The 116,165-nt window shown below is 44.5% G+C and overlaps 2 protein-coding genes and 1 non-coding gene across 5 annotated transcripts; 1 reads left to right on the top strand and 2 right to left on the bottom strand.

Moving 5' to 3' along the window:
• Positions 1–19,938: 19,938 nt before the first annotated feature.
• On the top strand, positions 19,939–27,616 carry MCAM (melanoma cell adhesion molecule). 3 transcript variants are annotated; one of them, XM_047070440.1, is made up of 16 exons: positions 19,939–20,038; positions 21,806–21,930; positions 22,028–22,235; positions 22,321–22,391; positions 22,469–22,556; positions 23,454–23,633; positions 23,760–23,881; positions 23,966–24,128; positions 24,225–24,343; positions 24,424–24,565; positions 24,734–24,855; positions 24,953–25,094; positions 25,186–25,257; positions 25,421–25,568; positions 25,895–26,012; positions 26,479–27,616. In XM_047070440.1, exons 1-16 carry the CDS (start codon positions 19,972–19,974, stop codon positions 26,506–26,508), a joined length of 1,917 nt encoding a protein of 638 aa, XP_046926396.1. In that variant the 5' UTR covers positions 19,939–19,971; the 3' UTR covers positions 26,509–27,616. The 3 variants fall into 3 exon arrangements, with proteins under 3 accessions (XP_046926396.1, XP_046926395.1, XP_046926394.1); XM_047070439.1 differs by having other exon boundaries at positions 25,895–27,616; XM_047070438.1 differs by lacking the exon at positions 25,895–26,012 and having other exon boundaries at positions 19,969–20,038.
• Positions 27,617–27,870: 254 nt separating this feature from the next.
• Positions 27,871–113,220, bottom strand: CBL (Cbl proto-oncogene). Its single transcript, XM_047070437.1, has 16 exons — positions 112,730–113,220; positions 91,375–91,622; positions 62,161–62,307; positions 58,817–58,973; positions 57,902–58,023; positions 57,432–57,569; positions 56,519–56,606; positions 55,805–55,936; positions 55,387–55,590; positions 48,504–48,635; positions 47,980–48,357; positions 46,166–46,260; positions 38,429–38,569; positions 37,957–38,057; positions 37,065–37,247; positions 27,871–36,064 (listed from the first exon to the last, which is right to left on the bottom strand). Exons 1-16 carry the CDS (start codon positions 112,922–112,924, stop codon positions 35,793–35,795), a joined length of 2,733 nt encoding a protein of 910 aa, XP_046926393.1. The 5' UTR covers positions 112,925–113,220; the 3' UTR covers positions 27,871–35,792.
• Positions 46,752–46,881, bottom strand: LOC124506584 (small nucleolar RNA SNORA19). The gene has a single exon (XR_006960831.1). It is a non-coding gene; the product is annotated as a small nucleolar RNA SNORA19 (small nucleolar RNA).
• Positions 113,221–116,165: the final 2,945 nt, after the last annotated feature.

Genomic DNA, 116,165 nt, shown 5'->3' with positions numbered 1-116,165 from the left:
TTGTTGATGGTGCTGCTATAAACATGGGGGTGCATGTGTCCCTTCAAAACAGCACACCTGTATCCCGTGGATAAATGCCTAGTAGTGCAATCGCTGGGTCGTAGGGGAGTTCTATTTTTAATTTTTTGAGAAACCGCCATACTGTTTTCCAGAGTGGCTGCACCAGCTTGCATTCCCATGTATATCTTTTTGATGAGGTGTCTGTTAAGTTCTTTGCACATTTAAAAAAAAATTTTTTAACGTTTATTCATTTTTTGAGAGACGAAGCGTGAGGGGGGGTGGGTTGCAGAGAGAGAGGGAGACACAGAATCTGAAGCAGGTTCCAGGCTCCCAGCTGACAGCACAGAGCCCTATGGGGGGCTTGAACTCACAAACTGTGAGATCATGACCTGAGCCGAAGTCAGATGACTGAGCCACCCAGGCGCCCCCTAGTTCTTTGTATATTTTAGATGCTAGGTTTTTTTTTTTAATCTTTATTTATTTTTGAGAGAGAGACAGACAGAATGCAAGCAGGGGAGGGGCAGAGAGAGAGGGAGACACAGAATCTGAAGCAGGCTCCAGGCTCTGAGCTGTCCCCACAGAGCCCTATTTGGGGCTTGAACTGACAGACCGGGAGATCATGACCTGAGCCGAAGCCGGACACTTAACTGACTCAGCCACCCGGGGGCCCCATTAGATGCCAGTTCTTTATCACATGCATGTTTTGCAAATATTTTCTCCCAGTCCGTGGTTTGTCTCTTCAGTCTCTCAACGGTGCCTTCCACAAAACAGGAATCTTCAATTTTAAGTCCAACTTGTCAATTTTCTCTTTCATAGTCACGCCAAACCCAAGATCGTTTCGATTTTCTCCTACGTTATCTAGTAGTTTTAAAGGTTTGCATTTTACATTGAGGTCTAAGATTAATTTTTGTGAAACATGCAAGGTTTGTGTCTAGATTAATTCTTTTGCATGTGCCTGTCTAGTAGTGTTTTACTTCCCAAAGGATTAACTAACTTCTTTTAAATTCTAAAATACTTTCTAAATCTAAGGGAGCTCTATTCTAATAAACTTGTAAGGAAACAAAAGTGACAGAACACCCTGTTAGCAAGGTTCTGGGGAAACAGGCACTCTTATACATTGCTGGTAGGAAAGCAAGACATTACCAAGCCAATGGGAGGAGGGCAGTATCTATAATACCTATATGTACATTATTACGAAACTACACTAATCAAGACAGGGTAGTAATGGCATAAGACAGAAATTCATACAGACCAATAAAGAGAGAGCCCAGAAGTAAACTCTTGCATACTTGGTCATATGATCTTCAGCAAGAGGGCTAAAACCACTCAGTGGGGGAAAGGACGGTCTTTTCAACAAATGATGTTGGGAAAACTGGATATCCACATGCAAAAGCATGAATTTAGACCCTTATCTTACACCATTTACAAAAGTTAACTGAAAATGGAAGAAAGACCTAAACATAAGACCCAAACCTATGAAATTCCTAGGAGAAAACATAGATGAAAAGTTTCATGACATTGAACTTGGCAGTGAATTCTTGGATCTGACATGAAAAGCATAAACAAAACAGAAAAATTAAATCATACTACATCGAATGTGGAGGCTCTTATGCATCAAGCAGTACAATCAACAGAGTAGGGAGCAAGTCTATCCAGCAGGGGACAGATAGTATTTACAGGCCATGTATCTAATGAGGGTTGGTGTCTGGAGAGTTCCTCCCAGTCAATAGCAGAAAATCACATAGAGGAGGATTGTGTGGGAGACCTGAATGGACATTTCTCCAAGGATGATGTGCATTTGGCCAGCAGGTATATGGGGGGATGCTTGGCATCTCTGGTCATCAGAAAGGTTACAGTAGGGACACCTGGGTGGCTCAGTTGCTTGAGCGTCCGACTTTGGTTCAGGTCATGATCTCATGGTCCATGAGTTCAAGCCCACGTCGGGCTCTGTGCTGACAGCTCAGAGCCTGGAGCCTGCTTCCGATTCTGTGTCTCCCTCTCTCTCTGCCCCTCCTCCGCTCATGCTCCGTCTCTCTCTTTGTCAAAAATAAATAAACATTAAAAACAAATTTTTTTAAAGGAAAAGAAAGGTTACTAGTAGGGCTCAGGTGGGGTGTCCCCTTCTACCCCGTGGGTTGGCTACTATGAAGGAAACAGAAAATAGCAGGTGTTGGCAAAGATGTGGAGAGGTTGGATCCCTTGTGCACTGTTAGTTGGATTGTGGAGTGGTGCAGCAGGATAGAAAACAGTATGGAGGTTCATCAGAAACTTCAAAATAGAACTACCCAATGATTCAACAACCCCACTTCTGGGAATATATGCAAAAGAACCGAAAGCAGGGTCTCAAAGAGATTTGGCACACCCAGGGTCATAGCAGGGCTATTCACAACACCCAAGACGTAGAAGCATCCCAAGTGTCCGTTGACAAAAAAAAATGTACAAACAAAATGGGGTCTATGCATACAATGGAATATCATCCAACCATAAAAACAAATGAAATTCTGATACATGCTATAACATGAATGAAACGCGAAAACATTATGCTAAGCGAGAGAAGTCAATCACAAACGGGTGATACTGGGGGCGCCTGGGTGGTTCAGTCTGTCAAGCATCCGACTCTTGACTTCGGCACAGGTCATGATCCTGTGGTTCGTGGGTTCGAGCCCCATGTTGGGCTGTGTGCTGACAGCGCAGAGCCTGCTTGGGATTCTCTGTCTCCTCGTTCTCTGCCCCTCCCCCACTTGTGCTCTCTCTCTGTCTCTCTCTCTCTGTCCCAAAAAAAAAAAAAAAGGATAAATACTGTATGAGTCCACTTATACAGGTATCTAAAGTAGTCACATTTATAGAAACAGAAAGTATAACAATGATTAATGGAGCCTAAGTGGGAGAGGGAAAGGGGAAGTTTTTGTTTAATGGATATAAAGCTTCAATTTTTCAAGATTAAAAAAAGTTCTGGAGATCTATTTCACAACAGGATATACTTACCCCTACTGAACTGTACAGTTAATAATGGTTAAGGTGGTAGAGTTTATGTTATGTGTGGGTTTTTTTTTTTACCATAATTAAAAAAAGAAAACAAAGCAAAAAAAAACTATATATGCATTTACCCTTTGACCCAGCAATCCACTTCCATGAATTTACTGTTAAGACGATTTCTTTATTTTTATTTTATTTTATTTTTCAAGAGAGAGGGAACACACGCAAGTTGGGGAAGGGCAGAGGGAGACAGAGAGGGAGAATCTCAAGCAGAACCCACACCTGGTGCAGAGCCCAATGTGGGGCGCGATCTCATGGCCCTGATATCATGACCTGAGCCAAAATCAAGAGTCAGATGCTTCACGGAGGCAGCTTAACCGACTGAGGCACACAGGTGTCCTGGACACTTTCAACAAAGTAAAAATTAGTGTAACATTATCCGTAATTGCAAAATATTGGAAATTATCCACAAGTCCAAACAGGAGATTGTTTGACAAAACTGTGGTAGGTAAATCAATGGCATGCAGTGCAGCTGTTTAAAAAAAGGCCGGGGGGGGGGGGGGTGGGGAGCCTCCAGCTGTCTCAGTAGAGCATGCAACTCTTTTTTTTCTTTAATTTATTTATTGTTTAATTTACGTCCAAGTTAGTTAGCATCTAATGCATATAGTGCAACAATGATTTCAGAAGGAGATTCCTTAATGCCCCTTACCCATTTAGCCCCTCCCCCCTCCCACACCCCCTCCAGCAACCCTCTGTCTGTTCTCTATATTTGAGTCTCTTATGTTTTTGTCCCCCTTCCTGTTTTTGTATTCTTTTTGCTTCCCTTCCCTTGTGTTCATCTGTTTTGTATCTTAAAGTCCTCATATGAGTGAAGTCATATGACATTTGTCTTTCTCTGACTAATTTCGCTTAGCGTAACACCCTCTAGTTCCATCCGTGTAGTTGCAAATGGCAAGATTTCGTTCTTTTTGATTGCCGAGTAATACTCCATTGTATATATACCACATCTTTTTTTTTTTAATCTTTTTTAATGTTTATTTATTTTTGAGACAGAGAGAGACAGAGCATGAACGGGGGAGGGGCAGAGAGAGAGGGAGACACAGAATCTGAAGCAGGCTCCAGGCTCTGAGCTGTCAGCACAGAGCCCGACGCAGGGCTCGAACTCACGTACCGTGAGATCATGACCTGAGCCGAGGTCAGACGCTTAACCGACTGAGCCACCCAGGCGCCCCGATATACCACATCTTTATCCATTCATCCATCGATGGACATTTGGCTATTTCCATACTTTCCATACTTTGGCTGTTGTTGATAGTGCTGCTGTAAACATTGGGGTGCATGTGTCCTTTCGAAACAGCACACCTGTATCCCTTGGATAAATACCTAGTAGTGCGTAAATACCCTAGTGAGTCGTAGGGTAGTTCTATTTTTAATTTTTTGAGGAACCTCCATACTGTTTTCCAGAGTGGCTGCCCCAGTCTGCATTCCCACCAGCAGTGCCAAAGAGATCCTCTTTCTCCGCATCCTCGCCAACATCGATTGTTGCCTGAGTTGTTAATATTAGCCATTCTGACAGGTGTGAGGTGGAAGGTATCTCGTTGTGGTTTTGGTTTGTATTTCCTTGAGGATGAGTGATGTGGAGCATTTTTTCATGTGTCGGTTGGCCATCTGGATGTCTTCTTTGGAGAAGTGTCTATTCATGTCTTTTGCCCATTTCTTCACAGATTATTTGGTTTTTGGATGTTGAGTTTGAAAGTTATTTATGGATTTTAGATACTTTTTATCTAATATGTCATTTGCAAATATCTTCTCCCATTCCGTCGGTTGCCTTTTAGTTTTGCTGTTTCCTTCACTGTGCAGAACTTTTTATTTTGATGCGGTCCCAATAGTTCATTTTTGCTTTGGTTTTCCTTGCCTCCAGAGACGTGTTGAGTAAGAAGTTGCTGCCGCCAAGGTCAGAGAGGTTTTTGCCTGCTTTCGCCTTGAGGATTTTGATGGCTTTCTGTCTTACGTTGAGGTCTGTCATCCATTTTCAGTTTCTTTTTGTGTCTGGTGTAAGAAAGTGGTCCAGGTTCATTTCTCTGCATGTCGCTGTCCAGTTTTCCCAGCACCACTTGCTGAAGAGACTGTCTTTATTCCATTGGATATTCTTTCCTGCTTTGTCAAAGATTAGTTGGCCATATGTTTGTGGGTCCATTTCTGGGTTCTCTATCCTGTCCCATTGATTTGAGTGTCTGTTTTTGTGCCAGTATCATACTGTCTAGATGATTACGGCTTTGTAATATGTGTTAAAGTCTGGGAGTGTGATGCCTCCAGCTTCAGTTTTCTTTTTCAAGATTGCTTTGGCTATTTGGGGTCTTTTCTGGTTCCATACAAATTCTAAGATTGTTTGTTCTAGCTCTGTGAAGAATGCCGGTGTTATTTTTATGGGATTGCAAGCAGGGAACTCAGGAATCTCAGGGTCATGAGTTCAAGCCCCATGTCGGGCATGGAGCCTATTTAAAGATTAAATAAATAAATAAATAAATAAATAAGGAATAAGGAAGATCTGCATAACTTAGAGTGATTTCCAGCTTACAAGTGAAAAAGAAGCAAAGTGCAAAATGTTGTAGTATGATACCTTTTGTGTAAGAAATGGGAAATAAGGGAATATATATATCTGCTTATTTTTGAAAAAATAAAAACATAGAAAGGTTAAACCAGAAAAACGATAAGGTGAATTATTTACAAGAGGTAGAAGAATGGGGTGGAAGGGGAGGTGGTGCCACTAAAAAGTTAGTATACTTTTTGCATAATTTTGACTTTTGAAAGCATGCTAATGCTCTACACATTTAAAAAATTAAATTAAATCAATAAAAATACTAAAAAAAAAAAATCTCCCAAACTGAATGCAAACAGAAACAAATGAACCCAACTGTATTTCATATGAACAACATAACCATCCAGAAAGGAGAGGAGTAAGAACTAACTGTAGACCCTCAGCCTGAGGCGGAAGGACACCTCTCGAACTATTGTTATTAGCTTTGCTTTTTGTAGCACCATGGGTATAGCGATTCTGAAATATTGCTGGGAGCCAGAGTCCTTTGGAAAAAGGGAGCCGTAAATATGGAATGCAGGAAGGCAAGGTAGAACCCCATGGAGTTGGGTCAGAATTGGAAGTCACCACCATGAACCCATGCTTCCATATATGTGTGTGTGTATATTATATATGTATTATATAGATCATATGTAAATGATACCTACATATTTTTCCCCCTAGCTCTGTCCACTGAAAGGGCCAAGAAACAGTAACATCCCCATAGCAAGGGGCATACCTAATGCCCAGGTCTTGGTTTCTAACTACCATTCTGCACTAAGAGGAATTGAGATTCCTTGAAAAATGGTTGATTACAGGGCTGGGCAGAGAAGGTACAAGGTAAATTTGGTGTGCCAGAAAGAAAGCATTGCCAAAAATTATGGTGTATGGGGGCAGGGTGGGGGTGATGTCAAAGAACACAAGAGTCAGCTCAAAGGTGGCTAGATCTGGGCTAATTGCAGCATCAAAATAAATAAGGACAGGGGCGCCTGGGTGGCTGAGTTGGTTGGGAGACTGACTTCTGTTTGGGTCATGATCTCACAGTTTGTGGGTTCGAGCCCCGCATCAGGCCCTGTGCTGACAGCTCAGAGCCTGGAACCTGCTTCCGATTCTGTGTCTCCCTCTCTCTGCACCTCCCCTGCTCGTGCTCTCTCTCTCTCTCTGACTCTCAAAAAATAAATAAATGTTAATAAAAAAATTTAGAAAAAAAATTAATTAATTAATTAATTAAGGACAGTAATGGAATAAAACCCATTGAATAAAATAGGAATCCATGAGTCCAAACTGACACACTAGATAAATAAATGAGGAAGGAGAGCTCTTCTCTGCAATGCAATGCTCACTGATACACAAGGAGAGAGGCTGAAGGTAGAAAATCACCATTTCCAAACTATCATAGCGAAAATTGAAAATTGTTCAGGCCAGGGGCGCCTGGGTGGCACAGTCAGTTGAGCGTCCGACTTCAGCCAGGTCACGATCTCGCCGTCCGTGAGTTCGAGCCCCGCGTCAGGCTCTGGGCTGATGGCTCAGAGCCTGGAGCCTGTTTCTGATTCTGTGTCTCCCTCTCTCTCTGCCCCTCCCCCGTTCATGCTCTGTCTGTCTCTGTCCCAAAAATAAATAAACGTTGAAAAAAAAAATTTAAAAAAAAAAAAAAGAAAATTGTTCAGGCCAGAGCCACCAAAGGATATTAACGTACAGATTGCTTACGTAATATCCCAGCCTGGGTGCATATCCATAATTTGAGCACCAGGATACATCAGACGAATCCAAATTGACAAATAGGAAGGACAAAGCCTGGGAATCACTGCAGGTGAAAGGAGAATAATGAGGCCCAAGGACTAAATGCTATGGAGAGTTCTGAACTGCATCCTGGAGCGGGTACACAATTGCTACAATGGACATTATTGAGACTCTTGTCAAACTGGAATGTGGAGTATGGATTAGACATGTCTTGTATCAACTTGAATCTTTTAAATTGGATAACCGTTCTGTGGTTATATAAGAGAATAGTCTTCTTGGGGTGCCTGGCTGGCTCAGTGGGAGGAGCATGTGACTCGATCTCAGGGTTGTGAGTTTGAGCCCCATGACGGGTGAGAGATTATTAAAAAATAAATAAATAGGGGCGCCTGGGTGGCTCAGTCGGTTAAGCGTCCAACTTTGATTCAGGTCAGGATCTTGTGGTCCGTGAGTTCGAGCCCCGCGTCGGGCTCTAGGCTGATGGCTCGGAGCCTGGAGCCTGCTTCCGATTCTGTGTCTCCCTCTCTCTCTGCCCCTCCCCCATTCATGCTCTGTCTCTCTGTCTCAAAAATAAATAAACGTTAAAAAAAAATTTTTAATTTGGGGCGCCTGGGTGGCTCAGTCGGTTAAGCGTCCGACTTCAACTCAGGTCACGATCTCGCGGTCCGTGAGTTTGAGCCCCGCATCGGGCTCTGGGCTGATGGCTCAGAGCCTGGAGCCTGTTTCCGATTCTGTGTCTCCCTCTCTCTCTGCCCCTCCCCCGTTCATGCTCTGTCTCTCTCTGTCTCAAAAATAAATAAACGTTAAGAAAAATTTAAAAAAAATTTAAATTAAAATAAATAAATAAACTGTAAAAAAAGAGAGAGAATAGCCTTCATAGGAAATAGTGAAGTATTCAGGGACCTCAGAGCATGATGTATGCAATCTACTCTTATGAGTCATAAGAAAAATAATTATCTATATGTATATACACTGTACCAAATACAATTTTAAATTAAAATTTTCTGGGGCTGGGGGGTCTGCAGTCGGTTAAGTGTCCAACTCTTGATATCAGCTCAGGTCATGATCTAACAGTTCATGGGATTGAGCCCTGCATGAGGTTCTGTACTGACAGTTTGGAGCCTGTTTGGGATTCTCTCTCACGCTCTCTCTCTCTGCCCCTCCTCCACTTGCGCTCATTCTCTCTCTCTCTCTCTCTCTCTCTCAAAGTAAATAATCAAACATTTAAAATTTTTTTAAAAAATTTCTGGGGCGCCTGGCTGACTCAGGAGGTAAAGTGTACAACTCTTGATCTCTGAGTTGTGACTTTGAGCCCCACATTGGGTGTAGAGATTACTAAAAAAAAATAAAAATAAATTATTAAAAATTTTAATTTAGAGGGGTACTTGGGTGGCTTCAGCTCAGGTCATGCTCTCATGGTCCGTGAGTTCGAGCCCCTAGTCGGGCTCTGTGCTGGCAGCTCGGAGCCTGGAGCCTGCTTCGGATTCTGTGTCTCCCTCTTTCTCTCTCTGCCCCTCCCCCACTCACACTCTGTCTCTGAAAAATAAACATTAAAAAAGTTTTTTTAATTAAAAAAAATACACTCTGAAAAGCAGTATGTTGCTATATCTCTTCAAATCTCTCCTCAATTGAGATTGTAACTTGATCTTGGCCAGAAGTCTCTGTATAGACATTGGTTTGGGGAATATTTGCATGTGAGTCTTTTCCTTTATGGTCATGCAAACATTTTTTATTTCCTTGTTACAGTTTCCACATGTATACATTTCACTTTATTCTGAAATAACGTCATACATTCAGAAAGTTGCAAGAATAGCAGAAGTAGAGTCCTTGTATACTCTTTACTTAGTGTCACAGGGTATTAACATTTTATCACATTTTTCACTTTTTTTATTTTCTGAATTAAAAATTTTTTAGTTTAATGTTTATTTTTGAGAGAGAGAGAGGGAGAGACAGAGCGCATGGGGGAGGGGCAGAGAGAGAGGGAGAGAGAGGATCAGAAGCAGGCTCTGTCCTGACAGCAGAGAGCCTGATGCGGGGCTTGAACTCACGAACCCTGAGATCATGACCTGAGCCGAAGTTGGAAGCTTAACAGCCCGGGCCACCCAGGCACCCCTAAGTTTTTTTAAATGTTTGTTTATTTTTGAGAAAGAGAGAGAAAGCATGCGGGGTGGGGGGTGCGGGGGCAGAAAGAGGGAGAGAGAGAGGATACCAAGGAGGCTCTTCACTCGTCAGCACAGAGCCCGATGCGGGGCTCAAACTCACAAACCCTGAGATCATGACCTGAGCTGAAGTCGGACAGTTAAGCGACCAATTTTTTTAAATAAAAAATAAACAAAATAAATATTTTCTGGGATAAAATATTTATTATATGTAACTCCTGTATCAGATTTGAACATGACGTAAAATTTATGAGCCAATTCTGAATCAAAGCACCGGTTTAAAAATAGTAGGAATAATTTCAGTTTGGAGCAAAGTTTCTTTAAATTGGAACTAATTTTTTAAAACATCTAAGAACAACAGTCATTCAAGGAAGGTCAATTAGTTTAGCATTACTGGCAACAGAATCTGCATCATGAGAACATTTTTATTATAACAACACAATTAGGGATTTTGCCAAAATTAAGGCAAACATTAATTTCATGGGATAAATAGATAATAGTTTATGAGTTGTGTATGACTGTATTATTCCATCCAAACACTGCAGGCCCGTCGTGAGAATACCCAGGCACGGGCAATGATAAATAATTAAGTTAATTTATGGGGCGTCTGGCTAGCTCAGTCGGTGGAGCATGTGACTCTCGAATTCAGGGCTGTGAGTTTGAGCTCCACGTTGGATGTAGAGTATTTTAAGTGTATATTTTAAGTAACTAAAAATAAAATCTTTGGGAGGTGCCGGGGTGGCTCAGTTGGTTAAGCATTTGACTTCGGCTCAGGTCATAACCTCATGGTTGGTGAGTTCCAGCCCCACGTCAGGGTCTCTGCTGTCAGCACAGACCCCGAGTTGGATCCTCTGTCTCCCCTTTCTCTCTGCCCCTCCCCCACTCATTCTCTTTCTCTCTCTCAAATAAAAAAAATTATAAAAAATAAAATCTTTGGGGCACCTGGGTGGCTCAGTGGGTTGAATGTCCAACTCTTGATTTCAACCCAGGTCATTATCCCAGCGTCATGGAATCAAGCCCTGCCTCAGGCTCCATGCTGAGAATCCCTGGGTTCCCTCTCTCCCTCTCTCTGCCCCTCTCCCCCACTTGCTCTATCTAAAATAAAGTAAGGGGTGCCTGGGTGGCTCGATTTGTTGAGTGTCTAACTCTTGGTTTCAGCTCAGGTCCTGATCTCAAGGTTCATGAGTTGGAGCCCCCACATCAGACTCTGCGTGCTGACAGTGTAGAGCCTCCTTGGGATTCTCTCTCCTAGGCCCTCCTGTGCTCTCACACACTTTCTCTCTCTCTCTCTCTCTCTCAAAATAAAGAAACTTAAAAAAAATAATAAAATAAAAAAGAAAACAATCTTTTTTTTTTTTTTTTTTTTTTTTTTAGAGAGAGAGAGGGCACAAGTGAGCAAGGGACAGAGAGAGAGGGAGAGAGAGAGAGAGAGAGAAGCAGGGCTCACCCAAAGCAGGGCTCAAGCTCACCGGATGTGGGACCTGAACTCACGAACTGTGAGAACATGACCTGAGCTGAAGTCCGATGGTTGACGAATGAGCCACCCAGGTGCCCCCCAAAAATAAAATCTAAAAAAAAAAACAAAGACAAAAAACCTTAAGTTAGTTTACCTTGAATATTTTCTTGACTTTAAGTCATACAAAAACCACAGCTTTACCTATTTTTTAATTTTGTCATTAGAAAGTATATTTGTCAAGGTAAGAGGGTAAAGCATATTTGATAGTTAGCTTCCAAATAACTCAAATATTTCGATATACGATATGTGAGCCTTCGTTTGTACTTTGGCCTGGCCCCACAAATACTGGGGGTGGGCCTGTGCCTTCCATCCCTCTGCAAGTAATGATTTTTATTTGGTTTTGGTCCTTTCACCATTTCTATTTGAAAGTATAAATATAGAGGTGTAATGTATAAAATGTTCACCTGCTTTTTTTTTAAGTTTTATTTATTCATTTTGAGAAAGAGAGAGAGCATGAGCAGGGTAGGGTAAAGAGAGGGAGAGAGAGAATCCCATGCTGTCAGTGTGGGGTCCGATGTGGGGCTTGAACTCATAAACTTCGAGATCATGACCCAAGCCGAAATCAAGAGTCAGATGCTCAACCGACTGAGCCGCCCAGGCGCCCCAAATGTTCACCCATTCTTGCACAAAAAATAGCATTGTCTGTATAGTGTTCTATAACTAGCTTTTTAATTTAAAATCGTGTTCTGGGGCGCCTGGGTGGCGCAGTCGGTTAAGCGTCCGACTTCAGCCAGGTCACGATCTCGCGGTCCGTGAGTTCGAGCCCCGCGTCGGGCTCTGGGCTGATGGCTCAGAGCCTGGAGCCTGTTTCCGATTCTGTGGCTCCCTCTCTCTCTGCCCCTCCCCCGTTCATGCTCTGTCTCTCTCTGTCCCAAAAATAAATAAACGTTGAAAAAAAAAAAAAAGAAAAAAAGAAAATAAAATAAAATCGTGTTCTGGCCATCACTTCCTATCAGCGTACAGAAATCATTATTCTTTTTAATAGCTGCATGGTACTCCGCTGTGTGGGTTTAAGGATTGTGTAGAGGGGGCTCAAAAAGTGAACCCCACTTCAAGTTGGATATGGGAAGGAACAGAGGCTCCCAAGAGGGTCTCAGTCACATGGGGGTGACATAAGGGAAGAGGGCCCCCCCCCAACACTCGTCTTTCGCTATAGCGAGGGTCTCTCATGATCAGATAAATCGGCTTGTGGAAAATTAAAATAAGGCCAACCCGTGTGTGGAGACTGCCTCCCCAGAAGGGACTGGATGTTTCCAACCTCAGTCACAGGGGAAAGGATGGACCTGAGAAGGGAAACAGGACCTTAGAAAGTGGGGCCTCTCATTCTGTCCCTCTGGGGCCTAAGCGCTGATAGATCTACACCCGTCTGCGGATGCTTCCGTGATCGCAGCTTTCACAAGGCACCCTGTTGCTCTAGATAATTTCCCGTAGTTTACAAATCCTCTGTAATCTGGCCTCATCCCTCACGAAACTCATCCTTCCCTTGCAGGATACTAACCAACTGCCAGTGGTCACCTGCACACAGCATGCTAGGTCACACTGTAAAGATTTTATCTTGAAGTCATCTCTACACCCAGTGTGGGGCTCGAACTCACAACCCCGAGATCGAGGCTCGCTGGCTCCACCAACCGACCCAGTCAAGCGCCCCCCCCAGGTCACACTTTAAACAGCACACACCCCATCCCCTGGTTACCTACTATCATGGTTACAATGAAGCTAGGTGTCAACTCATCTAGGCGGCCTTCTTTGACAACCTCAGGCCGGGTTCAGTAACTGCCCTGTGTGCATATTTGCGCTCAAGCACTTGGCACGTCGTGTTATAACTGTTGACTTGTGTGTTTCCCTCAGTAGAGTAGAAGTTCCTCAAGAACATGGATCCTGTCTTACTTATCATCCTACCAGGGCGCCTGGGTGGCTCAGTCGATTAAGCGTCTGACTTCAGCTCAGGTCATGATCTCACGGTTTGTGGGTTCGAGCCCCGCTTGGGGCTCTGTGCTGACGGGTGGGAGCCTGGAGCCTGCTTTGGATTCTGTGTCTCCTTCTCTCTCCGCCCCTCTCCTGCTTGTGCTCTGTCTCTCTCTCTCTCAAAAATAAATGAACATTAAAAAAAAAAAATGATCATCCTACCTCCAGCTCCACCTTAGCACCTGACACCCAATGTCCTGGTGTCAGGATGGGGTGGACAAGGGAGCCACCACAATGCCTTTTTCCTTCACATCAAGCCCTCTCTGTCCACACATCTCCTTGATTTTGACTTCCCTGCTGTTATCACTCAGGATGAATTGGAATGTGGCCCTAGAGTCTGGCTTCTCCAACTCATCAGTCCTGCTTCTCAATCCCAGTTCCTTCCACCTACTCCAGAAGATGAGGGAAACAATTCAAACTAGGGGCACCAGGGGGCGCTCTCGGGCAAAGAAGAAACAGGCCCTCTAATCTTGAGTTCCAATCGCATCACATCGGTTGCCATTGCTCAAGAACCCGCAGTGGCTCCCGATTGCCTACTGTCTCTTAAGATCCAGTCCTTCCCCTATGACCTAACTCCACCCCATCTGTCCAAACTCACACGTTACGCACCTTCTACCCTGCTGAATATCTAGCCATGTAACACTCTTTCTTGGGCACCAGCTGTTTACGTAAAGGTGATGCCAACAGGTGATGGTAGTGGCTAAAGCGCTCCTCAAGGCACTCCAAATAAACCTATAATGGAAATGAAAGCAGATATACTTGCCCCATCTCCTAGCCTCCCTTTCAGTCCCAGCCCTCCCCTTGCTCCTGCCACCCACCCTGCCTGGAAAGATCTCTCCTCACTGTTCCCTCTCTAAAACCAGACTCTTCACAGAAGCCTCCACCGTTCCAGAAAGACTTTCCTGGCTAGTGCAGGCAGAGGTTCACATGGATGTTCCCTTTTCTGAATCCCTGTTGAACATCCTGTTTATACGACCGAATTCAGTGCTCCTCAATCCACTGCCTTTGTTTCCATTATAGGCTTACTTAATTCAGCTGTAAATTGTTACAAGTATAGCACACTGGTTTGTGAGTTAGAGTAGTCTTGGTTCAAAGTTTGGTTCCTTGAGGCGATCAGAAAGTTCTGGAAGTAGGCAGTGTTGATGATTGGATAACATTGGGAATGTACTTAATGCCACTGAATTGCACAATTGGAATGATTAAAAGGGTGAATTTTATGGTATGTGTATTTTACCACAGTAAGATATATATATATATATATATATATGTGTGTGTGTGTGTGTGTGTGTGTATTCCCATTGCTCACAGGCTGTGTGAGTTTAGATCATGTCACTCTTTTTTTTAAGTTTTTAAAATTTATTTATTTGGGGGGGGGGAGGAGGGGGCAGAGAGAGAGGAGGAGAGAGAATCCCAAGCAGGCTCTGCACTGCAGTGCAGAGTCCAAAGCGGGTCTCAAACCCATAAACCTTGAGATCATCACCTGAGCTGAAATCAAGAGTAAGACGCTAAACTTAAAAAAGGTGGGGTGGGGAGCACCTGGTGGCTCAGTCCATTAAGCATCAGCTCTTAGTTTTGGATCAGTTCATGATCTCATGGTCTGTGAGTTCGAGCCCTACATCAGGTTCCATCCACACTGATGGTGCGGAGACTGCTTGGGATTCTCTCTTTCCCTCTCTCTCTGCCCCTTTCCTGCTCGTGCTCTCTCTCTCTCTTTCAAAATAAATAAACTTAAAAAAAAAAAAGAGATGCTTAACCAACTGAGCCACTCAGGCACCCCTAGATCATGTCACTCTTCTTCAGTTTTTTCATTTGTTTGCAAAGATCAAGATAAATACTGGTGATAAAAATGATCTTGATGTGAAACGTCTAAGTTGTAAAGCACCATATATTAGATATGAGTGGCTTCTTCCCTCATTCTGAGCACTGCCATGTCCCCTCTGAACAGTCACTGATTTGGTCACTTGCCCAAGATTAGTTAACGAAGTGACAGGGCTGTCTCAAAGCCACCCACAGTCAGCGGTTTGAGACCAAAGTTGACAGGGACACAAAGGGAAGATGCCAGGGGGGAAGCGCAGCCCCAGTCTTAAACCTAGTCTGGGGCTTTTTCCTGACTCCAAATTCTGTGTTCATCCTCCAGCCACAGGGGTGTGGCACAGAGAGGCAGGGAGCAGTCTCCAGGCGTGCCTCCCCTCTTCTCTTTCCTCCTCTCTCCTCTCCTCCAAGGTCAGCTGTGTCAACTACAGTGGGGATCACAGGTCCCCACCTCCAGGGCTCCTCCCAGGTGGCTCAGAGGTCTGTGTGGAAGGAGGGGAAAACAAAATGCAGAAGTCGCCCGGAAGAGAAGGCCAGGAGACCCTGGTGGTGTGCCTGGGTCCCCCTTAGGTCTCTCTGCAGTTAGACGAGCTGGCCTTTTCTCAGGGACAACTCAAAGTCAAATTTAAACAGCCCTCTGGGGACATTTCTAGGTGTTGGTATTTTGGGGAGCGGATGTGAACTTCCCTGAGGGGGAGAGGTGTAAGCTCCAGCATCCTGCTCCCATGCCCTCCCCCCCCCCCCACCCTACCAACTTGCTCCCTTCTCCAAATTTAGGATGGGAGGAGGAAGCAGCAGGGGCCTCAGAAGCCAGAGAACTGAGATCCAGGATTCGGGGGAGGGGGGGCGGGGAAGGGGATGTGCAAGGAGGCCCTCTTATCACAGCTAACAGGAGTGGGTATTGCAGAGCTAGAGAGAGACCCAGAAACCCCCACTCCTGTCCCGATGCTGAAACCCTGGCTGGAGGGTCCTACTCTTTCCTTGATCCGAGGTGGCTGCGCGCCCGGGAGGCGGCCCCCTGGGGCTCCCCATGCAGCCTCGGCTCTCTCCACCCACTCCCCCAATTCTACTTCCCGCTCCTACTTTCCAGCGCGAGGGGGGCGGGTGGGGTACTGGACTGAATCACGGCCGCCGGCTGCGCTCTGGGAAAGGCCTAGGGACCGACTGGAGCTTCCGGAGAGCTCCCGGGCCCCCGCCCAGAGCCCCTCCCCGGCCCGCGGCTGCCGCCTGAGCATTTAAGGTAATGTTTGGGTTGGTGTGAGCGGCGCCGGATGCCCCGCCTCCCGCGGCCCCCGCTGGGCGAGACCCCGAGAGCAGGACTCCTGGGACGCCCGGCGGGCTCCCCCGGGCCGAGGCCTGGGTGCTGGAGGGCCGCCAACGTGGACAGGCCCCTGGGGTCGGAGAGGACAAGGACAGTCACCATTCAGAGGCCTTAGCGGGGTTGGGATGGGAGGGCAGCCCCCCTCCATTCTGGTGGAAGGGTCCCTAGTCCCCAGGAAGCGTCCCTATGCATCCACATCCTCTTTCTCCTTCTCTCCCCCCACTCCCAGCAGACAGGGGGCTGAGAAGAGAGGCCAGCGGCCCCCAGGGGAGTCTCCGGAATGCTGGGAGCCTGGGAACAGGCCGTGCAGTCCCTGGGAAAGCCAGGCTGTGGGAATCCCACCCGCAGCCCCCTCCCCAGGATGGACCACCACCGGATGCCAGAGACCCCAGCTCCCCCACAGGGGGCTTTGTGAGAGTGGAACCCTCCCCCCGCCCTTCCAAGCCTCAGCCTAGGCCGACCCGTAGTTCAGTAGGCCAGCTGTGACGAGGAGTCCCCTCCCCCGCCCTCCGCTTGCCCTGCCGGCTCCAACATAATTCTTGCCATTGTGCCACTCACCCCCTCCCCGCTCCCCTTCTCTAGACCCCTGTACAATGGGGCCTTTGCCGCCTCCAGCACTCAGGGTGGAGATGAACTCACTCAAGGTTTTCCAAGTTTAAAAATAGCCCCTCCCATCCCCCACGCCCAAGTCACCCTCCTCTTCCCCTGCCTTTCTGGGGGCACACCTCAATCCAAGCTGCACCTCCTTCCTCCTGCCCTGGGTCAGGTGCAAAGGACATGTGAGACTGCGTCCGGCCAGGATAGGGGCTGCTTCCCCCCATTCAATCTCTTCCCCCACATCTTCCAACCCAGCCCCCCAGTATCCGGTTTCCTGGCCTGATGATGTCTTCAGCAACAACCGCCCCCCACCCTCTTCCCACCCGATTTTCCACTCCCTCAATGCGGTCTCCTCCCAACTCAGACCCCCATTCTGGAAAAATTCCCCTCCCTTCCCCTCCAAACACTCAAACTGGACCCTATTCTCTGGCCAGACCAGGGGGTTCCCCAGCCTCCATAATTGCCAAGATTGCTGGGCTGCCCCCCCTCCACCCCCAGTTCCTTCCTCATTGCAGCTGCAAACTTGTCTTTATCAGCTTCCTTCCTCTGCCCAGCCCGCCCTTCTCCTATCTTCCTCCCAGTCAAGCCCCTCAACTAGAGGGTTGGGTGGAAGGGCCACCGTGCCCACTGTGCTGAGAGAGGACTCCTAGGTTAGAATCTTGCCCCGGTGGCCCCTTGGGCCAGGCCCATCCCTGTCTTTTTACCTCCCCATCCGCTACACTGCGGCCGGGGCCTCACTCTTCTCCACTTTAACTTACACTGAAACGAAAGCCCCACCCACCCGGGAGACCAGACCATGGCCACCACCCCACCCAGCCTCAGTTTCTCTGCCTGTGGTCAGACCCATGCCAGGGAGACACGAAGAGGACATTCTACACGGCGGGACCCCTCATCTCCGAGTAGCCTGGGCCTATCATGGGGGTGGAGGAAAGCAGCCTTCCTACCCCTTCCTTCTGGAGAGAAATAGACAAAGAATTAGGACTCTGGTCCTGGGCTTCTTTTTGTCTTGGCCTGCATTCGAGTAAAGCTGCTTCCAACGCAGCCCAGGTGTCTCTGCCCGTGGCCACCGCCTCCTTGATCCCTCTCCAGCTGGGTCACAGTCCTCTCTTGCTGAAAGTTCTTCCTCTGCTGCCTTCTCTCTTCCCTGCCATTTCTGCAGCTCCACTTTCTGGCATCTTCGAGGAGCCGGAGGGCTGATACTCTCCACCTTCTGTTCTCTCTACCCTGTTCTCCTGCCTTCACTGCCCTTTCTTCTTGTTTCCGTGCCCCTTTGCATCCTCTCCAAGGTCCTGATCTCTCTTTGGTTTGGAATCTCAAAGTGCCCCCATCATGAGCCCATCCCAAAGCTGCCTGCCCCCGACCTCTACCACCCACTCCCTGGCAGCCCAGGTCGCCCCCAGGCTGCCGGCTTCCTTAAAGGACAGTCTTTGCGCATGTTTGGTGGAGCCACACTGGGAAAGGATGTCACCCTGGGCTCTAACCTCATTTCCCCTTCGACGCTGAGGCAGCTCCTCTACCCCCACCTGGCTGCACTCTGCTCAGGGCGGAAGAAGAATTCCGAACCGACTGTCCTTGGTGGCTAGCTGGCTTTGTTTTCAGGCGGAGAGGAGAATGATTAGTTAATGGTGTTAAGTGAAGGGAAGGGAGTGGGGGCGGGGAAGCGGAGCTCCCTGCCCAGCTCTGGCTTGTGGGGTGGGGGAGGCAAACAGCATCCCTCAGCCATTCCTGCTCCTTCCCCCGTAGCCGAACAAACTCATCCATTCCACTCCGGGCCCCGGGGCCAGTCCATACATTCACTCCTGGGGGATGCGGAGCCACGGTCCTCCGGTCCTCCGCTCGGCCTCTCCCCCTAGGCTCCAGGCCCCACGCCCCTGCCCTGGCCGGCTTGGCATTGCTTCTGGCTGGAGACTGATGAAGGGAGAGGAGGGGTCAGCAAGGTTCCAAAAAACCGAGGCTCATGTGGTTTGCCAGTCATCTCTGCGTCATCAAAATACCAGCCCAGAGCATTCTCTCAAGTCACCTGCCCATCTCTAGCGTTTGCTGCCTCACGCTGCTCCTCCCCCAGCCCGCTGAGAGGCTGCTCTGCCAGGCGACCGGCCTCCACCCCAAATCCAGACCTCTATTTGACCCTCTCCCTGGAGTCCCAGCAGATGTGATGCTGGGGTCTCTAAGAGGCAGGAGCCCATCCCACTCCCCAGAGCCCGAGTTCAAGGGGCCAGAAGACCTGGGTGTGGGAAGAGGGGGAACTTGCTGTGTGGAGGGCTGCCTGCGATCAGACCTGATTCCCCCTCCACGCTTCCACCCCCAGCTGCGGAGCCAGTCCACAGGGGGCCTGGGGTTGTGCTGTTGGTGGTGGTGAAGGGCAGTGGGGGGGGGGCGGGGAAAGCCCTGCTTCAGGGGGTCCTTTCAACCATCAGGACAGCAACAGGTTTTCAGGGGTCAACTGGAGACGTCGCACCCATGAACCCTTCCTTCTCCCTCTTTTCTTTATTCAGGAGAGGGGAAACTGAGCCCCAGCTGGGCTCATTGAGTGAAGAGGGCAAAAGCAGAATCTTCAAGGCCCGGACTCGGTTCCGTGTGAAAGCCTTGGGCCTGTGAATTCAGCCCCCCCTCCCTCTTCCGCTCTTCAGACTTGCGGGGGCTTGGGTTCGAAGGGGGAGCCCACGGGGCACCGTCTCCACTCCTCAGTGCGGGTACCTCCGGGTCTGCGGGCCCCGGCCCGGGGCTCTTCCCTTAAAGCGACCAGCACTGCGAGGCTTGGGGGTGTGCGAGGCTTTGGGGGTAGTGTCAGGCCGGCGGCAGCCGCAGTGGTGCAATATTTCTGGGAAGCCGCCGCGGCCGGCCAGTGGCCAGTTTCTGGGTGGCAGGGGTCCGGCGGGGTGGAGGAGGAGGCGGGCAGAGGCGCCTGCACGGGAGGCCCCCAGCGGGGCGCCGGAGGACCTGGTCTGCTGCTCCTCCGCCCGGCCGTCCCGGTAGGGGCCGAGCGGGGCCGAGCGCCGCCGGTTCTGAGCCGGCGTGACTCGGGGCGTCCGGGCCGACCTCCCGTAGCCGCCGCCTCGGCCAGTCAGCCCGGCCTCGAGACACCTGTCACTGCCCCCTCGCCCGACCCGAGCCGGCAAGGGGGCTGGGCGCCGGGCCCGGCCTAGCCGGGCGCGCGGCTCCGCGCAGCTCCGGGCCCGCCCCCGTGGAGCGGCGGCGGGGGCGGGGGGCTGCGCGGGGCGGGGCGGGCCGGGCCCCCTCCCCCGCCCCCCTGACGTCAGCCCCCGGCCGCCGCCGGCTGGCTCACTAGGCGCTCGCCCTCCGGCCGGGAAGCATGGGGCCGTCCGGGCTCGTCTGCGCCCTCCTGCTCGCCGCCTGCTGCTGCTGTCGCCGCGCCGCGGGTGAGTGGCTTCGCAGGGGGCCCGCGCCCCCGAGCGGCCCGGGCCAGGGGTCTTTGGCGGAGCGCGCCCGGGGAGCGGAGCCGGCGGCGCGGCGCGGGTCGGGGCTTTGCGCCCCGGCGTGCGCTCCTCCTTCCCGGCGCCTTGCGCGCGTGCAACTCTTCTTCGCGGCCAGTTTGCAGCCTCGATCCTAGAGTATCCCGGGGAGGAGGACGCGGGGAGGAAGGAGGCTGCTGCCCGGAGCCGGAGGGGGTGGAGCCGAGCCTCTCGGGGGAGCTGGGGAGAGCTTTGCCTCAGGTGCCCACTCTGGGGGCCCGCGGCTGGAGCGGCGGCGGGAGGCGCCGCTGGAGCGCATCCCTAAATCCCGGATTCTGCGCCCGCCTGTTGCTGGAAAAGGCGGCTTGCTTAGCGGGAGGGGGCGCGCCGACGCCTCCTCTCCGGCCTGGGCTCCGAGCCAGGCTGGAGGTGAGCGAGCGGGGGAGGGACGGCGGCTCCCGCCCGAGCAAGGGCGTTGGCAGGGGCTGGGGGGCGGCGTGGGTCGCCTCGCGCCTGTCGGGTGAGGGGATCACAGGTGGCAGAAGCGAGGGCTCGAGGGTGCCCAGGGTGGAAGCGCCCAGAATTGTTACGCCTCCCGGAGTGGGACCACGTTCAGGTGGGAAGAGCGCCCCTGCACCTCGGAGTTTTTCTCTGGAACTGCCTGGGAGCCGGGCGCTCCCGGGTCCATGCTGCCCTTGTATGGCCTGCAGCGGTGTCGCGTGTTTCTCTTGGCTCCCTTTCCCGGGTCCCAGCCGCTGTCCGGCTGGGGAAGGGGAGGGCTAGGCAATACCCAGCTCGCTGGCCTCATGCCCGGTGCCTACAGTGTCCCTGGGGTACCCCAGGCTGCTGCCTCCCAGGCTGACTGTGTTTCTGGGGAAAGGGCTAAATTGGGCTCCACAGCTGCAGCCAATCTAGCCCCACCCTGCCCCGCTCCTCTAGCTCTGGGGAAACGGAGTCAGGGACGCGAGCGAGGCCTCTGCTGTGGGCTGAAGACCGCTCCATCTGCCCTCCTTGTCTGGGCGCCAGCCTGGGGCAACAACCCAGGCATCCCTGAGGCCAGCCAGATGGTATTGAGTGACATCACCTCCTCACAGGGCAGGCAGCACGCTGGCACCACTGACGTCACTCTTGCTCACTGCCTGGCCCTCACCCTGACCCCTGGGGGACATTCTGACCCCTTCGTGCTCACAAGACTCCCAGGCTGGGGGGTCCCCTGAGCGTGTGGGATGTCCACAGAGGTACTGCTTTGGGAGCCTGAGATGGGAGCTTCTGGCCGGGGTTGGCTCGCTGCGTCTTGTGGGAAATTTGGGGAGGGCTTTTTTGGGGGGCAGAGTAGTGAGGTCTTCCCCGCGGTGTGGGGACACAAAGGGGCCTGTGTGCCCCAGCCTGGCACATGCCTTGCATTCCCACACTCTGAGCTCACTGGGAGTGGAGGGGGCCTGGAAGGAAAGGGGCCTTCCTCTTGGCCCACCGCCTAGGTTGCCCCTCTGCCAGCCTCGTCTGGAAGGTGCCTGGTGCTCAGGGTCTCCTCCTGCGATGACCAGAGACGGTCCCCCTCGACTCCCCTGAACTGGAGGAGAGGGCGGCCTGGGGCAGCGGGTAGAGAGGGGTTGAGGCTCAGGAGGGCAGGGCCCTCTCCCGGAAGAAAAGCTGCAGGGAGCGGGCTGGGAGGGGAGGCCACGGGGAGCAGCTGGAGCTGACACCGCTGCTGGGGTGTCCCCTCCCGCACCCCAGGTGTGCCTGGAGAGGCGGAGCCCCCCACCCCGGAGCCCCTGGAGGTGGAAGTTGGCGGGACAGCCCTTCTGAAGTGCGGCCCCTCCCACTCCCCGGGCAACTTCAGCCACGTGGACTGGTTTTCTGTGAGTGCGTGGAGAGGGTGGCAGGGTGGCAGGGTGGGAGGCTGTCCCCCTCCCGCAGCCCCAGGACCCTCCCCTCCCCTCCGTCACCCCTCCTCAGGTCCACAAGGAGAAGCCGACTCTCATCTTCCGCGTGCGCAAGGGCCAGGGCCAGAGCGAACCCGGCGAGTACCAGCACCGGCTCAGCCTCCTGGACAGAGGGACTACTCTGGCCCTGGCACACGTCACCCCCCACGACGAGCGCATCTTCCTGTGCCAGGGCAAGCGCCCTCAGTCCCAGGAGCACCGAATCCAGCTCCACGTCTACAGTCAGTGCCCCATCCGTGCCTCGCGGGCGCGTGGGTCGTGGGAAGCGGTGTGGTCCTATATGCCCCTCCTCTCCTTCCCTTGTAGAAGCCCCGGAGGAGCCGACCATCCAGGTCAATCCCTTGGGCATTTCAGTCAACAGCGAGGAGCCCGAGGAGGTGAGCCACGCCAGGGTGGCCAGGCGGGGCCTGGTGGGGCCTGAGCGGCAGCGAGACTCACGGCCTGTCCCCCTCAGGTTGCTACCTGTGTGGGGAGAAATGGGTACCCCGTTCCTCAAGTCATCTGGTACAAGAATGGGCGGCCCCTGAAGGAGGAGAAGAAACGTGAGTGCAGCCCCGTCAGCCCTTAAGGGCCCTGCTTACGGTGCCACCACCTTGCCTTTCGTCGGACCTTGGTTTTTTGAAGTACACAAGCGAGGCCTGAAAACGTTCTCGTGAGAATGTAAACGACCCAGGAGATCTAGAAGGAAAATTCCCTTCTTGCCCCACATCCCCTCCCGGAAAGTAAGCTCTGCTGTCAGTTGAGTGTTCGTTCTTTCCGGCCAGTTTCTGGGTCCTTACACATACAGAGATACGTCTCGGCACGTGTAGGCTTTTGATTTTTTATTCTCTAAATCAGTGGTTCTCAAAGAGGGGTCATTTTGCTCCTCCCTCCGGGACGTTTAGCGCTGTCCGGAGGTATTTCTGGTTGTCGCAAACGGAATGGTGGTGATGGCACCTGGGGGACGGTCGGCAGCCCCACCCCACAAAGAATTCTCTGCGCCGACGCTTGGGCAGCACCGAGGTCGGGAAACCCCCGATCTCGGTGGTTCTGTGTGGTAGATCACTTTTCTTTTGACGGTGAGCCTTGGAAACCTTTGCAGCTTCGTCAGTGTAGCTCTACCGGATTGTTTTGCGCCCCCCCCCCATGGGTATGGTGTAGTCAGGCTGGCCGTTCACTACCCCCGTGGGTGGGCATCTGGAGTGTTTGCTGAGAGGCATCGGTCAGTCACTGTGGCATTCCTGGCACGCGCCCTGGAGTGCGCGCGTGCGCGCGCCCGTGGAGCAGGTGGATAACGAGCAGTAAAACTTCGGAGGTGAAGAGTCGCGGCTCCCGTGGTGCCTGGCCTTCTGCGGAGGCCGGGGTCCCTCCGGGAGCCCCCTCCGGCAGCCCCTGCGACCAGGGGGTGGGGGCGGAGGCGGGGCCGAGGCCGAGCCTCTCTCCCCTTCCTCCCTGCCCAGGGGTCCACATTCAGTCGTCCCAGATCGTCGAGTCGAGCGGTCTGTACACCCTGCAGAGCGTTCTGAAGGCCCAGCTGGTTAAGGAAGACAAAGACGCCCAGTTTTACTGCGAGCTCAACTACCGGCTGCCCAGCGGGAACCACATGAAGGAGTCCAGGGAAGTCGTCGTCCCGGTTTTCTGTGAGTCCCGATACGGCCCTGGGCTGGGGCGGGTGGAAAAGTCCGGCCGCTCCCCGGCGCGGGGCGCGGGGACGGCTGGTGGGCTGACGGCCGCGGCCCCCGTGCCCCCCCCCCCCCGTGCTATAGACCCGGCGGAGAAAGTGTGGCTGGAAGTGGAGCCCGTGGGCGTGCTGAAGGAAGGGGACCGCGTGGAAATCCGGTGTCTGGCTGACGGCAACCCCCCACCCCACTTCACCATCAGCAAGCAGGTGCGGAGGGCGCCCGCGCTGGGTGCACACGGGCTGCGAGAGCGGCTGGAGGCGCACGCCGCTCACCCCCTCGCTCTCCCCCAGAACCCCAGCACCCAGGAGATGGAGGAGAAGGCGACGGAGGACAACGGGGTCCTGGTGTTGGAGTCCGCCCGGAAGGAGCACAGTGGGCTCTATCAGTGTCAGGGCCTGGACCTGGAAACCATGGCATCGCTGCCCAGCGAGCAACAGGAGCTGCTGGTGAACTGTGAGGGCCCCGGGCCCCAGACGGGGGGGGCGGGGGGGAGCAGGCGGGGGGCAAGCGGGAATTTTGCCCAGGCTGACGCCCTTGCCGTGTCCCCAGATGTGTCTGATGTCCGGGTGAGCCCTGCGGCCCCGGAGAGCCGGGAGGGCGGCAGCCTCGCCCTGACCTGTGAGGCAGAGAGTAACCGAGCCCTGGAGTTCCAGTGGCTGAGAGAAAAGGTACTCAGGCGGGCCTGGGGCTGTGGGGCGTGGGGGGCCGTGTGGCTGTGAGTGACCCACCGACCCCTCTCTCACCCCAGACAGGCCAGGTGCTGGAGAAGGGGCCCGTGCTCCGCTTACACAACCTGCAGCGAGACGCGGGGGGAGGCTACCGCTGCGTGGCCTCCGTGCCCAGCGTCCCGGGCCTGAACCGCACTCAGCTGGTCCGCGTGGCCATTTTTGGTGAGGCCCTCTGGGCAGAGACCGGGCGGCCCGGGAAGCTACCCCCGGCTGGGTGGTTTCGAGCTCTTCGAGGACGAAAGGCCACCGGCTGCCCCGGGATGCTCTGGCGGGGAGGGGGAGGCAGGCCAGCGGAGTTGGCCGCCACACCCGTCCCCCTCCCTCTCTAAGGGTCCCCGTGGATGACATCAAAGGAAAGGAAGATGTGGGTGAAAGAGAACACAGTGTTGAATCTGTCCTGTGAAGCGTCGGGACATCCCCGGCCCTCCATCTCCTGGAGCGTGGACGGCACGGTGAGCCCACCTCCTTTTCCCCTGCTCACGCACCCCTGCCCCAGGCTCTGCTGCGGGGACCGGGCCTGGCCCCTGAGCTCCGCCTCCTTCCTTACAGGCCCATGAACAAGACCAAGATCCGCAGAGCGTCCTGAGTGTCCTGAATGTCCTCGTGACCCCAGAGCTGTTGGAGACCGGTGCAGAGTGCGTGGCCTCCAACTTCCTGGGCAGAAACACCACCACCATTTTCCTGGAGCTGGGTACGAGCCTCGTCCGTCCTCGGTGTGGCGGGGTGTGGCGGGCGCGGGCTTGTGCTTTTCTTAACCCACCTTTCGATCCGTTTAACCACAGACTCAAACAGAACCACTGGCCTCAGCACCTCCACTGTCAGTCCTTACACCAGAGCCAACAGCACCTCCACAGGTGAGCAGGCAGTCTGGGCTCGAGAACGGGGGGGCCGCGGGGCTGTGCCAGGGCACCCTTATCCTGCCCTGTCCCTGCCCAGGGAGCCCCGGGCTGGGTGGGGCAGCGGTGGAAGCGTGGCCACCTGGGGCCGGGAGTGACTAGGAACATCTCTGTGGGACAGAGAAGAAGCTGCCGGAGCCTGAAAGCAAGGGCGTGGCCATCGTGGCCGTGACCGTGTGCGTCCTGGTCCTGGCCGTGCTGGGTGCCGTTCTCTATTTCTTCTACAAGAAGGGCAAGCTACCATGCGGGCGGTCGGGCAAACAGGAGATGTAAGCATGGTACCCCCGCGCCCTCTATCCCCCCGCCCCCCGTCGTGCTACCCAGCTTGCCTCCGCGGGCACATTCCCTGCCTGCTCGAGTGCCCGCTCACCCCTTAGGAGCAGGAGGGGGACGCTGAGTGTGAGTGCTCCCTGCTCTCCTGCCCGCTGCATTCACCCACGCCTTCTCCCTTCCATTCACTGCGTGTTTCCCTTCCCTGAGCTGGCCCCACAGCACCTGCCTAAGAGCCCCATCACCCAGTCCAGTGTCTTTCCCAGCGACCTTCCCTTCCCTTGCCCCTGAGTTGCCAACTTCTTGCCTCCCTCCCTCCTCCCAGCACGCTGCCCCCGTCTCGTAAGAGCGAATTTGTAGTTGAAGTTAAGTCAGATAAGCTCCCAGAAGAGATGGGCCTCCTACAGGGCAGCACCGGTGACAAGAGGGCTCCAGGAGACCAGGTAGGAGGCAGTTCCTGCGGCCAGTGCCTGACGCCTCTCCAGGGATTGGGAGCCGCGGGGGCTAATGGCTCTCGTCCCCTGAACACTCTCTCTCCCTTTCCTCCTCCTCTACTGGAGACTGGGAGCAGGCCCGTCTTGCCTTCCTAACACTAGTCCCAGGTTGGTAGGGCGAGGAGAGTGGCCGGGGGACCGTGGACAAGGGGTAGCTCCCCGGACTGACAGCACACACTCCGCCCTGTCACCGCCACCTTTCCCCGAACAGTGCCGTGGCTCGGGTCACCGAGCGCGGTGTGGCCAGTCCAGTTCGGAGCCTAGGCCCTCTTGCCCCGCCCCCTCCCACCGCTTCCCTCCACGCCTCGTCCATCAGCTTTGGCTTCGGTCCCTCATCCCTTCAGCGCTCCCACCCCAGACGCCAACGCGGTCCCCCCGCGCTCCCCTCACCTCTCTCCTCTTCACCTACTTCTAGGGAGAGAAATACATCGATCTGAGGCACTAGCCTGCTCATCACACTGAGTGCCCTTCCCGCCTGGAACACTTCCTGCTCCCTGCTTACCCTCTCCCAACACTCAGGATGATTGCCAAAGCCTCTAAAGCGGGGTAGGAGAAGGTCCCTACTCCAGCTGGCCTGCAGACCCCATTTCTGAGGGAAGGGCCGTCGGGAGAAGGTCCTCTTCGAGGACCGACCCACCGAGGTCTCGGTTGGGTGAGCTCATCCCAGGGAGGGGCCTCAGTATCCCGGGAGTGGGAAGGAGTTTCTTGCAGACCGCGTTTTCTCTGTAGACATATTGTGGATGTATATACCTGTTTTCTACCAGCAGCCAAGTTAGGTAGTCTGTTTATCTGGAGCTGGTTTCTGCCCCAAAGGCTGGCGTCCTCATTCGGTTGTGTCACTGAGGTGAGGACACACTGAGCCCAGGCCCCTCTCTGCTGAAGTATGTTGCTCACACCGGTTCTGGAGAGTATGTACCCCAGCATTCATTACAAAGCAGCTGCCTGCCTGCCGCGGGAGGCCCTTTTGTGACCCACCTCTCTCTGGGAAGAAGCCAGGACTGGTGGTGTTCCTTAGATCTTGTTGTCCCTGCAGGGAGGAAGCTGGGCAGTTTTCCAGGGTTAGGCCATTGTGCTCAAACCCCCTGCGTTAATTTGGCTCCCATTGCCCTGTCAGGGGGTCACGTAAGACTGAAAGGTGGGGTTAGGGGACAGCCATGAGGTCCAGACTGTCCTTTATGACGATTAAGACTAGAACTCTACAAGCACCAAACTTCTATAAAGTGAGCTAATGGCCTTAGACCCTGGGAGAAGGGCCTTCCCTAATGGGAGAATGGTACTTAGGGATGAGAGCTGGCCTGGCTGGAGCTTTGGGGTGTGAATGTGTATTTGTGTGCGCGCACCTGTATGTATATGTGGTTTCGTTAGGTTGTGTGTAAATTTGCAAATTTCCTCTATGTATGTATATATATATATATATGTATATGTAAGAAAAATAAAGCTTAACTGTCCCAGAAATCTCACCCCGTTTTTTATTCATCATGGGCACCACAGCAGCCTGGGGTCTCCGCAACTGGAATCGTACCGAACAGAACACAAAACCCTTCACATTTAGGAGCGGGGACCAGAGGTTCCCTCTGCTTCTGCTCCACCACAGAGGATGATCCCCCTGCTTCTCAGCAGCAAGGCCGCCTCGCTCTAAGGCAGCTCTCAGGGCCCGGCAGGCTGTTGGCAAGGAGGAGCTATCAACATTTTTCTAGGCCTTCCAGCGGCTCGGACTTGCCTTGAGGTGGCAGCAGACTCACCACGATGACTGCGCGGGCCTGGTCTTTCACTCTCCCACCCCCACGGAAGGGCAAGAACTCCAGGCTGCTACAACAAAAGAAACTTTATTTAAAAATATTTTTTTTTTTTTTTTTTACAGACATGGGTGCTTGAAAAAGCTCTTTAGTTAACTGTGTATGGAAATGAAAAAAAATTAATAAATAACATTAGTATAACAGACTTCTAAACATTAATACATTGGCAAAACAAAAGGGACGTCAAATGAAAACCAATCTTAAAGCTCTGCTCTTCTCTGTAAGAATATTTACCTTCTGTCTTATTCTTTACAGGTGAGAAGGATTAAATACTGCTAATAGAAATTTTTTTTATATTAATGACACATTTTTAAAATAGTCCACAAAAATCTCCTCTAAGTCTTCGTTTTGTTTCATTTTTAACACTGATATACAAATTGGGACTCTATTCCGGAGGAAGCATCAAGTTCTCCTCAGCCCCACCCAGGCCAAGAATGTCAAAATCCTAAAGAGGGAGGACGTTCAAAGGAATGGTTTCTCTCCCAATTCTTGATTAAAGGCAGGGAAGAACTGAAAGGGGAAAGGGAGAAGTAAAATTCTCAGATAGAAAACTTTTTTTCCTTTTTTCTTTGCTGAAACGGACCGTGACCACCATGCTGAGGACCGGGCACGTGGTCCTTGCTGCCTTCCCCAGGGGAAAACTGGACCCGCAGAGGGCACTGGCTGCTTAATGCTTTAAGACTGAAGTCTGCAAATGAAAGGAAAGCCACGTCTCGAGGGAGAGGCAGGAGGTCTAGGCCAGTTCAGGATCCAGCAAAGAGAAAAGACACACACCACGTCTGTTCTCGGGAGAGTCCGTCCTACACTTTCCCATGCAGTTGAGTCACTAGCAGGCCCAGAGGCTGGCACACTTGAAATGGTCCAGGGCGTACCTGGAAATCCCAGAACAGTCTCCCTCTCTCCTCGCTGGAGACAGAGCCTTCAACCTGGCGGCTGCGATCCTGACTAGAGCCAACCGAATGATCCCAGGGGAACACGTACTCCAAAAGAGCATCACGGCAGGGAGAGGGGACCCCAGACGTGCCTCACCTATCTGACATCTCTCCAGCCACACAGAGCGTTTCCTCCTCCCCCCAGTCTGTAAGGATGGACACTCAAGGTAGAGGAGCTAAGACTCTGGTATTTCCATATTAAGTCCTAAAATGCAGCCTGAGTTACAGTGCTGCCTTAGAAAGGCACAAAAATGTTTGGCTTTTTTTTTTTTTTTCAGTGTGCTAAAAATTGTTTTGTTTTGAATAAAGGAAAAAGATATATAAGGTTAAAAATCCCAAGTCACCACAGCCAGAAAGCAAATGTAGGAGGAGGTACCTCGTAGCTGCCATGCCCCTACCACATGTTTCAGCAGGAGGTCAAGGCCGAGACACGGAGACCGGTAGGTCAGGAGGCATCCACTCTCACGGGCAACGTGCCTGCAGGCTTACCCAGACAGCAGAAGGAAGAAACCGAGGAAGAGAAAACACACAGTCTACAGACTCCTACGTGGTTCTCTGCCTCTGCGGTTTCAAGACCGCCATGAGCACGGCTACCTCGCCCCGAGCAGGGTCCGAGGTAGGTAGGGAGGAGGGAACGGACACACGGGGCACGTGACACGCGAGCAGGTTGGCGCACTGGGCATGGGCACACGGCGCCCCCCTCGTCGGGGCTGGGCGGGAGGCGGAGTGAGGCCCGAGGAGCCTCCCCCCTTCCCTGGCCCTCCGGTCCGTCTCGGGCGTGCAAAGAGGACTCGTGAGAGGCAGTGGAGGGGTGCCGCTCACGTTCATTTCAGGAGCGGGTCAAGAACGTGGAGCCGGGCAACCAGAACTCCGCTGATCTGTTCGGCCGCCTGAGCGGTAGGAGAGCGGAGGCTGGCTTTCAGCCTTTGCTCTGGGCAAACAGAGGGAGCGGTCCACCGCGTTTTTCTCGAGCGTTACACAAGGGAAGCGGCAGGGAGAGCTCCAGACAGCTGTTGCTCTTAGCCGACAGCTGGCCCTTCCGTTCTTTTCCCGTTCCCATCTGAATGTGAGGGAGCCTCCGGCCAGAGCTTGCTCCTCCCGTCCCGGCCCCCCCGCCTCTTACGCGGGTGCCGCTGGTTAGACCCAAAAAACACTGCGCTCCCCTGTGGAACCACGCCAGATTTCCTAGGACAGGGAGGCACCCGGCCCTGCTGTCCCTCTGCTCCTTGATTCTGGCGCCCAGTCCAGGATACCAAATGCAAGGGCTGACGACCCACCCTTCATCACGTGCCTCAATGTGTATCTTTGGATTACTAGGTTACTTCTGTGTATTCCTAACGACTCCAACAGTTTAAAAAAGTTACAAGTAATTATGAACATGCCTTAAGAACACGGGACAGGCTCTAGGATGAGGTAAGCAAGATCAAAAGACTTAGTAGGCAAGCAGTTTTTTGAAAAATAAAATTAAAATTAAAAAAGGCTCTGATGCAGGACTACAAAGAAATCAAGTGGACAGGGGAGACCAGGGTTCCCGGTCTAAAGAGCTCTCAGTCAAAACTCTTCTAAACTGGAATCTACATCTAATTTATATCCCGGCTACTGTCCCGGTTATTATATATTCCCGCTGGCTATGGGGAAGTAGTTTCTGAGGTACCCCGGAAGGCTTGCCCAAGAATATTACCGCAGGGCTCTCCTCGAGGAGGAGGGGAGCCAGGGCCACGGGCCCACAGAATGGATGTATTTTCGGTGCTAAAACTTGAAGAGAGCCCAAAAGTCCATGGGTGGCTACAGTGGGATGTGTGATCTGCTCTCCAAATAATATGAAAGAAGGCTAAAAACCTGAGATTGAATGAAGGCAAAGAAACGTCACCTAAGAACAGACTAGCTCTGGAACAGGAGAAACGGGTCCTGAGGAGGGAGGTAAGAAATCTTGGATGCCAAGACTGATAAAGGGATTGAAAACAGGAAGTAAGGAAATAAAGACGACGATAACCCAAATTAAGCAAAACCCAAGAATTTTCTCAAACATCCCAGACACAGTCCCATGCCTACCTTTCTACTCTAAAAAAAGGCAGTATGACAGCAGTTTTACTACTAAAAGACCTTTAGGGTATCTATCCTGCCTATAGCCTCTTCTCCCCCCATCTCCCACCCAAAGGGGCACACCGCTGCCGCCCCACACGCCAAGGCTAACTGGTCAGGCGTAGACACCCAGGCAATGTGCTAGGCCGATCGTGTTCTTTCTTGAGAATCTGAATGAATCAAGAGGCACTGGGAAGCTGTGTACAGTGATCCCTAGAGCTGGGACGTCGTGTAGACTTGGGGACTGGGTTGTCTATTCCAGGGCTGTGCCTGACAAGCAGGAGAAAGGACCGGGTGCAAAGTCTGACAGTCCCAGCCCAGCCCCATACAAGAATCGACTGTACTTCTCGCACTGGGGTCTATAAAATACCCTGTATCCTTATGATTCCCTCCTTTCTTTAGCCTGAATACCTGTTTCTGACATCCGAAGGATTCCGAAACAGGACAAAGATACAAAACTGTGGCTTCCTTTCACTATGAACCCTCCTCCATGCACTGCGTAGCTTTACGCGCTTCTAAAGAAAGACAACGAACATAGGCTGAGGTCAAAGTAGTGCCAATAACACTGTAGGTGGACTTAGAATACTTCAGATTGAATTCTAAAGCCTGAAAGTCTAGCAGGAGAGTGGTGACGTATGTATTCTGATGCTAAGTTCTAGCGTCCCAGGCTCCTTAGCCCAGGAAAGGCTGGCATTTCTGAAAACTGAGTTCCATCTATTTTGCCGACTGGCTCTTGGGAGACCAAAGGATCAGCTGAAGACCAGGACCGAACAACAGGTATCCGCCCCTCTCCCACACCTTCAGCCTTTCTAAGACATAGAATCGGCTGCAAAGGTGTTGGAAGACTGGAAAATAAGTTCCAAAGAGAATGGGAGGTGGTAACAGGTCCCCGAAGGGCGACAAGGAAACTTCACAACAAGGGGGATTTGGAACTCCAGCAGCTCAGTAGGAAGATCAAGGAAGGCACTAGACTGGAGAGGAACTACGGGCAGATGCTTTACTTAAACATGTAACTGCCCTAAGCGTGCAGCTGAGCCAACACACCCCTCAACCCACCAGACAGATTCCACTGAAATACACAAAAGATGGTGGGTACCCATGAGACACGTTGAGGAATCTCCCAGAAAGTATCAAAGCTCTAGGAAGACGACATGGGTTAACGGAAGAGCCGTGAATTGATTTTACCCAGGACAGCTCTTTAAGGAAATACAGATCTACATAAAAGAGCTGTGAATAAAAACTGCACCATCTTTTGGGGATGAGCTATTTTAGGGCCAAATGCAAGTCCTGGACAGGGAGGAACACGGAGAAGCTGGCGCTTCTGGCACATGGTAATCGCCCACACACATTTGCTGAACGAACAACCTAACTGGTAACCACCAGGGCAGGCTGATGGTTAGAATACCACTGTTCCCTGGGCAGCGGTCACCAGAGTCAGAAAGGCCAACGGCAGGAGGGGGGACTTCCTTAGCTTGGGGAGGAGATCTAGAACCCTGACTGTCATGAGGTGAGGTAGGAGAATATTCTGCATCAACACCATCACCAACCACCCACACACACAGGTGTCAAGTGTGATCATGGTGCCTTGAAGGGAATATACAGTCCCTACTCTGCTAGCAAATTTACAAAAACTCATTTGTAGGTCTGCTGTTTGGACCCTAAGTTATATTTTAGTTTTCTATAGAGGAGATAAATACTTTAAGATTGAAGAATAGCGACCCCCATCCAAAAATTTTAACCCGCAAAGCAGCTGAATGACACTACGAGCGCTGTCCCCCATCCCGGGCCCTGGTGTCGTCTGTCTGGGAAGAGCACAGAAGAATGGCGGAGTGTGTTCAGTGGGGGGAGGAGGGCTAGTGGAAGAGAACGGCCGTCCAAGGTGCAGATCATTACTTACATAAAAATGAACAGATGCACGTGGAGACCGGAAAGCGCCCAATCTCTTATTTTCTTAAAGAGAGGTATATCACGAGCCAACAGGTGTTTCTGCTCTGGGAATCTTTTACTTTAGTGGAAGGAGCACAGAGGGCAGCTGGGCACAGAGGAGCACAGAGCACAGAGGCAGGCCGTGCAGGGCAAGCCAGAAAGAGGGAAAGGAGACTGGACTGAACAGAATAGCCTAATGCATTTGAGAAAAAAGAAAAACATCAAAGTGACTTTTACCTTACCCACCTGGCAAGTTAACACAGAAGGAACCACTTGTAATTCGGAGGGAGAAGGGAGATGGGTTTACCCAAAATGGCAAAACTCAAAGCCTACTTCCGAAAGAGCAATTCTAAATTCAGAGCAGAGCCCAAGAATTAAAAACTGCCATACGAATGGAGGATGAAGAAGCTGGTTATTTGTGCCTTAGCCCAAGGAAAATTTAAGAGATTAAAGTTTTGGAAATACCCTCAAGACAAGCCTCCACGTGAAAACTTTCGTGAGACTACCTTGGCGACCTGAGGCTTGGACCCAGGTCTGTCCTCACAGACCCGAGGAGAGAAAACCTCACAGAATGGTCTCAGAAGCTTGAAAGCCTATAGCTACCCAGCTGCCAGGCCGATGACCAAGCCAATCAATGAAGCATATGTCCAACACTGGGATCTGACACCCCAGTTGGAGGCCTGACCCCATGAGCCACAGGGCACTCAACTAGGAACAAAAGGATGAACTCACCCTTAGCCTATATATGTAAGGACACACTCTCCAAAGATTTTGGATACACTGAACAGGCAAAAGATATGCAGAATCAGTGTTCTGTTCTCTTGACACATCTTCAGACTATGGGCAATGTCTGCAGACAAGGAAAACTTCCAGTGTGGGCAGGCATGGAAAATGCTGCCATTTCTTCTAGTTTTTCGTCTGGGTCTTCAGCATTTAAACAAAATACAAACTGAACGTTACCACAAACGAAACCCTATCCTTACTGGCTTTTAGAAGGAGACGCTAGGTTACGGCCACTCTCCCTGCCCCCGGCCACGACCATCAGGACCTCCTGCACCTGACAGTGGGCTGGGCTGTTTTCCGCCACGTGGAGCAGACGTTGGGGAACCAGAGCAAATCAACAAGAAGTCCTGTACCTTCTACCCTGGGAATGTAAATGGTTTGGAGGCAAGAGGATAAAGCCAACAGGTCTAGGAACAGCTGAGAGCCAAGAGAAGAGTTAGAGAAAGTTTTAGTTCCACAGATGACAAGATGACAAAGAAAACCGATCTGAAGAGATTCTGGATCTAAAGACAAAAGCGTGGTTTAGATTTTGAGGAGGGCAGATTGATCAAAGAGCAGGCGTGCTTCTGACAAGCAAGGGGGTACACCCGCTTTGCTGGGGAAGCCAGCAAAGACCGGACAGAGAACTGACCCAACTCCAGGGGTCATTTCGCAGCACCTCCAGGAACTGACTAACGGGTGCCCCGTGCTGGACCCTGAATCTCCTTTGTAACCTGCAATTACACAAATCGTCAGGCTTCTCACATACGGTCTCTGACCACAGTAAAGTCATTTATACACTGAATGCTAATTACCGTGGAGAACGCAGTCACGAGAGAGTACACAGGACTAAGGTGACGAGGAGACGGAAGGACGTGCTACATGCCCAAAGCCACAGGCACAAGAGAAACCCAGCTGTCGGAGGCCCCGATGCGGGACTGGGGCTGTCAGCGCAATGCTGCACCACCATGGGTGTCAGCCCCTTTCCTTCGAGGGCAAAGAGCAGATTCTCCTCCGAAAATATAACCTGGCTCATGTTCAAAGGGAGACACCCGTATAAGCTGGAATTAACTCACCGGGAAAAAAAAAACCCAACAGAGACATCTTCACCATTTTGTGCATCTTATGTAGAACAAGGCAAAGAGCCTGTGCGTGAAGCTTGCTAAAAGTTTTGTGGTATTCGGGTCAGAAAGCCATTGCTGGAAACAAATGCCCTTCCCTTCCCGGGAAGCAGAAAAACCCACGGCCTACGTTAGAACACATACCTGGCATCAAGGCAACGGACTCCCACAGACCATCTTCTGGGGAGGGCATGGAATGTATCTGAAGGCCTCTATCTCGAATCAGTCATTATGGAATTAGGATAATGAAAACATCGTACTTTAACAGAGTCGATGTTCCTATGGAAACAGTGCTTTGGAGTGACCAGTGTTAGCTGCTAGATCAAACATGACTATAAGGATACAGCAACAGTACTTTTTCCCCCACTACCCATCTACCACACAAACCAACACCAACCATCACACATAATAAGGAACATCCTATAAGCCACTCGGCTTCAGTAAGTCTGGTCACAGCAAGCCCACTGCCAATGACAGACACCAAGGAGGAGGAGGAAGCAGGACAAAGGACAGAGGGAGGGTGTTCTAAAAATACAAGACTTGAGCTATGCACGTGGTAATCCAAGCCGTCGGGGAGTGTTGAAGTTGTAATACACACTGGGGTTGGGTAGAATACCACAGTAGATGGAAGTCTTTAAACGATTCCTTCCTAAACCTCTTGTGCTAATTCCCTGCCTGGGATTAACACACACAGCAGGTTAATCTTATAATCACAGGACACACGCAACCACAGACAGACAGAAACACAACCACATCCTTAACCCAGGGAAGTCTGAAGTCCCCAGTGAGGATTTACAGCACAATACTTCTCCTACTGCTTTCCGGACTGTTCCCCAGGTAGGCTACCATTTACTAAGAATCCACACTCTAAGGTGAGGACTGAAGGACACCTTCGAATCCACTCTCAAAACAAATAAAATAATAAAACACACTAGCTGCTCCATGTTCATTCCACTGCTTTGAAATCTTGGAACCACAGATGTGAAACCCCACAGAGAGGGCGAGACCTCACCGCGAAGTCTCCAAAGGCACCTCTGCCCTTGCAGGTGCCACTCCAGTAGGAGCGGCCGGCTCACTGGTCCTCTGACGCTGCAGCGGGGCGGGGGTGTGCTAGGTGGCGACGTGGGCGGGAGAAGAAATAGAAACAAATTCCCGGAGGATATTTTTGGCCATTTCGATGTTGTTGTGGGCAATGACCAAAGCTTTCTGAATGTCCTGGTAGGAGTATCCCTGACTCATGAGGTTCTCGATCTCGCTGGAGAGCTGCGGTGGGGCGGGGGCGGCACCGCCTTGCTGACAGCTACCTGCTTTTCGTTCAGAGTTGATTCTCCGAGGGAACGGTTTGGGAGGCCTTTCGGGAACTTGGGAACCCTCAGTGAAGTCTAGAAGAAATCAGAAAGAAAATATTTGCAAATCTGGCGGGGGGGTGGGGGGCGGGGGAGATCCCCACTTAACGGCAGGAATAACTGTGCTAAGATCAAGGTATTACCGACCTACTGTACCTGGGCAGGGACTTGTGCTCTTAAAGGGCCGGGTTTTACCGGTTCCAGGGTTTTAGCAGAAAGCCTTCACCTCCTCCTCACAGCGGGAGCAGCCTTCTAAATATACCACGCACCTGCTCCGCTGACAGGAACACTGCTGTCCTGAGCACAGACACCTGCATCCGCATCACGCTGTATACACTCTTCACACACAGAGTGCCTACATTATTTAAAACAACTTCTCTGGCAGGGCCAAAGATACTAAACTTCTCCTTCCACAAAGAGGACCACAGAAATAAGACTAAGTTGCAGTGGAGAAGCATTAAACAAGGCTGGGCGGGTGGGGATCACCACCTGTTTGGGCAACTGGATGTATCTTTTTTGCCAGCTGTCCTGAGCACAGTCTTCAATTTCCAGAGTGACAGCAACTCTGGCTGCTGCCCTCCCAGGCAGCCACAGGTGCAAGGGCAGCCCCTGAGAGTCAAGGCCCAACCAAATGTGAGCTGGCTCCGAGCCCACTCAGTGTGCTTCCAGAGCCGGCGCGCCCTCGTTCCAATGGGACAGGGCCCGGAAGTCAAGAATGCGTGCTCTGAACCATCAAGCTTCATTACTGGTGTCATGACACGCACCCCAAAGAACCAGACGTCCTACCTATCACCAGCCAGGAGCAGCCACGGGTTAAGGAACAACCTTGTTTCTAAGTCTGGCAGAATCCTAAAGAGTCTGACTACAGTTCAACTTCCTAATGGAGACCCCGGGACCACCTTTCCTCCCATGTAGACTAAAACAGACTTAACATCTGGTGACAAAAGCACTGTCACCAGGCAGTCACCTCTGTTGCAATACAAACCGGGAGCCACACAGCCATTCAGCACAAACCCAGGCCGGCCTGGAGACTCACTTGCGGTGGGGTCGCCTTCCAGAGACAACCAGCCGAACGAAGAGCTGGCGTTAGAGATGTCGGACAGGGTCCGCCGGGCCAGCACTGCCGGCACAGGCGGCTTGGGGACGTCATAGCCATCCTCCTCATTTTCAGACTCCTCGGGTCCGGTGCTGGCGTGGGCCGGGGCCAGATTCCCTTCACCTAGAGAACGGTTTGTGCGGTTATCTTCTGCTTCTCACACACACACCCCCTCTTCTAACGCAGCTCATTCGTTCACACATGTCCAGCACGCAAGCTACCAATGGTCTACCCTGGGCCTGACCGCCATGGCAGGCCCCGCGGGTGGAGACAAAAGAACAGAGAAAACGCAATCTGCACCGACACTGCGGCCCTGCTCTCCTGAACGTGGTAAAGGCTACCCTTGTCAGAGTTAACAGCCACTGAAGCCAAAGACTCAAGTGTCATTTTATAGCATTCATTCAACATTTCTACTGGCGTTTCACCTCGCAAGACCAGCCAAAGGGCCTGTGTGTGCTGCCTTCTTGAACTTTCAACTTGGTAAGCTAGTTGATATGGGAATTGAGTATTCACCACCCACACACAAAAGAATTTCATCAATGCTAAAAAGCAAAGGAAATAAAAGGGAGCTGCCAGCACTGCGGGCCCAGGCCATAGAACCCAAATGTCTCTAGGCCCTGGAAGGATGAAAAAGTACAAAGGGAACTAGTTGCGTGAACAGGAAATAAAACAGAGGAGAGGGTTTTACTGCCCCTGGATCAAAGATATTTTGCCAAGAAGATTATTTAAAAGAAGTTTCTGCCTAGAATCAAGCTGTCTCAAATAGCCAAGTATGACAGGCTCATTCCAATGGCACATCAATGATTTTCAAAGTAGCAGAATGGCTACTCACCAAAGGTGCTGCTCTCTGTGACAGCCGGTGCCGCCTGGGACTGAATATTATACATTGCTTCATATGTACAGCTATCAATCTGCTGGTCACAATCACACGCTCTGAACCAGAAGGAAAGTGGCATATGATCTTCAGAAATAGAACTCTGTTATCTGCAAACTTATTAAGCCTCGTCTATTCTTAACTATCCTAGACCCTGAGTCTATCAAGATAGCATTTTCCTTTTGCCAGGATCACTAATAAATGGCACAGGATCGACTCTTACGATGCACAATGGACGTGTGGTTTTGTAACTACTGTGACAGTGAGGAAGCGTAAGTGGAATTGCTTCTAGGTGCGAGGGGCCAAACGCTGGGGTATGTAGGCTCCACACGTCTTTCTGCTTTCATTCTGGCCGGATAACATCACGTAGGGAGCAGCTAGGCAGGTGAGTGGTGTCAACTTAATTCCCAGAAGACTATCGTGAACGTACCGTGAACTCTGGGTTGTGTCCAAAGGCCATTTCCCATCCGGTTTTGGAAGTCCTAGAGGCCTGGAGGAGGGGGTCATATACTCCGTGTCCTCCTCACTTTCACCCTGCTCCCCGGGGGGCAGCTTTGGCACAGGAAGAGGCCTGGGAGAGGAAGAAGACAGAAAAAGAAAATGAAAACGATAAACAAGCTGCAAAACGTGCAAGTGTGAAACGAGAGTCTTCGAGACAGGCCGCAACTCACTTCTGACGGAAAAACACATGCCACCTAGGGAACTGTTACTTCAGGTTACTACAGGTTCATTATTACAAAACACACTACCTTCAAGTTCTGCTTTCAGCTGACCACAGACACAGCTATGTTGTCTGAGATGGGCTACACGGGAACAGTGCTTGAAGCCGGTTCGTCTCAGTCCCCAAATAAACTGGGGTCGCAGCCCAAGAGCTGGCGTGCCAGTTTTTCCCTCACCAGGCACGAAGCGAGCAGCAGCTGTGGCCTTCTGACAATATGCTAGGAACCTATGCCAGATGCTAATTCTTAACATCTACCTATGGTTTCAAAGACTAATACAGCTTGTTGAAAGCTTCCTCATAGGTTATCTCCTACTTTAATCACTTTTCTCATTTTAGAAAACAAAAATCTGACATCAAGAGAGATCAAGTGGTAGGTTAGCATCAATTCTGAGATGGCATCTCCCATCTTCTGACTCCTGCTTTGGGGATCTTGCCGTTCCACCCGAAGCTCTCACCTAGCAGCTCTGGAATCAAAGCTTCTCCTGCTCCCTCCCCCCACCCAAGAAACTTGACAAAACCGGGGGAAAAAAATCAACAAACAAGACACATGCACGTGTGAACAAGCGCACACACATACACACAACTGCTGCTGGGAACGTGAGTTAAAGAGTGTACCTCCTCCCTTCATCTTTGTATTTTTGCACATCCTAAACACTCGATAAGGAGCATCTACTGGATTTGTCTGTATTTACTCCATGTTTCTTTTTCCCAACTATAAAAGCAATAGCTGCTTATTATAAAACACTTAAATGTTACAGAAACCTAAGACAGAGCGACAGTCCCTATAATCTAACTGCAGGTTTTTCTTATGTCTACGTATTACTTTGTGTTCCGCGTGCTGAAGTTTTGGGGTGGAAGCTTATTAGTATCTACAATTTGCTCTGAAACGTGCGCAAGAAGACAGACAGACTGACAGATGGATAGGGACAGAAGTATATAGAGGGGTGCCTGGCTGGCTCAATTGTTGCAACGTGTAACTCTTAATCTCAGAATTGTAGGTTTGAGCCCCACGCTGGGTGCAGAGATGATTTAAAAACAAAAAGTACATGGAACTAAAGGGTATTATGCTAAGTGTAATTCGCAAGAGAAAGACAAATATATGACTTCACTCATATGAGGAAGTTAAGATACAAAACAGATGAACATAAGGGACGGGAAGCAAAAATAATATAAAAACAGGGAGGCGGACAAAATATAACAGACTTCTAAATACAGAGAACAAACAGGGCTGCTAGAGGGATTTTGGGTGGGGGGATGGGCTAAATGGGTAAGGGGCATTAAGGAATCTACTCCTGAAATTACTGTTGCACTATATGCTAACTTGGATGTAAATTAAAAAAAAAAAAAAAAAGCGTAAGTGAGCATAAGAAAATGTTAATAGAGCCCGGGTGGGGAATATATGGCTGTTCACTGTAAAAATCTGTCACCCTGACTCTATGCTTGAAATTTTTCATAACAAGTTGTTGATGGGAAAAACCCATCAAGATTAAGAAAAAATCGGGGCGCCTGGGTGGCGCAGTCGGTTAAGCGTCCGACTTCAGCCAGGTCACAATCTCGCGGTCCGTGAGTTCGAGCCCCGCGTCGGGCTCTGGGCTGATGGCTCAGAGCCTGGAGCCTGTTTCCGATTCTGTGTCTCCCTCTGTCTCTGCCCCTCCCCCGTTCATGCTCTGTCTCTCTCTGTCCCAAAAATAAATAAACGTTGAAAAAAAAAAATTTAAGAAAAAATATCAAGTATTAGTGAAGATACAGGGAAATGGTACTTTCAAATAGTTTCAGAAATGAGACACTGGTACAATTTTTCTGGAGTGTAATTCAGCAAAAATATTTAACCAAACAGGCATACACTCGGGCTCAGAAATTCCATTTCTAAGAATTTTCCCTAAGGAAATAATCAAGAATACTCACTAGAGCATTATTTATGATACTGAAAAAACAGGTGATAACCGGTCAAATAAGAATGTACTGAATAAAGTAACTTTGGAACCACATACGCAGCAATATACCTGAAGCCAACCGGGTCCCTCAGTGCCTTAGAGGTTCCAAGCAGAAGCCTCAGAGGCCTACTTCCTTCTACCACAGTCAGTCTGTTCTTATCTACTTTACCTACTAAGGTTCCAATTAAGTCAGTTCTGCTGCTTTGTAATCATTTGCAATAACCTGAAAATCATTGTAGTAGGAGACTATATTATGATGTCCTAGGATGTTCAAGATCCTCCTAGTGAAAAAACGCATGTACAACAGGATTCCATACCCACGTAGAATGGCAACGAAGATATTCAAAAATTGCTAACCACTGTCTGAACCTAGGTGTTAAGATTATGGATAACTTTCATTTCTTCAGTGTCACATATCTCTATTTTCTAAATGTTCTTTAGCATATTACTTCCATAGAGAGAAAAAGATCATTAAAGGTGCAAGCAAAAACTTTTTAAATTATTAGAATCTTTTTGTTGATGATGTTAATAAAAGTATACAACTGCACTTCCTTCCTCATTAAGTATCTTGGCAATACATCAAAACACTCACAATCTCTTGTCCTGGTAATTCTACTTTGGATGTATCTCTGGTTATGTGAAGATGTTCAATGAAGCAAATTTATTATGGTAAGAGGTTTTATACAAAATAAATATCCAACAGGGCAATGGTTAAATATGTAATGTTATATGATACTATATAACCATTAAAAGTGACTATTTTGAAAAAACCTTTTTTTTTTTTTTAATTTTAGTTAACATATGTTGCAATATTGGTTTCAGGAGAATTCAGTGATTCATCACTTACATGCAACATGCAGTGCTCATCACAAGTGCCCTCTTTAATGCCCATTGCACATCTAGCCCATCTGCCACCCACCTCCCTCCATCAATCCTCAGTTTGTTCTCTATCGTTAAGAGTCTCTTGTGGTTTGTTTCCCTCTCCTCTTACCTCCCCCCTTCCATATGTTCACCTGCTTTGTTTCTTAAATTCCACATATAAGTGAAATCATATGGTATTTGTCTTTCTGATTGGCTTATCTTGCTTAGCAGAATACATTCTAGCTCCATCCACATTGTTGCAAATGGCAAGATTTCATTCTTTTTGATGGCTGAGTAGTATTCCATTGTATATGTACTACCACATCTTCTTTATCCATTCATCAGGTGATGGACATTTAGGCTCTCTTCCTAGTTTGGCTACTGTTAATAATGCTGCTATACACACTGGATTGTTAAAGAACTTTTTTAATGATAGGGAGAAATGCCCAAAATAAAAGGCTAAGGTGAAGAAAAGGGAGACTTTAAAACCATACCTTGATTTAAAACATACGTACATTTTACATGTCTACAGACACGACCAGTCGCAAACATCATCTAACTGCCTGAAACAGCTATACAAGCAGGATGAAATACAAACGAAAGGACGCACTGGAGAATGGCCTGGCAGCCAAGACTCAAGGGGCCAAGACTCAGGATACCTTAAAGCCAGCCCTATACAGGGGTTCTGAACTTGAGCTGTGAAGGCAGTTTCAACAGGCTAGGGAGAAAGGGACTAGAAATTTGGGGTTCCGTGATGGCCAAGACACGGGCGGCCAAAAATCCCAGAGAAGGGCACAGGGGAGAAGTAGGTGTGAAATCCTGCTATAATTTTCCCTGGAGCTGCAGCTAACCTCTGAACTGTGTCTAGAGGCCAGCAGATTCTGAGAAACTGAGCAGACGGTAGTAACTGATGGGCTCAACTGATACTTTGGTTATCTCACTAACCTGGAGAGACAAAGCTGGAGTTCACAGATACGGCCTTTGAAAGATTACTCTTCACGTGTTCAGTAACAAAAAGACGAATGGAGAATTTTATTAGAAAATCAGAATCCGTACATTTTTAAAAATCACGTGGAGGGGCGCCTGGGTGGCTCAGTCGGTTAAGTGTCCGACTTCGGCTCAGGTCATGATCTCACGGTCCGTGAGTTCGAGCCCCACGTCGGGCTCTGTGCTGACAGCTCAGAGCCTGGAGCCTGTTTTGGATTCTGTGTCTCCCTCTCTCTCTGACCCTCCCCCATTCATGCTCTGTCTCTGTCTCAAAAATAAATAAAACGTTAAAAAAAAATTAAAAAAATAAAAATAAAAATAAAAATAAAAATAAAAATCACGTGGAAATTCCAGAACCTTAAAACACAGTATCTGAAAATACAAACTGAACAGATGGATTCAGGGCAGGTTAGAAACTGTAAAAGAGAAGATCAGGAAACCGGAATAGAGTAGAAACTATTGAGATCAAAGTAAAGAGAGGAAAGGAAAACAGCAGAGAGCCTAAGAGCTATATGAGGCACGGTCAAAAAGGAGGGACATTCAGGTAACTGTGGTCACAGAAGGAGAAGGGAAGGAGATGGCAGTGTTCAGTCTATTTTAAGAAAGAGTGGCTTGAAATTTTCTAAAACAGGTTTTAAAACATGAAATCATAAAATCAATAAGCTCTACAAACCTTAAGAAGAATAAAGAAAACTATTTAGAAGTATTATAGTAACAGCACTGGCATCCAAAGACAAAGAGGTCTTAAGTAGTCATGCAAAGAAACACTACCTGTAAAGAAGCAACATTAGCCTGAGAGCTAATGTTCCAACAGAAACAATGGGGTATTCTTAAAAAGCTGAAAGAAAGCAATGGTTTGTAACTGTACTTTTTAATTTTTTTTTTCTTTTTAACAAGTTTATTTGTTTTGAGAGACAGAGCGTGAGAAGGGGAGGGGCAGAGAAAGAGAGGGAGACAGGATCTGAAGCAGGCTCCAGACACAGAGCCCGATGCAGGGCTCAAAGTCACAAATCATGAGATCATGACCTGAGCTAAGCTGGATGCTTAACTGACTGAGCTACCCAGACACCACCCCCCCAACCAATTTTTTTTTTTTTAAGTAATTTCTACACCCAACATGGGGGTCGAACCTACAACTCTGAAATCAAGAGTCACATGCTCCACCAACTGAGCCAGCTGGATGCCCCACATAATAAACATGTTAAAATATTTTATGCATCGAAAAACTATCCACCATAAAATAGCAACCCACAGAATGGAAGGGAATTACTCACAAATCACATCTGATAAAGGATTAACATTCAGGATATAGAGAGAACTTATAAAACCTGACGACAACAATGAAAGGACAAACAATCCAATTAAAAAACAGGCAGGTGCCTGGGTGGCTCAGATGGTTTCAGCTCACGACAAGATCTCACAGTTCACTGGGTTCGAGCTCCTGTGCTGTCAAGCACAAGGAGCCTGGGATTCCTTCTCTCTCCCCCTCTCCTGCTTGTGCTCTCTCTTTCTCAAAATAAATAAGCAAAATTTTAAAAATTACAAACGAGTCGGGGCGCCTGGGTGGCTCAGTCAGTTAAGCGTCCGACTTCAGCTCAGGTCATGATCTCGCGGTCCGTGAATCTGAGCCCCACGTCGGGCTCTGTGCTGACAGCTCAGAGCCTGGAGCCTGCTTCGGATTCTGTGTCTCCCTCTCTCTCTGACCCTCCCCTGTTCACGCTCTGTCTCTCTCTGTCTCAAAAATAAATAAACGTTAAAAAAAATTTTTTTTAAATAAATAAAAAATTAAAAATGATCAAATGTCTTAGACATTTTTCCAAAGAGGATATGTGAATGACCAATAAACACATCAAAAGATGCTCAATATCACTAACCATTAGGGAAATGCAAATCAAAACTATGAGACACCACCTCATTAGAATGACTACCATCAAAAAACCCCCAAAATACCAGGGGTTGGCAAGAATGTGGAGAAACGGGAATCCTTGTGCACTGTTGGTGGGGATGTAAAATGGTACAAGAGCTGCTGCAGGAAATGGTGTAATAGGGTCTCAAAAAAATTAAAGAAAGAATTATCCTATGATCCAGGAATACGACTTCTGGGTATATATTCACAAGAACTGGAAGCAGGGCCCTGGGGGGTACTTGTTCCCCCACGCTCACGGCAAACTCTTCGCCAACAGCTGAAACGTGGAAGCGATCCAAGTGTCCGTCCACCGATGAACGGATAGGCAAAATGTGGTCCAGCAGTCACCCTTTATCTGCAATTTTATTTTCTGTGGTTTGACTTCCCCGGTCAATTGCGGTCTGGAAGCAGATGATCCTCCTCCTGATGAAGGTCAATAGGGGCCTAACACTACGTCACGGTGCCTATGTCGCTCACCTCACTTCACCTCATCACATGGGCATTTTACCATCTCACATCACCCCAAGAAGGGTGAGTACAGTACGGTATTCAGAGAAAGACCACAGTCACGCACTTGTATCACAGCATACTGTTGTAATTGTCCTGGTTTATGATCAGTTATTGTCGATAATCTCTTACTGTGCCTAATTTATAAATCAAACTTCATCATGTATGTATGTAGAGAAAAAACATAGCATACACATGTTTCGGTACTATCCTTGGTTTCAGGCATTCACTGGGGGTCTTGAAATGCACCCCCTGCAGATAAGGCACAGGGTGAGGTGGGTACTGCATACAAGGGGAATATTATTCAGCCTTAAAGACGAAGGAAATTATGCAATACTGTACAACATGAATGAGGACGTGATGATAAGTGAGTTAAATCACAAAAAGACAAATACTGCATGGTTTCACTTATACAGGTGGTAGAGTGGTCAAAATCATAAAGTATAACGGTGGCTGCAAGGGGCTGTGGGAGGGAAGGATGGGGAGCTACTATTTACCAGGTACAGAGTTTCCGTTTTACGAGATGAAGAGTTATGAGCATGGATGGTTGTGATGGTTGTGAATGTAGTTAATATTAATTTAATATTTAATACTAATAATGTACTTAATACAGTAAATGTATTTAATACTGCCGAACTGTACGCTTATAAAAAGATGGTACAGTTCATGTGTTTTTTTGCCACACACACAAAAAGACACCAAAGAATTAATTAAAATTAAAAATGGTAAGAATTAAGAAAAGAATTGTTTTTACAAAAGTCAACAAAATCAGACGGCTTCTTTGAGAAGATGAATAAAATTGTTAAGCCCAATAAGACAGAGAACATGCACAGAGAAAAAAAATTAGTCCAAAACAGAAAATATAATAATTCTGAATTGATACAAATACAGATCAATTTTTATTTTCTTTATACTCCTGTGGGTTTTCTAAATTCCGTGAGTGAGCTGTTTTAACAGTACCAACTCCACAGTGAAATACAGCTTTAGGGGCACCTCGGTGGCTCAGTCCGTTAAGTATCCAACTTCAGCTCAGGTCATGATCTCACAGTTCGTGAGTTCGAGCCCCACATCAGGCTCAGTGCTGACAGCTCAGAGCCTGGAGCCTGATTCAGATTCTGTGTCTCAGTCTCTCTCTGCCCTTCCCCTGTTGTGTGTTCGTTCTCTCTCTCTCTCTCTCTCTCTCTCTCTTTCTCCCTCAAAAATAAGTAAATGTTTAAAAAAAAAAAATTGAAATACAGCTTTAGTACTTACCTGGCAGCCAGAGAATAAATGGCACTGGCAGACGCAGAAGGTTTGATTTTGGGGTGCTCAAACTCTGAACCTGCTAATGGGCTGTTATTCATATTCTGGAAAGAAAAGTGGTGAAAAAGAACCTTCTTAACACAGCTCAGTATCTCCTCTTATTTATTTAACTTATTCAAAATAACAAGAACAGTAACACAGACACACACCTCACTCTCAACGCTGTGCTTACGGGTTATTGCATCCCACCAAAAGTAGGACCGCTTTCAGGCTCTGAAGAAAGTCTAAATGTAAGGGTTAGGAAGACAGAGATCTAAAAAGAGCCAAGGAGATGGGGTTTATGGTTTCAATTCTAGATTTGAGGAAATTGGCTGTCTCCACAAATACCATTTCTAATTTTAAATATCTGTACCTCTGTCTACAATGGTGCCACCAGAAAGTCCAGTCTAATTTATTCTAATTAGACTGCCTATCACACAGATGCCACTTAAATGTAAGCCACTCTCTCCCTTCTCTTGCAACCAAGAAATATGCAGTTCATTTAAGGGCCACAGCATTCCTCAGCTTCACTACTCACAGACCATTCTCTCTTTTTATTTGTCTGAAGGAGACTGCCAGCATTACTACTTAGTTATACTGCTAATTAACCTTCAACTATCCGTACAGCACACAAGAAATAACACCGCTCGCATATACAAGAGAACACGGGGTAATGAAATGTGCACTAGACCATTCTCTCTCTTGCTTACTTAGCATCAGCTCTATAAGCCCCTTTGTGATTCCTCAGACTCTCCCAAACTCGCTGGCTTCCCCTTCATCCTGGAATGGTCTCCCTGAGAATCAGCACAGCGGGCTCCAGGTCTTTGCTCAGAACTGTACCCCATCCCTCCACGTACCCCTCAGCCCGACTCCAGCTATCCCTACAACTCCGTTTTGAGCTATTTTCCTCCACAGCACTCATCAGCACCCAACATCCTGTGTTTCATTAACTTACCGAGTTTATTTTGTCTTTACTCCACCAGAATGTAAACTTTCTAAGGGTAAGATTTCTTGTTGAGTACATACATAAACGAACCCCCCAAACACAGATACACCTCCCCACGCCCAGGTCTGGACCTCTTTCTCATGCTTATTCAATGAACTACTAGCCTTTTTTCAATCTATCCTTTTAGCAATCTATTTTACATAATGCTACTACATGTACCTCTTGAAACCATCATTTTGCTCATGTCACTCCACTGACTTAAAACCTTCAGATGCTCATTTCCTACCAAATAAATTCAAATTCTTTTGGCCTTGATGGGATTTTCAAGGTCCTCTAATCTAGTATTAACGCTCCTTTCATGACCTTTTCCCCACTCCGATACACAAACCTTCTGCTCCACTCATATTAACCTACTTCTAATCCCACAACACACCTCAAGCATTTGTGTCACTGTGGCTCTGACCTTAAAATATCCACTTGGGAAAGAACACTTCAAATTCAGATGCCATTCGTTCCATAAAGCCCTCATGATTGCTCTATTTGGAAATAACCTCTCCTTTCTCCAAAACTGAAGTGTTTTCTATTTACACTACACGAATCCAGCCATACCTACATATATACACACATATGCACGCACCCACATACATATTGCAGTATTTACAAACATGCCTTATCTGATCTATTAATACACTTCTTGAGGGTATATATACTTCTGAGGGTAGGGATTACGTTTTATCATTTCTGAATCCTATACAAAACGTAGACAAAAGTGCGACCCATGAAATGCCATCCACAAATATTTGTTAACAGGCTAAATAATTTCAAAAGCAGGACTCACCACGGAGGTATCCACACTGAATGTGCTTCCAAGCCTAGGCACATCTGTTCTGGGCTCCATTTGTGAGGGCAATGAAAATGGAAGTGAGTGCCGGTTGGTTAATTCTCTACCTGTCCAGGGGTCACCAGCGTTTGGAGCGACCACTGGTACTTTGGGGATCGGCCGAGGCAGCCATGATTCCCCAAGGCGGCTAGAGGGAACAGGGGGCAGTTTGTCCCTGGACGGACAGTCGCCTGGTGTGCAAGGCAAGGGGCGTCTCTGAGGCCGGCTTTCTGCTCCAACAGAGTATGGCCGGTCTGGAGGGGGCGGTGGTGGAAGATCTCGAAGTGTGGGAGGTATCGGTAATGGTTTGTCCTTATGAAGGGAGCCAGAAGCTGCCTGTAGACGCAGGATGAAAGCAAATCAATCAAAACCCACTAATCAAAAACAACAACAAAACACTCAACCACCACCACCACACACACACAAAGCCCACTAATCCACAACAACGAATCAGAAAACCATAGAAACGGATAACGTCTTACCTTAGAAGCACTTCCAAGCCCAGAAGCACTTGAAGGAATAGACACCCGCTGTTGCAGAAGGTCCAGTCGCGGTGGCACCGGGGGAAGGGAGGCTTGCGGGGCCACTGAAAATGGAGAGGGAGGCCGTTCCACCTGACACAAATAAAATTTCCTAATAGGTTATTCTTGTTTTGAGGGAGTGGCATCTTTCAACTCCTCCGAAAGCTGTAGACAGCAAGTGCTAGATGAACACCGACTAGAACGGCCAATGGCTCAGACTTCCTGAATTAGTTCTGTGTCACCATAAGAGGGCGCTCTCAATCACAGAAACACCATACAGATGCAAGTTACAGGCAAGGATCTAAAAATGGCTGTGCTACAAAAAGCTTCTTAGTTTACATCCGAAAACAAGTGTTACAATTTTCCACATCCTCACCTGGAGAGAAAAAAATCTTTTCGAGGTTACAAATACCAGCCCATATAAAAAAGAAAGGAGCAGACGTTAACCTTTCAAAAAGTCACCTGGGAAAAAAAACATTTAAGGGCACAGGACAATGAAAGAGATCAAAGATGATAAATTCTCCATGGGTTGTTATGATAGAAATAAATAAATAAATAAATAAATAAATAAATAAATAAATAAATAAATAAAGGTGTTTTAAGAGGAAAACAACCAACAGGATTGCTAAAAAGCATCTTGCGTCCTTCTGAAGAAACCAGTTATTTCAATTCAGTAATGCAAAGGGATTAATATTTTTTATCAATCTGTGTTCTTAAAATATGAGGTGCCAAACTGGTCGAAGCAATACATGTCTGTGCCTATCGCAGGGTGACGAGTAACTGATAAGCGTTTCCAGGTAAGCGATCAAAAGAGATGCATAATTCATACAAAATGCTACTTGGCATTTGTGTTCCCTTCCAGGAAGCAATACAGATGGAATATGGGCAAATATGTATTACAAGCACTTACATAAAATGACAAAAACAAAAAACAAAAAAAACGTTCACACCCTTAGTCCTGCCATTAATGCTGAGTGGTTTGTAAACGAGGGCAAAGAAAGCCCTCATCAGCTACCTGCTGTACTCATGCCTAAGGAAACGGGGCTCCGACTCAGTGGTGCATGAGCGACGCAGCTGGAGCAGCCAGGCACCTCAAGGGTTAAGAAAGTGAGAAGTTATGAGTCAGGCTAATTCTCACTTCTCCGTTAGTTTCTAGCCAATCGCTGTATCCGGATTTCTCCATGGCAGAGTCTCGTATCTTTATGTGCCTTTTCGTTCTGCTCACCAATCCCAGACCCGATTTATTAAAGCCAGCTTCTAGCAATTCTCCCAACTTCTGGTTTCTTATCTCGCCAAATCCTTTTGCTCACCATTACCAGCTTAGCCATCCTTCAATATGCAGTCGCTCAAAACACCATCCAACACTAACTCACTTTCCCAATGTCTCAACTCAGGAATTCCTACCTCCTCACCTTTGTTCAAGTTGTTTCCCAATCTGAAAGGCCCTCTCTGCCTTGAAGATTTATTTTTAAGTGATCTCTACACCCCACATGGGGCTTGAACTCACAACCCCAAGAGTCACTCGTTGCACCGGCTGAGCCAGCCTATTTCAACCCCTCTCGCCATCTATCCTCGTTCTCATTCCTGAAGTGCAGAGGTTGAGCTAATCATACTCTTTAATTCATGTCTCACCATCACAACTGATCCTTGCAGTGTTCTTTTATCTCAACATCTATGAAAGTTCCAGAAAAGGAGAAAAACACAGGGGAGAAATTATCAGAGAAATGAAACAAGAATGTTTCTGAGACCTAACGGACACAAATATCCATAGGAAGGTTTTACTGCACAGTTAGCCCAATGAAGGAAAAAACCCACAACAAACAAGCAAATAAATAAACCAAAAAGGCCCTTACATTTTCAAGGAATTAAGGATAAGGAAAATAACCTAAAAGTTTCTTGGGGACAGGGAAACGGGACACCAAACAGCAAACTAGAACCTACAAGCGAAGTGAAGCCGTAACCATTGAGAGTTGAGTCTTTCTCAACCTACTATTCTGTAACCAGTCCGTCTGAAGGTTGAACAAAGACACTGTAAGGTATCAAACGTCTCAAAAATTTTACCTCTCACCTTTTGGAAGAGATACTCCACCCACACAAGGAAGTAAAGCAAGAAAGAGGGAACATGGGAGACGTGTTTCACAGGCACTTCTACAGAAAGGAGCGACAGGGAGGTTTCACGGGGGTGAGAGGAAGGCTCCAGGGGCTGGGTTGCAGCACCCCCAGAAAGTCCAGGCTGGAGCTGGAACGTGAAAGACTCTCATATGGTCCTACACTATATTATATACTACGTACTGTATTCAGAGAATTAAGAGGCTATCGGACCAGCTTGGTAAGCCTTGGCAGTGACAGGTACAGACAGAAAACTAAGGAAATAAAAATAAAGCGATTATCCCAAGAAGAGCAGAAGGTCATGTGAGAAAACAACAGCAATTGCATCGTCGCGTATTACTTGGACAGTCAGGGAGCAAAATCCTTACACACCGAATAGTGATTTGGCCCCAAACCACTCAAATGTAATAGGGAGATATGGTGGAGGAAGGAGGGAGATAATAAACCCTTTTCTACAACACCTGAAGTGAACAGAGACTACTACTGAGGAGGCAAAAGCAAGCAGTGTAAGTAGATGGTATGAAGGGTTCAAGAACTGACAAATCTGAGTGGGCACACAGAGGAGCTGAAGGGAGGGCGGTGGAGGCAGGGAGCCAAGGTTTCTGTCAGCCTTCTAGCAATTCTTTTACACTTACCAGAAAATCCACACGCATTTATCATTTGGATTTTGTAGTAAGTAGATCCACTGTATTAAAAATGAATCAAAATAAAACAGCAACAAAAAACAGCAGCTACCCAGGACATGATGAAACAGGCACTCTCCTAGTCTCATTTACCTTTGGGAGTGATTTTACAACAAAAAAACCGGGGATAAATTTCAGTATCTACACAAAAAAAATTAAATATTTTCGTAAAATATTTTATTCATACAAATGCAAAGAATAATGAACACCTACGTAAGTACATCTAAGAAATGCAACAGCACTGTCTCTGTGAAACTCCCCTGTGCCTCTCCCCTAACTGTACCTTTTCCTCCATCAAAGAGTCTAAATGTACATTCACTTTCATTCAGCAATCCCACCGCTTGAAATTTATCATACAGACAGACTTGCAAGAGAACACCAGCCTGCATAAAAAGTCTCGAAATAATACAAAATGTTCATTGAGAGACTACGTAAATTGGGGGCGCTTGGGTGGCTCAGTCAGTTAAGCATCCAACTCTTGGTTTGGCTCAGGTCATGGTCTCACGGTTCCTGAGTTCAAGCCCCAACCTAGGCTCCACAATGACAGCACAGAGCCTGCCTGGGATTGTCTCTCTTTCCGTCTCTCTCTGCCCTTCACGTGCTCACACACTCTTCCTCAAAAATAAAGAAATAAAAAAAAAGGGAGAGAGAGACTACATAAACTGAGGCACCTGGTTCAGTTGGTGGACCATCTAACTCTTGATCGCAGGGTCGTGAGGTCAAGCCCCATGTTCGGTGTAGAGATTAATTAAAAATAAAATCTTTTTTAAAACAGGAAAGACTATAAATAAATTATGGAATAGCCAACTGATAATACACGAAGCTGTTTTTTCTTGATTTGAATTCTTACAGTGTACTTTTTATTTATACTTTTATTTAAATGAATAAATTTAAAATCATTCATACAGATCACATTAAGAAAATTTTTTACAAGCAATTTTTTTTTTTTTTTTTTTTTTTTACAAAATAAGGTGACACTATATATAGTATACAGTTATTTTAAAAACAATATACATTAGGGGCACCTGGGTGGCTTGGTTGGTTTCGGCTCAGGTCATGATCTCACAGTTCACGGGATGGAGCCTTGTATGGGGCTCTGTGATAATACCGAAGAACCTGCTTGGGATTCTCTCTCTCTCTGCCCCTTCCATGCTCACATTCTCTCCTTCTCTCTCAAAATAAATAAACTTTAAAATCTATATATAGATATATACATGAGACAGCTTTCCACTGAAGTGTATGTACACTGAACTCCTTCTGCAGAGGATTCCACTATGTGGACTGTGGTAGCCAGAATGAGGATTCCCTGTCCCCCAGCCCGAAGATGTTCATGCACACCCTAAAACCCAGCAACTGTGGATACCTTACTTTCCTTGGTATAGGGAACTTTGCTGGTGTGATTAAGGGTGTGGATCTTGAGATGGGGGAATTACCCTGGATTATCAGCATGGGCCCATCTAATCCCAAGAGTCCTTAAAAGCAGAGAACCTCTGAGAGATAAGGCAGGAGGAGGAGGAAAGGAGTCCAGGATCCAAAGAATGCAGCTGACCACTGGAAGGTGGGAAGAGCACGAGCTGACAGCCAGCAAAGACACAGGGATCTTGATCCTACAACTGGCAAGGAACTAAACTCTGCCAAATCCAAATAAGAAAGGAAATGGATCTTTCCCTAGAGCCTACAGACAGAACTACAGACCTGCTGACAGCCTGATTTTAGCTTGACGGCACGTGTGTTGCACTTCCCACCTTCTTGGAAACGGTAACAATAGTTTGTGTCGTTTTCAGCTGCCAAATTTGCAGTCGTTTGTTACAGCAGCCATAGAATACAAGCACATGGATGTATCATAATTTCTTACTGCTGGACATGTGAATTCATTCTGATTTTTCATTGTTGCAGATAATGCTGTAAGAATAACTACATCCACATCTTTGTGTGCTTATCTATTTCTTTTCTTTTTTTTTTTTTAATTTGAGAGAGAGAGAGAGAGAGAGCACTCGTGCAAGCAGGGGAGGAGGAAAGAGAAAGAATCTTAAGCAGGCTCCACACTGAGCAAAGAGCTCAACGTGGGGCTTGATCCCACGACCCTGGGATCACGACCTGAGCGGAATACACAAGTCGGACATTCAACTGGCTGAGCCACCCAGGTGTCCCATTCAGGATAAATCGCTAAAACTGAAATTGCTAGTTTAAACATTATACATTTTGATAGATGTCAAATTGTCCTCCAAAAAGATGGGCTAATCTGTACCCACATCAACACTGAATGTGATGCCTATGTCTCCACAGTATTACTCATCTATAAAATTTCATAAAGGGGTAATTTTAATTTCAAATAAATACATCCATGAAAGTTCACCTCTTTATCCTTTTATTCAGCTTCCCTAATATTCCAGGAGTTACGAATAGATTTTCATGAATGAACACACAGAAATTTATGTAAGAATATAAAACTGCTTTAGAGGCCAAATTAATCTCTTAAAATGGAACCAAAGAGCCTGTTTTAAGAGGCCAAAACTTCAAAAAAAAAACCTGTCCACTTCAAAAAACCAAAAATGTACACCTCACTCCAGATTTCCTCAACTATCCATTATTGATACAGTATAGACAGATTTATCAATCCTGTTCTGAAGCGGTTTCAATCCCAAACATTCAAAACAATTACTAAGAGCTCAATTTTGAGTAGTAAATTACAAATGATACATGGCTCTTGCTTTCTGGGAATTTATAACATAGCAGGAAATACATTTATAAAATATTACAAGGTGGTAAGTTCTATGGCGGACATACTCAGCGTCCTAGAGACACCCGGCCAGACCTAGATGTGTGTGTAAATACATGTGAACTAGGGGTGCAGGAGGCAGGGAACAGTCTGGAAAGGTTTCCTAGGAAATGAAATCTCCACTAAATTACATAGAAACTACCAAGACAAAAGCATGGAGAGATTTTTAGTGGTTTGGCCTTGCTGGACCATAAAACATAAAGCAGAAAGGATTATAAGGGCAAAGTGCCTGGAAAGGAGAATGGCTTAACCCATTAAGTAATGAGAAGTCTGTGGTAAGAGTATGAGGCAAAGGAATGAGGTGGTCAACTCTGCACGGTAGACCAACGGTTCTGGAAGCAGGAAGAAGAGATAAGGAGGACAGCCTGAAATAAGGCAGTGGCACTGAGAACAGAGAGGAGACACAATGGATACAATCATTTAAGAGATCAATCCATTCTTTCGATACTTATTGAGCACCTACTATGTGCCAGGCAGTAAGGGGATGATACGAAAGAAAGCTGCCGATGATCCGTAACACTCTAGAGAACCTAAAGCGTATCAGAAGCTTTTGTTTGCCCTATATTGGCTAAAATCTTCAAGGACTGCCTTACTTCTTACTCGGGAATAAATCTGTTTTACCCTACCTACTCATGTTACAGAATTTGATCCCATCCTTTCCCGGCCTTTATGTTTCCTCTCTTTACCAGGGCCTTTCCAGTTTGTTTAGTTTCTACATAATACTTCCTACCGCCAGTTGTCATTTATTTGGTTACTAACAGTGCCTCAGCCCCCCCGCCCCCCCACAATCTAACCTTCTAATGCCAAGACGTTAATTAGGAAAGAAGGCAAGAAGACCACATTCCCCTCACAGCAGCAAAATAGGGTCCCATTTTTTTATACTCCCCTCATTTTCTCCAACAAGCTACGTGAGTAAAGCCCAGTCTAGGACACAGGGCATGGGCCTTAAAGGCGGAATGTCTGGCCACAGACCCCGGTTCAACTCAGTAGCAGTGTGACTGTCAGCAAATTCCTTCACCTTGCCATGACTTGGTTTCTTCATCTGCTAAATGAGAGGAGTAGTATCTACTCCTCGGTTATTGGAGGAGACATGAGTATAGGACTGTAGGAGTTAAAATAAGGGAAGTGCTTAACATGGTATCTCTCACATAACAAATACTCAGTAAACGTAAGCTACCGTGACCCCTTGTAGATCGATGTCAGCAGGTGCTCTATCGCTTTAGAGCACAACTCACCATGCAGTTTGTCACAGTCTCTTGCACTGCAGTCTTACCTTGGCACCGGCCAATTCCTTCATCATAAAGAGAGAATCATCAGCTCGTTCGTCGTCATCGTCATCATAATTTGGGGAGGGAGCTCCCTCGGCTCCTTGCCTCAGCAGGCTGCCACTTCCTCTAGGGTCAAACGGATCTACCACAATGGGCTCAGTACCTTTAATTTCACATCGGCAGAAAGGACAGCCCTGGCCTTCTGATTCCTGCGGAGGAAACAGGGGATGGTAACAGACACGTCTCAAAGTACTGACAAGATCTGTCCACTGGGAAATGCATTTCCTAGAGACGAAAAAAGAAATCAAAAATTTAAAACCTACCCCACAAGCCAGGTCATCCTTTTTATCTGTAAAGGATACACAATCCCCGATTCTTCAGAGTGATTACACAGCTGGGGAAATGCATGCTTTGGATCCATACCTGCCAGGACGTAAGACAGGACGTGCACATGAGGTGTCCACAGGGCTCGATTTTTACATCCTTATCATTTTCAGCACATATTTTACACAGTTGGAATGTGGAGCCCATCTCACAGTATAATTCATATTGTTCCTTTGATTAAAAAGAAATTAAAGAGATTACTCAGCCCATTCAGATATTTGTTGAACTGTAACCGTACTGTTACTGATTGTAACTGTAAATACTAACAACAGAAAAACTAAAGACTTATTTTCTATACAAATTTTGCTTGTACGAAAGTGGTCAATAGTCTCTCGTTAAAAGAGAAAAAAAGCACTCGGTCTCGGTCCTATTTTAAGTTCTTTAGAGAAACCACACACACATAAATTCACTAATCTAGTCAATGGTTTACAATGTAAATGTTCTGGGATGCCTGGGTGGCTCAAACACCCGCCTTCCACTCAGGTCATGATCTTGAGGTTCGTGGGTTGGAGCCCCACGTTTGGGCGCGGTGCTGACAGTTCGGAGCCTGGAGCCTGTTTCACATTCTGTCTCCCTCTCTCTGCCCCTCCCCCACTTGCCCTCTGTCTCTCTCAAAAATAAACATTAAAAAAATGATGAAAATACATAAATGTAAATGTTTCAATCACTTAATACAATAGAACTGTCAGTTCTGTAAAGTACATACAAAAGCTTGCCTCCAGAGCTATGGTTATACCATACAACAAAATTCACCTGGGTCACTTTGATGTGGTCTTGGGGAGTTGGTTCACACAAGCCTGTCAGGTCAGGATTCTGATTCCGTCCATCTGGAAACAGATAGCTGTAAAAAGAGTAACCAGCCTCGGGGTTTTACTAAAGCTAATTTGTAACTGCTACCAAGACAGACAAATTTTATCTAGCAATTCTCTCATTCTAAAAGGGTAGTTTTGCATAAGTACAAAGATGTATCTTACTAATACTTCAAAAAACATACAGGGGCGCCTGGGTGGCTCAGTAGGTTGAGCATCCGACTCTTGATTTCGGCTCAGGTCATGATCCCAGGGTTGAGGGATCAAGCCCCACACCGGCCTCCACGTTGAGCATGGAGCATGCTTAAGATTCTCTCTCTTTCCCTCTGCCCCTCTCTCCCCCACTTGCACTCTCTCTAAAAACAAACCAAACCAAAACAAAACAAAAACAGAACAGTTCCAAGAAGATATTCCCAAACACTGATAGCTCTTTCTCTAGGCCACAATGCCCCAGGCTCTATCGTCTGAGAGGCTGACAACTTTTTCAGTAAAGGGCCAGACGGTAACTATTTTGGGCTCTGCAAGCCACGTAAGTCTGTCTGTGTCATGTATTCTTCTCTGGTTGTCGTTTTTTAAGTAACACTTGAAAAGGGAAAACCTGTCTTAGGTGCGGGCTGTACCACAACAGCCAGCCTCATAGCTAACAACAGCTACGAGCCATAGTTTGTCAACCCCTATGACTCCTTTTAAATAAAAACAAAAGTCCTACAGAACCTGGCGGTCAAAACAATATAACCTGTTAAGATGCTCCTTGAATCTTAAACTGTAAAAGAACCCTGGAATAAAGTCACTGATGATCAAGTTTCACAACCCCTAAGTTCCTAGACTCCAGCAGATGACAAACAGTAGATACTCACAAGCCTTCCCTGAAGCCGTCAATCAGGGCTTGAAAGAGAGGTTTATTGTGTGGGATTGTCTGGAGAATGTTCCCGTCAGCAGTGACGTACCCAATAGCCCACTGACCCAGACGAGTGCAGCTGAGCCGGAAAATGTAACTGTGAACAGAGAGGAACAGAACCTTTTACATGCTTGTATTCGGGTGGAAGCTGAGACAGAGACAAAAATCAAAAGGACCACTAATAATAGATCCTACGATGACTACAGAGCAAAAGCAAGAAACACATAAGCTCAATTTTTAAGTGGCTTGAAAGCATTTATCAAACCCTAAGATCTGAATCCGTCAATTCCTCTGGTGAACAGACAGCAACCCCAGTAAAGAAACGTGGCCGCTGGGGAACTAACACAAGATCGTGTTTCCTCCTTTCTGGCAAAGGTCACAAGAGAATAAAATATAGGAGGATAAACCTCTTTGCTTCAAGGAACTGACCTTCCAGGTTTGTGAATGAACTTCTGGAGCCGAGCTTTTACTTCATCATACGTCAGGAAAGCCATGTATCCGGGATGAGTTACAGCAAGACTGTTCCAGTTCCTGAGCAAAGAGGACCACGGCTAAGGGAACAAGAGTTCAATCAGACCACTCAGCTCAAGACCTAAAACCAACTTCAGAGCAATGAAAAACAGAAGGAAAACAACCTTGATTCTTAACGATAAATTCTCCATTTACTCTCACAAATTTTGAATTATGTTGTCACTCTGAGGGAAACACGGTTGAGATAAGAGCTTACAAAAACTAAGAAAAAACAAATATACACTTACAGAAAGATTTTTTTCATAAAATGAAATTCAAGACATTCTAACGCAGTTCTACTGACAGGAGTGAGGTTAAATGGCAACAAACAAAAAAATCAGAGAAACAGCAGGACCCACACGTGCAACTAAGAAGTTGCAAACAAAGGCTTATGCAAGTTTGGCTACATGCACATTATCTTTATGGAAAGAAATAAATGAGCTCTTTTGAAGCTCTCAATATTAACAGTCAAGAATTTCAATACAATAGGAGAAAAAGTTGGAAACACATAATGTCCAGCAACAGGAAACTGATTAAATAGATCATATTATACCCATTTTCTGGACGTTCCAAAACCATTAAGACAATGCAAAAGAAGACTACTCACTAACAAAATGAGATAATAAATATGAGGCGAACACAGCAGATCATATAGTTATTTTTACCAATAAATAAATAAATAGAAATACAGGGCAGTGGGGGTTTTTTTGCTTATAATTTCTAGACTAAAAATACTTTTATACAATAAACTTTCAAATGTTACTTTTTTAAAGAGCTCTCTCTTCAGAAAAGTAGCAACAACTAGTTGTTAGTTTTCTGTTTTTAGTATCCTACCTGAAAGAGTCTTGTAAAGATGTCAAATTCAAAAACTGAAATATAATCATTGCAGGTCAGATCAATAGTGGATTTCAGAGCCATGGCCTCGAGCCCAGAACTGATGGGATGCACTTCGTGAAGGGCCTGTCGGAAACTCTTCCAAGGGACTATTGTCCTGGGGGGGGGGGGGGGGTTGGGGAGTGGGAGGGAAGGCACTGAGTGAGACAACAGACAATTCTGGGCATTGCTAAAATAACCAAGGAAAAGAAAGCCACATAAGGTCTTAAAACCAATTTCAATTCTCTTAAAGAAGCTAAGCTATATTTTGGATTGAGAAGAGAAAGGGAGTAAACGATGTTATTTCTTAACTTTCTAATGCGTACATTAGTAACAGAGACATCTTCTTCCACTATTCTCTGGCAGAAGGTCACAAACTAACCCCTTTGTCATCTTTCTTCACACATTTGTTCCATTTAGGGAAGCATGGAAAGAGAGAGGAAATTACTCTTTTTATATAATAAATGCAACCTCTGGCCAGGCCTCAATTAACAGAAAGCTTACGTTTAAACTAAGTTTTTTATTTTTTTAAATATTTATTCATTTTGAGGGGCGCCTGGGTGGCGCAGTCGGTTAAGCGTCCGACTTCAGCCAGGTCACGATCTCGCGGTCCGTGAGTTCGAGCCCCGCGTCGGGCTCTGGGCTGATGGCTCAGAGCCTGGAGCCTGTTTCCGGTTCTGTGTCTCCCTCTCTCTCTGCCCCTCCCCCGTTCATGCTCTGTCTCTCTCTGTCCCAAAAATAAATAAACGTTGAAAAAAAAAATTAAAAAAAAAAAATATTTATTCATTTTGAGAGAGACTGCACACGCATGTGCACGTGCACGAGCGGGAGAAGGGCAGAGAGAGGAGGGGAGAGAATCACAAGCAGGCTCCGAGCTGTCAGGGCAGAGTCCAACATGGGGCTCGATCCCACGAACCGTGAGATCATGACCTGAACCAAAATCCAAGAGTTGGACACTTAACCGACTGAGCCACCTAGGCGCCCCAAAATAACTTTTTCTTTTTTTAATTTTTTTTTAATGTTTATTTATTTTTGAGACAGAGGGAGACAAAGCACGAGTGGGGGAGGGGCACAGAGAGAGGAAGACACAGAATCTGAACAGGCTCCGGGCTCTGAGCTGTAGGCACAGAGCCTGTCGCGGGGCTCAAACTCAAGGACCACGAGATCATGACCTGAGCCAAAGTCAGAAGCTCAACCGACTGAGTCACCCAGGGGCCCCCAAAATAACTTTTTCAAAGCATGAAATACATTCTGAGTTCTTTGAGGAACTCACACTCTCAAGGATGAGACAGGAGGAAATAGGCTGATGGCACAGGAGCAACAGAGTTTGACAGGGATGAGGAATAAATTATTAATATAAGTGATTAAACCCCAGATAAGGCAAGCACCAGATATTACGGGATTTCTATTTCTCAAAATACAAGCTCATTGCCTTTGAAAAGTTTTAAGACATCAAGTGGCATTTTGAACTCTTTTCTAATGTAGTTATTAAGGTAAAAGAAACAAAGTTAAACTTATTCCCATCCTCTTTACCCAGATTTTTAAATCACTAATTATTCTATGTTTTACATTTACACATATTTTGAAAAAGGTGGCATTTAAAAAGAAATTTACATTAGGATCTATATATTCGATGAAAAAGTTTTATTGTTTTCTATCTTTTCATTTCCTTGATCCAAAGTTTCAGAGGACATACAAGAACATTTATATTAATACTTAAGAGCATAAGCTTAATTCATGAATCTGTCTGTCGAATTTAAAACTTCTATACATCAAAAGACAATATAAGGAAAGTGGAAAAACCAGCTACAGATTAAAAGATACTTGTAATGTAAGTAACTAACAGACAATACGTATCTTACAAGAGGAGAAAGAGTAGTAAAAAGGACAAGTCAGGAAGAGGAATAGGCAAGTTAGAGTAAGAATCCTGACTGGTCACACTTGTGAAAAGATGCTCAGTCTCCCATGTCATCAGGACTATAAAGCAAAATATGACACCCAATTCACATCAGCAGTGTTAGCCAGACTGTGGAGCTACTGGAATTTACGTACACTACTCAGAGGGATATAAACTAGTATAACCACTTTGGAAAGCAACTGGGCAATATCTGGCAAAGCAGAGGATGTGAAACCCCCTGATTTGGCTATTTTGCTCCTAGCATGGAACTATGAAGAAGCTCCTGCCTATGAAGGTGAATATAATTTTGTTCACCTCAGCGCTGTTTGTGATAGCAAATAATGTGAAACATATGTCCACTAACAGCAGAACGGATGGGGAGAAAAAGAAATAAATATTCAAACAAAGAGCACGGGTCTCAATTGAATCTGCGAAATTTTCTCCAAAAAGAAAAAAAAGTTAACTATTTACACCAAAGCAGGGAAGCAGATACAGTACGTCCTCCCTTATCTGCAAAGGATACTTTGCAAAAACCCTCAGTGGATGCCTGCAAACGCAGGTAAATACCAAACCCTATATATATTATGTTTCGTCCTATACACACACACCTAAGATAAAGTTTAATTTCTAAATTAGGCACACTGAGAGATTAAGAACAATAACTAATCAAATAGAACTGTAACAATATACTGTAATGGAAGTTATGGAAATATGATCTTTCCCTCTCACAATATCTCACGGTACATACCCTTCTTGTGGTGGGTGATGTGAGATGATAAAATGCCTACGTGATGTGATGAAGGGAGGTGAATCACGTAGGCACTGTGATGTAGTGTTAGGCTACTAGTGACCTTCTGATGAAGTATCAGGAGGATCACCTGCTTCTGGACCACAGTTGACCGCAGGGAACTGAGACCATGGAAAGTAAGACTGCAGATAAGGGGGGGGAGGGAGGAAGCTACTGTACATTCATGTTCGTTATTTTTCTCTATGCTTTCCCATATTATTCCATTCATAAAAAAATAAGTAGGGGCTCAGTCAGAAGACCATATGACTCAGGGTTGTGATTTCGAGCTCCACACTGGGGTTAGAGTTTACTTAAAAAAAGTTGGGGCAGCTGGGTGGTTCAGTTGGTTCAGCATCTGACTCCTGATTTCAGCTCACATTTGTGAGATCACTTGTGACATCAAGCCCTGTGTCGGGCTTCGTGCTGAGCAGGAGGCCTGGTTGGGATTCTTTCTCTCTCCCCCTCTCTGCTCCTCCCCCACTCTTTCTCTCTCTCAAAATAAAATAAACATTAAAAAAAAAAAGGAAAAAAAGTTAAAAATTAGATAAAAAATTTAAAAATACACAAAAGGCCAAAACATATGTTTTAGTTTTTCATAGTTCAAATTATTTGGGCACTTACTTTTCCCCAAAAGCTTTCCTCCAAAATTCTGCAGCGTCTGCTTTCGTAATCCGAAATGTGTCTCCTTGAAAGAGTCCACTTGGAAAGATTCCTTTTAGTTCCGCCAGCATGTGGCTGAAGATCAGTGACAGTTTGGTTAGGTTTCGCCTACAAATGATCAGAAGTGCAATAATTAAACACATAAAGTTATTTTTATTTTAAATTCACTGAAATCAACCTAGTCACGTATGTAATTAATATGAACATGAATATACATTTACGAAAAACCTCTTCCAATATACTTTCTGATCAATATTATTCAGAGATATTATAAAACTAGGAAAGGAGAGAGGAAGGAAATGTGCTGTTGACATATGAAGTACTCTGTGATACTATCTGTGTTCAAAGCAGGGCTTCAGAAACTGTTTTTGCTCTAACATCATATGAAAGATGCAGACAGAACAAAGACTGTGGCACTCACTAGATCCACTCCCATTCCCTCCATTCAAAAGATGTCCTATAGTAAATAGAAAAAATTAACAGGAATATATTTTAAGGCTTTTAATCTAACTCAAGCCAAATACCTCTGAGTATTCACTAATGTGAACGAATCCACATTGTGAAGATGACAGAGGACTCAAATAAAGGTACTTACTTGAACACCTCGACTAATCTCACAAAAGAGAGGAAATGCTAAAAAAGCAAAATAATCAGAATAGCTTTCTATAAGCTATTCTGGATTTTAAAACGAATCATCATATGACTCACACAAATTAAAAAATAAATTACTAATAAATTAATAAATTACAATTCTCAATTTAAATATCTAAGACCTAACAAATACTTTCCACTTAAATCAGACCTTAAAGAGGTTAAGTTTTACCAAAACAACTCCTCATCCTATACCAAAACTAAAGTGCTAAAATCCAAACCATGTAAAAATTCCTAAGTGAATATGCTACTATTCTGCTTTGACAATCAGGGAACTTATTCTAATAACCTGTGTAATCTCTGCTTAATGAATGGAATCATAAAGATGCCACACAGCTTAATGTACTGAGTTATGTAATCACTGTGTTGGGGCACCTGGGTGGCTCATTCGGTTAAGCGTCCAATTCTTGATTTTGGCTCAGGTCATGATCTGAGGGTTGTGGGACTGAGCCGCGCACGTTAAGATTCTCCACCCCCTCTGCTAGCACTCTCTCTCTCTCTAAAATTAAAGAGTCACATGCTCCACCGACTGAGCCAGCCAGGCACTCCTAGGTGTATACTGTAATCAGATTACCTTTCTTATCTTTAATGTGCTGTCACACAGAAAAGATACAGACAGATGCTTTACTGTTAAGCACCAAACCAGCTACCGGCTGCACTACCTTCCCTTTGTCTCAATCATTGGTATTTCTGTATTCAAAAGTCTGTTCTTGTCATGAGTGGCTTATAAAATTTCAAGTCAATTCATAATCAAATTTGATCATCTAAAAATTCTCTTTAATAGAGAGAGACTTTTCTCTTTCTGTTATAATGGAGATCCCATCTTTGTCTTTAATGTACAAAATGCTGCACCAAAGTAAACAAGTCTCTCTGGCCCTGACTCTTGTGCAAAATGCTACTGAAATCTTTCCAGTCAGCTTTTCAACAAATCCGCTCCACTTTCCTGATATGTCTTCTTGCACTTGTAGCAAGTTATTCTCTTTCTAGTTTCCTATTTGTTTTCTGAAAGCACCTACAAAAGTGATAATATATTCCTTGAAGACAGTCTTAAAATAATTCATATGCTAAATAGATCAAGTGTGAGACAGGAATACAAGCACTTCTCCAATCCCTGAGTTCCACCAGCAGTTCTCCTCTTGGCACTCGGAGATCCTTCCATTATGGCTTGCTAGAACTTTTACTATTTTACCAAAGTTGTAACAAAAATCATAAAGATCAAGGCTGTATCACAGAATGGGGTGCCTGATTGGCTCAGCTGGTAAAACATGCGACACTTGATCTTGGGGTCGTGGGTTCCGAGTTTCACATTGGGTATAGAGAGTACTTAAAAATAAAATTTTTAGGGGCGCCTGGGTGGCTCGGGCAGTTAGCATCTGACTCTTGATTTCAACTCTGGTCATGATCTTCCAATTTGTGCGGTTGAGTCCCGCATCAATCCCTCTTGGGATCCTGTTTCTCCCTCCTTCTCTGTCCCTCCCTTACTCTCTCTCTCAAAAATAAATAAACTTTAAAAACTCAAAAAAAAAAAAAAAAGAATATATCACGAATATATCTCAGAAGAATTCTGCAACACAGAACTTGGTAGAAAATGTGCAAAGCACCAATTATTCCCAATGACCTTACTTTCAAATCGTCAGCGGGACACAGTAGACTGAACCTCAATAAACATAGATCACATTCTGCTAAATGTTAATCTTTAAAGAGAAACAAGTGAGAGCCCAGGATTTCCTTAAGTTATGCTAAATTGTTGAGAACTTACTATGTGTAAAGAGCTATGCTGGGGCGCCTGGCTGGCTCAGACAGAAAACATGCGACTCTTGATCTCAGGGTCGTGAGTTTAAGTCCCACACTGCGGGTATAGGTTACTTAAATATTAAAAAAACAAAAAACAAAACAAACTATGCTAAACAGTACAGCAGAGTAATATATGTATAATATGACCAAGAAGATATTATATCACACTCGCAAGGTTTTAACAGCTTTTTCAGGACTCTTATTTCCTCCTGAAAGTATCTTTCTTTGGTTTCTCTCATGCTGTCCTCTCTTGGTTCTCCTACTGGCTTTGTCTTTCTTTGGCTTTTCTTCCTATTCTCTCAACAGAGCTATTTCCCAAGAATATGCTCTCGGCTACTTTCTTTTCTCTCTCCGTGTAATCTCTTGACTCTTCCTTCACAATCAGAAGCTTGAGAAACCACTCTGCAAGCGATTCCCAAATCTTAAAATTTGGTAACTTTCCAACTGCCAACTATACTTCTCCATTCACATGCTAACACCTCAAAGCAACATGTTCAAAATTAAATTAATCTTCCTTCTCAAATCTGTTCTGTCTTCATATTCTCTGTAATGACAACACCATCTTACTTCCCACAAATTCAAAACCTTAGAAGGGCGCCTGGGTGATTCAGTCAGTTAAGCATCCAACTCCGACTTAGGTCATGATCTCACCATGGTTTCATGGGTTCAAGACTCACATCGGGCTCTCCACTCTCAGCACAGAGCCCACTTTGGATCCTCTGTCTCCCTCTCTCTCCGCCCCTTCCCCGCCTGCACGCAGGAGCGCATGTGCGTGCTCTCTCTAAAATAAACATTAAAAAAAATTTTTTTTAATAAAGAGCTTCTGAAATATATATGTAAATATAAAGCTTAGAGTTATCTTGGCTTCTTCCACCTCCCTTATTCTCCATATCTGACCTATTTGTCAATTTGCTGACCACTGTTGTCTTCCTACCTTTAAACTACATGATTTTAATTGAAGTTCGTTGCTACCCTCCCCCACCTACTCCACAATTCAAACTTTAGTCTTCCACACAGATGGCCAACAGACACGTGAAAAGATGTTCAACATCACTCAACATCAGGGCAATGCAAATGAAAACCACAAAGAGATATCGCCTCACACCTGTCAGAATGGCTCCAATCAACACACAAGAAACAACTGTTGGTGAGGATGGGGAGAAAAAGGAACCCTCATGCAGTTGGTAGGAAGTGAACTGCTGTAGCCACTGTGGAAAACCATACGGTGGTACCTTAGAAAGGTAAAAATAGGGACGCCTGGGTGACTCAGTCGGTTGATGTCCGACTTCGGCTCAGGTCATCATCTCCCAGTTGGTGGGTTCGAGCCCCACTTCGGGCTCTGTGCTGACAGCACCGGAGCCTGGAGCCTGCTTCAAATTCTGTGCCTTCCTCTGTCTCTGTCCCTTCCCTGCTCACACTTTGTCTCTCTCTCTCTCAAAAATAAACATTACCAAAAAAATGTGGTTAGGGTGAGGGGGAGGAGGAGGGGAGTGGTCTCTAGTCCTATGATTAGGTCTCAGCCTTTTAAAAAAAAAAAAAAAAAAAGGTAAAAATAGAACGATCCTACAATCCAGTAATTGCACTACTGGGTATTTATCCAAAAATTACAAAAGCACTGGTTCAAAGAGATACATGCACGCCTATGTTTATAGCAGCATAATTTATAATAGCCAAATTATGGAAGCAGCCCAAGTGTCCACTGACTGATGGATAAAGATGTATATACACACACAATGAACTATTACTCTGCTATAAAAAATGAAAGCTTCCCATTTGCAACCACATGCATGGAGCTAGAAAGTATAACACTAAGTGAGATAAGTCAGGCAGAGAAAGACAAATACCATATGATTTCACTCATACATGTAATTTAAGAAACATATGAGTAAAGGAAATAAGACAGGCAAGCCAAGAAACAGACTCTTAACTACAGGGAACTCTGATAGTTAGCAGAGGGGAGGAGGGTGGGAGACGGGTGAAACAGATGATGGGGATTAAGGAGGGCACTTATGATGAGCACAGGGTGATGAATGCAAGTGTAGAATCACTAAACTGTACATCTTAAAACGAATATTACAGGTTTTTTTTTTTTATTTATTTTGAGAGAGACCGAGAGAAAACAAGCGGGGGAGGGGAAGAGAGAGGGAGAATCCGAAGCAGATTCAGCATGGACATAGGGCTCGAACCCATGAAACCGCAAGATCATGACCTGAGCCGAAATCAAAAGTCGGACGCTTAACCAACTGAGCCACCCAGGCACCCCATTATTACACTGTACGTTAACCAACTGGAATTAAAATTAAATACAGTAACAAAAACAGACTTCAGTCTCCAGTCTCCTCCTGTGAAGGTGAATCATGCCACATATATAACTGCTTTTTTTTTTTTTTTTAATTTTTTTTTTTTCAACGTTTATTTATTTTTGGGACAGAGAGAGACAGAGCATGAACGGGGGAGGGGCAGAGAGAGAGGGAGACACAGAATCGGAAACAGGCTCCAGGCTCTGAGCCATCAGCCCAGAGCCCGACGCGGGGCTCGAACTCACGGACCGCGAGATCGTGACCTGGCTGAAGTCGGACGCTTAACCGACTGCGCCACCCAGGCGCCCCTATAACTGCCTTTTTAAGGAGGGGAAAAAACAATTTCCACACTGCCAGGGGGACAAAACCCAAACTCAATTTTGATTTGAAGGCTTTCCGCTGACTTGAATCTAAGCTACCTCTCTAACTAATTTCTTACTTCTTCACGAGTATGTTCTAGCCAAACTGAATACGTCATCTTTTCTCATACATACTACCCTTGTTCACTTTCCCACCTGTAAGCCTCTGCTTATCAGTTTCCCTAGTCTGAAATAAGACGCAGCTTAAATGTCATTTCCTAAGAAGCCAGCTAGAAGTAATAAACCACTCAAATACCCACAGCACGTTCACCGCAGCTCTCATGTCATCTGAACCCCTCTTGTACTATCGTTATCTATGTACACGAGAGCTAAATCCATTTCTAACGGGTATTCACATCCCTTTGGGCAGCTGCCACCATTTCTAACTTTCGTTATACCTTCAGAAAACACTGCCTACTAGTGCTAGGCTCTAGGGATGGATGCAGCTATGAACAAAACAAAATCTGGCTTTTCGGCATTCCTGTTCCCGTGGGAGAGCATCAGGTGGTGGGAGAAAAGTGCTTTGAAGAAAAACAATGCAGCCTATGAGAAGAGAGTCATGGAGAGTTGCTGTTTTAGAGAGGGTCGTCTTAGGAACCTCTCTTTTGAGAGTTGACTTCTAAGCCAAGTCTGAAGCAGGGGCAAGAAGGGAGTCTGGGATGACTGAGCTGTGTTGGCATCTTTTCTTTTTTTTTTTTTTTTTTTTTTTTAATTTTTTTTTTTTCAACGTTTTATTTATTTTTGGGACAGAGAGAGACAGAGCATGAACGGGGGAGGGGCAGAGAGAGAGGGAGACACAGAATCGGAAACAGGCTCCAGGCTCTGAGCCGTCAGCACAGAGCCCGACGCGGGGCTCGAACTCACGGACCGCGAGATCGTGACCTGGCTGAAGTCGGACGCTTAACCGACTGCGCCACCCAGGCGCCCCTGTTGGCATCTTTTCAAAGAATGTTCCAGTGAGATCTACCAAGGGTCCAGCACGATGCTGGATCAGAGATAAAATATACACACCAAAATCATAATGAGCAGAAAGCTATTTTAATTTGTGAAGCCACAAAAAAAAAAAAAAAAAAAAGAGAGAGAAAGAAAAGAAAAGGGAAAGTTATTGACCACAAGGATGTAATGGCACCAGGCACCTAAGAGGAACTCAAAGTGCTGACTGAAATAGTTACTGAAAATCAATTTGAGACACTTTCCTACTCAAGGATGCATCCCCAAAAAGCCAACTTACATTTCTGAAAACCACCAGAGTTGTGCACCATAAGCATCATACTTCTTAAAAGGAAATTAAATATCTATAAAAGCCCACGGGTCACAGCATTTTGTAACTGATCTGAGTTGAAATTCTGTTCAATAACATTTTAAGGCCGCTGGCTTATGGTTGAGTGCTGTGTATAAGGCTGAGTTTAATCAGCAGAATCCGTCTAAACATGTAATCTTAGAACAACGAGGCGTGATGGATATTTAGCTTATTACGAGGTAAGCAATACTTTTCAAAATTCTGTCAGCAGTTACTTCAATTCATACAATATGTTCTAACAATTCTCCAAAGAGCCACAAAGGAACACAACTGTTCTATTTTTTTATAAATACCCTGAAGACAAAACTTTTCTTACGTTCCAGCAGTAGCAAGTAATACAGGTTTTACTTTAACTCACGAGGTATTTGAAGAAGGAAGTCATTTTTTTTTAATGTTTATTTTTGAGAGCGAGACAGGGAGCAAGTGGGGGGAGGGGCAGAGAGAGAGAGAGAAAGGGAGAGAGAGAGACAGACAGACAGACAGACAGAGAATCCCAAGCAGGGTCCAGGCTCCAAGTTGTCAGCACAGAGCCCGAAGCGGGACTCGAACTCACAAACCATGAGATCATGACCCGAGCCGAAGTTGGATGCTCAACCAACTGAGCCACCCAGGTGCTCCCATTTTTATGACCTTTGACACCAAACATCTACACCTAAGTAACCACAAATTCTACCCTCTAGCTTCCCTCCTCCTCTTCTCTTAGCTCACAACTTCCCCATAATAATCGAATGCTGACTCAGTATACAGTGTCAGTTGTTTTCAAAGTTCAGACCGTGTCAGCTCTTTCCCCCTAACTCAGGTCCTACTCTACAAGCCAACATACCTTTGTACCTGAGGCCTAAAATAATGGTTACATTTTCTGTGTATAGTTTCAGTTAATAAGGGACTAAGATTTCTGTCACCAATACACAGCTATATTAAAGATTAAAGAAGCGGGGCGCCTGGGTGGCTCAGTCGGTTAAGCGTCCGACTTCAGCCAGGTCACGATCTCGCGGTCCGTGAGTTCGAGCCCGCGTCGGGCTCTGGGCTGATGGCTCAGAGCCTGGAGCCTGCTTCCGATTCTGTGTCTCCCTCTCTCTCTGCCCCTCCCCCGTTCATGCTCTGTCTCTCTCTGTCCCCAAAATAAGTAAACATTAAAAAAAAAAATTAAAAAAAAAAAAGATTAAAGAAGCAATATAGCTCCTGCTTTAGCTTCTACAGTAGAAAGATAAATACAACTTGATAGGAATTGCAATCACCATTTCTATAAATCAAACAGGACAGTGTTGAAAAGTAGCCTTTGTATGAACATGAGATAAACAGAAAACTCTTCAAATGATTCCAACCAATGAACTTACTACACAAAATACTGAAAAACAAGCCATCTTTAGAACTCATGGCCACAAAGTACTTTGCAGAGAAAGAGGAAATGAAAAAAAGAACATAGTATGGGGAGATAAATTAACTCTTTATATTAAAATTTATGAACATTTAAGAGGAATACTGAGAATGGTACCACTCTTGCTTTAATGAGAATGCTCCATCCCTTCCAAGTACAGCAACAATTTATTTCATGAAGAAAAGGACTTTTCAGAAATAAGTATTAAGAGATTGAGATCTTTTAGAAAACAATGATGACTTACAATACAGTTAGTCCAATGTATTCATAAAGATAGTCTCACTTAGGGTTACGTTTCTGAAACTCCATTTTGGGGGCGCCTGGATGCCCCAGTTGGTTAGGTGTCTACTTCAGCTCAGGTCATGATCTCACAGTTCGTGATTTCGAAACCCATGTCGGGCTCTGGACTGCCAGTGTGGAGCCTGCTTGGGATCCTTGCTCCCTTCTATCTGCCCCTCCCCTACTTGTGCTTTCTCTCTCAAAATAAATACATGAACTTAAAGTACGGTCCTTAAAAAAAAAAAACAACAAACTCCATTTTGATAGTAATAAATTCTGTAACTCACAAGCATGGTCTGTCTATTCTTTCTACAAAGGAGTATGTGAAAATATATGTGAGAATAGTTAAAAAGACTAGAGATCTAAAATGTATTTCCTGGAGGGGATGCGTGCGTGGATCAGTTGGTTAAGTGACTGACTTTGGCTCAGGTTGGGATCTCGTGGATTGTGAGTTCGAGCCCCATGCTGGGTTTTCTGCTGTCGACACAGAGTCTGTTAATCTAATGTGGTAAGTTAAATATTGTTACCTATTTGGGGATGCCTGGGTGGCACAGTTGGTTAAGTGTCCGACTCTTGATCTCAGCTCAGGTCATGATCTCATAGTTCATGAGTTCAAGCCCTGCCATCGGGCTCTGTGAGGTCGCTGCAGAGCCTGCTCGGGATTCTGTCTCTCCTTTTCCTTCTGTCCCTTCCCTGCCTGTGCTCTCTCTCTCTCTCAAAATAAACTTAAAAAAAATTTTTTTTAAATATTGTTATACATTCTAACATTAGAGACTTGCTAAATGCCAGAATCTGTGAATTATTTTACTCAATTTTCTTTCTGAAGAAATAACACAGGGGTGTCTGGGTGGCTCAGTCTGTTGAGCATCAGACTTCAGCTCAGGTCATGATCTCATAATCCCTAAGTTCAAGCCCTGCATCAGGCTTTCTGCTGTCAGCACGGAGCCTACTTAGGCTCCTCTATCCCCATCGCTCTATCCCCGCCTTGGTCGCTCTTGCTCTCAAAAATAAATATTAAATGTTAAATAAGTGTTAAAAACATTAAAAAAAGGTAACATAGAAACATCAAAAATCATCTCAGCCATTTCAAAACACTGTCTCACGTGAAAATGGTTCAAAGACTCAGAAAGAAGTTTCTTTGATTTTTAAAGCAAAGGAAGCAAGACTTTCCTTTTATAATTTAGTTACTTGTAGAATCTAGGGGACAGGTATAGGATTGGTGTAAAGTTCTTTCAATGTTTCTGTATGAATGAAAATTTTCATAGTAAAACACTGGGGGGAAACCCAAATAATTTAGGCTGAAATGTACTTTAGTATTTGTGGACCCAATGAACCTGTATTTCCCAGTGGGTAAATTTCAAAGTGATTAACACTTTTAATACAATGATTCATAAATAGCTACACAACATTATACAGTATCATTTTGGAGTTGTAAAACATTCTCCCAAATGAGGTCAATATAACCCATTTTTTGACATTTAGCCATGGTGTGGGCTAAAGACTCCAGAGATGATGACAAATTAATTATACTGTTGAATGGTGAATTGATCAATGCTTGTAAGTACTTCATGTACTGGTACCATTTCAGTGATAACCATGCTGCTTTCGTAGTCACTGGACTCCAAAAACCTTACATGCAAACACTAATGTCATCCAAAGAATGCTGACTGAGAACATAGTGACATGACATTTATAACTCAATAGCAGCATCCTCTGCTCAGAGTAATCAGCTTTAAAAATAGATACAACGGAACTTCTTTCAACAAGCTTCACAGGAAGTCAATAAAGTACTGTTTAGCTCTTATCTGCTTAAACTGCTTTAAAAAGGGGGGGGGGGTGCAAAACCAAAAGCATCACCTACAAAAGGAGTTCTGAACCAGTATCTCTGAAAATATCAATGACCTTTTTTTTTATAATACTAAACACACATTAAACGTATCTGTATATTGGTGGTCCTGCCTTTGAGATCCCCAGTTACATGTAACAGACTACCATCACACAACATTAATCATCCAGAGCATTTTGAACTACCGGTTTCACAGAATTCAAAGCTAAAGGGACACTAATGTAATTCACCAAGTGACTGGGAGGGCAGCAGCCCATGTGAGAATCTCTAATACTCCCCTCACACTTCTAACAAATTAATCTTAAAACTCAGACGCAATCTCTTTACTCCCTCCTACACAAAGATTTTCAAAGACTTCCTAATAACCACCAAAAAAGTTCAAACTCCTCAGCTTGTAAATTAAAGCACTTACAAGATGGTCCCAATTCATCCTTCTAAACATATACTACAATATTTTCCCAAACATTCTATACCTTCTGGGGCCCCACACCTTTCTTGATGGTGTTACATCAATACATGCCTCCCTCTAGTTCTAATAGTTCACATTAAGAGCTTATTATGTGTCAGATGCTTTGCTAAACTACATGCATACCTCCTGTGATTCTCACAATGCTTTGAGATAGGAATCATTAATCCTACCTTACAAATGAAGAACAAAGACAGGGATATTAAATGACTCACCTAAGGTCATAGAGCTAGTAACTGGCAGGGCAGGTCGTGAGCCCAAGCTGGTGGGAATGATATATATTTCCTTTCTAATGCCTGTGGTTACTAAAATCCTGCCCAAAGTTCATTCTAAATGCTGACTCTTTGGTGTATGTATTGGGTGGGGTGGGCATGGGATATTTAACAGCTTTCATTTAATGTCTTACTCTCCAACCCCAGACCCCAAAGCATCTTAATTCTTGGCACAGGCTTCATGGGGCGCCTGGGTGGCTCAGTCTGTTAAGACTCCAACTTTGGCTCAGATCATGATCTCTCAGTTCATGAGTCTGAGCCCCACGTCGGGCTCCGCACTGGCAGTGTGGAACCTGCTTGAGATTCTCACTCTCTCCTTCTCTCTCTGACTCTTCTCTGTTCTCTCAAAATAAATAAAACCTAAAAAAATAAAACAAAAAATAAAATACTTAGCACAGGTTCCATCATGTTCTGCTTGGTATCAGCTGTCTCAGTCCCCAACAGAATAACAACTCCTTAGGGACAGGAGCAGGTAAAGTGTCTTACACACTATCTCCTGCAGTAGTGAGTACACTGCCTTGCACTTAACAGGCATTCAATAAATTTGTAGAATGGAATTAGAAAATATAACTTTACCTTTTAAATAAACTTTTTATTTTGGAATCTTAGATTTACAGAAAAGTTGCAAAGATAGTACAGAATGTTCCCATATACCCCTCATTCAGTTTCACTTTCTCCTAATGTTACCACGTCATGTTACTATGGTACATTCATCAAAAGTAACAAACCTTCATCAGTATGGTCCTATTAAGTAAACCCCAGACATTATTCAGGTCTCACCTGTTTCTTCCATTAATGTCCTTATCTGTTTCAGGATCTAACCTAGGATACATAACATTTATCATCATATATCCGCACTCTCCTCTGGTGTGGGATAGTTTCTCAGTCTTTGTTTTTCGTGACCTTAAGAGTTTCGAGGGTTACTGGTCAGGTATTCTGTAGCACATGCCCTCAAGGTGTTTAGCTGATTTTATTCTCATATTTTTGACCGTGCTTGAGTTTACAGAAAGAATGTCATAGAAGTGAGGTGCCCTTCTCATCACAACAGGGGATATGTGAAGTCCACATGACATCACTAGTGATGTTAAGCTTGACCATTTGGTTAATGCTGGGAGCGTCTGCTTCTCCACTGTATAGTTATTAGTGGAAAAGATTTACTTTTTCACAGATCTATTCTTTCTTTCCTAACTCATCTGAAACAGTGATCACTTATACTAGAGACAATATTTTAAAATAATTATTTCTGGGGTGCCTGGGTGGCTCAGTCGGTTAAACATCTGACTCTTGGTTTTCGCTCAGGTCATCTCACAGTTAGTGGGATTGAGCCCCATGTTGGGCTCTGTGCTGACAGCATGGAGCCTACTTGAGATTCTCCCTCCCTCCCTCCCTCCCTCTCTCTCTCGCCAAAGCATAAGAGACTCTTAAAAACTGAGAACAAACTGAGGGCTGATGGGGGGGGGGGTGGGAGAGAGGGGAGGGTGGCTGATGGATATTGAGGAGGGCACCTGTTGGGATGGGCACTGGGTGTTATATGGAAACCAATTTGACAATAAATTTCATATATTTAAAAAAAAAAGAGATTCTCTCTCTCAAAAAAATGAATAAACAAATAAACAAATTTCCTAAAGAGTTTAAAAATAAAATCTGACTTCTCTATATTTCAAAATAACCTCTGAATTTATTCAACCAAGTTCTGAAAGGTAACTATATAAGTTATTATATACACTGAAGCATTTGTCTGCAGCTAAAAGCATATTAATCCTGAGAACTGATTACTACTTCTCTATACCAGTTCCTTAAAGAATACACAAACACGTAAGTAACATAATGCAGAAATCTCCAAAACTTCTCATATCCTCCCACTAACAAATGACAAAACCACCAGGCAATTTTCAGGAAGCTCATTCTGTAAACTTAAAAAATAAATTTAAAAATATAAAGATATATGGGGCACCTGGGTGGCTCAGTCTGTTAAGCATCTGACTTCAGCTCAGGTCATGATCTCACAGTGAACTCGAGCCCCACTTTGGGCTCTATGCTGACAGCTCAGAGCCTACAGCCTGCTTTGGATTCTGTGTCTCATTCTCTCTCTGCCCCTCCCCGATTTGTGCTCTGTCTCTCAAAAATAAATAAATGTAAAAAAACAATTTTTTTAATATATGGATACATTATAGACAGACAGAACAAATTATACTGAGGAGATAGCTCTAATAGAATCTAATCAAATATGCAGAAAGTCTATCTGGTTAGCATTAATTATTTACCTCCTGAATATATTAGACATTAGACGTTTAAATACATGGTTTTTCCCAACAAATACAGAGTAGCTACTAAACTTTGCTATCCTCAAAACTTGGGAAAGAACATGGAATTTTCTATAACTATCTGAATCTAATGCTTCTAAGGGATCAAAACTAGAGAAATCTTCATCATTGCCATTCTCTTCAATGTATTTTCCATGAAATATAATCCTCAAGCTCACAATTCTGTATCTCTGTACAACTCTGGTATTAGTGTTTTAGCTATTAGTATTACGAATTAGTATTTAGTATACAGTTTATATATGTAAAGGTGTATATATAGTATATATGTAGTATATAGTATTAGCAGTATTTTATCAAACTTAACATACTTTATTGAGAAACCATCAACGAAGACAACTCCTATGACATAGGAAAGAACGTCTTCCTCGACGCTACTGTCTAGTTAGCAAAGCAGACTTGCACACTTAGGAAGACTCTAGTAAGTACTAAAGTCAAGTAAAAACCAAGTGCCATAAGAACATGGGTGGGAGAACCACAAACTAAAACTAGTAAAATTTAGAGACCTCTTGGGCTTTACAGAATCCATAAAACTTCCAACGATGGGAAAGAAAGGGATTCCAGGCCGAGGGAGTGAACCAAGACTCCACAGAAGAGCTCGGAGACTGGTAAACCCGACCGGGATGGCTGGAGTGTATCACCACCATGGGAGCCTGCGACAGAACTGAAAACGCGGGCAAAACTCAAAATGGAGATTTAGCAAGCTGGGTGGGAGACAGGACAAATGCAGTGGGAAGTCATTAAAGGTCTGCAATCAGGAGTCATATTTAATGGGTTTTAAGGCCATAAATAACAGCGGCATTGAAGAGTGAATTAGAGGAGAAATGACAAAAGCAGGAACATCAGTTAGGATATACTACAGTAGAAAGGTAACGGGAGCCTGAACATGGGCAGTAAAAGAAGACCGATTTAGGGTGCCTGGCTGGCTCAGTAGGTAGAGCTTGCAACTCTTGACCTTGGGATCATGAATTCAAGCCCCGTGTTGGGTGTGGAGATTACTTAAAAAAAAAAAAAAAAAGGAAATATATATATATATATATATATATATACACACACACACACACACACACACACACATATGTATATGTATGTATTTTTGAAAGACCAATTTGAGAGATATTGCAGAAGTAAAATCAAGAAGAGATGACTGAATAGAAGAGATGGTGAACAGGAAACTCTGAGCCTGAGCAACTGGGATAGGGTTATTCCCATTTTTATAGTAATAAATATACAATATACTAATATTTTATAGTAATAAAAGCTAACACTTTTATTAAAGGCTTTCTATGTGTCAGGCACTTTATGTATCTTACTATTTAGTTAATTCTCATTTACAATCCTGCCAGATAGATTGAACCATTATCCCCATTTTACAGATGAAAAACCCAAGGCTGAAAGAAAAAGCCTATAACCAATCCTAGCAGTTCGGGCCTATCACCACTATGTGATACCAATGCTAGGAACAAAGCAGCAGCTGCTGGTCTGCTTAGTGCAAAGGGCACATTCTGTGTTCTGACACGTTGAGTGTGAGGTGTCCGAAAGATATTAACACGGCGACATCTAGCCAGCCGCCTGAGAAAGAGGCAGGGAAGCAGATGTGCACAGGATTGTTGACACGACTGGGAATGGAACGGCCTGTCTGTTCCTTCCCTCACACAGGACAATCCAACTGAAATGATGGCGTTTTGAAAAAACGTGGAGCGGGGCGCCTGGGTGGCGCAGTCGGTTAAGCGTCCAACTTCAGCCAGGTCACGATCTCACGGTCCGTGAGTTCGAGCCCCGCGTCAGGCTCTGGGCTGATGGCTCAGAGCCTGGAGCCTGCTTCCAATTCTGTGTCTCCCTCTCTCTCTGCCCCTCCCCTGTTCATGCTCTGTCTCTCTCTGTCCCAAAAATAAATAAACGTTGAAAAAAAAAAATTTAAAAAAAAAAGAAAAAAAAAAAAAGAAAAAACGTGGAGCGTGTGTCTCCCTTTGGGAGGAGTGTGGGGGAAGGTGGGATGAAGTTGGAACATGAGTGGCAGACTTCTTTTATAAAAAGCAGAACAAATCCATGTGGAAGGTTGTCTTGAAACAATGGGCAGCCGGTGTCCCAAGTGAGCCACCTTTCTAAGAAAATCATGATTTTCTACTTGTTTTCACATAAGGCAGAAATTAATGCCATCTCTTTGGACCCAGTCTTTGTTTCTCAGTATCTTTTATAGACTTGATGAAAATGCATTTAGCATCCTAGCGCATCTCCCTATATTCTAAAATTTTAGGGGTTCTACCACCCATTCATATTTCCCAACAGGAAAATCATATGGAACCTGTATATTAGAGCCACCATGCAAAAGTAAACCATATCTACTGTGTTCATTAAATTTGGTAAAGCAAGACACATATGATAAAACGTCAACATTGTCAAAGTGCAGAGGTATGTTCACAAATGAAGAAAAATAAAGAAAAAAATCACAAATGTGTCTTGAGTAGAATGTAAGATACTTGAAAGCTGAAATCTTAAACCTATCATGATGAATTGGTAAAATAAAATCTTCAGAATGTACCAGCTTTTAAAATCTAACACAATTAGACACAAATAAAAATATAGAAGGTATTTTAATAACAGAATACAATGAAATCTATTCCAATAACCTTTACTAATTTACTCATTCCATAAACAGTGAATGCCTACTATATGGCGAGCACTGTTCTTAAACACGTTAAGTTTAGGGGAAATGGACTTTCATTTCAAACCTTGAGTAAACCACAACCCCTAAACAGAGTAGTCATCAAAAACCCCCTCCCCAGCCCTCACACACAGACATAGTTATGCATGCATGTATGCACAAGCATGCACATTAGACCATAACAGTACTACAGAAGAATTTTTACTGAATATTCCCCACAAAAACTAATTATTTTTGCAAACGGTCACAAATACAGAAAGAGAGTAACTCATTTTGATTACTTGCATAGTCAAAAGACCATGAGAAAAAAATTCTATGCTAGTTTCACTTACTAACATAGATGAAAAAATTGTAAACGATTGTTAAATAGAATCCAATAAAGCATTTATACATCATTACAAACTAGGGTTGATCCAAGCAATGCAAGGATAGTTTAGCGTCACAAATCTATTACCATAATTCACTGTTAACAACTGCATACAGAAATAACAAAAACAAAAAGGTTCCCTTTATAGAGCCATCTTTTTTTTGAGAGGGAGAGAGTGTGCACATAAGCGTGGGGGGGGGGGTGGGGGGGGACGGAGACGGAGAGGGAGGGAGAGAATCTTAAGCAGGCTCCTCACCCAGCATGGAACCTGACACAGGGCTCAATCTCATGACCCCAAGATCGAGATCATGACCTGAACGGAAATCCAGAGCCACATGCCCAACCACCTGAGCCACCCAGGTGCCCCTATGGAGTCATCTTTATCTCCATCACAGTCCAGTTACCACTTTAGTCCCAGCCACCATCATCTCACGTAGATAACGGACTCCGGCTCCTGACTGATCATCCTATGCTCTCTGGCAATGAGCTTAGCAATGAGCTAACAAAGACCAAGGGCTCCTCCTTCCCTGACAGGAAGAGTTTCTCCTAAACATCTTCCCAAGGGCTCCCACAGTCTCTAGGTACCAGGCAGCTGGTTCTCAGCAGTTCCTGGAAACAGGTGGTTCCCCGAATCCCACTTTTTACCTTATTCATCACACTCAACCCCATAAAGAGAGCTCAGGGGTGGGTTGGGGAGGTAGGGTCTCTTTCCTGGAGCTCAGTCGCATGCCCCAACCTAAGCACTTCTCTCCACAGGACACCATGAGAACAGGGGGATCTGTGTACCTGTCATCCTTCCATGCATGAATTCCAGCCTGACATTCATCTGGAGTCTACTGAGAGTCAAGTTTTCAAAAGTGACTTCAGTAGTTTTTGAATTATGAGATTTCTTCTGAAAAAATTATGGTAAAATACACATGACATAAAATTATTTTAACCATTTTCAAGTCTATAATTCAATGGATAGGACATTGAATACTTTTCTCCTTCCCATAATTTGAGGACTGTGTATCTAATTGTTTTTTAAGAAAGCAAATACTTAGGTCTGTTTTCTGTGTACAGGCATTTTTCTAAGAGTTTTCTAAATATTAACTTATTATAATATGACAACTAACAGGATATATTATAAATACAATATTTATAATATAATAAAATTATAACTTATAACATATTATTATAATATACAACTTATATATAATTCATAATAACATATTATATAATATTTATTATTGTAATATGTAATTATTATAATAAATATAATTATATATAATATTAACTTAATATAATATGATTATAACATTATAATATAATCCTATGAGAACACCTTTAAGTGAGATACTGAGGCAAAGAGCAGTAACTTGTCTAAGGCCATTACACACGGCTGATGGCAGAGGACTCCAATCTGGGCAATCCAGCTCACACGTACCGTCAGCCCGCTTAGCACCTAATTCTACTGTGCCAAAACATCACGGCTCAACATGCCATGTTTCCTGATACGTAAGTGTGCCGCTGAGTGGAAATGACTGACAAACTGTGCTATAAAACAGGGACTTAATAATCATTCAGGATCTGCAAGTAAAGATTTAATCTACAAAATCTTGATCCAGTGATTAAAAAGTAAAATAGACGATATTCACACATACACAGGCCTAAAGACCCCTGCGCAAAGTTCGTGTGGAGAATTTAACTCACTGTTAACACAAACAACAATGGAAGATTCTCTCTCCTAAATCCCTTTTCAATCATGCTCTTTGAAATCAGAACAGGAGAATCAAAGAAAAGGATCACTATCATCTGGTTCAACTTCACCAAGATTATACAAGTCAACTATTCTAAATATAAATAACTGGGGGCGGAGGGAGGCGGCGCCTGGGTGGCTCAGTCGGGGTTGGGCGGCCGACTTTGGCTCAGACCATGATCTCCCGGCTGGAGCCCTGAGTCGGGCTCTGTGCTGACAGCTCAGTTTCTGGAGCCTGCTTCAGATTCTGTCTCCCTCTCTGCCTCTCCCCCACTTGCAAGCGCTCGCACTCACTTGCGCACGCGCGCTCACTCTCTCTCGCTCGCTCTCTCAAAAATAAACATTAAATGTGACTAACTGGGGGAAGAGGCCCTAAGAATAAGAATGGAAACAAGTTAAGACATACTAACTCTAAGTACTTAAACTTGGATTTCAACCATCTAGGTGTATTTTATTAGACACTAAAGCTGGGTGAGTGTTTTGCATGTAAAAGGAGGTGGGGGAGGGTTTAAACAAAGAGGAAAGAAAAATGCTAACGAAGTCTTCTTAGTCCATTTCTTTGGCAAATTTAAAACACTGGATTTAAGCTTTTGGAAAAAACAAAACAAAACAAAAAACATGTATTTCAACACACAGTAAGTATAAGGAGAAAAAGAAGTTGCCAGGATGAGAATTCACACAGTTAGGTATCCCTAGCAAGCATTTGCTACTTTGTACACAACAGCCTGGCAAAAAAGGCATTCTTGCAGCCAGCTTTTGAGCTTGTTCTTTAAGATGTTCTCATTTAAATGCAGTTGTACACTTCACAAGTATCATGGTTTTAGAGCAAGCCTTGGTTGGCACTATTAGAGCAAAGTGATTAGAAAAAGGCTTTTACACATTCTACTTGACATTCACTGCCTACTTCGCTATAATGTTCTGGTTTCATAAAAGTTACCACAGATTCTTTGAGGGGAGGCAAGGGAGGAGATCTTCATATTCCTTCTATTTGCATAATCAAGCTTATGTCCAATTAGAAGTATTTGAGTGACCTTCTCTTGTTATGTAAGGACATAATCCTGTGATAAATGGCACTGCTGAATATTTTTGTGTTCAAAAGACATGCCTGTTAAAAAAATGTTTTAACTTCTCTGAGTCTATGTGGTTTACTATTTCAGAAGATACTTGAAAAGTGGGGTCTCCAAGGGATCATTTCTATAGTCTGGAATGGAATATACAGTTACCTTTCCTTTACATTCAAAGAAAACCAAAGTCATTAGTAATAAACATTTGGGAGAGTAGCTTAAAAAAAAAAAAAAAAAAAAAAGAGGCTCTGGCACTTAACTAGCCACACGTACTTGGGTAACTTATTCTAACTCTTGATAACACAAAAATATCTATCCGGGTCCTCTGCCCATTGTTTAGTCAGGTTATTTGTTTTTGGTATTGAGTTGTAGCAATTCTTTATATATTTTGATTATTAACCCCATATTGGACATATCATTTGCAAATATCTTCTCCCACTCAGTGGGTTGCCTTTTTGTTTTGTTGATGGCTTCCTTCACTGTGCAAAAACTTTTTAATTTGAGGTCTTCTCAAGGTGTTTATTTTTGCTTTTGTTTCTCTTGCCTCAGGAAACCAATGAGTTTACTGCCTAGATTTTCTTTTCGGAGTTTCATGGTTTTATATTTTAATTCAAATCCCTTCTCACTTCTTTTGATAAATCTCTAAAAGTGGAACTGGGGGCACCTGGGTAGCTCAGTCAGTTGAGCCTCCGACTTCGGCTCAGGTCATGATCTCACAGTTTGTGGGTTCAAGCCCCACGTCGGGCTCTGTGCTCACCTCTTGCTCGGAGCCTGGGGCCTGCTTCAGATCCTGTGTCTCCTTCTCTCTCTGCCCCTCCCCTACTCACACGTTGCCTCACTCTGTTTCTCAAAAATAAATGTAAAAAAATTTTTTTTTCTTAAATAAATAAAAGTGGAACTGCTGAGCAAAAGTTTAAATCTTTGTATATAAACCAGCCCCCAGAAAGGCTGAACCAATTTCATTCCTACCACAACCAGATAGGGGTGCACTCAATTTCCTGCACCCTCCTTTGAAACACTAAAGCCAATTTTCCATTTTTTTGCCAATTTTTTTAGTCCAAAGGAAAATTATTTTAGGACTAGCAAACTAGATTTATTTTTTAGTATTTCTATTTGCCCTTTTTTGTTTATTTGAGAGCAAGGGCAGGCATGTGTGTTGCACAAACAAGTGAGGAGCAGAAGGAGAGGGGGAGAGAGAATCACAAGTGGGCTCCCTGCTGTCAGCGGAAAGCCTGACACAGGGCTTGATCTCAGTAACCTTGAGATCATGATCTGAGCTGAAATCAAGAGTCAGGCGCTTAAATGACTGAGTCACCTAAGTGCCCCCTGTCAACTTTCTATTTAGAGAAAGGGTTTTTTTGTGTGTTTTTAAATGTTTCTTTGCTGGCTACTGCAATCTATCCTCTCTCGTTTCTTTCTTTCTCAGTCTCCACCATCAACTCCTCTCCCCTTAGATGATTCTGTCTACTCTCATGGCTTTAAATATTATTCTGAAAGCCACTAAATTTCTAACTGTAATCTACACCTCTCCTTCTGAATTCCAATGTCCAACACAGCTAATTGCCTGGTTGACTTATTGCCTTAGATCGCTCATAAAAATAGCTCAAAAGTAAACAAGTCCAAAAGGAACTCTTGATTCTCCCCACTCCCGATTTAGTTCTTCCCACACCTAGACTCCAAATTCCCCAGTTTAGTAAATGCTGCCGCCACTGACAGAGTTAATGACAGAAATCTATAGGTCATCATCGATCCTTCTCTGTCATCTTTTCTACCTCTCCTCTTGTCCAATTCACTAGCAATTCTTTTCGATTCTAGCTCCAATCCATCTCCTGTCTGTCCACTTTTCTCCCCAGACCAGGATGTCTCACCTCCCATGTGGCTGACAGCAACAACCTTGTCACGTACGCCTCTCCTCCCATCACTGCTACCCACAGGCCTAATCTGTTTCCCACAGAGCAGCCAGCAGTTATCACTGTAAAGTAACAACCAGGTCAGGTCCTTCCCCTTTTCTACTTCTCTATGGCTTCCCATTGCACCATCTATCCCGTTTCTCAAACCAGAAACCTAGCCAATCATTAACAACTCATGTTATGCCAGCCTGAAAACACATCAAGTACTATCTACTTCTTACCTTCTCTGCCATCACAACTTTGTGTTCAATTCATCATCTTCTCTGCCCAGCATTGAAAAGGAGGTGCTGCCCCTTTCCCAATCGAGAGAAATGCATTCCTAATCTGAGAGGGAATCTTTCCTCACCAAGCCCAAACTTCTCAACACAAAGATCTAAGCTGCCATCATCTACCAGTGAGATCTGGCATACTAACTTTATAACTAAAAAGGCAGCACAGGTACAACAAAGTTTAGTCTTACTTCCAAAGTACATACAACAAAACGGTAATGTTTTAAAATTAGCTGCATCTCAATATCCCATTCAGCTTCTGCTATAACATCCTGTGCAAGAAAGAAAACAGGTGCAAAAACCAGGGTTACAGATCAAAGACAAAAAAGCAGCTTATAGCTTTTGCTTAAATCGTTTTTATGAAGTCTAAGAAAAACAAGGGCAAATTTCTCTTTAGGGAAGTTACTTCATCCAATATCCTCTCTAAAACAAAAACAGGAAGCAACTATATTAAATATTGATAGATATACTTATGCAGAGCATATTGAAGGGATCAGCTCTTCAACTTTCAGTCTAAGAACAAACTCCCTTGTGCATACAGCTTGAGGGGAATAAGTATGCTCCCCAAGCCACAGGTTCATCTAGAGGTGACACCTGGCCCACGCTGGATGAATCCCAGCACTTGCCTTTTCTTTGGAGTTGACTGGTTCAGGGATAATCAACTGATCTCTAGCAAGTCAGATCAAAACGGAAACTAAGAGTCAGATGGTCTGCTACAGCAGAAACCCTTAAGATGTAAATCCTGGATGTAGCAGAGGTCAGATTTTCCTTTAATTCAGACATTAACCTGCATTGAGAGAACGCAGATAGAATCCCAGCACATTGCCAACCCTGGTTTCAGTTACTCCTCAGGCTTACTTGCATTCTTGCCCTTAATGCAATTTAACATATTCACTTTTTCTAGAATTTTACAAGTCCACAGATTTCCCTCTCCAAAGAAGAAAAACCAGGAATGAAGCATGAAAGGCTTGTTAACTTCCTTTCATGATTTAAAAAAAAAAAACAAAAAACAAAAAACAAAAAACAAAAAAAACCCCACTAAACAAGGAATAGAAGAAAACTTTCAAACCTGATAAAGGACATCTCTGAAAATCCCACAGCTAAACATCATACTCAATGGTGAAAGACTGAAAGCTTTCCTCCTAATATCAGGAACAAGACAAGGATGTCTGCTCTTACCACTTCTATTCAACATAAATTCTATTCAACATGAGGTTCTAGACAACACAAGTAGGCAAGAAAAAGAAATAAAAGTTATCCATAAGGTAGTAAAATTTCCTCTATTTGCACATGACATGATCTTGTTTGTAGAAAATCCTAAGGAATCCACTACAAAACTACTAGAACAGGGGCGCCTGGGTGGCTCAGTCGGTTAAGCGTCCAACTTCAGCTCAGGTCGTGATCTCACAGTCCGTGAGTTCAAGGCCCGCATCGGGCTCTGTGCTGACAGCTCAGAGCCTGGAGCCTGCTTCAGATTCTGTCTCTCCCTCTTTCTCTCTGCCCCTCCCCACTCTCTCTCTCTCTCAAAAATAAACATTAAAAAAAATAACTTAAAAAAACCCTACTAGAATCAATAAATGAGTTCTGCAGAGTTGCAGGATATAAAATCAATACATAAAAATCAATTGTGCTCTATAAACCAGCAATAAAGTATCCAAAAGCGAAATCAGAAGAGCAATTCCATTTTTAACAGCATCAGAAAGAATAAAATATTAGGAACAAATTGAGCCAAGGTGAAAAACTTGTACACTGGAAACCACAAAACAATGTTCAAAGACTTTAAAAAAAAAAAAACCTAAATAAATGGAAGGATATCCCATGTTCATAGATTGGAAGACTTAGTATTGTTAACATAGCAATACTTCCCAGATTGATCTTCCAGTCCAATGCAAAATTACAGCCACTCTTTTTGTAGAAATTGATGAGCTGATCCTAAAACCCATAAAGAATCTCAAGGTACCTCAAATAACCAAAACAATCTTGAAAAAGAACAAAGCACACTTCCTGATTTCAAAGCTTTACTACAAAGCTACAGTAATCAAGATGGTGTAGGGGGCACCTGAGTGGCTCAGTGGGTTAAGCTTCCAACTTCAGCTCAGGTCATGATCTCACTGTTCGTGGTTTCAAGCCCCACATCCAGCTCTGTGCTGACAGCTCAGAGCCTGGAGCCTGCTTGGGATTCTGTGTCTCCCTCTCTCTCTGCCCCTCCCTGCTCACACACTGTCTCTCTTTCTCTCTTTCAAAAATAAACATTAAAAAAAAATTTTTTTTTTAAAGAAAAAAAACTGACGGTGTAGATACTGGCATAAGGAAAGACACATACCCAATGGAAAGAACAGAAAGAATCCAGAAATAAAAATTTAAATTTACATATAAAATTTACATCTAAAAATAAAAATTTACATATGGTAAATTGACTTTTGACAAGTGCATCAAGCCAATTCAATGGGGAAGAGTGTTCTTTTTCTCTTTTTATTTTTTTTTAATGTTTATTTATTTTTGAGACAGAGCACCAGCAGGGGAAGGGACAGAGAGAGTGGAAGACACAGAATTCAAAGCAGGCTCCAGGCTCTGAGCTGTCAGCACAGAGCCCGACATGGGGCTTGAACCCACGAACCATGAGATCATGATCTGAGCCAAAATCAGATGCTCAACCGACTGGGCCACCCAGGTGCCCCAGAAAGAGTGTTCTTTTCAATAAACAGTGCTGGCACTAAAGGATACCCACCTGCAAAAGAATAAAGTTGGACACTTACCTTTAGACCATATACAGAAGTTAACTCAGAATAATCACAGGCATAATCTTCATGACACTGAATTAAGCAATGGTTTCTTAGCCATGACATCAAAAGCACAAGTAACCAAAGAAAAAATAGTGGACATCAAAATTAAAATCGTTTGGGGGCATCTGGGTCGCTCAGTTGGTTAAGCGTCCGACTTCAGCTCAGGTCATGATCTCATGGTCCGTGAGTTCGAGCCCCGGGTCAGGCTCTGTGCTGACAGCTCAGAGCCTGGAGCCTGCTTCAGATTCTGTGTCTCCCTCTCTCTCTGACCCTCTCCCATTCATGCTCTGTCTCTGTCTCAAAAATAAACATTAAAAAAAAAAATTTTTAGGGGCGCCTGGGTGGCGCAGTCGGTTAAGCGTCCGACTTCAGCCAGGTCACGATCTCGCGGTCCGTGAGTTCGAGCCCCGCGTCGGGCTCTGGGCTGATGGCTCGGAGCCTGGAGCCTGTTTCCGATTCTGTGTCTCCCTCTCTCTCTGCCCCTCCCCCGTTCATGCTCTGTCTCTCTCTGTCCCAAAAATAAATAAACGTTGAAAAAAAAAAAAATTTTTTTTTAAATAAAAAAACAAAATTAAAATCGTTTGTACTTCAACTGATACTAACAAGAAAGTAAAAGACAACCCACAGAATGGAAATAAAATTTTGTAAATCATATATCTGATAAGGGTCTAGTATCCAGAATATGTCAAGAACCCTTACAACTCTACGATATAAAGAAAAACAACCCAAAATGGGCAAAGGATTTTAATAGACATTCCTCCAAAAAAGATATACAGACAGCCAATAAACACATGAAAACATGTTCACATTATTACTCATTAAGGAAATGCAAATCAAAACCACAATGATACCTACTTCATACCTAGTAGGATGACTATAATCAGAAACAAAAACAATAACAAGTGTTGGTAAGAAACTGAAACCCTTGTACGTTGTTGGGGGAATGTGAAATGCTGCTGCGGTAAACAGTCTTGTAGTTCCTCAAAAAGTTAAACGTAGAGGGTGCCTGGGTGTCTCAGATGGTTGAGCAATCAACTCTTGATTTTGGCTCAGGTCAGGATCTCAGTCATGAGATGACCAAGTTTCGTGGAGCTTCACGGAGCCTGAGGTTAGGCTCGGAGCCTGTTTAAGATTATCTCTCTCCCTCTTCCTCTCCCCTACTAGTGCACTCTCTTTCTCTCAAAAAAGTTACCATATGACTCAGCAATTCTACTCTCAGGTATATACCCAAGAAAACATGGCCACACAACAACTTGCACACAGATGTTCATAGCAGCATTATCATTATAGTCACGTGGAAACGAAGCTGTCTGTAATCAAAATGTGATATACCCATGCAAGCAGATATTATGTAGCCATTAAAAATGAATGAAGTACTGAACCACACTATAACATGAATGAGTTGTGAAAACATGCGCTACGAAAGCCAAACAAAAAAGGCCACATGTTATAGAACTCCACTTATGTAAAACACCTACAACAGGCACATCTTCAGAGATAGAAAGGATTGTGATTGTCAGGGGTTCAGGGGTACGGAGCAGGAGTGGGGAATGGAGAGTGACTGCTAATGAGTATGATGTTTCTTGTTGACGGAATGGAAACATTCTGAAATTAGACACTGGGGACGTGACACAATTTTGTGAACATACTAAAAAAACCACTGAATTACATGCTTTAAAAGGGTGAATTTTATGATATGTTAACATCTCAATGTGAAAACTGACTGGGGGACGCTGGGTGGCTCAGTCGGTTAAGCATCCAACTTCCGCTCAGGTCATGATCTCACAGTTCGTGGGTTGGAGCCTGCATTAGGCTTTTTCGCTGACAGTGCAGAGCCTGCTTGGGATTCTCTCTCCCTCATGCTTTCTCTTTCAAAATAAATAAACTTTAAAAAAATAAAAAAACGATTAGGAAGGAGCACCTGGGTGGCTCAGCTGAGCATCTGACTTCGGCTCAGGTCATGATCTCACGGTTCGGGAGTTCAAGCCCCACATTAGGCTTGTTGTTGTCAACACAGAGCCTGTTTTGCCTCCTCTGTGTCCCACCTTTTCTCTGCCTTTCCCCCACAGAGCCCGCTTTTGATCCTCTGTCCCCCATCTTCTCTCTGCCTTTCCCCCGCTCGTTCTCTCTCTCTTTCTCAAAATAAACTAAAAACAAAAAAAAAAAACCCAAAACTGATTAGGAAAAAAGCCTCTAAGAAACCAAAATACAGATCACAAAGGTCATACAGTAAAGCCATTTTCCTTCATTACAAAAAAAAAAAAACCTGAATCTCAACTGAAATTTATTCTCACTTTACATATAACTTGTACAAATCTTGCTGTATTAAACCCATAGTATATTAAAAACTTTATATTATGGAGAATAAAACTGATACTCCCCAGGAATACTGGGGTAAAGTATCAGGCACACTAACAGTAAAGTTAAAAAAAAAAGGCAAACGAGGGCCCTCCGCGACAGCCCGTTTGTGCTTAGTGTCCCGTGCACACGCTTTGCAAGCAGCGGCACCACGTGTCTGGCTTCCAGCGAGTTGAATGGATGGCAGCAGTTACTATTGCTGCCAGTACAGCTGCGACTGGATTATCTGGCTCACAAAAGATTTTACATTCAAGATCATCCAACAAGGGGCGCCTGGGTGGCTCAGTCAGCTAAGCGTCCGATTTCGGCTCAAGGCCATGAGTTCACAGTCTGTGGGTTCGAGCCCCGCGTCGGGATCTGGAGCTCAGAGCCTGCAGCCTGCTTCGGATTCTGTGTCTCCCTCTCACTCTGCCCTTCCCCTGCTCGCACTCTGTCTCTGTCCCTCTCTCCCGCCCTAAAATAAATAAACATTAAAAAAAGATCATCCCACAAATCTATGGTGAACCCTCACATCCAGAAAGACAACCCTAAGGTAGTACATGCTTTTGACATGGAAGATTTGGGAAATAAAAGCTCGTGTACTGCCACTGCTGGAGGTCCAAAAAGTTCCCAGTCTGTGATGGATTCACACAAACGCAATGAAGAGACTTGAGACAACGTGGGACCTCTGATCGTTAAGAAGAAAGAAACTTAAATGGACAATTTTGATGCTGCAAACCGACTCGTCATGATGTTACCTGATTGTTTAACTAGAATGACTACCACTTCTAATTCACCTTCCCTGGGTTCTAGATGGGGTATATTGCCAACTGCAGCTTTCGTATTCATAGCATTTGCTTCCTTGTTGAACCATCGTGGTGCACATTGTTTAAACAAAAAAAGGAAAAAGTAAAAACCTCATGGCCTTTGGGTTAAAAAAAAATTGCAAAAGAACTTGAAACAATAGTATGAGGCCATTCAGTTAGGACAAACCGGTCTATATACTTCATTAGGATCTGGCAGTGTCACGAATACTCAGCCTTGTACAATAAGCTATGTTTAGAGTGAAGAAAATGAGGAAGATGATTAAAATTAGAGCTAATACACTTATCACTTTCACTGTGCCAATCACTGTCCTAAGCTCTCAACCTTTACTCAATAATTCCCAACAACCTTACAAGGAAAGTACTACTATTATCTCATTTTACAGATGAAGAAACTGAGGGATCAAAGAGCTAAGTGCCAAGTTAAAATTCAAACACAGGCTTCAGAGTCCATCCTCTTAACTAGTACACCATACTGTCACTCAGAGATGAACATTTCATTGTTTAAAAAAAAAGTTAACAGGCGCCTGGGTGGCTCCATCGGTTAAGCGTCCAACTTCGGCTCAGGTCATGATCTCATGGTTCATGGGTTCGAGCCTCACGTTGGGCTCTGTGCCAAGAGCTTGGAGCCTGGATGGAGCCTGCTTCAGATTCTGTGTCTCCCTCTCTCTGCCCCTCCCCACTCATGCTCTGTCTCTGTCTCTCAAAAATAAACAAACATTGAAAAAAAAAGTTAAATATTCAGTATGCTCTAAGACTGGAAAATCTATAATTTCACTGTAACAGTGCTCTTTAAAAAAATCTTAAAAATCATGGCAGCGTATGTATGATCTATAGGGGACTGTCTAGAAGTAATAGAACAGTTACCACCTGACTTCACCCTGTACTCCCAGCTCACTTATCTTCCCCAATTCTAGCTAAAGTAGACTGCTCCCTTTCCTTCAACATACAGAGCCTATGTTTTCATGCCCCTGTGTTAAAGGCCTTTTCTTCATTTCACTGACTAGGAAATTTCTACTTGCCCTCCTAAAACCTAGCTCAAATAACACTTCCTCTGTGCCAAATTCTCTGATGCTGCTAGGCCAAACTGTGTTCACACAGCATTTTGTACATATCTCTATTAAGCGATCTAACACAGTACCTCAACTGAGAGCTTAACTCCCCTTTTCACCTCCTACAATTAGAACCTAGTTCACTGTAGATGTTAAAATTAAATTTTAAGTTCTGGTACCTAATAAAGGAAAATTATTTTTTAAAAACTTAGCAATACAAAATCACCAGTTAGCTATAGCCCACATAGTCAGGGTTTTAACAAAAGTCATAAAATTTAAATATTTTAAAGGAACAAAGTTCACGTTCCTATAAACCTAGGAGTTACAGGGGCGCCTGGGTGGCGCAGTCGGTTGGGCGTCCGACTTCAGCCAGGTCACGATCTCGCGGTCCGTGAGTTCGAGCCCCGCGTCAGGCTCTGGGCTGATGGCTCGGAGCCTGGAGCCTGTTTCCAATTCTGTGTCTCCCTCTCTCTCTGCCCCTCCCCCGTTCATGCTCTGTCTCTCTCTGTCCCAAAAATAAAAAAACGTTGAAAAAAAAAAAAATTTTAAACCTAGGAGTTACAAAGGTTCCCACAGATTGAATTCAATCGCCAGAGATCTTTTTAACAAGAAAAGACTGGTACTCTGGACCAAACCTGAGTAATTTGTCATAGTAAAGGTAATACGAACAATGATGTGGGTATAATTTTAAGTGAGAGATGAGGGTTCCTGGAATCTAAGCCAACAGAGTCAAAGGAGTGGCAGGTAGGCTACAGGGATACCATTTAGTAAGTTACTGCTTTAGTCGTCACACATGCTAACTTAATCCCGTCCTTCCTAATTCATGTCACTCCTTGAGAGTAATTTACTACCTAAAAAGTTCAAGTAGCGTTTACATTTATTACTTGTTCTAGATGAATTAATATTTCCAACTGGTCATAATCTCACGGTTTGTGAGTTCAAGCCCCACGTTGGGCTCTGTGCTCGGAAGTCTAGAGCCTGTTTTGGATCGTGTGTCTCCCTCTCTCTCTGCCTCTTGCCCGCTCACACTGTCTCTCCCTCTCTTTCTCTCAAAAATAAACATAATAACAGCACACTTTTAAATCAAATGTCAACTCTGCATTCTCGTTGACATAAATGTTAAAACCAATTCAACTACTTCTGTGTGTTACCCACTCAGTCACAGACCTGAATAAATATTTGTGTGGTATTTGCCATTACCTAGGCTGAGAATTCTCCTCATACATTCTTTCTTTCCCCTCCTTGAAGAGGCTTATGGTCTGCTTAGTTTTCTTCATCAAATTCTCCATGAACACCCTAAAATACTCATTTTCTCCAAGGGTCTCCATCTTCCCCTCATATCTTGACAAGACAGTGCGCAGATGCTGGTAGGTATCTGGCAGCAGGTCTAAGATATAAGGTGGGCTATTCTTTAGCGCCAGCTTTGGGTTCTGACACAACCGCACCACCTGCAACAAATGGAAAAGAAGGGCTATTACTGGGAGGATCTTAAGGACAATATCCTTTTTCAAGTTAAAAAAAAAAAAAAAGGTTACAAAATATGTGTTCGATTGCAGAAATAGAAAAAAAAATGCACAAGACCCTAAGAGATGATCTGTAACACCCCTGCCTATGGACAATGATTTTCCATTTTTAGTGGTTCCCCTGGAAGGGTGGGTTCTTAAAACCATACAAGAGACTAACGGTTCAGAAATTACATAGCAGGCTAGGGGCGTCTGGGTGGCTCGGTCAGTTGAGCGTCTGACTTCGGCTCAGGTCATGATCTTGCGGTTCATCATTTAAGCCCCGCATTCGGCTCCGTGCTGACAGCTCGGAGCCTGGAGCCTGCTTTGGATTCTGTGTCTCCCTGTCTCTCTGCCCCTCCCCCTCTCTATATAAAATCAAACACATGGCTACCCTGGGAAGTAATGCAGAGGCCGGAGTTTAACAACCACTGGGGTGAGGGAGCACAGCGGCCCTGAACCCAGTAAAGCATGCAGCTGAACCGAGACACCATTCCTTGCCATATAAATGACCTCCAGATTTTGCCTGATAATTCTTTTTCCCATCTTCTACTTTCAACTTTTCTGAGTCCTGATGTTTTATATAGGTTTCTTTTAGAGAACAGGTAGCTGTATTTTTAAAACTCAATGTAACAATCTTTGTTTTTTAACTAGTGAGTTTAGTACATTTTATATTTGTTACAATGACCGATAAATTTGTATTTATTCCTACCATCTTATTTTGTACTTGGCCACTTACATGGATTTTTCTGTGTCTGGGAAAAACAAATAAATTAGTGGAACAGAAAAGCTTAGAAATAGACCCACACGTATACAGACCCTTCACTTATCACAAAGGAGTGGTCTTTTCCAAAAATAGTAGTGGGACAACTGGGTATCCATATAGAAAAACAATAAAATCAAACTAAACCCTCACCTGACACTATCCCAAAAATAAATAAATAAATAAGCAGAAAAACAAAAACAAAACACCAAAGAACTATGTGGGTTATAGACCTAAATGTGAAAGGCATATCTATAAAGCTTGAAAAGATAATAGAAGAAAATTATCTTCATTACTTCATGAGAGAGAAAACTTTTTTAAACAGGATAAAAAGCATTAACCACACACATACAAAAGCTACTTAAATTCTACCACTTTATAAGAACTTGTTCACGAGATACCGTACAAAGAGTAAGAACACATGTACAGAATCAAAGAATATATTTGAAATACACAAAATATGTCTAAATGTACCTATATCCAAACTATACAAGCATACCTCAGAGATATTGCAGGCTCGATTCCAGACCACCACAATAAAGCACCCATCTCAATAAAATGAGTCAAATGAGTATTCTGGATTCCCAGTACATATAAAAGTCATGTTTATACTCTACTATAGTCTATTAACAGTATAATAGTATTAGGTCTTAAAAAACGTATATACCTTAATTAAAAAATACTTTATTGCTAAAAAATGCCAACCATCCCCTAAGCTTTTAGTGAGTTGTAACCTTTTTGATGGTGGAGGGTCCTGACTCAATGCTGACGGCTGACTGACCAGGGTGGTGGCTGCTGAAGGTTGGGTGGCTATGGCAACTTCTTAAATTAAGACAACAGTGAAGTCTGCTGCTTCGATGGACTCTTCCTTTCATGATTGAGTTCTCTGTACCATGAGATGTTCTTTGATAGCATTACGCCCACAGTAGAAATTCTTTCAAAATCTTTCAGTCCTCTCAAATCCTTCCACTGCTTTATTAACTAAGTTTATGTCACATTCTACCATTTCAACAGTCTTCACAGCATCTTCCCCGGGAGATTCTATCTCAAGAAACCAGTTTCTTCGCTCCTCTGTAAGATGTAACTCCTCATCTATTCAAGTTTGATCCTGAGATTACAGCCATGCAGTCCCATCTTTGGGGTCTGCTTCTGCAACTAGTTCTCTTGTTATTTCTATCACACCTGCAGCTACTTCCTGCCCTGAGGTCCTGAACCCCTCAAAGTCTACATGAGGGTTACAATCAACTTCTTCCAGACTCCTGTTAATGTTGATATTTTGACTTCTTCCCATGAATCAAGAATGTTCTCAATGTCATCTAGAATGGTAAATCCTTTCCAGGGGTTTTCAATGGACTCTGCTCAGATCCATAGAGGAATCACTATATGGGGCAGCTATAGACTTATGAAATGTATTTCTTGAGTAGTAAAACTTGAAAATCGGTGTTAATTAAATGCGGTGTTAGCAGGCATGAAAACAACATTAACCTTATACATCTCCATCAGACCTCCTGGGTGACCAGGTGCAATGTCAATGAACAGTAATATTTTGAAATAATTTTTTTTAGTATTTACTTTTGAGAGAGAAAAACCAAGTGGGGAAGGGGCAGAGACAGAGAGGGAGACACGGAACCTGAAGCAGGCTCCAGGTTCTGAGCTGTTAGCCCAGAGCCCGATGCGGGGCTTGAACTCATGAACTGTGAGATCATGATCTGAGCCAAAGTCGGATGCTTAACTGAGCCACCCAGGCGCCCCTGAAATCATGTTTTTTTTTCTTCACTCTGAGCAGGTCTCAACAGTAGGCTTAAAATATTCAGTAAACCATGTTGTAAACAGTTGTGCTATCATCAAGGCTTTGTTGTTCCATTCACAGAGCACAAGCAGAGTAGATTTAGCATAATTCTTAAGGGCCCTAGGATTTTGGAGTAGTAAATGAGCAGTGGCTTCAACTTAGTCACCAGCCGCATTAGCCCCTCAACAAGAGAGTCGGCCTGCCCTGTGAAGATTTGAAGCCAGGCACTGATTTCTCTCTACTGATGAAAGTTCTAGCCGGTATCTTCATCTGATAGAAGGCTGTTTCATCTACACTGAAAACTTGTTTAATGCAGCCACATTCACTATCTAAGCTAGATCTTCTGGATGGCCCGCTGCAGCTTCTTTCTACACGAGCACTTGCTGCCTCAACTTGCATTTCTGTGTTATGGAGACAGCGTCTTCCCTTAAACCTCAAGAGCCAGCCTCTGCCAGCTCCAAACTTCTCTTCTGCAGCTTCCCCCACCCTCTTATTGGCTGAAGGGAATGTTGGGGCTGGTTTGGTCTTCTATCCAGACCACTCAAAGTTTCTCCACATCTGCAGTAAGACTGTTTTGCTTTTACCATTTGTGTGTTCACTGGAGTACGAAGCACTTTTAATTTCCTTCAATAACTTTTCCTTTGCACTCAACTTGGCTAACTGGTGCAAGAGGCACAGATTTCAGCCTATCTCAGCTTTAGATATGACTTCCTCGCTAAGCTAAATCATTTCTAGTTTTTGATTTAAAGTGAGAGACCTGCCACTCTTCCTTTTACCCGAACACTTAAGAGGCCATTACAGGGTCATTAAATGACCTAATTTCAATATTGTTGTATCTCAGGAAATAGGCCATTTGAGAGGGAGAGAGAGGAGGAATCTGGTCAGTGGAGTAGTCAGAACACATACCACATTTATCAATTAAGTTCACCATTTTAGGAGCGCCTGGCTGGCTCAACACAACACACAACTCTTGATTTTAGGGTCATGAGTTCAAGCCCCACATTGGGCATAGAGCTTATTAAAAAAAAAAAAAAAAAAGTTTACCATTTCACATGGGTGTGGTTCGTGGTGCCCCAAAACTAGAATAGGAATATCAAAGATCACTGATCACCGTAACAAACGTAAATAAGAAAAGTCTGAAATATTGGGGGAATTTACCATATGACAGAGACACAAAGTGAGCAAATGCTGTTGGAATAATGGAGTAAAGGGTTGCCACAAACCCAATTTGTAAAAAAAAAAAAAAAAAAAAATGAAGTATCTGCAAAGCACAATAAAACAAGGCACACCTGTAATTGCTACTGTGACATTTCCTTTCTCCTCTCTTTCTGGGACTTCAATTACTTATACATAAAGACCTTTTCATCATATTCCATTTGTCATACACTCTTCGGTCTTCTCCATCCTTCTGCCTCTTAGTGCTTTAGTCTGAATTTTTTTTATCTTTCACGTTCCTAATTGTCTCTTCACTTGTATCTATGCTATTAAACCTATTCACTGAGTTCCTAATCATCAGTTCTTGTGTTTTTCGGTTTCAGAATTTCTAATTCATTATTTCAAATCTCAACGGTACCAATTTTATCTTTAATTATTCTAACACATTAATCACAGACTTATTAAGTTCATGACTGATAACTCAAATATCTCTGCTTGTCCTATGGGTATATTCCTATTGTCAATTTTTCCTTTTGGTTTCCAGTTGCATTTTGTCTTTTCATACGTCTATTTTTTACTGAATGTTGGACTCTGTATACAAAAAATGATAGAGGGGCACATGGGTGACTCAGTCAGTTAAGTGTCCAACTCCTGATTTCAATTTCAACTCAGGTCACGATCCCACGGTTTGTGAGATCAAGCCCCGCATTGGGCTCTGCGCTGACAGTACAGAACCTGCTTGGGATTCTCTCTTTCCCACACTCTCTGCCCCTCCCCCTCTCGTGTGCACACTCGCTCACTCTCTCTCTCTCTCAATAAATAAACATTTTTTTAAAATTATAGAGGGGCGCCTGGGTGGCTCAGTCGGTTGGGCATCCAACTTCAGCTCAGGTCATGAACTCAGAGTTCATGGGTTCGAGCCCCGCATCGGGCTTTGTGCTGACAGCGTGGAGCCTGCTTTGAATTCTGTGTCTCCCTCTCTCTCTGCCCTTCCCCCACTTGCACTCTGTCTCTGTTTTCTCAGGAATAAACATCAAAAAAATTATAAAAAAGAATTACAGAGACAACCTGAGGCCATGGATGATGTTATTCAGAAAGGGTTTACTTTTGCTTCTGGCAGACAAACAGGCTGGGGACATTAGGAATCCCAGACCACCTTCATGTAATCCAGAATTGAACAGATTGAAAAACTGGACTTTAGTCCCTATAAAGACTAGTCTACTTCTGTTTCACCCTTACTCCTACAATTTAGGCCCTGAGGGACCCAACCCCAAAACCTAGAGTTTCCCAAGGCTCTCTACCTTGGCAGGCTCTAATTCCAATTTTTTTTCCTCGACATCCATATCTTGAAAAGTTTGCTCAGCCTTTCAATGGTCACTTCCAGAATCAGCCATGACCTCATGGGCAAGGTAGCCTCAAACATCAGGCAAACTTCTCAGAGCTTTCCTTATCTTCCAGAACCTGGCCTCATAATTCCTTACTGCCTTCACAGCTCTTGAGGGTCTTTTGGTTTTTCTAATTATCAGCAATATTTGGTTTGAAACTTACCTAACATTGTGTACCAGTCGGAGGAGAGAAGTATAACATCTTGCTTTTTATTTCACACTTAAAAACACCGATTTCTTCCTTGAGTCAACAAAAGCTCATTATAAACCTTTTTGTGATGTTTAAATGATTCCATTCTATGGATATACCATAACGTATCTCAAACATCACCCCCCCCCATTTGTTTTAACATTTACATTGTTTTCAAGTCTTTACTGCTCCAAGTATCACTGTGATGGACATCACTGGGCATGGTACTCTTCTGTACATTAGATTATTTCCTCAGGATAGATGCCCCAGAAGTGGAAACATGAGGTCCATCTAGAATAACTGTAAAATTCCCATTTAGTAACTAATCATGAATGACTCTTCAAACGATGAGTAAGTCGATACATTTTTAAAGCCAGGTAGGTGTTCTATTCTCTGTACACCATTTCCTGAGCTCTTGAAAAATAGTCCCATATAACCCTACCAAATAAACACAAGCTACATCAATATAAATATCTGATGTATGAATATTTAACAGTGTTTTAGGAAGCTGCTCATCCTATCAAAGGTTTAAGCCAAAAGGGAACAACATAGCCAAGAAAAAAAAAAAAACTCTACCTCAGAAGACAACTATATGCTAACAGCAAGAACTCATATTAATAAAACAGTCTCCAATTTACAAGTGTTACATTCCAAAACCTCATTTGTAAGTCAGTTGTTTATAATTCAGAATATATTTTTACAGTATATTTATAATAAAAACAACTAAAATCAGAGCTTCCTTAGGTTAGTCCATGGAGGGATGTAGGAGAGTCTGACAATAAGACTGAGAGATCAAGACCCAACAAAGACTACAAGAGGTCTATAACTAAAGGGTTTTATTTTCAGACAAAATTGGACATGATTTATATGTAGAAAGAATCAGAAGAGAAAAAGATAAACGAAAAGCTAAGGTTTCTGGCAAACAACAGGGAATGAGATCTACCACACAGCTAGAAACACTAAACACCATTAAAAGAAAGGATACCCCCTTCCTCTAAAACAGAAGAAAGGCAGGGAGGACAGGTTCAGAGATAAACTCAGAGATATGAAGGCAGTAAGCTGAAGGCTGTTCCTGATGGTTTTGCCTTTTCTCAGTGCACGTATTCAATAAATATATGCCAAGCACTGGGATAAAGAAGTGAAAAGACAACATGCCTGAATCAGAGAGCAATCAGGCAATAAACTATAAAAAAAGAAGTAAAAAAAATACAAAGTTCTAAGACCTGAAACCATAAAACTCCCAGAAGAAAATACAGGTGGCAAGCTCCTGGACATGGGTCTTGATGAGGATTTTTTTGATCAAACTCCAAAAGCAAGGGCAAAAAAGCAAAAATAAATGGTACAACATCAAACTAAAAAGTTCCTGCACAGCAAAGGAAGCCATCAACAAAATGAAAAGGCAACCTACTGAATGGGAGATGATATTTGCAAATCATGTATCTGGTAAGGGGTTAACATGCAAAACACATAAAGAACATCTATAACTCAACAAAAAAACTTTTTTAAAACTCTTGATTTTCACGTGGGCAAAAGTCTCAATAGACACTTTTCCCCAGAAGACATACAGATGACCAACAGGCACATGATCAACATCACTAATCATCAGGGAAATGCAAATCAAACCCACAATGAGATACCACCATATTCCTGTCAGAATGTCTAGTATCAAAAAGAAGTGTTGACAAGGATGTAGAGAAAAGGGAACCCTCATGCACTCTTGGTGGGAATGTCAATTGGCGCAGTCATATGGAAAACAGTATCGAGGTTCCTTAAAAAATTAAAAATATGGGGCACCTGGGTGGCTCAGTCGGTTAAGCATCCGACTTCGGCTCAGGTCGTGATCTCACAGTCCGTGAGTTCGAGCCCCGCGTCAGGCTCTGTGCTGACAGCTCAGAGCCTGGAGCCTCCTTCCTATTCTGTGTCTCCCTGTCTCTCTGCCCCTCCCCCATTCATGCTCTCTCTCTGTCTCAAAAACAAACATTAACAAAAATTTTTTTTTTTTTTTTTTTTTTTTTTTTTTTTAATTAAAAATAGAGGTGTGCTTAGGTGGCTCAGTCAGCTGAGCATCTGACTCTTGGTTTTGGCTCAGGTCATGATCTCACGGTTCATGAGTTCGAGCCCCGCATCAGGCTTCATGCTGACAGTGCAGGCCCGCTTGAGATTTCCTCTCTCCCTCTCTCTCTGCCCTTCCCTGCTCACTCGCTCACTCTCTCTCTCTAACTTAAAAAAAACTGTTTTAATTAAAAATAGAACTACCATAGAATCCAATAATTCCACTTCCAGATATTTATCTGAAGACAACAAAAAACTAATTTGAAAAGATACATGTACCCCTATGCTCACTGCAGCATGATTTACGAGAGCCGACATACGAAAACAATCTAAGTGTCCGCTGATGGATAAATGGATAAAGACGACGTGGTAGGGGGTGCCTGGGTGGCTCAGTCAGTTAAGTGTCTGACTTGTGATTTAAACTCAGGTCATGATCTCACGGGTCGCGGGATTGAGCCCAGCATCAGGCTCTGCACTGCCAACCGGGAATCTCTCTCTCTTCCTCTCTCTGCCCCTCCTCTGCTCGCACTCTTTCCCTCTCAAAATAACTAAACAAACATGTTTAAAAAGTAAAATAAAAAGTGTAATCCTGAACTAAGAACTTGAAAAGATGTGGTATATATGCACAAGAGACTACTGCTCAGCCATAAAAAAAAATAAAATCTCACCGTCTTTGACAACATGGATGGACCCTGAAGGTATTCTGCTGTGAAATAAGGCAGAGAAAGACAAATACCGTATGATTTCACTTATATGTAGAATCTAAAAAATAAAACAAGCAAATGAAACTCATAGATACAGAGAAAAAAATTCATGGTTGCCAGAGGGGAGGGGGGATTGGGAGGTCAGCAAAATGAGCGAAGGGAGTCAAAAAGTATAAACTTCAGTCATGGGAATGTAATATACAGCTTGGGGACTACAGTCAATAATACTGTACTGCATACTTGAGAGTTGCTGAGAGAGTAAATCGCACAAGTTCTCATTGTAAGAAAAAAATTTTTGTGAGGACAAGTTTGTAATTCTGTATGGTGACAGATGGTACTATACTTATTGTGGTGATCGTTCGGTAATGTATACAAATACAGAATCATGTTATACACCTGAAACTAACAGAATGTTCCATGTCAATTATACTTCAATATAAAGAAAAATATCACACTCAATGCAAAGAATTAGAGTAATATAGTAAGAACATGCTGAACAACTCCTCCAGGCCAGTGAACAGGGAAAGCTTCTCTGAGATGAATCTGGACTAAAAGTTGAAATTACACAAAGGAGCTAGCCAGGTAGTATCAGCAGAAGAGGAGCCCAGAGGACGGGTCATCTTTAAGTCCAAAAGTGAAACAGGTCTAGATTTGTTTGAAGAATAAAAACATCAGTGAGACTAAAATGGAGACAGCAAAGTAGAGAGAGCAAGAGAGAGATGTGGAAGAGGTAGGGCATTAACAAGGTGACATTACAATAAAGCCTAAAATACAGGCTTTTTAAATTTTCAATGAAATTTTTAAAAAATTAAAAATGTTTAAGCTTTCAATTAAAATTAAAAAATTATCTGCAAAAACAGAGATAATACCTACTCACAATAAACACTTATGAAAGGCCTGTATAACTTCCAATAAAGTAGGCACTCAATATGTTAGTTCCCCTCCCCATTTCCATACAACTTGACCAGGCTTATCTTCAGAGTAGGCAGGAATCATGTACCCAAGATGAGTGATAGATAACACATCGCCCTTTGATGACTCCCAGAAACTGGTACCATTATTTCTACCATCTTGGTTCACACCACTCCAACTTCCTAATCCTGCATGCTCTCTAACTGATGACCAAAGGATAGAGAAAAGGCAGCAGGCCACCCAAGAACAGCGTAACCTACGAGCTCCCAATAAGAGTTTCCATTTATATCCAGGGCGATACACACCAACCCACATGTTCTCCCTATTTAAAGATAAGGGCACTGGGGTCCCTAGTTAGCTCTGTCGGTTAAGCGTCCAACTCTTGATTTCAGCTCAGGTCATGATCTCAGTTTCATGAGTTCGAGCCCTACATCGGGCTCCGCACTGACAGTGCACAGCCTGCTTGGGATTCTCTGTCTCCCTCTCTCTCTGCCTCTCCCCCACTCACACTGTCTCTGTCTCTCTCAAAATAAATAAATAAATGTAAAAAAAAAAGAAAAACAAGAAAAGTAAATGCATTAACTTCACAGAATTTAGGTTAAAATGCAATATTTGCCTAATACCTCTGGAAAAAAGACATGCTTCCTTCCAACAAAATGAAAATAAAATTGCTTAGTCTTACATACGATGTCCAACCTATAATATGCAATCAATAAATGTTTATGACAATTAATTGAAAAATATATCACTTCTCATAACATACCAGATTTAAAATATCATGGGTTAAAAAATGTCTCCAAAACATTTGATTTGCTTGCATTTTCAAGCTGGTACCATGTACCTTCCACAAGTATTATTTGTCCCTCCTTCAAATGTGACCTTGTAAAGATCATTTGTAGATTAAATGTCTGCTTTTCTCAAGATCTTTTTGAGATGAATCCTCCAATGACCAGGGAAATCAGCATTCCACCACCAGCTCTTGAGTTTTTAACACTAATGCAGACATAAAACATAGAGACCTACTCTTTTGATGTTAAAATCTTCTAGAAAGAGAAACACCCTAAATATGTATAATCCCTAGGGAAAAAGTTCAAAAAAGGCTTTGTGAATAATTCAAGTCAATAGTCAATAAACTTCAAAAGCTAACAACCTGCCTTTACTACTTAGTGAACTTTAAATTAGCAGTCATAGTTAAAGCATAAATGGACACTCTGAGCTTAAAAAACATTCCCCCCCCCAAATTTCTAAAAAGATAAAATATTTTCCTGCTTAGTGTGTCCTCCATTTGGCCAACTTTATTTTGCCTTCCAAGTCTTGCAATAGCAAAAATGGCTTCCTTTTGTTTACTTCTGCCTGTACATTTACAGCGTCACTCAAAAAAACGCCAAAAAGAAACGTGCTTAGCTCTGGGAAAGCAACAGCATCCTTGTACAGCTGCCATACAGCCCATTCATAATAGCTTTCTCATTGGCCTCGCTCCTCCCTTTGCTTCTGCCAAGGCTCAATGGTCAATAGAAAAAAATTTGGAAAGTGCTATGGTCACAATAAAGAGGATTAAAATTATGCTTGGAAATAGCTAAATTTATTAAAAAAAAAAAAGGTACCAAGAACAGTGCCTAAACCTAATTCTACTCTGAATACAGACTCCTTTCTAACGCTAAGGAATGTGAATTTCTAATTAGGCAGAAAACTCTAAGCATATAGGACTATGAATGACTAAGTATTTTTATCTCTATAGACCTCAACTTATCCATGGAAGTTTTTTCAAACATTTTTATATGTTAAAACATGATAGGGGCGCCTGGGTGGCTCAGCTGGCTAAGCGTCCAACTTCGGCTCAGGTCATCTCACAGTTCGTGGGTTCCAGCCCCGCGTCGGGCTCTGTGCTGACAGCTCAGAGCCTAGAGCCTGCTTCAGATTCTGTGTCCCCTCTCTCTCTGCCCTTCCCCTGTTCATGCTCTCAAAAATAAACATTAAAATATTTTAACGTGGGGCGCCTGGGTGGCGCAGTCGGTTAAGCGTCCGACTTCAGCCAGGTCACGATCTCGCGCTCCGTGAGTTCGAGCCCCGCGTCAGGCTCTGGGCTGATGGCTCGGAGCCTGGAGCCTGTTTCCGATGCTGTGTCTCCCTCTCTGTCTGCCCCTCCCCCGTTCATGCTCTGTCTCTCTCTGTCCCAAAAATAAAAATAAACGTTGAAAAAAAAAAATTTTTTTTTAAATATTTTAACGTGATTAAGCTTTATACTTTAAAAATGAGTATTCAGGGGCGCCCGGGTGGCTCAGTCAGTTGAGCAACTGACTTCGGCTCAGGTCATGATCTCATCGTCTGTGAGTTTGAGCCCCGAGTCGGGCTCTGTGCTGACAGCTCAGAGCCTGGGACCTGCTTCTGATTCTCTGTCTCCTTCTCTCTCTGCGCCTCCCCCACTCATGCTCTGTCTCTGTCTCAGAAATAAACATTAAAAAAATTTTTTTTTAAATGAGTATTCAGTATGTTGAATTCAACATAAAACATGTAAAATCTGATTCCAGTTTTAAAAGGCTCCATATTGCTCAAGGGAGCAGTAGATATAGCAGGGAGGACACCAGGTCTGGAAACCTGGGTTCTAGTCTGATGACCAACATTAACTGGCTCTGTTGACATTAGGCAAGTTTATTCACCTCTCTGGATCTGAATTTCTGCTCCTATAAATGAGAGTGATCAATTAATTTCCAAAGCCTTGTTAAGTGTTTCTTAACATTTTCTTAAAGCTTCAAGTTTTAGAAACTCATCAACACAGAAACTTGAAGAGATTTAAGTTTTACAAGTATAAATGTACAGTGAAGCTTTTAAATATTTTTTAAAGAGAAATCAGAAACCTATACTTTTTTTTTTAAGAAACATATCACTAGATAACGGCCCCAAGAAAAAAGCCTTTTACTTCTAATTACTATTCTCCATTATTGATTTATCAAAACTCCATTCAGGGATTTGAACTGTAATTACTACCTAACACTTCTCAAATACCACCCAACACTATTTATTAAAGACACTATGCCACTTATAACTAATTACCAATCTCATTACTTCCATTTATCACATTAACTGCACACACAAAAAAAATACATCCAACACAATGTACGATATTAAAGAAACTACATGTGCTGATAGTTTAAAATGCAGTTTTTATACACATATCCTATTTTTAAAAGGAAAAAAAAATCTCTATCCGGACTTACTGGTGCAACTTCAAACCAAATACTCAGCATGAGCTAGAAATTAGACGATTTTAGCATCACTTTTGGATGTCAGGCCCAATTGAGATGTAACTGTGGCTCTGGATATCGCAGAGGCACCCATTTGCTCTAAAGCCCTCCCCATTCCCAGTCCCCTTTCTCGTGTCCTCAGGGACTAAGTCATGGTTTGCCCAAGGTAACAAGGAATCATATATATTTTTTAATGTTTATTTATTTTGAGAGAGAAAGAGAGAGAGCAAGCAGGGGAGGGCAGAGAGAGGGAGAAAGAGAACCCCAAGCAGGCTCCACGCTATCAGAGTCCCTGAACCATGAGATCATGACCTGAGTCGAAACCAAGAGTCAGACGCTTACCCGACTGAGCCACCCAGGTGCCCAGGAATCATTTAAATCAACAAACTAGACAAAGATTGTGGTCAGAGGCAAACTTTTTGGGGGGTAATGTGCTCACATATATATTTTTAAAACTTTGACGTGCGAGTCCATTGACGCGGCACATTTCATTTCTGGGAGTTTATTCTAAAGAAATATTCAGAAACCACAAAATGGATAGTCACTACAGCACAGTTTCTAATACTTAAAATCAGAAATAACCTAGAAGATTATCAATACTGTGCCTGGGTGGCACAGTCAGTTAAGCATCTGACTCTTGATTTCAGCTCAAGTCATGATCTCACAGTCGTGAGACTGAGCCCCACATAGGGGCTCGATACTGAGCATGGAACCTGTTTAAGATTCTCTTTCCTCTCTCTCTGTGCCTCCCCTGCACGCTCTCTAAAGAAATAATAAAACAAAAAGATTGTTAATATGAATTCAGTAAACATATTTAATTATGAAATCTTATACAATCCTTAAAATTCAGGAAGACCTATATGTGGTATTAACATGGAAAATCTCCACAATTTAGCAAATAAAAAAAAAATTCTAGAACCATTTTTGTTTAAAGTCCCACTTTGGAGGTACGTGGGTGGCTCAGTCAGTTAAGCAACCGACTCGGTTTTGGCTTAGGTCATGATCTCACAGTTCATGAGATCAAGATCTGAGTCGGGATCTGCACTGACAGCACAGAGCCTGCTTGGGATTCTCTCTCTTCCTCTCTCTCTGATCCCCTTCCTCTCTCTCTGTCTCAAAATAAATAAACTTAAAAAATATTCTTTTAATTAAAAAGAATCCCACTTTGGTTTAAAAATGTTTAATTCTGAATATAAATTACTTTTGAAATTTAAGAACATAATAATTAAAATCTTCAACATAAACAAGATATCCTATTGCCATTTCTTCCAAAAAAAAAAAAAAAATCCAGCAAGCTTACCTAAAATAAAAGCAACTGTGGTATGGAGGTTTAGTACTTCAAGCACGGTCCCTTTGCCAACTGCATGGACATCACCTGAGAGCTGGTCAGGACTACAGAATCGTGGGCCCCACCCCAGATCTATTCAGCCTCTACATTTTAAAAAAATTTTTTTTTCAACGTTTTTATTTATTTTTGGGACAGAGAGAGACAGAGCATGAACGGGGGAGGGGCAGAGAGAGAGGGAGACACAGAATCGGAAACAGGCTCCAGGCTCCGAGCCATCAGCCCAGAGCCTGATGCGGGGCTCGAACTCACGGACCGCGAGATCGTGACCTGGCTGAAGTCGGACGCTTAACCGACTGCGCCACCCAGGCGCCCCAGCCTCTACATTTTTAACAAGATCCCCAGATGGTCTAAATTCATGTTAAAGTATGAGAAGCACTTGTTTATAAGAATCACTTAAAAGAATCTGAATACCAGTTCAAGATCCACAGAAAAAAACAAAAGTATTAGGTGGGTGGGTGACTTAGGTTATTTAATCTCTCTGAATCTCAGTTTCATTCTCCTAAAACACACTGTTTTGAGCTTTTTGATGTATCAGATGTGAAACTGCAAACTGATCTACAATATAAGGAATGATTAGAACTCAGCTATCAGTCTTAGGGAGTAAATGCTAAGAAGTCAGTAACTTGCTCAAGTTGATAAACCTTTCAAGGGCAAAAGGTGTCCATCCAACCTTCTCAGAGCCACTTAGGGAAATGGATAAGGACGGACTGTAAGCTATAGATGCCAGGTACCTCTGGAGAGGTAGTCACTTGAAGGTATGAGAGTAAAGGGAGACATTTTGTTCTGCATTAAACTGTTTTTCACAAAGAGTGTTACACCTATGCAAAGTAGGTCTAAGAAAGGAAGAGGCAGGAATTAGGATCCCATCCCATTCACTGAACTACCAATAAGCTGGTCTCATTTTAAGACTTCCTCATGGCTGATCCCAGAGCCAGAGGAAAGGCAGTGACCAGAGATGGTTCTGACAGGGTGCCTAGGAAGCAGAGTCTGCTAAGAAAGACTCATCATCCATCCCAAAAGCTGCAGACAGGAGACCCAGAGTCATCTGTGGATTTCTTCTGAAGGAATCGCGGGAGCATCTATGAGAGTAGCACCAAATCTTCCCAGGGCTTGAAATTCGCACCCTTTTCCCCTCCTCCTTTTGGAAGCTGCTGCAGGAAGGAACATTGTGGGGACAGAGCTGAGGCTGGCTTCCAGTGCTCCTGGTTGACTACTCCCACCTATTTCCTTCCAGCACAAAATGTGCTAATCATGAAAACATTTCACAATGACTTGCTTGTCATAATCCCCCTACTTTCAACAAACCTAAGGTAGATCAGAATTAACAGCTTCATTAAAAAATGTGATTGAAGCTTAGGCTTAGCTTCCAAACTAATACTTAATTTGTTTTTCTTTTAATGATCTAGGTTAATCATTAGGGAAATGGGGTTTTTTTCATGTCATAAACGTTATTATGTTATGTTTGAATATAACATAAACTCCAATGAAAGAGGAATAGATCAATTTGCCCATGGTTGCCATGCCCATATCAGGTTTAGTGTATGTATACTAAAAACATACCAACAATATACTAAAAACAGGTTTACTACCGAAAATCAAATAATCCAGTGAAGAACTGGGCGGAAGACACGAACACTTTTCCAAAGACATCCAGATGGCAAACAGAACACATGAAAAGATACTCAACATGCCATCAGGGAAATACAAACCAAAACCAAAATGAGATACCACCTCATACCGGTCAGAATGGCAAAAATTAACAACTCAGAAAACAACAGCTGTTGTGGAGCAAAGGGAACCCTACTGCACTACTGGTGGGGATGCAAACTGGTGCGGCCACTCTGGAAAACAGTGCGGAGGTTCCTCAAAAATTAAAAATAGAACTATCTTCGACCCAGCAATCGTACTACTAGGAATTTAGCCAAAGGATACAACAATGCTGATTCGAAGGGGCACATGTACCCCAATGTTTATAGCAGAGCTATCAACAATAGCCAAATTATGGAAAGAGCCCAAATGTCCATCAACTGATGAACAGATTAAGAAGATGTGGTATGTAATATAAACACAATGGAATACTACCCGACGGTGAAAAAGAATGAAATCTTGCCATGAGCAACAACACAGATGGAACTAGAGGGTATTATGCTAAGCGAAATAAGTCAGAGAAAGACAAATTATCACATGATTTCACTCACATGTGGAATCGGAGAAACTGAACAGATGATCAGAAAGGAAGGGAAGGAAAAATAAGATAAAAACAGAGAGGGAGGCATACCATAAGAGACTCTTAAATGCAGAGAACAAACTGAGGGTTGATGGGGGCGGGGTCAATGGGTGATGGGCATGAAGGAGGGCACTTTTCAGGATGAGCACTGGTCGTTATATGTAACTGGTACATCACTGGGTTCTACTCCTGAAGCCAAGTCTACACTGTATGTTTAAAAAAAAAAAAACAAAAAAAAACAAAAAAAACAAGGTTTACTATAGCAAGAATTACCAAAAACTTTAGCCAAAGCTACAAAATGAACAGAACAAATTCTCTTCTCCCCTGGCCCACCCCCACTTTTATTCTATATACCTTTCAAAATTTCTACCATGAATCACATGAAATGCTCAAGTGAGCTCATTTCATAAGAAATTATGAAGAATTTTACATCTTTTTGGGGAGTTAATAGCATAAAAACAACACAATCATGTTTTACAATGACTGTATATTACCTTTGCAATCGAAAAAGGTAAAACTACTTTAAGTAAATGATACTTTGATTCAGCACTCAAGAAGATTCCTAGGGCTCCTAGGTAGCTCAGTCAGTTAAACTTCCAACTCTTGATCTCAGCTCAGGTCACGATCTCACACTTTGTGACATGGAGCCCCGAGTCTGGCTCCTCACTGACACCACAGAGCCTGCTTGGGATTCTCTCTCTCCCTCTGCCCTTCCCCACTTCTGCTTTCTCTCTCTCAAAATAAACAGACATTTAAAAAAAGGGGGGGGGGAATTCCCTACCTGATTCCCCCCAATTAATCATACAAAAAATGAGGAGGGACTATGTTTTGATCTCATTTTATTTTGTTAAATGTTTGCACTTCATTCAGCAAGTACCACATGTTAGGCCCAGGAACTGATACTAAGACAGAGCCTGGGTCCTGAAGAGCTCTAGCGAAGGGAGAAACGGATGAAAAAGTGATAAATACTACCGCAGAGAACACAAATTAAGTAGAAGAGGAAAATGAAGTGTACAAGCCTCTGTGACCACCATGCAAAGTAACCAGTAGACATTAATTTGAAGAAATGCAAACACTGAACTTGAAAGCAGATAACAGACATTTCACTGGATGCTATTAAATGCTACCTTATTATTCAAGAGAATGTCTACTTTGCTTGGGTGCGTTAATGAACGTGTGTGCGTGAGGACTATTGTAACCACACAGGTCACTTGCTGAATGGTTTCTGTTACTGACGCTTTGTGGTACACCTGAGAAGGTACTGTATGGAGGAAATAACCAAGCCTAAGGAGGTGGGTTATCCTGGATTCCAAGTCAGGCTCCACCATTAACTAAATTAAATTACATAACATCTCTGAGCCCAAGTGTCTCCATCTATAAAAGAGATGATACCGCCAAAGGGCTACTGCAAGAAATAAGTTTAATGTAATTAAAATTTATTCCCACCCCCACACGTTTTCTTTTCAGTTATTCCTTCAGAACACACAAAGCAATTTAAATATTTACAAAGCTCTTACTATTGTATAAGTCCTCATGACCGGACACTGCAGGAGATAAGCAGATTATAGTCGCTGTGCTGTCCTCACGGAATTTACAATCTCAAGAGGTTAAGATGAGTAAAGAATATGTACAGAAAAAATAAGTTTAAACTTAAGAGATCTCCTATCACTGTTTACATACTTATGTAGTCACTCATCACTGTAATGTAATCTGGAGTGTAAGAATTTACACCTAGCAGTATGCCTGGGACTCAGCGTGCAAAGGAAGGAAGGAAGAAAGAAGGAAGGAAAGGAGGATGTAGCCCAATGAAATACACTGAATCATAAATTCTAATTAGTGCATCTTACTTCCCAAATACAGGAAGTTACTCAAGGTATTTTTGGGGGGGTGGTGGGACAAACAGAAGAAGGCAGGTAGCAGAAGGATCACCTTTTGAAAATACTTTTTTAAAACTCATGCCTTAAAGGGAAGCTTTTTCCCTTAAAATCATAAGGGAACTATAAATTCTCTTACAAATTATATCTCATTAAAAAAAATCAACACCTTAATGTTTTAATGATATAAGCTAATTCGAAATAAAAACATAACATAGACCTAAAATAAAGCCAGTATGTTGCTCTGCTTCAGGGGCAGGCAAACTACAACCTCCAGCCCTTTCTTTTTGTCCACCTGCAAGCTAGGAATGGCTTTTACTTTTTTAAAGAGTTGTGAAACAGTAACAAAGAATACAAGACTAAGTATGTGTCCAGCAAAGCCTAAAATATTTACTGTCCCTTGACAAAAACAGATTGCCAACTCCTGCTCTACTTCATAATGGAATTTTGAGTCTCACTAGATACCTTACTACTTCTAAGTTTACATTTAAGGCAATTTATAGGATTTTTCTCTCCACTCCCCTACCCAATCCTCTCTTCCCAGCCACTTTCTTCACACACAAGTATTTACACAAGTATTTATTACAATATACTCAGCTGGCAAAATAGAGGTTGACCATGTTTTTTGTTTAATAACAAGTGTCCCAGCACAAGGATTTTTCCGACAATGAGTTTAAGTTCCACAATGGATTAGTAAATTGGGCCTATGTTGACCAGAACCCACGACTTACGCCAACTTCTCCATCTGCACACATTCAATACTGGGGGAGGGGAAGAGACTAACAGTTCCCAGCACGAAGTCAAGACACTGATCATTGATAAGCTAGAATAATATTCACCTAGCTTCAACAACAAGGATAGAACAGGTATGAGAGAGAGACTCAGAACCGAATTCAATAAATGTGTGGGGCAATTGTGGATTTGACAGTAAGTTCTTTACCACTTACATCATACCACATGAAGAAGGGTTAGTGACATTTATTTAAGACTCTAACAAATAACAACGTGGAAAAAATATGCAAGCATAAAAGAATCAGTTCAATCCAATACTTATGAAAGTACTCAGGAAATCTGGAGAGCAATATGAACCTATCGGCCGAATACACCAGAAACAAGACTAGTAATTTGTGATACGGGGCACAGACATTACTAAAAATCACCTTCTAAGACAAGCAACACAAGAATAAAACATCCCTCTCTCCCAACACTAGAAAGGAAAAGCTGGGCACCTACTTCCCTTGAAGCTATCAAAACCTGAAAAGCACTCAAAACGAGTCCTATTTTCCCCATACAACTAAACATTCTGCAGAAAAAAATCACATCGTTATACACATACTTTAAAGAAATGAAGGAAAAAAGCTTAAAAAGGATCTTATTTGAACTACCTTATAGAGATTCAAAAGTTTGAGGAAAAGTTTATTATTTTTAAGGAAAGGTCTCTAATCCATACAAGTTTGGGTATATTGCATACACGTATCTTACACGAGAAACTAATTAAACATACAATTTTTTTTTTAAATCCAGGGGAACCTTTTCAGTCCTCAGCTGTAAATCCCTAAAATGCAAACCTACAAACTTCAGATCTTGAAAACATTTGGTATTTTTTTAAAAAGGTGTCAATGAGGGGCACCTGGGTGGCTCAGTCGGTTGAGGGTCCAACTACCGACTTCGGCTCAGGTCCCGATCTCAAGATCTTGTGGTTTGAGTTCGTGCCCCGCATAGGGCTCTGTGCTGACAGCTCAGAGCCTGCAGCCTGCTTCAGATTCTGTCTCCCTTGCTCTCTGCCCCTCTCCCACTTGCATTCTGTCTCTCTCAAAAATAAGTGAACACTTAAGAAAAAAAAACGTTTTTAAAGGTGTCAATGAATTTAAAGTTTCCTTTACATGCCTAACTTTCTATAATGGTTTTATTACAATTTCTAAATAATGAAATTAAAACTACACCACCAACATAATAAATATGAAAAAACTTGTATCATTAACTACAATAGCAATTATTTAACATGAGAAACACCAGCCCTGAAAAAGTGGCTCTGAAACCACTTGTATGCACTTCAGGAGTGTTAATGCACGCACGGGACTTATTAAGCATTTATACAGCACGTTTATATTTGCCAAGTGTTTCATAATCATTCTTATTAGCTGTTTTAGTCCAAAACAATCCATGAAGAACTTTACAGAAGAGGAACCTAGACCTAGAGAGGAACCAGAGAAAACCAATTTTCCTCTGGAGGAAATAACACCATTCTCTTACAATATGCCAGATACTTCCAGTTACTTTTCACTGACAATATGAAATTTTCCAAAAATAAGTTATTAATTAATGTCCATTAATGAACTAAGAAAACACTATATTGGGTGCTCTCAAAATGCTTAAACACTTTTGAGGACTCTGGACTACTATACTATAGACACTATAATGAGGTGAACTTCTCCCAAATGCCACACTTAATGGCTAAATATAAAAGCGATATTTTTCAAACTTGCTTTAAAAAAGGTAAGCAAAGAAGCTCATTGAACAAGCTTAAAAGTCAGGTCCTGTAACAAGGAGTCAGGTCGGCCACGAAAAAAGTAGAACCCAGCTAAAAGCAGCATGAGGAGGAAGTTCTGGAAGCAGTCAGAATCTGGAAGAAGTCAGAATCTGCTGCTTAGCACGCTCAGTTAATACATCTTTCAGAAGATAATGTTTCTAACCAGAACTTGTGGTTTAATCTCGGCACCAGCAATGGATCACATCCAATGTTTTGGAGAATAAAAATTTGCCCCAGCGCTAGAGGTGGAGGAAAGTTCCTTCCTTGGCCATTTAAACATCCTGATTTCTTTTACCTTGGTGTTAATATCTTAATGAGAAAAAAACTACGGGCTCTCCCCGAGCGCAGTTTGCCTACGGAGTTGTCCTCACCCCAGGTCTCTCAACCAGAGCCCATAAACGTTAATTCCCGACTCAGAGCTCGACTGCTCATCCAGCTAACAGCCCCAGCCGGTAAATTGCACGCTCTTCTTCGCCCTCCCCCTCCCTCCTACCTCCTGGGGCCAATTCCGTGACCCACATCCCCAGACCCTGCAGAGCCCCAAACTCTGCACCCCCCCCCATTATACTTCCGCCCTGGTGGCTTCCCAGTTAACCTTCACCCCAGCCCCCACCCCATCTTTGTCTCGCCACCCCCAAACACTATCTCAACGTTCCCCAACTCCCAACCGCAGCCCTTCCCCCACCGCCGACCCCCACCTTCCCGGTCTCTTCCTCACCCCCGCGTCCCCCACCCTTCGGCTGGGTCACCCCAGCTCCTTGCCTCCCCAGCCCCGCATGACCCGTCCCCTCCCCCAGCTTCCTCTGTCCCTTCCTTCCCCTCCCTCTGCCCCCTCCGCCCACGCCCACCCCTGCTCCCGCGGGTCCTGGGCAGGCCTTTCACCTTGTCCATGAGCTTCCAGCACTTCTCCACCATCTTCTTGTCTACGGTGCCGGGCGGGTGGGGGCTGAGGTGGTGGTGGTGGTGGTGGTGCGGCTGGAAGGCGTCCTTCATGAGCCCGATCAGGCCGCCCGAGCCCGAGCCCCCGGAGCTGCCGCCGCCCCCGGCCCCAGAGCTCTTTTTCACGTTGCCGGCCATGGCCCGGGGAGGGTTGGGGGCCCAGCCGCGTCCGCCGGCTCCGCTCCGCTGCGAGCGAGGGAAAGAAGGAGGGCGTGAAGGAGGGGCCTCTCCCGGCCGCCGCCGCCGCAGCCGCCGCCGGCTGTCCGGGCGGAGGGAGGGGCGGCCGCGGGGAGGGGGAGTGGGCGGTGACGGGAGCGAGGTTCGCGCGGGCGCGCCCCTTCCGAGAGCGCAAGCCCGGGGACGGGAGGAGCGCACGGCGCTCCGGGAAGCCGGCGGCCCGGTCCCGACTGGGTAGCGACCCTTCCTGCGCCACCCCCTCCCGAGCCACAGCTCCCGGAAAGCCGAGGCCAAGTTTCCGCGCCGCCTACCCCTCCCCTGCCCCCGGGGGCGGGCCCAGACAGAACCTTTGCGCCTGCGCCCTCTGCTGGAGAATCCGGGAAAGGAAGGGGCGGGGTCTGGGGAGGAGTCTGCGCGTTAGACAGAAGCCGAGCCCTCCATGTTCCTTGTGGGTTGTTAGGTTGGCTCTCTTTGAGGGGTGATTGGGGTATTTAAATTAGGACAGCTAGCCGTAGAAAGAAACTTAACGTCAAGTCTTCCGCCACATACCTGGTAAATAAGGAAATGGAGCTTAAAGTCATTTGCTTCTGAACATTGTGGGAGAAAAACGGAAGTTATTTCCCCACCCCTTTGGTGTTTTAAACTCATTAAGTCGGCACCGAGGGACAGGAATGCGAATGCTGCAGACTGTTCCAGCCTGATTACGAACACTCCAGAAAGGCTTAAGACACTTAGGCCGCAAGCTCTTCTTCCAGGCCCTTTGACCTTCGGAAAACAAAACATTTCCCCCCTTTTTTGGTTTCTGAACACTAGTTCCTTTTCTGGGAATTGGGTATGTGCTTAAGATTCCCCGGGCTCAGCGCATTGCACCGCAGGTTAGCATCCCCAGCACCAGCCCTTGACCACAGAAAAGACAGCTGCGAGCCCTAGCCCGAGGAGTACTCCTCTCATGAAACAAAAGCAGTTCCCAGTCATTTCCACTTCTCTAATCTAAAAGCTTCGTTGGAAAAACTATGAAAAAAGGGAACTTTCTTCCTGAAGAAGGAAGTGCCCTGACCTAATTTGTTAATTCTGAGCCTCTTCTTTGGGAGCTTGCAGGCTCTAGTGTGTCGTAAGTACTCAGTTCAGTCTTAGATCCTCCCACCTGGGTCCTCCACAAAGCCCTTGACTGATTAAGGAATTGAGTTTATTGTGCGCCCCTGTAAGGGGGGGAAATATCTCTGGACTCAAAGACCTATCCGTCAGACCTCCTTATCCTGCAATTCAGTGGCCTTTATCTAAGATTGATTAAGGAGTCAGCATTATCGTTTCCTATCAGTAGAATTAGAAAGAGAAGAAATCTCCCAAAGGAAAATCTAAGCACCGCTCTTAGATAATTGTCACAACTTCCCATCTACCACCCTAGCTGCAGGCCCTCCCTTTCTCTCCCCTGATCTATTAAAACCTTTTCCTCACTGGTTTCCCTGCCACCTCCAATCCTTTCTGCCACCAGACCAGTCTTCCTGAACTATAGTTCTGACAGCATCAGAAAAAAAACTTTAAGGGGCGCCTAGGTGGCTCAGTCGATTAAGTGTGTCTGACTTCAGCTCAGGTCATGATCTCACGGCCCGTGGGTTTGGGCTCCGCGTAGGGCTCTGTGCTGACAGCTCAGAGCCTGGAGCCTGCTTCAGATTCCGTGTCTCCCTCTCTCTCTTTCTCTCAAAAATAAATATTAAAAATTTTTTTAGAAAAGAAAAGAAAGAAACCTTTAAACACTGCTCATGGTCTCCTGAATGAAGTTAACAGTCATGATCTAACTCCAAACTACCTTGCAGTTTTATGTAATATCAATGCACATACTATGCTGGGTGACTGACCAAATCACAAAATACCACAATTCTTTTTTTTTTTTTCCATCCACATTGCTCAGAGCATTCCCTCTGCCTAAAGTGTGCTACTGAAGTTCAATCCATTCTTCAGAATTCAGCTAGAAATAACCAGACATTCCAGCTAGAAATAACCCTTTCCTCCTCTAAATTTCCATAACCATTTATTCTTACAGCTACCATACATTAATTCATGCCATACTGTCTTGTTGACTTTGGTCTTCCACAGTACCTAACACAGTGTAGGTACACAGGGTATTTCCCCCCTCCATCATCAAATTGTATTGTTTGTACATCTTGTATAGTTTGTACTGTTTCTGCTGAAGAAGACATATTTCTTTAAATATACAAATGACCTACCTCGCATATTTGAATAAAGCAGAGTGACAGTTCTCTCCTCTATATCCCTTAAACACTCCCGGATGGACAGAGTTCTGTCTGGTGATAGTTCCTATTTTCACTTCTAAACTGAAGTTAATGAGTGGGGCACCTGGGTGGCTCGGTCAGTTGAGCGACAACTTCAGCTCAGGTCATGATCCCACGGGTTGGTGACTTTGAACCCCCGCATGGGCGCTGTACTGGCAGCACCAGAGCCTGCTTGGGAGTCTCCCTCTTTCTCTGCCCCTCTCCCACTCGCACTCTCGGTCTCTCGCTCTCTCTCTCTCTCTCAGAAAATAAATGAATTTTAAAAAGAAATCAGGGGCATTTGGTTAAACATCCGACTTCAGCTCAGATCGTGATCTCACGGTTCGCGGGCTCAAGACCCCTGTCGGACTCTGTGCTGACAGCTTAGAGCCTGGAGCCTGCTTCAGATTCCGTGTCTCCCTCTCTCTCTGCCCCTCCCCCACTCACGCTCTGTGTGTGTCTTTATCTCTCTCTCTCTCAAAAATAAATAAACATTAAAAAAAATTTTAACGTTAATTAAAAAAGAAGGAAAGCTTGGCCTTTTTTTTTTGTTTAATAATTTTTACTTGGCTTATTTTCAAAGTGTACTCAAGATGGGATTGGATTGTTGATCACAGTGTCATTCTTGGTTATTCTAGAGCTGGCTCAGTTTGTACCATCACATCATGTGACATGAGGCACTTTTATTACATTTCACCTTCACCCAGACCACATCCTCATTCTGCACCTGAATGTCGGTTGGTTGACTGAACATATTTGAAAAGTAAATGCTCTTCCAAGGCGTGATATGTCGTTTGTATTCTGTAAACCCTGTCCTCAAAATGTCATCCAATGCATCAGCATAACAGAGAAACTGATCATTCCGTGGCAAATGACCCCAACGAGGCTTCTAGATGAGGAGGACCAGTGCAAAAACCTCTACTGCATTCCAA

Source organism: Lynx rufus, unplaced genomic scaffold, assembly GCF_022079265.1.
Source record: "Lynx rufus isolate CCGP_SWC_20201006 ecotype Redwood Valley unplaced genomic scaffold, mLynRuf1.p SCAF_9, whole genome shotgun sequence".
Classification (NCBI taxonomy): Eukaryota; Metazoa; Chordata; class Mammalia; order Carnivora; family Felidae; genus Lynx; species Lynx rufus.
The sequence above is the reverse complement of the archived record's forward strand: the minus strand, read 5'-3'. Positions and strand labels throughout refer to the sequence as shown.

What these genes read in the sequence shown, in the direction of transcription:
- MCAM (XM_047070439.1), top strand. Translation starts at nt 19,972, where the DNA reads ATGGGGCCGTCCGGGCTCGTCTGCGCCCTCCTGCTCGCCGCCTGCTGC. An exon ending in ACTTCACCATCAGCAAGCAG is followed by an intron (nt 23,882 to 23,965) that starts GTGCGGAGGGCG and finishes GCTCTCCCCCAG; the next exon opens with AACCCCAGCACCCAGGAGAT. An exon ending in CGGTCGGGCAAACAGGAGAT is followed by an intron (nt 25,569 to 25,894) that starts GTAAGCATGGTA and finishes CCCTCCTCCCAG; the next exon opens with CACGCTGCCCCCGTCTCGTA.
- CBL (XM_047070437.1), bottom strand. Translation starts at nt 112,924, where the DNA reads ATGGCCGGCAACGTGAAAAAGAGCTCTGGGGCCGGGGGCGGCGGCAGC. An exon ending in GCTGGAAGCTCATGGACAAG is followed by an intron (nt 91,623 to 112,729) that starts GTGAAAGGCCTG and finishes CATTTGTTGCAG; the next exon opens with GTGGTGCGGTTGTGTCAGAA. An exon ending in AGGAAAGCTTTTGGGGAAAA is followed by an intron (nt 58,974 to 62,160) that starts GTAAGTGCCCAA and finishes CCCCCCCCCCAG; the next exon opens with GACAATAGTCCCTTGGAAGA.